Genomic DNA, 123488 nt, shown 5'->3' with positions numbered 1-123488 from the left:
AGGTCTCACCCAGATGATGCTATGCGCTTGTTATTTGCTTAGCTTAACCTACTAGCTGCTGACTTCTTGTTACAAGGCCTGTCATGATACGGCTCCAGCTTCTTCTCTCCACATAAATACCAACTGAAACTAGATCACTCCTGGTTCCTGTTTTCTGCACTTGCTTCTTCCTGCAATCTGCCTGTAACACCTGTTGAAAATTCCACCCTTTAAAGCCTGGTTCAACTCCCCTCTCTGGAAGCATTTCAGATCTCCCAGAACAGAAAGCATCTGTCTCTTCTGTCTCATGCTACTCTGCTTAAAACTTTTTTATGGTACCTTTTATTAGTTCTTTGTAACCTACCAGTTTCTATACCACATACTGTTTGCCTTCTGCCACTATACCCAGCCATGCTCCTATCTGGGTCAGCTTCTTCCCTTACATGCCTCCTCAGTGGACCACTCCTATTAGCACACAAACATGTTCCTGTTTCATCCAGCTCAACAGGAATCCATGCCTGACATCGCCACTGTCTTTCTTTCCATTTTCTCCTACACCTACTCCAGACACTGTCCCCTACCACTCCACTGACAGCCCATCAAGGTCACCAGTGACCTCCGTGTTCTCCTTTGCTAATTCTTCTTCATCTCCCAACCTCATGACAGGATCCTTGGATCGCTTCTGTCTATACTCGACCCTAGTGATCCTATTCAGCTTCATGCTCTTAAATATTAAATGTAAGTCTCCTGTCCAGACCTCTTCCTCTGAATTCCAGACTCATATCCAACCACCTATTGTACAACTCTAGAATGTGACACACTTCTCACACTTAGTATGTTCATAATCGAACTCCTGACCCCCTCCCTCTTCCCCTTCCAAACCCGCTCCTTCATAATCTTCACTACCTTACTGGCCAAAAATCTTGGAGTCATCTTTGACTCTCTCTCTCTCTCTCTCACACACACACACACACACACACACACTCTCTCTCTCTCTCTCTCTCTCCATGTGTCAGCATTTCCTGTTGGCTCCATTTTCATACTTGATTATTCAGTATCCTAAATGGTCTCTCTGCTTCCATCCTGGGCCCTCTATAGGCTATTGTCAAATAGTATTCCTTATGGTAGGCCGAGACAGACCATATTTTATCCTCTGCTGAAAGCTCTTTCATGGATTCCATTCAGTAAATGCGGAAGGAAATGTGTCCTCCCCCATCCCACTACCTCTCTGTTATCTCCTGTTACTCTCCTCCTTGCTCCCTCTGCTCCAGCCACGTTGGCCTCCTTGCTGATCCTGCAACGCACCAGGCATATGTCCACCTTATGGCATCTGCAGACCCTTCCCACTGCATGGAAGGCTGTGCTTTCCCCCAGGCAGGTGTATGGGCTACATACTTCAAATATTTATGCAAGAGCAACTTCAGTGAAACCTAAACCTGTGACCCACTACCACCACATTCCCTCTGCCCAGCACTCCTGCCCCTTTACACTGCTTAACTCTTCTCCATAGTACTCATCACACACACACACACACACACACACACACACACACACACACAGCTTTTGCCACCTGCCAGAAACTCCACGAGGGAAGCGACGAAGGGATTTTGGTTTGTATTATTCCCTGATATAGCCCCAACATGCAGATCAGCACCTGGTATATAGTAGAGGCACAATAAATATTTGCTGGTAGGTCTGTAAGGATCATGCCTTGTTCTGCTTTGTAAGCCCTACAAGAACTTTTACATCGTTAAAAGTAGGCACAAGAACTTGCATTTGGTTAAGCTTAAAAAAATGCACTGAAAACAAGAGCTCAAAATAAGAGTCACGTCACTGCTTAAAATGGGAAGGTTTATTAAGGTTTTTCCTCAAAACGAACAGCCAAGCCCATGCTTCTTAAGAGAAGCAATTAGCAGGAAATGTATGTCACACCTTGGGCCCAGAACCACAGGAAGCTTCTTAACAAGCCAAAGAACTTGCATCCCCAATTCACTTTTAAAGCTCTTGCTGATGTCTGCAAAACAGAATCCATGTTGCCTCCCAGAAAACAGAACTAGGCACCCAGTTCAAAGTCTCCAGCTGTTCTCAACAAGAATATTTAAGCAAGATATGGCATTAAATAAGTGCACTACACATTCAACACATTCAACAAACCCAAGATGAAGTTATAGTAAGAAAAATCCATGTTCAATGCAATGTCTATGCTACATTTTTAAGAATAACTTGCATTTTTTTACATTTTTGGGGAATAGAAATGCTAAAAGCTGGGTGGTTAGACTGCCTCAAAGCTCACATTCATTTCCTTCCCGGCAAGATGGGCTCTTTCCAGATCCTGGACAAGCACCCAAACCACTCTGCCCTTGTAAGTTTGGAGCTGAGTCAAGAGGGGCTATTTTAACACACATTTAAGTAGCACCTTAAATAAGTACAAGACCCAAATAAAACAAAATAATTTTACAAGTTATTTTCCTCCTCCGAATACCTGACAATTTCTTCACACTTTGGTTTCACTACACACATATTTATGAGTGTATTTTACGCCCTCTAACATTCTACTATGATTGCTTACAAAGGAAAATACTGAGGTAATCTTTGTATCTTTCTGTCCCTCAGTCCTGAAAACAAAAATCGGATACATGAACTGACAAATATATGTGTACCTGTGAAGATAATGAGGCAAAATATTTGAAATTGGGCAGGTCCAGAAAATGCAGAATGTTCATATGTGGAGAAAAATAGCATCAGACCAAGTAACCTATTTTAATAAAGTTGGTAATAAAGATCAGTATCTTCCCAAGGATTAAATTTTTCCAAGTACATTCTAACTCCAAAGACGCACACTGTTTCACCAAGGAGTAAAAGGCAGCCAGCTATGATGGCAAAACAAGCTGCCAAATACAGGTTAGTTCAAAGTTGTAGGGGAAGAGAAAAAAACACCAATATCCATCTCTCTCTAAGCATTCCTAAGAGAATGTGCCCTGTGGCCACAGTTCAATGAATTACAATGCTATTCATATCTTTGACGAATTTCTTATATCTTCTCTGCCCAATTAAATTGCAAACTCTTGAGGGAAGGCCTTCACACCTCTTTGTGAGGCACACAGTATTTATAGAATAGATGGCTTGAATATATACTTTTAATTCAATGGTGGAAGTGTTAACTGATACTGAAGCTCCCCCTGGTGGAGGGTAAAATTAGAGATTATGTATTAACTTAGTTTCTAGAACTAAGATTGTTTGGGGACACTATTAAGCCATTAAAGTTGTTCGTATTCTAGTGGAAAAAAGCAAACTATCGACTGTGACATCAAGCCTCCTTTAAATTAGATATTACTCATATAACCAAAGTTAATATACTTTAAATAGCCATAAATACTAATATGGTGTCAGTTCTTGAATATTCACCATATGAGATTCATATAATAACCTTGAGGATTTTTTGATTTTTCTGCTATAAAAATACATCGTATTTTCAGACACCCTCCCCTCTGGAACCAAGACTAAGGACTTCACATAGGGACAATATAAAAGCACACCTATCTCACTTTCTGACAGGATACCTTTCCACCTTGCTCAGCAATGGCAGACTTCTTTGAGATAGCAATGCATGTCTCTGATTTCAGCTGGTCCTGCTCTGCACACTACTGTGTGCCACAAGGGCATTTTTCTTCACAGTTCTACCTTTATCCCAAGTAGACTGTGTAAGACGTAACAAAGAAATCCAGTACCTGTCATCTTTTCCTACCATGTCCTAAAACAGAGGACATCGAGTTTATGCTACTAGTCAAGCAGACTGTAACTTGGGAGTTATTCTTATTTAAAATAATTCCGACTTAATCTGGAAAATAACGACACAATCTATGTAACAGGTAATATTTAGAAATGTTTGCTCGCTTATGAGATGTTTATCTATGATTTTAAGTCCAAAGGAATGTTTGAGAGGTGAGTTTCAAAGCAGAATGACTTTAGAGGACCTTAAAATATGCTACACTGACCTGGACAGACTGGCCCTAATGCTTCACTTATTATTATTTTTAAAAATTTATTGCATTTATGAGATTTTTGGCCCCTCAGTCCCAGACATATGTATAACTGAATCAGTAGAAGGTAAGTATTAGGTAACTAAGTTTATTAGAAACTTAAAAGAATACAATTTCCAAATTTTTTTTTTTACAATATTTTAACATTTTCTCAGGTTGGTCAGAGCTTACATTTGAAATCTGATCTTTAAATTTCAATTTAGTAACTGATGGGGCTGACCACACTCCTAGGAAGTCTCAACAAGGCATGAACACTACTTCACACCTAGTTGCAACGAGACAGCATCTAGATCCCTGAGCAATGATTTAGACTTTCTAGGACTGGTCTCCTCCTCAACATTCAGGGACAAGGCACAGGGTTTCCTAAGCTTGTTTCTTTCCCTCTCTAGCACTTAAGTGGCTAACAAGCTGTTTTGCTCTACCTCTATGGTGTACATAAGTCATATCACCCTAGGTCCATGTCCTACTTAAGCCCCACTTTTTGTAAAATATAGAAAAAAAAAACTGGGAAGGAAAGGAAAAGCACCACTATATAGCCAGCTAAAAATTTAACTTAGCAATCTTTTCCATATGACTACCACTATACTACTTCATATACAGTTGAAGAAAAAGCAACTGACACATCCTTTATATGCTTTTTCACTTTTACCCACTTCTCTTAGATTCTTCGATCTATTATAAAGCAAACTTGAAAATATTTACATAACATTTCATTGGTGGACTTATACTCAACAAATTAACAATGGCAAAATGATTCCCTTGAAATTACAACCTGTGGAAGATTTGAAGTAGTAAAAGTTAAACCCTGATACAGTATTAAACTTATCTTTTTACATATAAAAATAATACACAGTGGGATATTTTATTCAATAAGATACAATCTTTAAGATCAAGAGAGAATATACAAAACTATTGTATGTAGTCTGATGTATTTTACTGTATAATAGGAATAAATATATATAGAACAGAAAGTGCGAGGTCTGTTTGTAGAGAAATCACCATTTACTTAGGGGTTTAAAGCCAAGTGTTCTGCAGGTACCAGCCAGGAAGGAGCTACTGCTGCATTTAAAACAACGTGATCATTATAAAATAAAGGCCTTAAATCTATAAACAATAACAAAAACACACAAACCAAATGAAAATGTACTAAAATTTAATCATCCATAAAAGCTGTAATTTAATCTGACAGTAAAACACAAGAAGCAATATTAGAGTTGGTTTAGTATATTATATATTTTAGCTTTGAAAGCCATAGAAATCAGTTATCCCAGTTTTTTTCTCTATAAAAGACCCATTTTTCCAAAGCATTATGCACAAACAATTTTAATTAGAATATAATGACAGAATGATATTTCATAATTTTTTAAATATAAAATGAAGTCAATGACTCAAAAAAGTTATCTGCTGCAATGAGTCTGAGGGGAAATTTTCATAATCTATATCATTACAGATATAAAGTATAATGGTTCAACTTTTTAGTGCTTGACAGGGAGGAAACATGATAAAAAGGTCAATATGAAATCATTTGATTATAGTAGCAATATCTAACATTTGAAATGCATCCATGCTCTTTTGTATAATCATATTAGAGTCAAGTATATTTATTTTCACATCTGTTATAACTGCTATTGCAAAGGAGAAATACTATTGTCTTATTTTCCAAGAGATATACACAGAGCAATTCTTTTCTCCAGGGAACTTGTGCAAACCAATATAAGATCTAAATTCTTCACATAATATATAAAACAGGAGAAGCCTCTTCAGATTTATTTTTTGAAGTCTGGAATGCTGGCACTTTCCAATTAGGCAACAGTTCTTCATTCCTGTAATCTAGAACATTGAATAGATACAGATATATATATACTGATATATATGGTTAACCTTTATGTCAGAAGATGATAGTAAATAAGTAGATATCTAACAATACAGAGAGAAATAATGATTTTGGCTGACCATTATTAGATAACTAAATTATATTAAACATATAGTAACAAGGCTATTTTAAACTCCCTTTAAAAATGTTTAAAAAATAGTTTTATTGTACTTAGTGTTTCATATGTATCTGGCAGTCCTGTCAGTAAAGAGGAAAACAGTGATTATTTCATTTCTACCCCATTATCATCTTATTTTTAGAGGTTCCTTTTCCACTAAGGAAACAACTCATGCCTGCATCAACTTCCCAATGGAAATTCTTTATTCAACCATTTTATGATTATTTATATTCGAGTTACCTATTCCAATTCAGGCTAGGACAAGAAGAAATGATACAGAAAGAGCTGATGCCCATTTTCAAGGGCAGAAGACTCAAAGTTAGGTTTACTGCTCAGCAGAAAAGAATTAGGTTAAAGGAATAATTTCCTGAAGATGAATTTCTTTCCTCAGTTTTCAAAAGTAGGACATATTAGAAAGAGACTAACATGTTTCAGTATGATTTTGCCTAATGGCTAAGGCTAGGTAAGCTGCCCTTAAGGTTCACATACTCTTACTAAAAACATTTATAGTTGCTATTTAAATTTATTCCATATCTCAGTACTTTTTAAATGGGATCAACATGGCACTTCAAGTCTATAATCACAGCAAAATGCTCTGCAAAGTATTCTGATTACTAAGTGACCTATTATTTGGTATTATCAAATATGCACAGAGATCTCAGGTAACATTAAATATATTGTAAGCTGAATTACCTATCAGAGCCTAAGAATTTATGCAACCAGGATGAAAGTCTTATTTCTAGATTTAGGTCAAGATTTCTCTCCTCTAAGGTAAAACTCATAGCAGTACACTGTAGGGTGTACGTGAATGAATTTTCCCAATAGGCCAGGAGATGGCACCTCTTCCTTTAAACATAAGCTAAAAGGACATTTTCTGAGAACTGGAAATTAAACAAGGGTCAGCTAAGATAATGATAAAAATGAGCCAGTCGGGCTTCCCTGGTGGTGCAGTGGTTAAGAATCTGCCTGCCAATGCAGGGGACACGGGTTTGAGCCCTGGTCCGGGAAGATCCCACATGCCGTGGAGCAACAAAGCCCGTGCGCCACAACTACTGAGACCGCACTCTAGAGCCTGCAAGCCACAACTACTGAGCCCATGTGCCACAACTACTGAAGCCCACGCGCCTAGAGCCCATGCTCCACAACAAGAGAAGCCACCGCAATAAGAAGCCTGCACACCGCAACGAAGAGTAGCCCCCGCTTGCCGCAACTAGAGAAAGCTGTGCACAGCAACAAAGAACCAAAGCAGCCAAAAATAAAAAAAAATAATAAAAAAAAAGAGCCAGACAACTAACTATAGAAGAGTTAAATACATTTCAGAACAGGAACTGGAGTTCTCAGTTTTTCTACCTTTGTACCCTTACCTAAACAAACACAAATACCATCAACGTTAACAATAATCATCTTCAAGGAGCTGATGATTTATAGTTACTGACTCAAGATTTCACTAAAAGCCTAAGCAAGCATTTGGCCAGAAGTTGTTTTTCCGAAATCTCACTACCAGAGGCAATCTGTGACCTTTACTCCTTTCTGTCTGTTTTCCCTCTACTTCATTTCAAAAAGGGGTACAATTACTCAGTTGTTTCCCCTAAGAGAGATTCATTCATATCTCTAAGGAAGCACATATTAGTTAATTTGGTGCTCTAGAAGATGTAATCTACTAAACAGACCCAAGAGACTTACAAGAGTTTTAGCACAACCAACTTTCCTCTAAGGGGACCCAGTTTAGTAACAGTCCCATAATTAGCATCAAATTACATCATAAATCCACTCCATGAAAGTATTCTTTTATGGTAATGTTTATAGAGTTGATGAACATAAGTAGAAAATGTTCAGGGGATTTAAATATATAATTAAAGGAAAACAAACAAATGGTCCCACACAGCCCTGGTTGCTTACGTGATAGGCAGCTTCAATGCGGCCACTAATTTCTCTCCAATGGGTTCACTTAATGAAAACTTAAGTGGTACTTAAAGTCGACTACTACCTACAGACCTACAGAAGAAACATGTGAAAGGAGTCAACCCACACCTGAAAGGAAATGACTTCTAAAACTACACTGACATAACACCACACATCCAGCAGAATGGCTCAAGTTACAAAGACTTACAATACTAAATTTGGGGAGGATGTGGAACTCGTAAACTGCTAGTTGATGTGTAAACTGGTACAACTACTTGGAAAAATTTCTTAGCGGTATCCACCAAAGCTACCACATATATAGTGTACAGTCTGGCCATTTCATTCACACACACACATACACACACCGAACAGAAATGCATGCACATGTGCATAAAGACTTGTACAAGATGGTGCACAGGAGCTTCATCTACCACAGGGCAGACAGCAGAAGCAAGAAGAACTACAATCCTGAAGCCTGTGGAACAAAAACCACATTCACAGAAAGATAGACAAGATGAATAGGCAGAGGGCTATGTACCAGATGAAGGAATAAGATAAAACCCCAGAAAAACAACTAAATGAAGTAGAGATAGGCAACCTTCCAGAAAAAGAATTCAGAATAATGATAGTGAAGATGATCCAGGACCTCAGAAAAAGAACGGAGGCAAAGATCGAGAAGATGCAAGAAATGTTTAACAAAGACCTAGAAGAATTAAAGAACAAACAGATGGACAATACAATAACTGAAATGACAACTACACTAGAAGGAATCAATAGCAGAATAACTGAGGCAGAAGAACGGATAAGTGACCTGGAAGACAGAATGGTGGAATTCACTGCTGAGAAACAGAATAAAGAAAAAAGAATGAAAAGAAATGAAGACAGCCTAAGAGACCTCTGGGACAACATTAAATGCAACAACATTCACTTTATAGGGGTCCCAGAAGGAGAAGAGAGAGAGAAAGGACCAGAGAAAATATTTGAAGAGATTATAGTCGAAAACTTCCCTAACATGGGAAAGGAAATAGCCAACCAAGTCCAGGAAGCACAGCGACTCCCATATAGGATAAACCCAAGGAGAAACATGCCGAGACACATAGTAATCAAATTGGCAAAAATTAAAGACAAAGAAAAATTATTGAAAGCAGCAAGGGAAAAATGACAAATAACGTACAAGGGAACTCCCATAAGGTTAACAGCTGACTTCTCAGCAGAAACTCTACAAGCCAGAAGGGAGTAGCATGATATACTTAAAGTGATGAAAGGGAAGAACCTACAACCAAGATTACTCTACCCAGCAAGGATCTCATTCAGATTTGATGGAGAAATCAAAAACTTTACAGAGAAGCAAAAGCTAAGAGAATTCAGCACCACCAAAACAGCTCTACAACAAATGCTAAAGGAACTTCTCTAAGTGGGAAACACAAGAAAAGGACCTACAAAAACAAACCCAAAACAATTAAGAAAATGGTCATAGGAACATACATATTGATAATTACCTTAAACGTGAATGGATTAAATGCTCCAGCCAAAAGACACAGGCTTACTGAATGGATATAAAAACAAGACCCATATATATGCTGTCTACAAGAGACCCACTTCAGACCTAGGGACACATACAGACTGAAAGTGAGGGGATGGGAAAAGATATTCCATGCAACTGGAAATCGAAAGAAAGCTGGAGTAGCAACACTCATTATCAGATAAAATAGACTTTAAAATAAAGAATGTTACAAGAGACAAGGAAGGACACTACATAATGATCAAGGGATCAATCCAAGAAGAATCTATAACAATTATAAATATATATGCACCCAACAGAGCACCTCAATACATAAGGCAACTGCTAACAGGTATAAAAGAGGAAATCGACAGTAACACAATAATAGTGGGGGACTTTAACACCTCACTTACACCAATGGACAGATCATCCAAACAGAAAATTAATAAGGAAACACAAGCTTTAAATGACACAATAGACCAGAGAGATTTAATTGATATTTATAGGACATTCCATCTGAAAACAGCAGATTACACTTTCTTCTCAAGTGCGCATGGAACGTTCTCCAGGGTAGATCACATCTTGGGTCACAAATCAAGCCTCAGTAAATTTAAGAAAATTGAAATCATATCAAGCATCTTTTCTGACCACAATGCTATGAGATTAGAAATCGAATTACAGGGAAAAAAAACATAAAAAACACAAACACATGGAGGCTAAACAATACGTTACTAAATAACCAAGAGATCACTGAAGAAATCAAAGAGGAAATCAAAAAGTACCTAAAGACGAATGATAATGAAAACACGACGACCCAAAACCTATGGGATGCAGCAAAAGCAGTTCTAAGAGGAAAGTTTATAGCTATACAAGCCTACCTCAAGAAACAAGAAAACTCTTAAATAAACAATCTAACCTTACACCTATCTAACCTTACACCTAAAGGAACTAGAGAAAGAAGAACAAACAGAACCCAAAGTTAGCAGAAGGAAAGAAATCATAAAGATCAGAGCAGAAATAAATGAAATAGAAACAAAGAAAACAATAGCAAAGATCAATAAAACTAAAAGCTGGTTCTTTGAGAAGCTAAACAAAATTGATAAACCATTAGCCAGACTCATCAAGAAAAAGAGGGAGAGGACTGAAATCAACAAAATTAGAAATGAAAAAGGAGAAGTTACAACAGACACCACAGAAATACAAAGCATCCTAAGAGACTACTACAAGCAACTCTATGCCAATAAAATGGACAACCTGGAAGAACTGGACAAATTCTTAGAAAGGTATAACCTTCCAAGACTGAGCCAGGGAGAAATAGAAAATACGAACAGACCAATCACAAGTAATGAAATTGAAACTGTGATTAAAAATCTTCCAACAAACAAAAGCCCAGGACCAGATGGCTTCACAGGTGAATTCTATCAAACATTTAGAGAAGAGCTAACACCCATCCTTCTCAAACTCTTCCAAAAAATTGCAGAGGAAGGCACACTCCCAAACTCATTCTATGAGGCCACCATCACTCTGATACCAAAACCAGACAAAGATACTACAAAAAGAGAAAATTACAGACCAATATCACTGATGAATATAGATGCAAAAATCCTCAACAAAATACTAGCAAACAGAATCCAACAACACATTAAAAGGATCATACACCACGATCAAGTGGGATTTATCCCAGGGATGCAAGGATTCTTCAACATACACAAATCAATCAATGTGATACACCATATTAACAAATTGAAGAATAAAAACCATATGATCATCTCAAAAAAAAAAGAAAAAAAGAAAAAACAGAAAGTGCACAGGCACCATACTTGTTCCTGAAAAGTACCCAAATGTCCATCAACAGCAGAATACATAAATATATTGCTAGTATAGTCATACAATAAAAATAAACTACTGCTGGATGCAACAAGGATTATTCTCAAAAACATTTTTTTTAAAATGTATTTTGTTACAGCTACAAGCGTGAGTAACAGCTGTTATCTGTTTTTTTTTTTTTAATTTTTTAAAAAATTTTATTTATTTTTGGCTGTGTTGGGTCTTCGTTTCTGTGAAAGGGCTTTCTCTAGTTGTGGCAAGCGGGGGCCACTCTTCATCGTGGTGCGCGGGCCTCTCACTATCGCGGCCTCTCTTGTTGTGGAGCACAGGCTCCAGACACGCAGGTTCAGTAATTGTGGCTCACGGGCCCAGTTGCTCCGCGGCATGTGGGATCTTCCCAGACCAGGGCTCGAACCCGTGTCCCCTGCATTGGCAGGCAGATTCTCAACCACTGCGCCACCAGGGAAGCCCTCAAAAACATTTTTGAGTGAAAGAAGCCACACATAAAATAACACATTAAGTGTTTTTGTTTCTGTTAAGTTCAAAGAGAGGCAAAACTAATCCATTGTGTCAGGAATCAGGGCTGGGATTACATCTGAGGAGGAATGACTATTACTGATATATATGAGTGTGCTCACTTTGAAATACTTCATCAAAAAAAAATTTTTTTTTTCAGATAAACCACTGTTCCACTTCAATTCAGCATGAATTTCGGTGTGACCGTGGAAGGCTTTCTATTCATTCAACCACTATTTTTTGATCACCCATTCTGTACCAGGCACTGGGGATGTACTGGTGAGCAAAACACACATGATCCTTGCCCTCCCTCAGACAGCTTAGAATCTCATGGAGAAAGAGAAAAATTACCCAGTAGATGAACATATCTATAAGTTATGTAAAACATTTACAAATTACAGAAGCCTGGAAATACCCTAAGAGGTGAAATGGGAAGTGGTTAATGTTGGGGAAAGCCCAAAATAAGAGGATGAGAAAGGTATTTGCTCTGCTTTTAGCATCTTACCTGGCTCAGAGCTGCTGCTTATTGTGGGTCTAAAGCAGCAGACATGATTTCTTTTTAGGCTTCTTCTTTTCCACTGGTGTTTTTCTATTTATCTGTCTGACCAGGTCATAAAATATCTAAATAAAAACAAGAAAAAGGTACTTATTCAACCAATATTTGAGACCTTGTTCCACAAAACAATCTTGATTCTGTGAAATATTATTCTGCTCTTGGATCTGTATTTTGCTGCTTTAACAGCAGGTTTCTTAGAAGCCTCAGCTGATTTTCAGTCAGGGTAAAGCACAACTTACCTACTTACAATGAGGGAAATACACTTGCTCTTAGAGATATTCAATAACAAATTAATAAAAAGAATTAGTAGTGAAAAAAATAAGATAGTGAAGTGGAATCTTCGGTGCTTCAAAAACCTAATTATTAAGAGAATAGTTAATGCTTCACTTATATCTTTATACTTGCTTTATTTTTTAAAAACTTCAAACTTACAGAAAAGTTGCAGGTACCAAGAACTTATGTATTTTCTTCACCCATATTCACCAGTTAGTAACATTTTCCCAAATGTACATTTTTCCAAAGAAGAAATGCAGGTGGCCAACAGGCACATAAAAAGATGCTCAACATCGCTCATCATCAGGGAAATGCAAATCAAAACCGCAATGAGATATCACCTCACACCTGTTAGAATGGCAATTATCAAAAAGAACACAAATAACAAATGTTGATGAAGATGTGAAGAAAAGGGAACCCTCCTACACTGTCAGTGGGAATGTAAATTGGTGCAGCCACTGTGGAAAACAGTATGGAGGTTTCTCAAGAAAACTAAAAATAGAGCTACCATATGACCCAGCAATTCCACTCCTGGGTATATATCCAAAAAAAACCCAAAAACACTAATTTGAAAAGATACATGCACCCCATGGGACTTCCCTGGTGGTCCAGTGGGTAACACTCCATGCTCCCAATTCAGGAGGCCTGGGTTCGATCCCTAGTCAGGGAACTAGACCCACATGTGTGCTGCAACTAAGAGGTCTGCATGCCGCAACTAAAAAAAAAGATCCTGAGTGCCACAACTAAGACCTGGCGCAGCCAAGTACGTAAGTAAGTAAAGAAGTAAATAAATAAATAAATATTAAAAAAAAAAAGATACATGCACCCCAATGTTCATAGCAACATTATTTGCAACTGCCAAGATATGGAAGTGTCCATCAACAGATGAATGGATAAAGATGATGGGGTGTATATATACAATGGAATACTACTCTGCTATAAAGAAGAACGAAATTTTGCCAATTGCAGCAACATGGATGGACTTAGAAAGCATTATGCTAAGTGAAATAAGTCAGACAGAGAAAGACAAATATTGTGTGATATCATTTATATGTGCAATCTAAAAAATACAACAAACTAGTGAATATAACAAAAAAGAAGCAGACTCACAAATAGAGAGAACAAACTAGTGGTTACCAGTGGGGAGAGGAAGGGGGGAGGGGCAATATAGGGGTAGGGGTTAAGAGGTACAAACTATTAGGTATAAAATAAGCTACAAGATATACTGTACAACATGGGGAATATAGCCAATATTTTATAATAACTATAAATGGAGTATAACCTTTAAAAATTATGAATCACTACACTGTACACCTATAACATAATATTGTACAGCAAACCATACTTCAATTAAAAAAATAATGTTCCTAAGATTATAAGCCTAAATTAATTGTTGAAGGGGGGAACACTACCAAATGATTTATCCCAAAGCTATTGATTCATTTATATTCTTTTCTTTCTGGTCCATCCTACCCACTCTCCCATTTTCTTTAAACCATTTAATTCTATTATCTTATTTCTAAGAAAGTTGAAAACATAAGAGTTTATGAACAAAATGGTAGTTTCTGTTTCACAACTCCAAAGCCCTTCAAGAACTTAATATTCATAAGCCATAAACAAAATCTCATTAGTTCCCCAGCCTCAGTGCATAATCTATAAGTGAAAAATAACAAAAGGATAAACTAAAATAGTAAATTAATCAAAACAGCACATTTCTTCATGGTAGCCATGGGTTTCTGGTACAAAACAAAATGGTAACTGGTTTTGTGGTATTACCCTTAAGGATTTCCTTGGCAAACGGTGCCTACCTCACAACAGCAGTGATGAGGGCAAGTTCGAACTATAGTTATTTGGTTAGATATGCTGAAAGCCCTCAGCCTAGGTTCTTCCTCATCCTTCTGAACTACAGAAAAGTCTAAAGGGAACACAGAATAATTTCTCAATCCCTCTATCATTCCTTAATTGGGATGTTTTGATTCCAATTATTATTCCAGCATCAGCAAAGAACAATTAATTCTTGATTAAGACTGATGTGATTCTGATACAACTATGTACTACTTTCAAAACACAACAAAAATGATGAGTTTTTTTACTTTTTAAAAAATATTTATTTATTTATTACTTATTTATTTATTTTGGCTGTGCCGGGTCTTAGCTGCGGCACGTGGGATCTTCATTGCAGCATGCGGGATTTTTTTTTTTTTTTTTTTTTAGTTGAGGCATGCGGACTTCTTACTTGCGGCGTGCATGCGGGATCTGGTTCCCCGACCAGGGACCAAACCTGGGCCCCCTGCATTGGGAGCATGCAGTCTTACCCACTGGACCTCCAGGGAAGTCCCAAAAGTTTTTTTAAAAAAATTATATATTATATATTCTCTGATACAGATAGTAGAGAATTAGAGGGCAATTTAGTTAAGCAGGATGTCCCTGTATGATTTCAAACTTGAGTCCAAGAGTTCAATTGTGTGAAAGTATGATCCCTCTATCTTCAGGCACTCAGAAACCACACACACATTTTCAAGGCATTAGCTGTCTGAGGAACTATTAACTACCCCCAAAACTCCGTAGTTGGATTATTAGGCTATCAAGAGAGAAATATTAAAAGAAGGAAATTATTACACTTTCAAGAATTTCTAGCATAAAGTTTGTATGTTTTCCAAAAGAGTAAAGAACCTTAAATAGCTAATGTATTTCATTTTGTTGTATTTTTTTCTATTTTTGTTTTATAAACCTTCATGTCAATGGTTGATTTCAATGAGGCTACTGTGAAAAAGTACCTCTGCTGCATGGGAAACTGAAACCCAGAGGAGGGAGATTTAGTAGCATGTAAGTTCCCACAAACAGGTAATGCTTGAAAGGCAAGGAATACCTCCTGTCCACTGTGCTCACTGGACCCTGGCCCAACTCAACCTCGTCCGAGCCCTATGGACTTGGTGGTCGGGTACCAGTGAGGGTGATCACAGGACAGCAGGAACTAGATCTCTAAGGCCAATCATCCTGCAGATGGTGACCATGCACTACTACTCCCCTAGCCAAGCTCATTGTTTTACCTCATGTGTTTATGTGTTTTACCTCAAAGTTCTCTCTCTCTCTTTTCTTTTTTGGTGGTGGTGGGGGGGAGACTAAACCAAAAATTAACATTTTATGATCAGCCATGTTTTTCAGAATAACATCTATGAAACTGTAATTCCACAACAGAGAAAGTTGAAACTGGAAGCATTTCATACTTCCTTTCATTTACTTGGCAGTGAATTAGAAATAACCGTTGGTGAAGATCTCAGCAGGACTTTGTTCCCCATTAGGATGTAAACTTCTTGAGGGCAAGAGTAGTGTCTGTCTAAATGACTGTTACCCTGGTGCCTAACACAGCGCCAGGCACACAGGCACACAATGAGTATTTGCTGAATAAATAAAATTTATGAATTTCTTATTTTTATGTATTTATTAAAACTGGTTTTACCTGAAAGGCAAGCTTTGACTTATTATTTGTAAAACTTATTTATTTATTTATGGCTGCGTTGGGTCTCCGTTGTGGTGCGCGAGCTTCTCATTCCGGTGGCCTCTCCTTGCTGTGGAGCACGGGCTCTAGGGTGTGGGCTCAGTTGCTCCGCAGCATGTGAGATCTTCCCAGACTGGGGCATGAACCCGTGTCCCCTGTATTGGCAGGCAGATTCTTAACCACCTCGCCACCAATGAAGTCCCGCAAGCTTAAATTTTTTTCGTGCCACACTTTTAAAGTAATTTGGTCATTTAAAAAGTCAGATAATAGTCTACAACCATAATATCAGTCAAGGAAAGGTGACCAAAAGAACCAAAGGCCAGAGAGGAATAGTAAGCAAAAACACACCAGAGGACTCTGATAACCTAAACCAGTCTTAAACTGCCATCTATGTTGTAAGTGTGCTGAACTCTGACTGATTACCTGCGATGCTACAAATGGCAAGCACACTGGCAAATGAAGACTTTTGTACTACTGGGAAAGGAAAGAAGCCTACTCTGCTTTTTTTTTTTTTTTTTTTTTTTTTTAAGAAAAAAAAAAAGCCTTATGTTAAAATTAACAAAAGCAAAGGAACCTCTTAAGATTTTGCTTGGATGTAGCGGTCGCAGTTGGGGATTGCACTAATCTTTTAGGGATCCAGTAAACTATTGGCCCTTTACATCTAGGCAGGCAAGCTTACCTGTTAAGCATTCCTGTCCCCAGCTATGTTCTCAGGACAGTGGAGTAGTTAAGTCACGGACAAAAAAAGCCTTGTGCACCTGCTGTATCAGGCCTAAAAGACCGAGTGAATTATAGTTCTGTATCCACCCACACTCACACAGATTCTTCCCTTTGAGTCATGCACCAAAGGGAAGCAGGACTCAAAACACCAAATTCCATGATATCTTTCTGTACAACGTAAGTTCATTACAGTAACTACTTTGATTTTTGTATTTTTCTCCTTGACTTTACAACCTTTTTACACACATCTGCATAGGTAATTGTTATAATACAAGGGTGATGTGACAATTTTCACACACCACTTTCTGGCTTATCATTTAGAGGCTTAGCAGGACTTTAAAAAACATATTCTTTAACTTAAACTACCTCTTTGCCAACAAGGTAAATATAAGTGTCCTCATCACAGCCATCAAAGTGATTTCATATAAGAGAAGGAATGTGGTTTCTAGGAATTACTTAGTGTTTTCCATAAATTGATAAAGACTACTTAAAAGAACACCATTTTTTCTTTTTAAAAAAATGTTTTTGGCTGTTAACTTCAAAGAAAGGAAACTAAAAAGGCACTTATTTGTGCTGCCTAGCAGCTGTAGTTTACCTCATTAACGTTGATCTTCGACTTTGCAGAAGATTCTAAAAAGGCACAGTTACACCACTGTCTTGCTAAATTCTGACCCTGTTCTTTGCCAACTACTCGCTCATCTTCCAGGTCACATTTATTACCAACCAAAATCATTGGAACCTGCGGGAAGGAAAAAATCATATAATAAGCCCTAACATACTTGTTACTCAGCCTTTTATAAGTAAGCAACTACCAGCCACCAACTGAAATGTGTTAGTTAGGACTATAATCTTCATCAAGTGCTTAAAAAAAGGTGTATGTATGTGTGTTGGGGGGAAAATGGAGGGGGAAGAGACAGAAAAAATATGGACGAGATTCTACAACATTGATCTGCTAAATTATTTTAAGACTATAATCCCAAAATTCTCAGGTGGACTAATGCTAATGGCTGAACTCCAAGTAGAAAAATCTGAAGGAAAAGGAACCTCCTGCAATACTCATTGTCTTGGTGTGTTTTAAGTGCCTCATCTCAGAGGACCAAAAAATGCCAACAGTAGTGGCAAGACCAACACGTTAATAAGTTTTACTTCTACAACTGACATCTAGATCTGAAGACTAGCTTAAGTGAGATATTAAGGAAAAGTAAGAATAAAAATACAGCCACTGAGTAGCTATGTCTTCATCTACAACTCAATCTTTAGTTTATTACACGGGATAAAGAGATTAACATTACCAGAGTTCAGTGATTTGCATGTAATTGCCTATGAAAAGAGAACTCTCTTAGATGAATTAGTCATGGGAAGAAAGAGAACTATTCATTAGGTTATGGTTGGTCATGAGTCATATGGTGCAAATTCCTCCCGCCTACAGTATTACCCAAAGTTGAGGTCCTAAGCAGGTGCCCATGTTCCCATTAATAATGAGAGAGAACACACAAAAACAGAAAAGAAGGTACAAATGAAATTTTATATCCTAATTTATACAACTTTTGAAAAGGAACTTTCTGTAGCTCAAAACTGAGACAAACGTAAAATATACATTTAATCTTCGCAAAAAGGCACAACAACGACGCTATTCATCAAATAAGACAAGAATTCTAAAACAGTATATTTTATCACAATAAAAAATTAACATTAAAAAAAGAATTCTAAAACAAAAACAAAATTAAAAAATATAAAAATGCAAGTTAATTAAAATCTTTAACATAATTCAAAGGAAAAAACTAAGTAAAAACTGTACCAACAGAATTTTAGAAATAGGAACATAGCATTACGGTTCTTGATAATGTTCTCTGAACACTGTTTCTGACATAACCACCAACTTTCCAAGCCCAACTGGAGTCCCCCTTCTTCTACCAAGTACTCTTTGATTCTTCTTTCTCCACTGCACTTATGACCCACATAGCACCATGTAGGTCATAAGTGCAGTAGAGAAAGAAGAACTTTACAAACGTGTCCTTCTTTTCTAACCATCTCAGCATATTATCTGTAGGTAAATTTAGAAAGCTGAAAAATGTTTTTGGTCACCAGGGCTCTTAGGCGCATGGTAAATACCCTCTAAATCCTCTACTGATAGAGAAAATGGACACTTTTTATTTGGCCACAGAGAGATGGCAGTATGCTATATATAGAGAGAAATACTTACATCTTCTGTGTCCTTAACCCGTAAAATCTGTTCTCTCAGGTCTTGTAAGTCATTAAACGTGGACTGAGCTGTAATAGAATATACTAGTGCAAACCCTTGGCCATTCTTCATATACAAATCCCTCATTGCTGTAAATTGCTCCTATAATAAAAAATATGCACTTATAAATATGACTTCTTAAATGTATATTGAAACAGTTTAAATCAGAATAATCACAAGTGAGCTACTGAATTTTTTTTTTTATGTACGTATGTATGTATTTATTTATTTTTTTGGCTGCACTGGGTCTTTGTTGTTGCACGCGGGCTTTCTTTAGTTGCGAGTGGGGGCTGCTCTTCGTTGCGGTGCACGGGCTTCTCATTGCGGTGGCTTCTCTTGTTGCGGAGCGTGGGCTCTAGGCACGCGGGCTTCAGTAGTTGCAGCACGCAGGCTCAGTAGTTGTGGCTCGTGGGCTCTAGAGAGCAGGCTCAGTAGTTGTAGCGCACGGGCTTAGTTGCTCCGCGGCATGTGGGATCTTCCCGGACCAGGGCTCGAAACTGTGTCCCCTGCATTGGCAGGTGGATTCTTAACCACTGCGCCACCAGGGAAGCCCTGAATTCTTTATTACATGTTATCATGACAGGAAACATAAGACGTGATACATGGTTTCTGGAAAATTTGAGATGAATGTTCCTGTCCCCTCCGTACATGACTAGAAACAACTATAGAATTAGAAGGGAAATCTTAACCACTTTAATTTGTTTCTGTGTGATTTAGAAAAACTGTATCTAGTTCCCTTTTATATACAGATTTTAATTATTTTGGTGCTACAAAAGATGATGTCCAAGGTAGGGTTTTTGGAAAAAAGAAGTCCAAGTACTGAACCCTGAGGCCCTCCAACATTAAGAGGTTGGGGAAATGAAGACAAATCAGGAAAGGAGATTTAGGAGTAACGAATCATACAGGGAGAAAACCAAGCAAGTGCTGTTTCCTAGAAGTCAAATGAATAAAATTTTTACAGATAAGGATAATGATCTACTGAGTCAAAGGTTGCTGAAAAGTCAAGGAAGTTGAGGATATACCCGAGGGATTGATTATGAATGAGAGACCATGGACTTGAAGCTGTGTAAAGAGGGGGTTGAGGATATGAGGGATAATCAAAGATGTTAGATTTAACAGACTGCAGATTACAGTCAGGTTGAAGGGTATGAAAGGAAGTGAGATGGAGAAACAAGAGATGGTTAGTAGAGAGTAGGACACTTGAAAATGAGATTTAAGATGGTATTATGTTACTGGCAATCATATAGTCTAGGGTAAAGACCACGGGCATGAATGACTGAAGCAGGGTAGAGGTCAAGGAACTGAGAGGCCAAGCTACTGGATCATCTATATTACCCGTAAAGATTCTATTTGGATACTAAAATCACCAAGAATTCAGACTAAAGCAGTGTTGGAGAAAGTAAGCAAAAATCCTCAAGGAGTAAGGAGTGATCTAGAACAAGATCAAAGAGCATCAACTACTTTCCAAACGTTATGCAAGGCACTGGGGACAGACAAGTAAACAGAAAATTACAACACAGCATGCTGAGTGCTAGGATGGTAGAAATACAAGATATTTGAGAGCACAAGTGAAAGATCTCTGCAGAAGGGGAAAATTTTCTTAATTTGGACAAGAGGAGGAAGAAACAATGCCCTCACACTTGTGGAGTCTGTGAAAGGAAGAAATAGAAAGTTTTTTTTTTTTTAACTGTTGGCGTCTTTGGGAACAAAGAATTATTGCTGATTCAGAAGCTAGGAAATTTGGGGGTTGGGAGAAGTGGCAAGAGGGGGAGATCTCAATTCAGCTGATATAAGAAAGAAGAAGTTCCAGTGATCCAAAGCTTCCTGTTGGAATCAAGATCCATTTTCCCACAGAATAGAAAAATATGGTATAATTCGTACTCTAATTGCTCCAGTATGCTTAAGTTTTTTTGATCTGAAGCTTTCTCACCATTTATAAAATTATAGTGGGAATATCTGTGCTGAATTTTAAAACAACTTAAAACATTTAAGAATACCCTCCATTTTAAAGCTAGGAATTGCCTAATAGGTAAAGTCTATGTATATGGAGAAAAAAAAAAAAGAAAAGAAAGTCATTTAATGTGTGCATTTTTTGTGGTAGTATAATTGTGGCAGAATAAAACCATCATTAATTAATTAAACAACTAAAAAGGTGATGACAAATGAAGACAATGAAAATAAAAGCAAATACACAGAGCTCATACTATATAAAAGACATTTTGTGCCAAGTGATTTATAATCACTATCTCATTTGATCATTATCAGCACCCTATAATGTACTAAACGTCATTATACTCATTTAAGCATGTGAAAAATGAGGCTCAAAATAATCCTAAAGATTTTTGTCAGAACACACGTATCTGTCACCAGTCCCTTGAGATGTTAAAATACTATTAAAAAGCAAAAAAAGTTTTTTAAATAAATGAATGACCATGGTGTCAAGAGTTAGTCTTGGGGCTTCCCTGGTGGCGCAGTGGTTGAGACTCTGCCTGCCAATGCAGGGGACACGGGTTCGAGCCCTGGTCTGGGAGGATCCCACATGCCGCGGAGCAACTAGGCCCATGGGCCACAACTACTGAGCCTGTGCGTCTGGAGCCTGTGCTCCACAACAAGAGAGGCCGCGACAGTGAGAGGCCTGCGCACCGCGATGAAGAGTGGTCCCCGCTTGCCGCAACTAGAGAAAGCCCTTGCACAGAAACGAAGACCCAACACAGCCATAAATAAATAAATAAATAAAATACAACAAATTAAAAAAAAAAGTCTTATTTAAACCCAGAGAAATATCTATTTTAACTAAAATTCTGTATTTAAAATACTTTCCTTTTGTTTGTTTGTTTAAAGCACTAAGAGCATAATCCTTACCTCAATACAGGGAAAAGAAACTCAATACACAGATTCTGTAGGTGAACGCAACATACAATTTAGTAGTGATATGTGGGCATTAAGTACATCATAGATAGTTTCACGCACATAAGAAAATTTAAGAAGCCCTACATTTAGAGACTTAACGTTCTTAATCAGAACAAATGCTTTTACTCACAGGAATCATTCAGGTGACCAAAAACTGTTCACAAATGAAAATCTGTCCCCCCCGCCAAAAAAAAAAGAGAAAACATCCTTACTGTTCCTGCTGTATCCAGGATTTCGAGCATACACTGTTGGCAGTCTACTTCAACTTGCTGTTAGGGTCGGGGCGGGGGGGGGGTGGGGGTGGAGGGGGATGAAAAAGTAACATCAAAATGTCAGTCTGTTTTCCTCCCACCTCTTCACTCAAAGTCCTTATTAACAACTACAAAGCCTTTCTCTAGCAGTTTGCTGTATTGGTGGAGACCAACTTGGTACTACAGTAAAGAACAGGAGGTCTCAAACACATTCTATTAATAATACAGAAGCTAGGACTGTTAATCCTGAGTTTAGATATTTTTCTGACCACTATGAACTCTTGAGTAATGATTTTTGTTATTATTAGAAGCCAATGGTCATGTTCTGCAATTTAAGAAAAACTGCAACAAACAGGTATAGTTCTAACAGGGGAAAAAAATGTATAAAGTATGTATATTTATATTATCTTCAAAACAAAGCACAAAAGTATTAAGCAGCTCAAAACACAGCCAATATCTGGGGTTAAAGAAAACTTTGCCAACTTACCAGATTCAAGTTGTCAAAGTTTTACTAAAATATGCCCCAAATTTAATACAAAGGAAATTTTTAATTTAAGAGATAAAGGGAACACAATAACACTGAACCCATATAGTTCTCAAGACTTTAAAATAAGGTACTTCTTTGGAAAAGCTGTGTGTATAAGGTGAAATTTCATATACTGAATTCTACTTTCCCAGGGCTTTATAGAAGAGAATGTTGGCCTAAAGAAAGTATCAACTATTAGCTGTGAGGCAAATTTTTAATAAAGAAGGGATTAAGAAAAGTGCTTCAGCATTCAAGGTACAGATCTCCGTTTGTAGTTAAAGCTTTAACCAGCAACTTATTTGGGGGAAATTTCAGTAATGCAACATGGTCTTCTAAAAATAAACCTATTAACCTAAGGACTATTTTAAACTCTGCTTCTGTGTCAGATCAGGAATTGATGAGGAGCACCACAGGTGGATCTACAAACTCACTGTCAACCACTTATGGGGCAAATGTGATAATCACCTGCACAATCTGTGAATGGGCATGTTCAATGAACAATGAATTAGGTCTGTAGTTTCTCAATATATATCACAATTTTGTTTCCAATTTACAGATAATGAAACTGCTCTGCCAGTAGGGTTGATGAACTTAATTCAGCCAAAGTTATAGCACTATTTAAAGGTAAATTCTAAAACATCTACCAAAGCAATCCTTTCTTATTTGTTGAAAGGAAGGTTAATCTTTTTTGGGGGCAGTGGAGTATATCGTTGGTTACTAGGCTTTCTTACAACACTGTCTCTTCCCCCCCATAACATACCTGGGAAATAAAATCATGAAAATTCTCCACAATTCTAGCTAGTCTTATAGTTAAATAAAATAGTATTTTTTGTCAAGACCAACTATTAAATTTTTTTTTCCTTTTAAATAAGCTTTATTTTTTAGAAAGCAGCTTTTGGTTCACAGCAACACTGAGCAGAAAGTACGGAGTTCCCATACACCCTTTTCCTGCTCCCTGCTAGCCTCCCCGACTATCAGCATCCTGCATCAGAGCGGTACATTTGTGAGAATCAATGAACCTTCCTGTATCAACACATCATTATCATGCAAAGTCCACAGTTAGCAGTTTTACTCTTGGTGTTACACTTTCTATGGGTTGGGACAAATGTACAATGTCATGTATCCACCCTGATAGTATTATACAGAATCCAACTCTTTAACTTTTTACAGTTTAAAGATGAAATATTTTTAAGGTTATTATACAACTAAACAAAAATAACTTTCAGTTACTGTATAACTTCAAGCATAAAGTGTTCTTAATTTTAGTTCACAAAGAGTAATCAAAAATATACCTATTTATATGCAATTTTTCTACATTAAAAGAATTCCCACCAGGAAAATGTGTACATTAAAGAACAGATTACTAATTAGTAACAGAACATGGAGTTCTCTATAGCTAATAAGCAGTGTTCCACGAAAAGTATTTTGTCTTGGTGAAACTTTTAAAAACAAATACAGAACATCTGTATCATTTCTCAAAACTATTTTCAGAAAAGCAATTCCGTGGATCAAGTTTTAAAGTCATAAGAAACTACTTGTAAGCATGTGTATGAAAGTTTCATATTTTACCTTTCTGTAGGAATCTTCTATCGTTGGGTCATATTTTTCAACAAAAATTCCCTGAACAAATTGAACTGTCTAGAAATTTAAAAAAAGCAGACAAAAGTTAAGGACTTAAAAGAAAAATCAGCCCTTCTTAAATGTTACTTAACTTCGCAAAGTGGTAAAGGTTAAATGTAATTATATGAAAACTCTGGGTAAACGTGCAAATGTGAAGTGTCATTATTTTTCAATATAAGGATACATTCATAATTAAGAGTACACTTATGAAAGGTGGTCATGTTAAAAACTGTCAGCAATGCTGCTGCTGACATTACACTGTTAAAATAATTATTATATTAAGTTTTAAAATACAATGAAGATACAAATAAGGACATGGATTCTAATTTACTAAAATGTGAAAATTCATCAGTATTAAAACTCCTATTACCCCTCTATGTATCTATAGCAAGCTTTATCTCATACCCTCAAAGGAGAGAGACAAAAGGTTGTAAATTTAAAGTCTTGAAACAGTCTTTCTAATTGTGGGGGAAAACAGAAGAGGGAATTAAAATTTTTCGAGTTTATTAAATTTATAATCACATTCAAATTTCATATTCACCCCAGAAGTAGGTATTTTTCTGATTTGCCAGCTGAGATTCAAACATACGCCTTCCTGATTCCAAAGCCTTACTCTTTGCACAGGGAAACATCACCTACTCATCTTTTTCAGATCATCTACTTTTATCTCTACAATTTCTATAAGCAAAGACGGGAAACTAGGTATTTTACCATTCAGTAAATGAAAAGAAGTACAGAAGATGGTTGTGAAATATTTCCTAGATAGCTTTAGAACGGGGTCTGGTACATCACTGCCTAAAAGCAAGGGTAAGAATGTGGACTGAGGTCATTCACACTCCAATTAGCCAGAGGAATATTTTATACACTATTTTAGCTTGAATTAAATAGATTAATTTGAATATAGTAAACTTCTTCAACTATCTATAATGGTGGTTCCATTTCCTCAGCTCTCATTTACTCTTCAACCCACCCCAGGATGGTTATGGCATCATCACCTTACTGAAGCTGCTTTTATCACATCCAGCTACTCTGCTACGACTTCTGAGCAGTCAAGTAAAGGTACATTATTTACATTCAAGTACAAGATACATTCTTCTATGCTGGATCCTCCAATCCTACCTACTCTTTAAAGGTTGAGAGGTACTCAGAGCCCAGTCCTGAGTTCTCTTCTCTCTCTAGTCTCTCCCTAGACAACCTCGTTAACTCCTATGGATTTTTAATTAATTTATTTATTTTTAAAAGGTAATTCATGGACATAGGACAAAATGCAAAAGACACAAAAACATATGTAATGGTAACTAATTCTATTTACCACCTTTTCCAATTCCACTCCCAAGGAAGTAATTGACTTGTTATCTGTAGCTTATTGAACCTTGCAAAAATAGCCTCTGTTCTTTTATAATATCTCCCCCCTCATTCTTCCTTTCTTATAAAACACATATGGTACTCTACACTGCTTGGTATCTTTTTCCTCCTAAGTAATACAGCTTAGATATCATTAATTATCAGTATATACAGAGCTGCTGCATTCTTTTTAATGGTTTATAGTATTCTACTCAAAATACGTATTAAAAACTTATTTAGCCCCTACTGGTAGACATTTAGGTTGTTTCCAAACTCTTGCCACTGTAAAGAATGTTGTAATAGACATCCTTGACCATGTCATTTTGTATATGTGAACTTATGTGTGGGATACATTTCCAGAAAGGGACTTGCTGAATTGAAAGTTACATGCATTTAAAATAACAGATACCAAGAGGGAAGAGCTATGGGGACATATGTATATGTATAACTGATTCACTCTGTTATAAAGCAGAAACTGACACACCATTGTAAAGCAATTATACTTTAATAAAGATGTTAACAAATAAAAAAATAATAATAATAATAAAATAACAGATACTCGCAAACATTCACCACAGAGGTACTAAATTACACTCCTAACAGTAACGTAATTCCCATGAAATAAATACCATAGATATATTCATGGCAACCCAAATCATACCACAAGTCTCTCTTTTAAGCTATTATCTTGAGGATCTGATTCTTTATTTGTTGTATTTACTCGAACATCTCACAAGCACATGACATTTGACATGACTCTTGATTTTCACTCTCAAATCTGCTCATTCTCCAGTGCTTTCCTTCTACTTCTTTAATGGTCCATTCATAAAATCAGTAGCTCAACTGTGAAATTTGGGAGTCACCCTCGACAGCTCCTTCTCTCCTAGTCCCCATATCAATCCAGCACTAAGTTAATTGTCAATTCTACCTCCTATTTAACTCTCAAAACATCTACTTTTCTCTTCTTCACTGCTAATATAAGCTTCCACAAACAATAATGTGGTGTATTGCATTAACTCCCAACTTGTTTCCCACATCTTCTCTGCCTGTCTTCTAAATTACTCTTTATAGAACAAAGTGCTCTCTTTAAAACATATATCCAGTTCTGTCACCACCACCACCCTCCAAAAACCCTACCCTCAACAGCTTCTCATTGTCATTAGGAATAAATTCCAAGTTCTTACATGGTCTTCAAGTCATGATCTGGCCCCTGCTTATCTCTCACCTCATTTCCCTCTACTTTCTTCCCGGTTCACTCCTATCCCAGCAACTGTGACCCTTCTCAGTTGTTCAAATGCTAATTTAGGTTCCCTTGTCATAGGGGTCTCTTAACAATATATACTTTTCTTTCAAAGTATCTCTCTCACAATTATAATCAAGTAGTTCTTTGATTAATTGTGTATTTATTACATCTCCCCCACTATAATGTAAGCTCTGTGAGGGAGACTGTGACTGTTTTTGTTCACTGTTGTAACTTTAGAGTCTGACATTATAGAAGCTCAATGAACACTTACTAAATAAATACAGCATGTGTACAAAAAAATGACCTTTATTCCACTTAAGTCTGGGATGGGGGTAGGGTAGGACTTACTCCACTGGTACTTGTAATAATCAGTCTCCCACACTAGAATGTAAGTTCCTTAACAATGAAAACAATTTTATTCCTCTTTGAATCACAAACACTAGTGCTTAACATAAAACAGGTAGCCAATAAATATTTGATAAATCAAAGAATGAATGAGCCACCATTATAAAACTACACATTCATGGTTACTGAATGAGTCCTTGTACCCTGGTAGGCCAGATATTAGGCATATAAAAAATACTGCCACCTTTTCTCTTGAGTGACTAGAAGTTGTAAAGCAAGAAAATATCACCATTCTTCTTGTATTATATTAATTAATTATAGTTAGGTGGCTAACTTACCAGAGCAGACTTCCCCACGCCTCCTGAACCAAGGACCACTAGCTTGTACTCACGCATGATGTGGTCTTTTTAAATACTGACAATCTGGAAAAAAAAAAAAAACAAAAAAAAACAAAGATTAATAAACATGCTAAGGATAGCCTAAGAATGTAAAACTGTTATGTGAAATAACATGAGATTTTGTTTTTGTTTTTTCCCTTAAAACTATCAAGAGGAAGACAGAGGCTATACAACAAAACCATGTATATTTTAATATAAATTTATAGGACCACTGCCAGGCATTTTAATTCATTACAGATTATCTTTGACTAGTCATCAATCATTAGCCTGTTCATGTTACTTTGTATTTGATCAGAAAATAAGATGAATAAAACTAGTAGTTATAACTATAATCACAAGCCCGACTCTTTACGAAGCTATCACTTCAACTTACATACTTTTTTGAAAAGTTCACTCATGAGCTTTAATATAATGAAAATGCTATTTTATTTGCTTAAAATATCATATGTAATTCTATACTGTTTTGCTCATTATTGTATTATTGGTGAACCACATAAACTGTTACCTCAAATATTATTATGATACAAATGGGAAAATGTAGATGAAATTGTTAAAACTCTGTAGGTAGGTACTGCTGGTTTACTTCATAACGCCCAAATTGCTGGGATGGGGGGGAAGAAATATAAACTTTATTTTTTATCTCCATGATTATCTTAAAAAGATACAAAAGAATTTCCAATGGCCATGATGGTGTAAATAGGAATGAACTTTCCATCCCACAATAAACAGCTAAAACACCAAACAAAATATGTGAAACAACTGTTTGCAGACGTCATTGGACAATAAGCAGTATAGCACTGGGATCTCTGAGAGATGGGAAGGAAATGAAGTGAGACCTACACCTGCCCTGGCTTTCTGCCTAGAGGTACTTTCAGATTGTGATGCAGGCAGAAAAAACTCAAGCGGAGAAGTTACCAGAGAAGTGGGAGTTATGCACAGAAAACTCCAGAAATCTGCACAGGGGTCCACCTGAGTCTGCGGCCAAACACTAAGCCAGGCATGCAGGATGAAACTCCATGAGGTAAGGCAAAGAATAAATAGGAATCTGTAAGCTGAGCAATTCCCAGAGTGCTGGGAAATATTGACATTCTGACCAGAAGAGTCTTCTTTGTTGAAAAATAGGCAATTCACTTGAAACCCCAGAATATTCATACTTAGTACAAGAGTAAACAAACCCTAGAGTAAAAAGTACTCTACATGCTTCCTAAAAAGGCTTAAAAATAAGCCTCAAAAGGATTGAGTCAATCCACAGATAACAACTGCCTGTCAGAGCAAGTCCAAGATTTTTTTAAAGAAAAAAAAATTCCACCATTCAACAATATAAAATTTTCAACGTCCACAGCATCCAATAAAAATTAATAGACACGTGAGAAAGAAAGAAAATATGACCTGAAACTAGGGTGGAATGAGTCAACTGAAACAGTCCCAGAAGTGAGATAATGGAATTAGCCAATGAGGACTCTAAAACTACTATGATAAATATGCTCAAGGATTTAAGGAAAATATGAGGAGAGAAACAGTAGACATAAAAGAACCAAAATGAACTTCTAGTGTTCAAAAACAGTATCTGAAATGGAAATATAACCAGATGGGATTAACATTATATTAAATATTGCAGAAGGAAATTTCAGAGGAACTGAGATGAAGATAGAAAAAAGTTGATGAGGAGGAGGGTAAAGAGTGGGGAGATGGAAGGGGAGGGAGAGAGAAAAGAAAAGGAAGAAGAAGAATAAAAGAAGAAAGAAGAGGAAAACCACAGCTATCAAGTATATGTGTGTAACTGGAATGGGGTGGGGGGGGTTTGAATAATAAAATAAATAATAAAATACTTTCAAAATTTGATAAAAACTATAAATCCACAGATCCAAGAAACTCAATGAGCCCTCTCCTTAGTATAAATACAAAGAAAAGCACAAGGCACAATAATCAAATTCCTGAAGAGCTGTCAAAAAGAGAAAATCTTACAAGAAGCCAAAGGAAAAAGTTTAGCTACAGAGAAACAAAGTTAAGAAAATATGTAGACTTTCTCAAGAAGCTATGCAAGACAGAAGAAAATACATCTTCCAAATGCTTAAAGAAAAATATGGTCAACCTAGAATGCTAAATACAATGAATATATCCTTCAAAAATGAAAGTGAAATAATTTTTTTTTTCAGATCCAAAAAAAGAAAGAAAAGCTGGGGGAAGAAAAAAGTTCACCAGCCTGCACTTAAAAAAAGCAAAAAAATTCTTCAGGTGGAAGAAAATGATAACAATGGAAATGTGGATCTACATAAAGAAATGACAATTGGGGCGTCCCTGGTGGCACAGTGGTTAAGAATCCACCTGCCTATGCAGGGTACACGGGTTCGAGCCCTGGTCCAGGAAGATCCCACATGCCGTGAAGCAACTAAGCCCGTGCACCACAACTGCTGAGCCTGTGTGCCACAACTACTGAAGGCTGCGTGCCTAGAGCCCGTGCTCTGCAACAAGAGAAGCCACTGCAATGAGAAGTCAGTACACAATGAAGAGTAGCCCCCACGTTCCACAACTAGAGAAAGCCCGTGCGCAGCAACAAACACCCAACGCAGCCATAAATAAATAAATAAATTAATTAATTAATTTTAAAAAAGAAAAAGAAAAAGAAATGACATTACTAAAGAAATAAAAAGTACCAGAAATGGTGAGAGTAAATCTACAAGACTTTTTTGGCCTCTTAAAGCAAAAATAACAATGTACCACAGGGTTTACAACATATGTAGAAGTAAAATATATTACAATAACAGCACAAGAAAGGGAAGGGAACTGGAAGTATAATGTTCAAGGTTCTTACGTTATATCTGGAGTAGTATATTGTTTGAAGGTAAATAATTATATGTTAAAGATGCATACTGTATATCCTAAAGCAACCACGGGGGTGGGGGGGGATGGGGGAGAAGAGGCATAGCTAATAAGCCAGTAGCTGAGATAAAATGGAATACTAAAAAAAAAAAACAAAAATCAACTCATCCACAAAATAGCAGGAAAAATACAAACGAGCAGAAAAGAACAAAGAAAAGATGGGAGAAATACAAAACAAATAGGATAGAATTAAAAGGCAACCACATCATTACATTAAATGTTAAATCATCTATTCTAATATCCAACATTCAAATTCAAAGGCAAGACCTAATTATATGTTGCCCTCAAGAAACAAACAAATACAGGAAAAGTTAAAAGTAACATTTATTGATGACAAAGTCACAGTTGGTGCTTATATTACCACTGTGGTACGTTGCCTGCATTCAAAATAGAAACAAATACTCAATTTCATTTAGAGGTTAGTTAAAAAAAAAGTATCTTGGGAATTCCCTGGCGGTCCTGGGGTTGGAACTCAGCACTTCCAATGCAGGGGGCACATCCCACAAACTGTGGGGCCGGGCCAATAAATATAGGGTTGGCCAAAAAGTTCCTTCGGTTTTCAGGCAAAAATAAAAGATACATTTTTCATTTTCACCAAGAACTTTATTGAACAATGAATGTATTCACTGTTTTGTTTCACTACCTTTTGCCATTTTTCAGGCAACTTCGTAATTCCATCTTCCCAAAACTTTTTATCTTTTTGAGCAAAGAACTGTTCCAGGTACCTATTACAGTCTTCCAGGGAATTGAAATTTTTTCCATTAAGAGAATTTTGTAAAGACCTAAATAAATGGAAATGTGAAGGTGCAATGTCTGGTGAATATAGCGGATGAATCATAACTTCCCAGCCGAGCTGTAACAGTTTTTGCCTGGTCATCTAAGAAACACGCGGTCTTGCGTTATCCTGATGGAAGATTATGCGTTTTCTGTTGATTAATTCCGGATGCTTATTGTCGAGTGCTGCTTTCATTTGATTTAACTGCGAGCAGTTCTTGTGGGAATTAATCCTCTGGCTTTCTGGAAGGAGCTCATAATAGAGGACTCCCTTCCAATCCCACCATATACCCAACATCACCTTCTTTGGATGAAGACCAGCCTTTGGTGTGGTTGGTGGTGGTTCATTTCGCTTGCCCCGCGATCTCTTCTGTTCCACATTATTGTACAGTATCCACTTTTCATCGCCCGTCACAATTTGTTTTAAATAACGGAACGTTTTCGTTAAGTAGAGAATCACATGTGGAAATAAATACTGTCAAGAAGGTTTTTTTTGCTCAACTTATGTGGAACCCAAACATCAAAGCGATTAACATAACCAAGCTGGTGCAAATGATTTTTAACACTTGATTTGGATATTTTCAGTATGTTGGCTATCTCTCACGTGTTAGAACATTGACTGTTCTCAATTAATGTCTTGATTCGATCGCTATCAACTTCAACTGGCCTACCTGACCGTGTAGCATCGTCCAGCGAGAAATCTCCAGCACAAAACTTCACAAACCACTTTCGACACGTTTGATCAGTCACAGCACCTTCTCCATATACTGCACAAATCTTTTTTTGCGTTTCAGTTGCGTTTTTACCTTTCTTCAAATAATAAAGCATAACATGCCAAAAATGTTGTTTTCCTTCTACCTTCAATATTAAAATGGCTACACAAAAATTCACCAATTTTGATGTCTTTTTTAAAAATGCACGTTGATATGACAGTTGTCACAATACAATCTAACAAAATTGTTTCAAATGAAGTTAAAGACAACTAAGTGCTACTAGAGCCATCTTATGGAAAACAATGAACAAACTTTTTGGACAAGCCAATCAATCAATCAATCAAGATGTATCTCCCCCCCCACCCCCCACCGCTATACAAGTGCTGGGGACCCTAAATTATGAATCCCTACGTATTCTAAGCAGTTAGCATTTTAGGTTACTCTAGTCAGACTGTTCTCAAACTTTTTGGTTTCAGGTCTTCTTTACACTCTTAAGAGCTTTTGTTTATATGGGTTCTCAGGAATGGATGTTAGATTTTTTTCAAATACTTCTCCTGCATCTATTGATATTACATGGTTTTTCTTTTTCTTCTACCAATATGACCACTCTTACTGCTTCTGTTCAACACTGTACTAAGCTATGTATAGTAGGTTCTAGCCTATGCAAAAGGAAGAAGTGAAACTTTTTTCGTAGATGACATGATCCTGTATGTAGAAAATCCTAAGGAATATACAAAAAAGCTACCAGACTAATAAGTGGCTTCAGGATAAAAGACTGATACAAAAAAAAGCAATTGTATTTCCATATACTGGAAAAGAACTGGAAATAAAAATTTTAAAATACCATTTACAGTAGCATCCAATAAGAAATAAATACTTATAAATAAATACAGGATAGCTTTTTAATGGAAGTTACATAAAAGATAAGTGAAAAACTGAAGAGGAATGTTATAGGTGTGTAGGAAAGGGCATGCTAAGCAGAGGAACAGCTTGAGTAAATACTCCAAATTATTAAATACAGAAGATTTAGGGAATACCACATAGCTCAGCATGGGTAAAACACAGGGTTTAAAAGTAAGGTATGGAAAATGAAGCCGGGTATGGAGACTGGGTTATGCTTGCAAAGGCATTTGCCAAATTAAGGAGTTTACTTTTTATCTAGTAAGCAATGAGGAGTAAACAATGATTTCTTTTTGTAAAAGTCAAGTTTTATTACTTTCCTTTTTTTAATATTTGAATTTTATTTTATTTATTTTTTTAAACAGCAGGTTCTTATTAGTTATCTATTTTATACATATTAGTGTATATATGTCAATCCCAATCTCCCAATTCATCATCACAGATGTAGAGAACAAACGTATGGATACCAAGGGGGGAAAGTGGCAGAGGGAGTGGGGTGGTGGTGGTGTGATGAATTGGGAACAATGATTTTTTTTAAAGTTATATAATATATTCTGGAAAGATAACTGATAACAGTATACAATATAGACTGAAGGAAAGAGAGACTAGAGGGGCAGGGAGAACAGTTAGGAAGCTACTGTAATAGCTCAGGTGGAAAATGACAGAGGCCTGTATAGTAGCACTAGGGCTGAAGAGGGGGCAGTGGTTTACTGAAGGTAAAACTGACAAAAGACTCCGTAGCTGACTAGAGGTTATTATTAAGGGGAATGAAGAACAGTCAAGGATAACTCTTAGATATCTACCTTGGGCAAATTAGGTGGCTGGTGGCATACCTCCAATTAAGACTGGAAATATAAAAAGAAGGTTTAAAAAGAAAGTTAATGCTTTCTGCCAAAAATTAAGTGTGAGATTCCTATGGCAAAAGCAGGTAGATATCTGATAGATATTTAAAAATCCAAGTCTGGAAGCTCAGTAGAAACCAATGGGTTGGTACGACTTAGGAGTTGATGTTATAAAAGATGGTAGTAGTTGAAATCATAGCAGATGGTTGTAGTTGAAACCATAGTAGCAGATGAGATCAACCAAAGAGAATGTATTTATTCAGTGGAAACAGAAGAAAGCTAAGAACTGAGCGCTGAGAAACAACCACATTTTACTACATAGATGGACAGGAAACCTGAGGAAAAAGTGAGGTAGGAGAGGTTTGTGCTGGATACTAGTAATCCTATACCTCTATCTGTATCAAATAATTCTTTCATTTCTATGGGGAAAAAAAAGCTATTAAACACAAGAGCATGTATTTCAACCAGACAGATCCCCATATCCGTAACCCCCTTTCGAGGCCCCCAGTGATTCGTAGTCTGGGGATTGCTGTCATTTTAACGAGATGTGAATTCATCACCTCTCTCCTCCAAAAACGTGTACCTTTCGAGAGGGAATCCTAATGTAGTAAGGCTCATTTATGCTCCCCAAATTGCCTCCTAGGGCAATAGAATTTGGGGAAAAGCACTCAGATATTGCCAAATTATTTTGGGTACTCTGTAAGAACAAAATATTTGTCCCCTGTTCCTCAACTCGAGGGGTAAGAGAGTCGACTTCCAAAGTCATTTTTCATACATACTGTATGCATAGAAAATTATTTTCTTTATACCTAACAAGTACCATGGATTATAAATGTATATACATATGCACAAATGCAGATACAAGAATAATATAGCTCAGATAAGAAAACACATACAAATACCCAATGAAGAATAATGTAGACTAATATTTTCTTTTTAAAGGGGGTTAGTTCTAACTCATTACTGCCAAGTTAGAAAACTACTATGTTCTTCCAAGCAAATCCCATGCCTTTTTATGGAAATCTCTTGTGCCGTGCACTCCCAACACAGCACCAGAAAATTTCTCACTCTGGTTAAGATTCCCTGACAAATAAGGAGGACAAGAATAAACATTACACTATGTTTACATTTTAAGTCAATCTTGAATCCCTAACACTATGGCCCAAGTTATAACATTTTTTTCACTCTTCGAACTTCAGCAAAACTACTTCTAAATTTCATAAAATAACATAACTTGATTTCCTTGTGATGCATATAGACCCCAACTTTGTTGTTTCTGTTTTTAAATATTTAAACTAATTAAAAGATGAAATAGTTTCTCCTGCACAACTGAACCTATGCAACAAAATTCATTAAAGGAAATTTAGTTATGACAAGAAATTTTGGAGAAAAAATTTTTTACATTAAGGAACACTGAAGCTTAACAAGCAGTTATACTGTTGGTTATATTTAAATATTTATAGAAGCTGTGAATATTTTAAATGTGACAACTGACCACAACATGTTGGGGATGGGTGGGGATGGTGGTGAATAAATATGCAAATGATGGTAAGACTTAAGTTTCTAAAATAAAGAACAACATTCCTCATAGTACATCATAATGCAACATCAACTGTGTTTGTAACAGAAAATCACATTATCTCATTGAGAGAAAATCTTCCTTGATACCTTCTCCTCTTATTCTTCTCAAGATTAGTATTTTGGGGAGAGGATGTATACAGGGATAAAGTGATCAGACATAATGTACTTATAAATGAAGTTTATATATTAGTCTTCACACTCTAAAACCAGGTATACTCAGCCCAATAGCACTTCCTACCCTTTCCCAAATGAAAGAAGGTAAGCTCCTGTAAATAGAAGAGGCCAGTAGGGATTCTCAAAAAGAGCAGACAATTAATCACAGATTTGAGGAAAACAACTTGACAGAGGCAATAAATTCAACAAACAGAAGAACAAAAACCAAAGAAAACAGAGTTAAGAGGGCCTATAAAACGCTGTAAAATAAATGTAATATTCTTAAAGAAACCTGTGAAGTTATTAAATCTACGTAAAAGACACTTTGGAGACCTAGAAAATAAAAATATGAGCATCAAAAAAAATTCAGTAGATGGGCTGAAGAGAAAAATGGATATAGCTGAAAAAAGCAGGTTAGTGAACCAATATACTGAACCCACCCAAACAGAGCAGAACAAAAGGATGGGGAGATGGAAAGTGTGAAAGAGGTAAGAAGGATAAATCTCATCCTAAAAAACTTCTAGAGAAAAACATATTCCTCTCCCCTTGAATATGGGCAGATTTAATAAAATACAGCAAAAGTGGTGTTGTCTGACTTCTGAAGCTAGAAAGGGTGCCAGAATTTCCTCCTGGATCTTCCTCTTTGCAGCCATGCCTTCGGGCCCAGGCTGTAAGGCTGCCCTGAAGCTGCCACTCTGGAGAGACCACAGAGATGGGACAAAGTTGCTGAAGGAACCCCAGTTGTGAGTCCTCCTGGACCTGTGAATGAAGATGATCCCAGACAGCCACCATTTGACTGCAACACCCAGAGGAGAGACCTTAGGCCAGATCTACCTAGCTGAGCCACTCCCTAATTCCATACTCAAGAAACTATGGGCGATAACACAAGGTTATTGTTTTAAGCCACTACATTTTGAATGGTTTGATAACTAAAAACAGAAGGAATAAAGGAAAAAAAGGAAGGAACAAAGAACAGATGGACAAATTGAAAATAATGGATAATCCAAATATCACTAATTACGTTAGTAAATGTTCAATAGGAAAAATTAAAATACAAGACAAAATACATATAGCAGAAGTTGACAGAACTAAAGGAAAAACTAGTCAAATACACAATCATGATTAGATTTTAACATAACTCAGTATCTGATAGAAAAGGAAGATAAAAATCGGTAAGGATATATAGAAGATTTGACCAAATAACAAATCAACTTACTCCAATAGACATATATAGAACACCACACCCAACAACTGCAAATTACACATTTTTCCAAATTGCACATGGATCATTTACTAGAACAGACAATGCTGGGCCATAAATCAGGTCTCAACAAATTTCAAAGGACTGAAAATCATACAAAGCGTACATTCTAACTATAATACAATTAAACTCGGAACCAATACAAAAATATAACTACATAATCGCAAAATATTTGTAAGTTAAACAACATAATTCTAAATAATACATGGGTCAACGAAGAAATCAAGATGGAAAGTAAACAATTAGAACTAAATAATAAAAATACATATCAAAAATTACTAGAAAGAGAAAAACAAATACCATATGCTAACACATATATATGGACTCTAAAAAAGAAAAAAAATGGTTCTGAAGAACCTAGGGGCAGGACAGGAATAAAGACGCAGATGTAGAGAATGGACTTGAGGATATGGGGAGGGGGAAGGGCAAGCTGTGACAAAGTGAGAGAGTGGCATGGACATATATACACTACCAAATGTAAAACAGATAGCTAGTGGGAAGCAGCCGCATAGCACAGGGAGATCAGCTCTGCTTTGTGACCACCTAGAAGGGAGGGATAGGGAGAGTGGGAGGGAGACACAAGAGGGAGGGGATATGGGGATATATGTATACATATAGCTGATTCACTTTGTGATACAGCAGAAACTAACACACCATTGTAAAGCAATTATACTCCAATAAAGATGTTAAAAAAAAATTACTGGAGTTGGTACTCCAACACAGAAAAGGAAAATGATTCAAGAAACAGAAAGGTGTAAGAACAAGAAATATGCCAAGCAAATAAATCAGTAAAAATTATAGTTATCTAAGTATCACTGTAAAATATGTACAAAAATCTGGAAATAAAACTCTGATTATCTCAACCTTTTTGTTTGGGAGGAGATAGGAAGAAAGGCATGTTAAAGGTTTTCTCTTCTTGGGAAAAGGATAAAGATACTGAATCTCTCTTTTTCTATACATTAAAAAAATATAAACCTAAACATGTGAAAAATGTAATGTCAACAACTAAATCATATAATTTAAAAATCACTAGAGGAAAAACGAGCAAAGAAAACTTGACCAATTCAACCAGAGTCAGAATATGAAAAATAAACAACAGGAAAGAAAGGTAAAGAGGAGATAATAGGAATAAGACAAAATAGATCAGTAGTCCCAATAAAAAGAAATCTTCCTAAATCCTAATTTTGCAAACCACAAATGATAAAAGCTTATTCTATGAAGACTATGATGACAAACTTAGAAAACAATACATTTAATTTACATGAGCAAATCTTATAACATGTTATATGAATAGCTGGTTTTGTCTTTTCTTGTTTTAAATACTGAAGTCAGTATTTAACAACAGAATGCCTGAACCACAGTAAGTGTTTCTTTTGTGGCAATTCACTCTAAAAACATCTCCAGATATGGTCATCTAACCCTTTGAATTCTATGCTCACAAAACAGTCCATTCCATTTCTGGATAACCTAATTGTTAGAACGTTCTTTACATTGCTGTTTCTTTGTAGTGGCCACTTACTGGGTCTCTGTCTCTGATGCCAAACAGAAAAAAGAGAATTCCTCTTCCAGTCTATGCTCCTTCAAATATTTGAAGACAGTTATTCCACCCGCCACATCTTCTTTTTCAATAAGCAGTCCTATTTCATTTTTCAGATGATAGTTTCAAATTCTGTAATCATTCTGTCTCTTACGCAAAAGCTTTAGGTCTTACACTCTCTTAAACTAAAAGTAATATATGCTAATTAGTACTACTAGCAGGCATTACGAAAAGGCTTATAACAAAAAAGAGCAGTCACTATATCCCCTTAACCTACTTCAAACTTCCAGCTCTTTCTTTGAGTGTTCTCCATACTTCTAAATAAGATATTTATACTCCTATCTCTTGGTTTTTAGTTTTACATATTGCTCTTATGGTAGATGAGAATTTTAGCTCTCTTAAATAACACATAGCAAAGTAATATATTAAGATTACATTTCCTTTTTCGTATAACTTGTGTTTATTCTGGAATTGTCTACCAACATATTTTCCAACCAAACCTGCCAGACAATCTATGAAGTTCATTCCCTTCTTCCCACCCCCCACCCCGCAAAAAAAATCCTTCCTGGAGCTTGCTGTAATCTGTCCCAGCTGCTCTCCAGGCCCGCAGATGTCTGTCAGCCTAGGACTTTCTTATGTACTGGTGTGCTTCAGAGTGCCTATCCACAGAGGTCACCACTACTATTTCTACTGCTCCTCCAGAAAATACGGCACTTGTCCCCATAAGTCAACATCTTCTCTAAGCACACTGTTTAAATCAATAGAACAGTGTGAATATGAACTATTGGGCTGGTGACAATATTTTTTTTAAAGAGAAGGAAAGACAAGAAAACACTAAATTATAGATCATTTTCAGTATTGTGCCATCACTTTTTGGTACAAGTATCCAAAACTTTAAAAAAAAAAAAAAACTTTTAAAAGCACAAGGTTTCCACAGTTTCTTAGGTTCTTACATTTCCTTAATAAATGACACTTCCCTACTTCTTCTTTATGTATCAAAAAAGGAACACAAATTCTACCGCTTTAGAAGACACTGACCCATCAATTATCCCCAAATTTTTACTAAAACCTTCAGTAAATTATGACTGAGGCAGTTATCCCGTTCATTGCACCCTTGACATTCTCTAAGAATTCAGGTAAAGGATTAAAATATTTAATCCAACCATCTTACTTTTTCAGGAGTAAAAATTTTTGGCAAATTTGACAAGTGGTCTTGAAAGGCTTATTATACTATTATGATAACTCATGCAATAATCTACCGTTTGAAATTATTCCTTAAAAAAATGTATTAGTGAGTACATTTTTCTTTTATAATAATCTCTGTAGCATCTGTAGTTATATCTCCTTTTTCATACTTATTGTTTATTATGGCTTCTCTCTCTCTTTTGATCAATCTTACCAGATTTGTTAACTCTATTAGTCTTTTTCTAAGAATCAACTTCAGCTTTGTTGATCCTTCATTGTTCACTTGTTTTATATTTCTTTATTTCTACTTTTATGTCTATTATTTCCTTCCTTTCTTTATTCTGTCCTGTTTCTAATTTAGACTGAATTCCTGGCTCGTTAATTTTCAGCCTTTCTTCTTTTCCAAAAAATATCTCAGACCCTCCATCAGGGATCTTTTTCCTTCTACCTAAAGTGTATCTTTCTGAATTTGTCTTAATGATATTCTACTGGAGATAAAAATCTGTTTTAATTTTTCTGAAAACTTTATGTACCTACACTCTTGAAAGGTATTTTAGCTTTAATAGTTATTTCTTCTCAGCACACTGTAGTTATTCTTTTCTTCTGGTTTCAAGTTTCAATTTTTCCTTTCAATAAACCAGTCTAATAGTAGATCTTTTGAAGGTAATCTGTCTTCTCCCTCTGGCTATTTATTTATTTATTTATTTATTTTATTCATTTAATTTTTGGCTGTGTTGGGTCTTTGTTGCTGTGCGCAGGCTTTCTCTAGTTGCGGCGAGCGGGGGCTACTCTTCTTTGCCGTGTGCGGGCTTCTCATTGCGGTGCATGGGCTTCTCACTGCGGTGGCTTCTCCTGTTGCAGAGCACGGGCTCTAGGCACGCGGGCTTCAGTAGTTGTGGCTCGTGGGCTCTAGAGCACAGGCTCAGCAGTTGTGGCGCACGGGCTTAGTTGCTCCGCAGCATGTGGGATCTTCCCTGACCAGGGCTCGAACCCGTGTCCACTGCATTGGCAGGCGGATTCTTAACCACTGCACCACCAGAAGCCCATCCCTCTGGCTATTTTTAAGGTCCCTGATTATATGCAAATTTAACTATGAAGTGTTTAGGTTTAGTTTTTTTCTCTCCTGTTTAGGATTTGACTTCTTGAATTTGTGCCATTTGCAATTTTAGAAATTCTCAATTATAAACTCCTCAAATATTATTTCTACTTGATTTTCTTCACATCCATATTCTGCTTTGATAACTGTTAGATCTTCTCATGCTCTTCTTGTATTAGTTAAGACTAATACAAGACTAGGCTGATGCAATAAGAGACTCTACAATGGCCTGAACAAAATTCAAGTTTTTTTTTCTCTCTCACATGACAGTAGAAAGGGACAGTCCAGGGCTGGTTTGGAAGCTTAGCAGTCTGAGAGAGCTAAGCTCTTACATCTTGTTGCTGCTCTGTCATCCTTACAGTTATTGCCCTCTTCCACCTAGCTAAAAATAGTTCATCACTGTGTCCACATTCCAGTCTATGGGAAGGAAGAAGGAGGTGGGAAATGGAGTATCTCATTCCTCTTATAGGCATAAACCGTAAGGCTAAAACCTATGCACACATAACTTCCACTTGCATCCAAATTGCTGAAACTTTGACATAGAGTCAAATCTCACTATCAGAAAGGCAGTGAAATGGAAGCTGTAGCTGGACAGCAAAGCATCCAACTAATACAGTTATTGCTTAAAAGGAGAAAGAAATCAAGGAAATCTAGCAATTTCTGCCCCAATTTTCTAATTCTCATTTCTTCTCTTACATGTTGTCCATCTGTGTCTCTTTATTTTGGTTAATTTATTTTTCAGGTCATCTTCCAGTTCATGAATTCTAATCTATTGAATTAAAAAATTTTTATTTATATTTTTCATTTCCAGAAGTTCTTTTATTTTTTTGTCAAAGCTATTGGTAATTGTTCATAGTCTCATTCTCTTTCTCACAGCATTATAGTGAAATGTTTAAAAGCCTGAACTTAGGATCCATACTGCCTGACTAGAATCCTGCTCTACCACTTACTAACCTCTGTCTACAACTTTTCCTCCTAAACGCTGAATATTGGGAATGCCTCTATTAAATAGAAGACGGGAGACTATCACATTATTCAAAAGTATTCCTTACTCTGTGCCTTTGAGCAAGACATGTGCTCCATGAGTTGTAAAAAAAAAAAGCACCTATTCTTTTATAGCAACAGAGTAAATCATCAAAAACTACATCAAAGCAGACTGCTTTTTATATGTAGTACAATCTACTTAGTAAGATGAATATTCTTTAGCAATCTTTATCATCGCAGGCAAATAAAACATTTGTAAACCATGAAGAAAATTTTATAGGCTGTGACTAATACTTTCTATGTTGACAAAAATATTTTTTTCCTTAAAAGATAAGGCTTACTAAATTAAGTTTACTAATTTATGCTAAGTATATCAATTCTAGAATCCTGATGGATACATTTCCATAAAAAGAGGTATTTACTCTAACTTTATTCCCTTAAGGGCATTGCCACATAAATTATATAATCATAATTTTAAAATTTAAGACTAACACTAAAGCAAGCCATAGCTAATGAAAAAGTATAAATTTAAAATAATTTCTAAAGCAAAACAGCATACCTGTCACAAATTTCTGAAATCTTTATTCTTAAAGACTACGTCACTTCTTATAACCAACTGAAATGCTGAGATCTTTCCTGGAAGGAAAAGTAAAATGATGTGACCAATAGCAACTAACCTCTATATAGCATTTTATCAGGTACAAAGCTCTTTCCTTTATATTTTTTAGTTCACCAAAATCAAAACTGTGTATGATTTCCCCCACTATAAAGATAAGGAAACCATCCAAGGTTTAACTTGAGTTAAATGACTTAGGGGCAAAGTAACTAGGCGGCTATACTCAAACCTAAATGCCATTCTCTTTCAATGTATTATGCTTTGTTACATAACAATAACAACAATATTAATAGCATACATTTACTGAGAGCTTACCACATGCCAGGCACTGCTGTGAGAAATCCTCACAAAAATCTTATGAGGTAGGTACTAGTAATTTGCCCAAACCACACATCTAGGAAGAGAATCCACAATTCAAACTTCCGCAGCCTGGTTCCTGAGTTCACACTCTAACATGCTAACTTGCCTCTACTCATATATGTGCATAGAAACTTGAATACACATAGAATACCTTTGGAAGGAAACTGAGGAATGAGGGGACAAGGAAAGAAGGGAGATTTTTCACCATATGCCTTACATACATTTCTTGAAGGTCAGGCAGAGGAAGGGGAGTGGGGTAGGAGTATTACAGACATGGAATTCCATGGAAAAAATGCACAGATTCAAGAGAATGAAAAGTCTAATTAAAAAAAAAAAACTATTAAAAAAAGTCTAGGTGGCTTGAGCATTTACAGTGAAAGCTTGGGGGAAAGGAATGAGTACAGATGTGGTTTAAACAGTAAGCAGGCTAGCAAGCTACCAAAGTCCCTGTATGATAGCCAAAGAACTTGAAACTTTCCTATCAGAGGAGGAAAGTCACCTAAGGTTTTTGAATAGATAATTTGAGGGAAAAAAAAAGAAAAAAACCCCCACAAACTTTTAAGAGAACTGTGGATGTAGCAACAAAGGGAATGAGAAACTGGAGCAGGGAGTCCAGTTAGGAGGGCAAGAAATGAGGCTGGGGCTTGAGACATAGAGAGGGTTAGTCTTAAAGTAAGGGACACAGTTCAGCAACTTTGTTGTGAACACCAAGTGAGATAATGCATACATAGCTCTTAGCACAGTGCCTGGCTAAAAAACAACTACTACTACTATCACTGCTTTACTACTGTAACTACAGTGTTACTAGTATCAATATTTTGAGAAGAATTGTGGAAAGGTAATGTAAGACAAGAGTGGATAGTACTGTCAGATTAGGAACCCCAAATCAGGAGGCAGCATAATAAAATTTATTGATTCTGAACCTGATTGAATTGAAGGGTCATCAGTTCTTTAAAAACCGTAAACACATAGGGAGAAGTGGAGACCAAGGAACCCAAACTAACAACCCCTGATCGAAAGGAACCCCTGGCATATCTGGATCCCTGTGTGAGCCTGGGTAAGTTATTTGTTAATATGTAATTTCCTTATTAATGAAACAAAGCTGGATTAAGATACCTCACTGGTTCCTGATAATTAAACAATATAACATATTTTAGGTACCTATAAAATGCTTAAAACATGGGAGAAGTTAAATGCTTTCCCCTCCTAAAGTGAAAACAGAGGATCAACATTTTGGTTTGATGAAAACACTGCCACATTAGAAAACTACTGCTAGGACCCTAGTTTATTAACCTGTTTGCTTTACGAACTTCAAATCTATCTTAGCATGGCCAGATAGTCATGAGTTTCTGATTCTCAAAAACTCTGAAGGTTCCTGTTGCCAGAGATTACTGGCTTTGTGACAAGAAATAATACAGGCATAGACACCTTTGTCTTTAAAATATCCTGTTCAGGACAACCTTAGTCCTAATCAAGTTCTTAATATTTGAGATGAGAGGAGGTCAGAAAAACATAATAAGAAAATTATTTAAAGCTTGCTTTCATGAGACAAATCAATTTGATCAGGTCTAAAAATTGGCCATTAAATGAGAATTAAACTTAATCAGGGATCTTGGATTCTGTGCCTAATGCTAAGAAATATACAAAAAAAAAAATGTGACTATTGATTTATAGAATTTCTAGGATTTATTTTCAAGAAGAATAACACTGGGTGAGAGATTTTTATTTTTTCATAATGGAACTAAATGGAGATTCTATAAATGGGAGATATTAATTTAGCAATTAAGAGTTATGAATTGCTGACCACATATGTTATAAATGGATTTCTTGGTAAGAATCAGTTCCAAACATTCTTTTTTGGATGGCCATCAACCCCCCCAGTAGACTAAGCTATCATAAGTTTATACCTAGATCACTGCAATAGCCTCTCATCGGGTCCCTTCACATCTAATTCCCTTCAACCCCCCAATCTTTTTTCCATAGTGAAGCTAGAATAATCTTTATAAAAATACATATTTAATCATGATAGTGACCCTCTTCCCAAATCCCTCCAGTTAAGATACTTCAGTGATTTGCCACTACCCTTAAGGATAAAGCCAAACAATGTTAACATGGCCTACAAGATTCTGCACAGTTTGGTCCCTAATTCCCACTCTAGCTTCATTTCACAATGTTCTTCTCCCTCTCTTTCTCAATGCTCCAGCCAAACTGGCTTTATTCCATTTTCTCCACTGTGCCATGCTCTCTCCTGCCAGACACAGGTCAGTTGGTAAAGTGTTCTGGAGAAAAGTAAAGCAGGAAAGGGGGTATAGTGAGTTCATAGGGCAGGAAGATTTGTAGTTTGAAACAAAGTGATATTCAAGTAAAGACCTAAAGGCAATGGTAAGAGAACAGAGTCATGCAGACATCTAAAGGAAATCGAAAAGCCTTGAGATGTCTGGTCACTTCTATAAAGAGAAAGGATGGCACGCTAATTGGAGGGAAGTAATGAGATGATTAGTAGGAGGTTAAGGTAAGTGATGAAACAGACAGCTTAAAGATGGCTTTTAGGTCATAGTAAGGACTTTGGCTTTTACTTGGTATGAGATGGGAACTCACTGGACAGTTCTGATCAAAGGATGATATGTTCTCACTGAACTTTTAGACAGATCTCTCTAGCTGTTGTGTGGTGAAAGGAAGGAGGAGGTCAAGGGCAGAGGCAGGGAGAACTATTTGAAGGCAAATGAAACCCAAAAGATGGCAATATGGACCAAAGCAGTAGCAGTGGAAGTGGTAAGAATTAGTTATCTTCCAGATATATTTAAAGATAGGGCCAAAAGGAGTGAAGAGTTGGAAGAAAAAAGGCTACTAAATAATAAACAGAAGACAGACGCCAAACAGAGAACATTGAGCAGGATAAATATCAAAAAATCTACACCTAGGAATATATTCAAACTGCAGAAAATCAAAGACAAATATTGAAAGAAGCCGGAGGGGGAAAGAAAACACCAAACTTCTAGAGGAGCAAGAATGAGAATTACCTGAGACTTCTCTTCAGAAATTACACAAAAATAAGAGAATGAAGTGAAATATTTAACTGTTGAAAGAAAAAACCCCACCAAGCTATAATTCTGCAAATCCAGCAAAGTTATCCTTCAAATGACAGAGAAATACAGACTTTCTCAAACAAAAATTCAGTGGAATTTGTTGCCATAGATCTGCTCTGCAAGAAATATTAAAAGAAGCTCTTTAAAAGAAGGGAAATGATTTAAGTCAGAAACTTGGACCTAAATATTAATATATGAAGGTAAAATAAAATGTTTTATTTTTCTTATTCTTAATTGATCTAACAGACAACAATTTGAAATAATAGCAATAATGTATTAGATGATTATAGTTTATGGATAAGTAAAATGAATGACAGCACATTATAAGGGATTTTAGGAATTGGAAACTGTTATAAAGTACTTGTATTATCTGTGAAGTGGTATAGTGTTATATGACACTGGGCTTGGATTAGTGGTAAATGTATATTTCAAATTCAAGTGCAACCACTAAAAAAAAAAAAGTATAATTGATATGGTAAAAGAAGAGAAAAAATGAAGTCATATAAAATGCTCAGTTAAAACCAGAAGGTAGCAGAAAAAGCGTAGAAGACAAAAAGGAAACAAGGGCAATGAACAGAAAACAGTAACACCTATGGGAGCTATTAATCCAACTGCATTAAAAATCGCTAGTCAAAAATCAACTCTAAATACACCAATTAAAAGAAAGAGACTGTCAGAGTGGATCAAGAAACGCACTTTGGGGACTTCCCTGGTGGCGCAGTGGTTAAGAATCCGCCTGCCAATGAAGGGGACACGGGTTCGATCCCTGGTCTGGGAAGATCCCACATGCCACAGAGCAACTAAGCCAGTGCACTACAATTACTGAGCCTGTGCTCTAGAGCCCGGCTCTAGAACAACAAGAAAACAGATGAACTACAAGGAAAAACCAATGAATCTACCATTATACCCAGAGACTCCAACACCCCTTTATCAGTAATTGATAGAGACAGCAGGCAGAAAATCAGGAAGGACATAGCTGAACTGAACAATACCACCAATCAACTGGATCTAATTGATACTTTTACAATACTTCATGAATAACAACAAAATATATATTATTTTTAAGGGCATATGGAACATTTAAAAAGATAGACCATAATCTGGACTATAAATAAGTCTCAGTAAATTTAAAGAAATTTAAATCATACAAGTATGTTTTCTGATCACACTGGAATCAATAATAGAAAGACATCAAGAAAATTCCCAAGTATCTGGAAGCCATAATAACATATCTCTAAATAATCCTTGATTCAAGGAAAAAAATCAAAAGGGAAATTAGTATTTTCAACAGAATGAAAATAAACACACCATATCAAAATTTGTCGAATAAGAGCCCACAAATAAACCTTTTCATAAATGGTAAAATGATTTCTGACAAGGTTATTAACATCATTCAATGAGGAAAGGTCAGTCTTTGCAACATATGGTATTGGGAAAACTGGATATTCACATGCAAAAGAATTAAGTTGGACCCTGACCTTATGCTATATACAAAAATTAATTCAAAATGGATCAAAGACAGAAACGTAAGAGCAAAACTATAGAACTCTTAGAAGAAAACATAGGGAAAAGTTTCATGACATTGGATTTGGCAATGATTTCTTGGATGTTACATAAAAAGTACAGGCAACAGGGGCTTCCCTGGTGGCGCAGTGGTTGAGAATCTGCCTGCCAAGGCAGGAGACACGGGTTCGAGCCCTGGTCTGGGAAGATCCCACATGACGCGGAGCAGCTGGGCCCATGAGCCACAACTACTGAGCCTGCGCGTCTGGAGCCTGTGCTCCGCAACAAGAGAGGCTGCGATAGTGAGAGGCCTGCGCACCGCGATGAAGAGTGGCCCCTGCTTGCCGCAATTAGAGAAAGCCCTTGCACAGAAACGAAGACCCAACAGAGCCGAAAATAAATAAATGTAAATAAATAAATAAAGGAATTCCTTAAAAAAAAAAAAAAACTGTTCATGTAAAAAAAAAAAAAAAAGTACAGGCAACAAAAGCAAAAATAGATGATTGGACTACATCAAAATTTAAAACGTCTGTGCATCAAAGGACACAACCAATGGTGTAAAATGGCAACAGATGGAATGGGAGAAAATATTTGTAAATCATATATCTGATAAGGGTTAATATTCAGAATAAAGAACTGCTAAACCTCAACGACAACAAAAAAAAACCCAAACAAAATGAGCAAAGGACTTGAATAGACACTTCTCCAAAGAAGATACATGAATGGCCAGTAAGCACATGAAAAGATACTCAACATCACTAATCATTAGGGAAATGTAAATCAAAACCACAATGAAATACCACTTTACATCCATTAGGATGGCTATTAACAAAAGAAAACAAAACAAAACAAATTTAGAAACCAGAAAATAACAAGTGTTGGTGAGGATGTGGAAAAATTAGAACCTTTGTGCATTGCTGGTGGGAATGTGGAAAAACGTACGGCAATTCCTCAAAAAAATTAAAAATATGATTACCATATAATCTAGCAATTCCACTTCTGGGTATATACCCAAGAGAGCTGAAAGCAGGGATTCAACCACATATTTGTAGTACACCCATGTTCACAGCAGCATTATTCACAATAGGCCAAAAGTGGAAGCAACCCAAGTGTCCATCAACAGATGAATGGATAAACAAAGTGTAGTATGTACATACAATGGAATACTATTCAGCTTTAAATGGAAATTGTGATACCTGCTACAACAAGCATCAACTTCGAGGACATAGTAAGTGAAATAAGCCAGTCACAAAAGGACAAATACTGTATGATTCCACATTCATGAAGTACCTACAGTAGTTAATAATTAAATTCATACACAGAAAGTAGAATGGTGGTTGCCAGGGGCGGGGAGATTGGGAGTTAGTGTTTAACAGGTATGGAGTTTCAGTTTGGGAAGATGAAAAAAAATTCTGGAGATGGATGGTGTTAATAGTTTCACAAAAATGTAAATGTACTTAATGCCACTAAACTGTACACTTAAAAATGGTTACAATGGTAAATTTTGTTATGTGTATTTTATCACAATATTAAAATAATGTAATTCACCATACTAACTTAAAGTAAATCATAGGTAGAGGTGCCAGCAAAGGAAGACCAGACGCAGCAGCCAGTAAGGTAAGGGTAAAACCAAATATGTGGTTTCTTGGAACAAAGAGAAGAAGACATTTCAAAGAAAAGGAAGTGATCAACTGTTAATGCTGCTGACAAGTCAAGTAAGATGAAGACTGAGAACTGACCACTGGAGGTCACTGGAGACTTGATGAACTCGTTTCAGTGGAATAACCTAGGGCCAAAAGACTGACCGGGTTCAAGAAAGACTGAGAGATGACAAACTGGAAATAGTATTAGATGATTTTTTCTGAGGAGTTTACTTAAAGAATAGAAAAATGGGGGTGGGGTGAGATGTGACAGAGTAAGAGTGTGTCATGGACATATATACACTACCAAATGTAAAATAGATAGCTAGTGGGAAGCAGCCGCATAGCACAGGGAGATCAGCTCGGTGCTTTGTGACCACCTAGAGGGGTGGGATGGGGAGGGTGGGAGGGAGGGAGATGCAAGAGGGAAGAGATATGGGAACATATTGTATGTGTATAACTGATTCACTTTGTTATAAAGCAGAAGCTAACACACCATTGTAAGGCAATTATACTTCAATAAAGATGTTTAAAAAAAAAAAAAGAATAGAAAAATGGGGTGGTCACTAAGACAAGGGAAAGAGGATTTGGGTTCAAAAGGGGTTTTGTTTATACTATTTTCACAGTAGGTAGAAGTTCAGTACATCAAACATTCAAGAGCTACTTAGTAAATCTTTGTCCACAATGAACTATTCTCAAGACTAGATTTATTGCTTGACACTAGAGGGTACAGGGCTGCAATTTTGAATCCTTCTTCCTTCCACCTCCCAAACATACGATATCTCATCATCTTTTTCCAAGGTCATTGAAATTTTTAATAAAACTCTTTATCAAATAATATTGCAATAAGTGTACAATAATTTAACTATCTTTTTGTTGGATATGTCCAAACATTCTGCTATAATAGATAACCCTGCAATGAATCTATGCATACATTTTTATCCAGAATTATTATTTTTTCTTTGGGTTACATTTTCAGATGGATCATTACTAGATTTAAGGTTAGGAACTTTTTGAAGGTTCTTCATGGAGATTAATAGTTTTATCAATTTACATTCCCACATCAAGAATATGTGGGTCTCGGGAATTCCCTGGTGGTCCAATGGTTAGGACTCGGAGCTTCCACTGCAGGGGGTATGGATGGGTTCAATCCCTGGTCAGGGAACTAAGATCCCACACAGTCAAAAAAAAAAAAAGAATATGTGGGTCCCATTTTACCACATCCCCAATAACAGAGTTTCAACTTAAATTTGCTTATTACAATTTAAATGTTCTTATTTTGTTAATTGTATCATCAAAGGTATATTACCCTGCTTTAGTTTAAATTTCTTTAACTGATGAGGTTAAACTGTTTTCCAAATACTTATCAGTCACATCTTTTTTCTTTTGCGAACTGCCTATTCTTTTCTCATTTGTTTTGAAAAAAGTTATTATTCCTATCTATCAGTCTAGTATGTTTATTAATTAAGGACAGTCACCCTTTTGATTACTGTAAGTTTTCCCTGCAGGTGTTATTTACTTTTAATTGTTTATTTTATCATATTCAAGTTAATTGTTGTTAATTATGTTAAATCTGTATTTTCCTTTGTCATTTTCCCTTTTCATAATTTGGTTTATAACTACTAAGGAGTGGGTATCAGCGGACTGAAGCAAAAGACTGTGTTTAGGGATTAAAGTTCTGTTGTAAGGAAGTTAGAAAGTTTCTTGTGCTATTAATATCTGGTTTATTATCTAGTCTCCATTTAAATGAAGGTTTATAAATGTATGAGCAATACATAAGTTAGTATATAATAAAATCTGGTAAAAGCAACTAGAAAAATGGTACTTGGATTTAGAACACCTGTAATTAGGTGCTGGCTCTACCACTTATCAGCTAGAAGACTCTGGACTTCTTAACCTCATTCAACTCTCATGACCTATAAAAAACAGTATTTTTGAGAGCTTACTATGTGCCAAGCATGACTCTAGGAATTTTACTTTTGTCACTTATTTAAATACAACTCTATGATATTATAATTACCACTTTACACAAGAGAAAACATATAACCTAGAGAGGTTAAATAACTTAATCAAAATTCAAACACAATTAGTAAATGGCAGAACCAGGATTTGAATCTAGGCTTTCTGACTCCAGTGCCTCCATCCTGGCTCCTAATCACTCTATTATATGGCCTCTTTCATCTTTAAAATGGGAATGATACCATTTATCTCATAGGTGTGGTGAGAGGATTAAATGAGGCAATACACATGAATGAATTTTATAGTGCAAAGTAGCAAGCATAAGGAACAGTATTATCAAAGATTTTTGTTCTGAATATCAACAAAAAAATCAGATAGATACTTTGTATGACTTAATAAAACAAAACAAAAAAGATGATGGCAAATTCTTCAACACATATACTGGGAACTAAAATCCTTACAGTAACCTGTTAAAAGTACCATGGAGACAGCTCTTAGGCTCTTGCTTTCTGGCTGGAAAAAAAAAAGTCTGTCTCAGGCTAGAAGAATATACAATTTATTCCATGAAAATGACAGCACAAAGCATGATCCCAAATCAGTTAAATATGCATGTTTAGAAGCCCCATGAAAACAAGAGACTCAGTTTGTCTTTTTCCCTCTTAGTCTAGCCACTTCTTCCTCTTCTGTGTAACACAAATACCTTGGTTTATACCCCTTACGGTGTTATGCCATACCCACTTCCTCTTTTTCTATCCAAATCCTCCAAGCCCTTCAGGGTGCATTTCAAGCCCCAACTTCAAAGTTATAGCCATTAACTCATGCCTGCAGCCTTCTTTACCTGACCTCTCATTACTTCTTTTATAAAAACTACTTAGTCTCTGGTTACATTTTCTTTTGTTGAGATATAATTCACATACCATAAAATTTACCATTTTAAAGTATATAATTCAGTGGTTTAAATTACATTCACAAGGTTGTACAACAATCACCACTATCTACTTCCAGAACATTTTTACCACTCTAAAAAGAAACCCCCATATCCATTAGCAGTCACTTTCCCATTTCCCCCTCCCCCTAGCCTTTGGGCAACCACTAATCTACTTTCTGTCTCTATGGATTTGACTATTCTAGTTATATCTATAAATGAAGTAACAGAATATGTGACCTTTTGTGTCTGGCTTCTTTCACTTATAATGTTTTTCAAGGTTCATCCATGTTGTAACATGTACCAGTACTCCATTTCTTTTTAAGGCTGAATATTACACTATATGGCTATACCACATTTTGTTTATCCATTCAATGGATAGTTGAGTTGTTTCCACTTTTTGGCTATTATGACCAATAATGTTATGAACATATTGCACAAGTTTTAATTGTGAACCTGTTTACAATTCTCTTGGGTGTATACCTAGAAGGGAATTGCTTGGGTCATACGGTAACTCTATGTTTAACTTACTGAGGAACTGCCAACTGTTTTCTACAGTGGCTGTACCATTTTACATTCTCACCACATCCTTGTCAACAGTTGCTATCACCCGTTTTTTGATTACAACTATTCTAGTCGGTGTGAAATGGTATCTCACTGTGGCTTTGATTTGCATCCCCTAATGTCTCTGGTTATATTTTATTTTATGTGACATATTCCTCTAATTCATAGTCACCAAGCTTCTTCTGTAAAGGGCCAGACAGTAATGTTTTATGCTTTGAGGGCCAGGGATGGTCTATGTTACATATTCTCCTCTGGTTTTTGTTTGTTTTTTAAACAACAAAAGCAAAAGCCATTCTTAGCTTGAGGGCCAAACAAAAATGGGCCTCAGACTATAGTTTGGCAACCTCTACTCAGAGTGTTTCATAATTAGCCTGGCCTTCCTTATCTATGTCAACTTCGTTGAAAGCAAAGTAAGGACTACTTTATATTCCTTCACAGTGATATGCACAGAGCCCATAAATACAAAAGCAGAGGTTTTAAAAATACTTGAACTGAACGTCTTGCACAAAGAATGTCCCCAATTAAAAAAATACATATGTATCTTCCCATAGGTATTTACACAATATAAATAAAGCATGCTAGTTTTTAAAATGAGTACTAAAAGTAAAACATAATTTTTCTTTTGAAATTGGGCAGCTTGACTATGAATATCCTAAGAATCAGAGAAAAAAAAATTTTATAAATGCCCTTTGAATCAAAATTATATTTAGAGGCAATTAACTTTCTAGCACCAAATGTATTTTAAGGGCATACTTCTGACTCAACTACCTCTAAATCCTAAAGCTACAAATAACATTAAAATTATACTAATATACTATGGCAGAACTTGATATCTGTTCCTCTAACTTGATCACTGGCCAAAAAACAAACGAGCAAACAAACCAAAACAAAACAAAAGGTATATACTTCTGGCAAATGTGAAAATCCGGTAATTTCAACAATTTGAGTTTTACATTCTGGAAATTGTAGGTTGATCACAAAGAAGGAATTGATTCTACATAGAAACTCTTGGACACAGAATGAAAACTAATGTATCAGAGAGCAGACAACTAGCTATTTATCTCTGGAAGTCACTGAACTTCTTCCAAGTCCAGATTTCTCATCTTTAAAAGTAGGAGTGATTCCATCTGTCCTACCTTTTCCACAGAATTGTGATGATCAAATGAGACAAAGTTTATAAAATTTTATAAAAAGCACCCTACAAATAATATGACTCATATATTGTTAGAAGAATTCTAAGCCAAAACCAAGTTTTCACTACTAAAATAAGTATAAACAAGAGTTCTCTGGGTCTTTAGAGGTATAACAAGTATTTTTCCTAACGGTCCAAATGACATCAATGAATACTATGGTGATTCTTTTTTTTAAGTCTTTCTAAAAGAAGAATGGAAATCAGCACAAACTGGTCTTACATTCTGAGTGGCACAAAGGTTAACCAAGTGCGTAAAAGCATTCAGACCAGTTCCCCAGGTATTAGGAATCTAAGACAACATTCATTCTTTTGCATCTTTAGCTTATTCTAGCTAAAAGGAATAATGTACTAAATATTCCTTTAAATACCAAGCTGCCTGCTAAAAATTCAATGGGAACCAAACAGTAACCTCAAAGATGAAGCCAGAATCAGCAGTAAAGTTTTGATCAGCAGAAAAGAAGGAATAATAAAGCAATGATAATATATAATATTCCATGCTAAGTACTTTATACAGACCATACCATTTGATTTTTATGACCATAAAGTAGGGCTACTATTATTACTCATATTATAGCTAAAGAAAAGTGAGGCTAAGAAAAATATTTTACCAAAGCTCACAGTAATCTGCATAGCAAGGATTAGAATTCAGACAACCTGACTCTAGCGCTCACATTCTTAACCTGAAGTAAGATAAACTGTGTTTAACAGACTTCATTTTCTATAGCAAAAGCAAACCAAAAACGAAATCCAAGAAAAAGGCAAAACTTCCAAATGTGTACTTGAACTCATTTTCTTTCCATATCCAAGTACTCAAAATTGATAAAAAGTAGTTAATGACTGAAAGACCACATAACAAAATAAGGTGATTGGTGAAGGGTTGAGATAACATATCCTACACATACTCATTCTAACATTGGCTTCTAATTTTTTTAAGTTCAAAATTAAGCCTTGTTTCAGTAAGTTTTTTCCCTCAAAATGGCTGAATTCTTTTAAGAAAGCCCATTCCAATGACTTTAAATCTGTAGTCACTGTGGTTGAAAATGCGCTAGATTACTTGCTACAGAGGAGGAGTACATTAAATATTTGAAATTCTGTTGGCAGAAATGATCACCAGGAAATATTTGTAACCCAGGTCCATCCACTTTCCATCAGCATAACCAACTAACTTTACCTCCACTTTCCCTAAGCCCATTTTTACTTCTATGTACATCAATGTAAGGTCTGGTACACAAATGAGGCTGCATGTTTGCAGAAACCAATACAAGAGTCTCCTTGCAAATGCAATTCTGATCAATTTTTTTTTAAGTTATTAATTCTGATAAACTTTTTAAAAAGTCATATCTGAATGAATTTTATTTTTCTTTTATCTAAAAAACATAGCATGGGGGGAAAAAAAAACCCCAAATCTTGCACCTGACATCAGTATGTTGAAGGGCAATGATGAAGGGTCACAAACATGGAAATATTTAAGGATATTAAAAGAGCTGCCAAAGAAATAACATTTAATAAAATAACTAAAATTACAAAAACAAAATGTAGGGGTATGGGAACAATCTTTAAATTGTCAAAAAAAGAAATATTCCCATTATATATGATAAAATTTCTAAGCAACCACACACACAAAATACCACAAGTAAACAGAAATTATATCACAGCTGAACAGTGACTTTGCTACATATACCTGAAAATAATAATGATTATACAGCAATTTCTATGTAGAATTAGTTCTCGACACTTAGTATACCAGCAATTTTCACTGAACAATAGAATTCTCAATACAGTACAGACTAAAAGACTAATAATGTTATCTACAACATCCGTACACATTCACATTGATAAGGAGAAATTTCTCAGTATCTAGACCTATCTTAATCCTTTGTCATGTATGAAAGTGTCAGAACATATAAGAGTTGTGAAATTTGAAAAATGCTACTTACAAATAAACGACGAAATCACCAACTCCTAACACTGTGTTTGAGTCTAATACTTTTGGACTCACATGATTCTCAAGGGTCTTCAAAAATGAATTACTACAATCTTTTGTTGTTATAGTATAATAAAAAAACAATTTAAATAACTTCATATTAGCTAAAAGATATCAATCAATAAGAAATAAGTACTGAAATTCTCTCTACAAGCATATAAAGGGCTAACTTTGAGGCCTATCTCTGGACTAAGCTTGTTATCTGGGAGAAAGTATTTACAGTCAAATCAAAAACTACCTGAATACGGAGACACCTTAAGTATTACTAAAGCCTTGAGGGGCAGGGTTCAAAGGGAGACACTACAATTAAATATCTATAATTAAATTTTCTAGAAGTTACAATCTTAGATCTAGAGCCCTGTTTCTAACAATGCCTTTTACTGGCTGGAAGCGAATAATTGAAATATTAGCCTGAATCAATCTGTAAGGCACACCAAGCAGAGCAAACCTCAAACTTACTTCACTATCTAGATTGATACAGAAAAAAACAATACTACAATGGTCCATAATGCCACAAATACCTATTATGTTTATCTACTAAAAATGAGACAATGAAAGATAAAGGAAGATAAAACCAGTTACCCAAATTTAACAAGAAAAAAATACTATAATCCCATTTCTCAAAGCTTGGTTTGATTAACTTATCAATTATATAGTCTGTAGGTAACAAAAACTGTTGGAAAAAGCCAAACACTTTTCAAAAAAGCAAACTGGTTGTGTTGAGAAAATGCTCCACTCTAAGGGATGCACTCATTTTTTAATTCCCTAAGTCTACATTTGCTGAAATTTATTTACAAATTGGGCACCAAGCTAAAAAAAAAAAAAAAAGGAAAGAAAAGGAAATATCATGGAGAACTTAAAAGACAGAGAGACACAGGCTGTCTTCCCAAATTAGAAAAAAACACCTCTAGCTCTAACTGGCAGAGCTCCCCTACTAAGTAGGCAGAAGTATACTAGGGGATACAAACAGACAAAAATGAAAAAGTCTGCCAAGTTAATGTTACGAGAGGAAAGAGAAAGAGTAGAAAAAATCTGGTCATTTACTAGGGTTCTGTCAAAACTAGGTGGTGGAGCATACAAAAGGAAACAGAGAGGCTGACTTTTACAAGAATATCTTACTATTAGCACACAAAAATGGAGCAAAAACTATTGTGCAGTCTAAATATGACTCATGAAAAAAGCTACTCATCATTAAGAATTATTGGTAACTGTCTAAATAAATATCCTATTTTTCAATACCTGGCCTGGTATAATCATACGCGTGTGTGCGTGTGTGCGTGTTTTGAGGAAACCCCCACAGCAGTTTTTCCACTTCACTGAAACTTCTGACACTGTGACCCATTCGTCATCTCACAGACTATCATTTTTCCTTCCCTCCTAAACCTGGACTCCAAGAGTGATCATCAGTGTAACCTAATAGTAGCTAAGCACAGACTTTGAACCTAAGTTCCTGGGTTTGAAGTCCAGCTCTGACACTTGCACTGTCATATCAGGCAAAGTCTTAACACCTCTGTGCCTCAGTTTCATCACGGGGAAAAACAGTGCCTACTTCACAGGGTTATTCTGAGTAAATGAGTTAGTATCTTTAAAGCAAACTTATAACTGTGCCTAGCACAGAGTAAGGACTCTAGAAGTGTTTGCTCTTTATCATCATCACCATTTTTGTCTGAGTTATTCTTTGCCCAGCACCCTGTGTGTCATGTATTCCTCTTTCCCCCCAAATCAGCCGGTAACATCAACCATGAATGAATCTTAAAATCTCTCTTCATTACTGGAGAAAATACCATTATGTAAGTGATGTCACTACTACAGATTTCTGATATGAAATCTCACCTGGGCCCTTAGTACCGCATATCAATCCTTTTACCAATCTCTGCTCTACTTCCTCTCTCATTCCCTCCCCTCACTGATAAATTTACCAAGTCCAGTCACTATCATCTTTTCCCCTCAAGTCCCACTCAGTGGATAAAGTTGTCCCTCCTCACATTTAAGGTTATTTTTGCATGTCTAGTATCCCTTCCTCCTCTTTTTGGTTATCCTGACACTCTGTGGGGAAATAACCTGTTTCCCGCACAGCAGTGTTGGTGGGAACGTCAATCAAGGTGTTCCACCCACCACTAGGCAAGGGAGATATCACACCAAGGGATGTTGAGCCAGCCAATTAGGCTGAATTTCTCATGATGCTGAATCTTGAGCAGAATGATGTGAAGATGGAAAATGGTTAGAGTTGATTCATTCTGACTGTGGTACACTACTGAAGACACTGTTCGTTGCTGCTACCTAGGTCCTGACCCCTGCAAACTGTCCTGGTTCTTCTTGGGGTTTCCTGAGGCCTGCATACTTTTTTCTTAGGTAAATTCTGTTATTCAACATCCATCATATAAATATCCTTTTTTCTGCTTAAATTAACCATTTCAGCCATTTGTTCATCCTTTCATTAGAAAAATATTTATTGAACTATGTGATGGTTAGCTGTATGTGTCAACCTGGTTAGGCAATAGTAGCCAGTTATTCAAACAAACACTAATCTAGGTGCTGCTGTGAAGGTATTATGTAACTGTTGTTAACATCAAGTAAAGGAGATTACTAATAATGTGAGGAGGCCTCCTTTAACCAACTGAAAGCCCGTAAGGGCAAAAATGAGGTTTCACTAAAGAAGAAATTCCATCGTGAGAATTTCTGCCAAAGCTTCCAGCTGGTCTGCCCTATAGATTTGGACTTGCCAGCCCCCACAACCATAGAAGCCAATTCCTTGAAATAAACCTCTTTATTTTTACACACACACACAAAATGTATATGTGTATATGTATAAAACGTGTGTGCGTACGCACACGTTGTAATCCTACTGGTCTGTTTCTCTGGAGAACCCTGACTAATACAAACATCTGCTGTATACTGGTGCTGAGAACAAGACAAAGTCTGTTTCTGTTGCTTGCAACCAAAGAAAGCCCAGTACAGTTATATATGTCACTGTTTGAGAAAGAGAGTCCACAAAGATTTCACTGTTTGACACACGTGCTAATAGTTTAAGATCAAAGCTGTGAGTAGAATTTTTAAATTCTAAACCTATTGGCAATAAAACTAATTTTCTAGATTCCTCCAAAGTACAGGGAAATTAAAGAATGATGGCATCCTTAAGAAAGAAAGGGTGTCTAAAACAGCTGTCAGAATGTTCTGGTTCCTTTACTCTAGTTCAGGGATCAGCAAACTATGACCCATAGGCCAAATCCAGTCCACTGCCTGTTTTTGTGTGGCCTATAAACTAAGAATGGTTTTCTTAAATAATTCTTAAATAATTTTTTTTAAATCAAAAGAAAAACAGTACTATGTGATACGTGAAAATTATATGAAATTCAAATTTCAGTGTTCATAAATAAAGTGGACACAGCCATGCACATCTGTTTACATATAGTCTATGGCTGCTTTTGCCCTACAACAGTAGAACTGAATATTGCAACACAGACAACATGACCCTAAAAACCTAAAATATTTATCATCTGTCTCTTTACTGAAAAAAGTTTGCTGACCCCAATCTAGTTTATCAAAGAAAAGCATTAACCTATCTTCAGGACGAATGGGTAACAAAAGGGAGGAAATGTTAGAAAGGAGGATACAAGAACAGAAATAAATTAATTGTAGCTATTATTCTTTGAATCCTCACCATGTATGTACAAAACAGTTTGGAACACTTTACATATATTAATATTTTTAATCCTTACAACATTCTTATGAGGTGGAGACCATGAGGCAGAGAGGTTAAAACAAACCTGCCCAAGTGCAACAGACATAAATTACAGAACCAGGATTACAACCCAGGCTGTTTGCCTTTAGCATCTGTGTGGTTAACCACAACATCACACTGCTTTATCACTCATTTTCTTGTCTATCTAATCTGCACAGCATTAAGGATGCTGGTTTTCCTTAAAGTATTACAAACTTTGTAGATGAACCAACAATGGAATAAATGAAGAAGTTTGTGGCAGTGTATTCCTCAGAGAACTTGAGGGATGACAAAGACCTATGCCTATCTTCCTGCTTGAAGATAGAAAACTCAAGAAGATGCCCCACTGGATTCAATCAGTGCCTCCCCCAAACCATACTTGAACTCAGAAGCTCAGGCAAGCTTCTATATGAAGGCTAAGATAAAGCATGTTCTCCTTCCACATGTCTTGCCTCATCATGATCAATCAAATAAGAATCTGGATGGTGGAACTGTGATGTGGATATTTCTTAAAACTCCTCAGTTAATTCTAATATACAGCCAATCCTGGGTTGAGACCTACCACAGTATATTTCTCTCCTTTCAAGGAGAGTGGTGATCAGAAGAAAAGAAGACAGGTGAGGGGAGGGGCAAAGGTAGAGATGGGGAAACTTGACAAACTTATCTTCCAAGAATGGAATTTTCATTTAGTACCACAGCATGCTAGTAAAGTGTATTTCTAGTCTTCATGTCTCAACTCTACATCTAAAAACTTAAAAAAAAAAAAAAAAGCAGGTATAAAAACAAAACTAAATATTTTTACATATACATGTATATATGTTTACACAAGACATTTCTGTAAGATACGTAGTAAACTGATAACTATTATTTTTGCCTTATCTGTATTTTTTACTCAATCTGTATTTTTGTCACATGTATTTCTTTTTATAATGTATTACTTGTTTAATTAAAAATAATTAATTTTTAAAAAACAGTATGGCTAAAAGGATGTTCAAAGATTACTTTAATTATACTTTGAATAGCAAAATAATTACATAAAGAGCTAGTAAAAATTACTTGATACCTTCCTAGAAAGCAGTTTACTTTTTGTCAGAGCACAAGACATAAACTCTCCCCAACCTTTATGTGCAGCAGAGATGTATATTCTAACAAATCTATTAAAGAATCTTTTCCACCAGATGACTATTACTAACTGAAGTTTTACTGGTACTAATTTATCAGAATACTTAAACATGAGGGGAAATATTTTAAATAATAAAAAATAAAATGGAAATATTTCAAAGTTTCACAAACACAAATGTCTATTATACATTCTAATTTTTATAATCATTTATAATGATCTCACATTATGTTTAGCTAAAATCAAATATCCTCCTTATATGGACAATTCATTTAAATGAATCTGAAGTTTAATATGGCTTCAGGCTTCAGAAAAGAAAGTAGGCAATGGGGGTGGTTAAGACAGTATCCAAGCAATCACACAGGCTCTGCCAAACATCTAAAGTCATAGTGAGTTAATGCTCAAGCATGGCTTGTCATTTGCTTGCTACTGTGAGTCTGAGTAAAAGATTCAGCTTCGTGTACATTCACAAAGTGTTTAAGTTTGCACCAAAGAATAAAATCTAAAACCTGGTTAAACGGTAAGCCTCAAGAGACAAAAATCACATTTGAGATGTCAATTTTTTAAACATAACTCGCAAGAAAGACCATACCACAAGGGAAAATGGTTGGTTTTTCACTTGGCTAGATGAAGAACCATGACCCAAAGCAATGTGAGCCTCTGCAATGAGCCTAAGCTAGCTGTGGTAACAACTCAGCTCCAAGAGAGACTACTCTTAGAAAACCGTCCTGTCTGAATTGCCTAGGTACTGAATATCATTTATTCTATTTATTATGATTAGTTTTTAACCTGGGTGAACATAGTACCCTCAGGAGAGATTTTTCATTACAAAGGTAAACTAAGTCTTCCAGAACACTAAGAGCATTTGAAAGTCTCACTCAAAAGTGTGTCTTAGGGAGTTCCCTGGCGATCCAGTGGTTAGGACTCCATGCTTTCACTGCCAAGGTCACGGGTTCAATCCCTGGTCCGGGAACTAAGATCTCACAAGCCATGCGGTACAGCCAAAAACAAATAAATAAATACATAAATAAAATTAAAAAACAAAAGTGTGTCTTAAGAAAAAAGTTAGGTCATAGATAGAATCATAGTAAGTAGGGTCAGAATCAACATTTAAAGATTTTAGTAATGGTGTGAGCAGTTAAATTTAAATTTAAAGGAGAAACTGTCTCAGAAAAAAATTAGTGCCTTAAAAAAAAAGCCTAAAAACACTTCTACTTTGAAAACCAAAGTATAGGGGCTTCCCTGGTGGTGCAGTGGTTAAGAATCTGCCTGCCAATGCAGGGGACACAGGTTCAAGCCCTGGTCCGGAAAGATCTCACATGCCGTGGAGCAACTAAGCCCGTGCGCCACAACTACTGAGCCCGCGTGCCACAACTACTGAAGCCTGCATGCCTAGAGCCCATGCTCCGCAACAAGAGAAGCCACCGCAATGAGAAGCCCACGTGCCGCAAGGAAGAGTAGCCCCCACTTGCTGCAACTAAAGAAAGCCCGCGCACAGCAACAAAGACCCAACGCAGCCAAAAATAAATAAATAAAATAAATTTATTAAAAAAAAAAAAGAAAACCAAAGCATAATTCTTCTGCAATGTTTAATAGATCTATTCTCATATATTTTGAACTTCATGAACTCTAAGCCTCAGAAAAATGTATGAATAACTCTGAAGACAATAATATAAAGGAACTCTGTAAAAATAAGCAGAAACAGCATATTATAAGATATCCAAAATAAGTACATTACCAAAAATGTACAAAGAGAGAGAGAATATATCGCCTTTTAAAAGGAATAAAAGTTAGATAGCAGAGAGAGTATATATCCAAGATACTTCAATCAAAAAACCAAAGATTAAAAGGCAAACTGGACAGAAATGTTGTGGTTCCAAGTATTTCCATAGAACTCACAGCTCAACAACTTGTTTGTCTACTTTGCAACTTAGAAGTACTTTTAGAGTTCTGAATTACTGCCAGGCACTAAAAGTTCTCAAGCCTAAAAATGTCAATCCTCAAAAATTTGTATTATTCTTATCTAGTTAAAATACATATATCAATACTTGTGTTTTAAAAAACAAAGAAACAAAACCTAGCCAAACTTAAACTGTTAACTTGTAATCTGAAAAATATACAAAAGCACATCTGCCTACTTAACAGAACTTTTTATATTTCCAGATATACAAGTACAACACTATAAAGTACAGTAATGAAAATCTAGTACCAACATCAGAGTAGGCATGTAAAGGAACGAAAAAGAAGTGAAAGCCTAAAAAGAGACTCAAGCATATAATGCAATTCCAATTCTTAAATGACCAGCAATTCCACCATAAATGGGAATTTATGATACTGAAAAACACAAGCAAACAAAGATGTATGCCAAAAACAAAAAGAAAAATACCCCAGGAAACAAAAGGCCCTCCAATAAAAGAATGGATAAATGTACATCAGTTCAGTAGAACATTGCTAAAAAGAAATGGGATAAATTACATATAGTGATAAGAAAAGATGATCAGAATGCCTTGGGCAAAAAAGCAATTTGCCATAGTTAAAGTTCAGTCTATTATTCTTTTTTAAAAGATAGATAGGGACTTCCCTGGTGGTCTAGTGGTTGGGACTCTGTGCTTCCAGTGCAGGGGGCACGGGTTCAATCCCTGGTGGGAGAACTAGGATCCCACATGTGGTGTGGTGCAGCCAAAAATAAATAAATTTTTAAAAATAAAATAAATAAAAAAAAGAGATAGATACAGGTTTATAAAACTACTTATGTTAGAATATACACAGGAAAAAGCTGGACAAATATTCACATTAATAGTGGCTGTCCTTGGGGAAAGGGACTTTCGATAAGTTATACATATCAAAAATATTAAGATATACAGAATAAAATAATTCTGCTTCTTGGAATTCATCCTAAGGAAATAATTTAGAATGCCTGGAAAAATTCAACTACAATGATATTCACAGCAGAGTTTTTATTTTATTTTTTTTTTTATTTTTTATTTTTTAAATGGAATGCATTTATCTTTAAGAAACCTCGAAATCCTCCAATACCATGGGCTGCCTTAACACATTTTGAAACGTGCTAATTCTTTTCAAATCGAATGTAACACCCTGAGAAATTGTTTAATTTATCAAAGAAGCTCCATCAGTATGCTTTATTGATATTCTGCTCTGAGGGAGAAGAATGCCTGGTAGCCACAGTGCTTACCCTGAGCTTTATTATCCAAGAAAATCCATATTTGGACTTGCCAACCTCTAAATTTCCATCACACTTAATAATCGTCCCTAATTTTTTCACTCCAAGGGACACAGAAAACATTCTTAAGAGGAAATGGGGAAACAGTCATTTCCTAGAGCGCCCAGAGCTATGGGCAGAGTTTTTATAATAAAAAATTGAGGGACTTCCCTGGTGGCGCAGTGGTTAAGACTGCACTCTGGATGCAGGGGGCCCAGGTTCGATCCCTGGCCAGGGAACTAGATCCCACGTGCCACAACTAAGGAGCCCACGTGCCACAACTAAGGAGCCCTCGAGCCTTAACTAAGGAGCCCACCTGTTGCAACTAAGACCCGGTGCAACCAAAAAAAAAAAAAACAAAAATTAAAAACTATAGGGAATAATTTTTTGAAATGATTGCAAATTCACATAACAGAATACACCTATTGATATTATTTATCCATTAGATATAATATTAAAATATATTCATTTTCACAAAAATTTCACAGTATTTTATTTAAAGGGAGCATGAACTATTACGCATCCGATCTCATTTTCTGAAGGAAAATAGATATGCATTGAAAACCACTGGGCAAGAAGTATACCAAAACGTTAACAGACTGGGAGGTAAAAGTAAGAGTGATTTTTCTTTTAGCTTATTGTATTCATTCTCAACAGGGGCAATATTGCTCCTAAGGGGATAAAAAAAATCTTAACTCTTTTAGTGTACAAAGCACAGATTAACGTACAATAAATAAACAAATATACAGTATGATACCTGTGGTATTAAAACTTCATTGGGGGACGATTAGAAAAATATATAAAGACTGGAGTGAGGGGAGCAAGTGATAATGATAAAAAGGCTAAGAAACTGCCTCATTGGTACTCTCATTTTTTCTACAATGAACTTGGTATTACTTGGGTCTGAATAAGTAATATATGCACATTGAACTACTTAAAAGGGGACATACAACGAAAAGTTAAGACATAACATTAATTTTCATTATTAAATATAAAGTTTATTCCTATAGTCCTAAGCCTTTAAAAATACACTACAGATTAAAAAAATAATAAAACTAAAATGAAAACATATTGAGAAAGAAATTGAAAAAGTACTGCATCAGAATTATCTGGGATCCACTGGCAGAGTAAACTACAGATTCCTTGGCCCTACTGCAGATATAATAAAATCAACATATCTATGGATGGGACTAGTAGCTTTTATTAAATGAGGCACACTTATATCATCATACCACTCCACAGAAATATGAAATCCAGACAGATATATATTTTAATCTGGTCTAAAAAATTTTTTAAATTATGTACTTAAGTGATAAAAATAAAAATAACCTAAAAGCCCGGAAATCTAGGAATTCCTGCTAACCTCCTCCCTTTCCTTTAAGGAACCTGGAGATTCAAATTTCTTCACAAACTATCAAACACACCCTATTATCCATTATCTCTACTGGGTACAAGGCACTGTGAAGAATATAAAAGAAATAAGCAAAATTCATAAATTTTGCCACTAAAATAAACTCACTTCAGTTAAATCTGCAAAATCCAGTATTAACTACTGGCCTTCTCAGGGCATCATTCACAAAGAAACACACGTTTTTAATCCCATGATGAAAATTAAACAAGTAGGGAACAAAAGTCACTGTTAGGTAATAATAACTGGGATGCTGTCAGCTACATTCAATTCGCTAGTTAATAAACGTGTTTGGCATGTCAGCCTTGAAATATGCAAGATACAAAATTCTGCCTACCCCAAATTACAAACCTCCCATGTTAAAGACTCTGGGTTTAAAACGTTAAACCACAAATGCCAAGATTTACTGTGTACATAAATAATGAATCTACCTAAGTGTACAGGTAGTAGTCCCACTTAACTAAAAGAGAATACACTGAGTTAGTCAAAATGGATACAAAGGATTAAGATGTTGCTTCAGTCCCTAGTGATCTTCTCCAATTTCTTATAGACATTGATGCCAACTTTTGGTGGTAGTAATAATAACAGCAGCAATGATATTTAAGTGCTTTTTGTACGCCAGGCATACTTATTCAATCCTCAAACATGTCTTTTTCCCTTTTACAGATGAAAACAACTGGGAAATAAAGAGGTGAAGTAACAGCTGGTAGATACTATATACAAACTTCCATAGTGTTTTGCCTGCTGACCACAAATACAGTATCAAATAACCAAATATTCAATGTGAGATTTGGCATATCATTTATATAAATACATTTATATCTTATAATTAAACCATTACCTATAAAACAGTATACAAATGAATGTAACTGAGGCAAACCTGAGTTAGAAGAATCAAACAAAAGTTTTCCAAGTCATCAAATCAATAGTACACTTTTCCCATTTCTCTCACTTGCTACACCAAGAAAACGAACTTAATTTTGCTTGTTTTTGCTTTAAAGTACAGATTTTATCATTATATGTAATTCCATCTCAGGAATGCATTTGTTTAATTCATCTGTAAAGCCTTTAACTCATTTTATCCCCAAAAAATCTTCATCTTTAAAAGCTTTATTAAATTTAATTTCATATTCTATAATGAACTCATCTTAGAACCTTCATTTTCTAATTATAAAATATATGAACAGTGTATAAAATTCAGAAAAAAAGTTTAAATTTAAAAAGGAAAATAAAAATCACCTGTAATCCCAACTTCACAATAACAACTTTGATCCTACTGATGTTTCCTTTTTGCCTATATTCTACATATGAATAGAAACTTGTAAAAAATAAGAATTGAAATCATACTATATAAACACTGTTAATCAACTTTTTCTCTCTTAACAATAGAGCATTTCTTTAAATGGTGCAGACAAAAGCAATTATATGATTGATTTTCTACAAAACACTTTGGCTTATAGGACTAAAAAAAATAGTTTCTTATACTGTGAAAATTAACCACAAGGTGGAGAGAGGATGGTTGGTCCTTCATATAGAGCCATCTCTCTTTTGCAAGTATTTGAATGCTTTAAAAAAAAAATCATTGAAAAATTTTACTGATTAAATAGGCATTCTCTTTGTACTACTAAAAAACTTCACATGTCCATCTTCAGCACATCAACACACAGAAGACATTAAATACATGGTTATGGAAATGTTATAGCTGCAAAAGATCAAAAATGTGACATAGACACAAGCTCAACACAGTACAGTTGAACCTAAGCAGAGCCAGTTTGGAACACCACAAAGCAATGATTCTTTATATCCAGTGTTAAGGCCTACTGCTTACATACACACACAAGCAGATGGCACTGAGTGGTGACACAATCTCAAGCTTGTTCTATTGATGACAGTAGTACAAGTCTAAAGCATAATGGAAATAAGAGAATGACTACATCACCTAAAACCCTCCTACCCATAGTTTCAACTGTACTTGAGTTATAATGCTGTCATATTTTAAAGTAAAAATTATGACATTTGACTACTAGTGAGAAGTTACCAAACATTTATTTAAAATTCAAAAGAATGTCTTACAATGGAGTTTGTCCCAAGTGTGAAACTCAATATTCAAAAGGCACAGGAACTTTGTTTTAAGTTCCAGACTTATCATCTGGATGTAAAAGACACAACATCAAAAAATAACCTAATATCTGAAGATCTAAACAAATAAAGGTGGGTCTGAAGACATAAGATTCACCTTCCAACTGACTTGCCCATGGTTTTCCTTAAATTAATCTAATATTCTTAAATAATTAATTTTATAAAAGTGTCACATCAACTTTTAGATATACACATCAACAGGGCAAATTGATACTTGTACTTTATATGAAAAACAATTTTCTGAAGCATGAAAATCTCATGCCAGGGGGTTATGTATGTCATTACTAAACTGATTATATGATTAGAATAAAGAGTAGCAGGATACAACAGTTGAGCAGTTGAAAGCTGTCATACAGAAATCTAGCCCCCAAAACCCCAAAAAACAAAAAAAGCACTTTGAGGATACCAAGAACCAAATATCACCTAAAGTTATCTTTTATAGACCCGTCATATTATAACCTTAGTCGCAGACAACTAGAGACAAATTTTAAAATATGTTCCTTCTTCACAAAAACAACGCTCTTCATTCTGTCTAGGTTTATTGTACTTCGAACACAAATCAACAAGACAGATCCCATCCTTCATGAAGTAGTGATACTGCCACAAATGATGAGATTCATCATATCCTGTCTGAAGGTCCCTCTAGGCCACCATATCTAACCTAAAGTGTTTTTTCTACCCTTCAATGTTAATTTATCTCCTTTTAGCCCTCATTTCATCAATTTCATTTCTCTTTTGGTGAAGATAAATTTCTTTTCACAGTCTAGCATAGCAACTTCCATGTGTCAGCCATTTCCTTATGGTAAATCCTGTATTACAATGCTTCCCTTTCGCAACCTTCCACTAAAATAGTTCCTTTCGATCTCTTGATTATCTGCATCTACTTTCATCTCTTAGGTATCCATTCCTATTAAATATTCATTTAAAAGTACTCTAAACTTAATTTATTAAGATATTAATTCATTTGGGGCCTGCCCTGGTGGCGCAGTGGTTAAGAATCTGCCTGCCAGTGCAGGGAACACAGGTTCGAGCCCTGGTCTGGGAAGATCCCACATGCCGCGGAGCAACTAAGCCCGTGTGCCACAACTACTGAGCCTGCGCTCTAGAGCCCGCGAGCCACAACTACTGAAGCCCACGTGCCTAGAGCCCGTGCTCCGCAACAAGAGAAGCCACCGCAATGAGAAGCCTGCGCACTGCAATGAAGAGTAGCCCCCGCTCGCCGCAACTAGAGAAAGCCCACGTGCAGCAACGAAGACCCAACTCAGCCAAAAAAAAAAAATTAATAAATAAATTTATTTTAAAAAAGATATTAATTCATTTGAAGGATTAGAAACTTTATAAATATGAAGTTTAGAGAGATCTCATACTGCTATTCTGCCTGAGTATTAACATCAGTCAAGGAAAAAAAATCCCCATTATGTATGTTTTTAACCCTACTAACCATTAAATGCCCCAGAATTATCAGTTCATATTTCTGAACAATAAATCACACACTATGGTGTACTAATAGAAAACAGAAATAAACACCCCCCCCACACTGAAACAGTTTGAGATTACGTAGACAACTAATGTTGGCTGCATAAACATTTTGATTACTGTTGTTCCACCACCTCATTTCAAAAAACTACAGTAAATTTTTAAACAATTATAAACAATTTAAGAGATACAAGCAGAACCAAAAAAAGATGATATCTTGAATGTGAATGCAAGGGTCTAAAGCAGATTTCTTTTAAAGCTGAAAACATTATGGACTACTCAGGTAGTTAAAATCTTAGTGAAAATTATACTTTCTGAGTTTCTGGTCTTTATTTCCCTCCTTAGAATTTTTACTGTGTGATTTATTTTAAGTAATTTAAGCTACATGGGGGGAGGAATTTTGCAGAGAAAAAAGATAGGTGAAGTCAATTATTTCTGAAGAGTTTTCGAGACTCATCTAATAGAAGAAAAAGGGTGTGTTGCACTGAAGAAAAGATTAGAGGGATAGAGGCAGTCTTCCGTCATCACCTACTCATTCATTCACTCACTCATTCATTCATTCATGTTTGCATGCAAGCAAAACACAAATATTTACTGATCATTTATTTTGTGCTTTGTACTGCAGTAGTCCTTTCCTCTGAAAGTTTGCAGTCAGCATTAACCTCTACAATTAAGAGTCTGTGGACCTCCCTGGTGGCGCGGTGGTTAAGAATCCACCTGCCAACGCGGGGGACACGGGTTCAAGCCCTCGTCCGGAAGATCCCACACGCCGCAGAGCAACTAAGCCTGTGCGCCACAACTATCGAACCCGCGCGCCACAACTACTGAAGCCTGTGCACTCTAGGGCCTGCGTGCCTCTACTACTGAGCCTGCGTGTTGCAACTACTTAAGCCCGCGCGCCTAGAGCCCATGCTCCGCAACAAGAGAAGCCACCGCAATGAGAAGCCCGCGCACCGCAACGAAGAGTAAGCTCCCGCTCACCGCAACTAGAGAAAGCCCGTGTGCAGCAAGGAAGACCCGGCACAGCCAAAAATAAATTTAAAAAAAAAAAGACTTAAAAAAAAAAGTTTGTGAATTTTCATAAATTATATAATTACCATGGGTTTTCATCATCTGCAAAAAATGAACTATACCTATTTCACAGATTTGCTGTGCAGATGAAATGTGATGTAAGGGCTTTACCTTACAACCCAAAAATACTAGTTCCCTTTTCCCTATAAGTCCCTCTAGAGATTGGGACATTTATCTGTGGTTCTCAACCTAACTATGAAAAATCCTTTATTCTCCACAGATTCCATGTCTTTAAAGACTTTTGTCTATCAAATGCACTCACGTTTTATTAATCAGTTATAATGGCTAATTAGAACTCTCAAACTGTCAGACATAAAAACTAATGAAACTCAATGCTGGGTTTCTGAGGTGTAAGCACAATGTTTTATTTCATTAACAGCCTGCGAATCACCACAATGTATGATAATGAAAATGTGGTAATTAGCCTCAAAGATTTGAGTCAATATATTATTGGTCAAAGCAAATATACATAATATTTCACCTGTACAAATCTATTGAGAGCAAACACAATTTTCATTAGGCTCTTTGCAACACTAAAAAGAATTCACTCCTATTTCTGCAGACCCCTGGAAAAACATAATTTATGTACCATAAATTAGTGATTTCTATGTCTGGGAAAACTACTGGTTACCCTACAGATTTGTTTTAAGCCAGTATCATCAGTAACACCATCTTCAAATTCAAAAGTTACACATATTTATCCAAAAAGGTAGGTAGTGATATCCTGCGTCTTCCCTTTGTATTTATAAGAACAAAATCCAAACCCTTCACCATAGACTTCTGTGATCTGTCCCTTGCCAACTTCATCTACCAGTCTCCCCTCAGCTTACCACAACGGCCTTCTCAATCATGACTAGCTGCTTCCCACTTTAGGGCTTTTGCACCAACTGGCCCTCTTGTCTGGTTCACTCTTCTTGCAGATCGTCACATGTCTGGCTTTTTGTCATTCAGGTGTCAGATTAAATATCATCAGGGAATTTTTCCTCAACACGCATTCTAAACCCTTCCATCACTATCATTTCTTCCTGTTACAGCTTCTTCATAGCATTTGTGACCTCTGAAATTACCTGTTCCCTTGTTTGTTTGTTTACTGTTTCTCTCCACAATCACCAAACCCCACAGGTATAAAGAATTCCAGAGAGCAGTCTATTCACTGCCCTATCTTCAGTTCCTAAAATAGCACCAGGTACCCAATAATCACTCAATAAATATTTGTTGGCTAACTAGCCAAACTGCTTAAGATTATTTTGGGGAAGGACTCTGATTTCTTAGTCAAGAACTTACATTTAGCATTCAAAATTGCTTATTCAAAAGGAGTAAGAAAAAATGTTCTTTCAATGAAAAAAGAGTAAGAAAAATGTACACAATAATCTATTCAACCAGTGGGCTTTATTTTCTTTTATTTCAATCTTTTGGGATAGAAAAATATGAAAGTCTACTCATGTTTCACATACCTCATATGTCGCCTCATGTAAAAATTGAATTAATTTTCTTTTTTTAATTTTAGCTTTATTGAGGTCTAACTGACATTTAAAATTGTGAATTTTCTTATAATAGTATACCATGAGCTGCTAGCCACTCAATCTAATAACTTATTTTTCCTGCCAAGAAGCAAGTAGGCTTCGAAGAATGTAAGAAGTACAGACTGGGAAGGCTATAGCTGACATCATAGTGACAGTGCCAGCATGGCCCAAATCAGGGAAGATTCTGTTCTCAGCTATGCTTGGGGAGAAGGAGGGAAGGGTAAGAGTGATCAGTCCTAGGGAATGAACTGTAGTTCTGATTTCTGTTGATAAACAGGAATATCTTCAAATCAATTCAAATAGACTCAACTGGAATCTCATAGTTTGAGACATTAAATCCCTGTTTTGAATATCTGAGGTCTCTAGTAAATGAAATAACACTCAGTTGACCAGATCTGGGCTTTTGCAGTTTCACATTAAAAAAACAGTGTTTGTTAAAAAATAACACATATACAATCCTCAATACTATGTGCTACATTTGCTTATTAATTTAAAAATATTTTCAAGGATACTTTTAAAGGGGAGAGATGTGAATAAAAATAATAATAAAGACTTTATTTCTGAGTTTAGAAAATATTTGAAAACTAAAAGAAACATTAAGAAAGGTATAAAACTCAATGGTTTAAAAAATGCAAACACCTTGAACGTATCACAAACCTGTATTTACTTTTTAAAAATTGGGGGTTGCTTCTTTTTTCAACTGGTAACATAAAAGGAAGACAGATAATTCACAGCTCATGTGAGTTTACTTATCAGTCAAAAAGAAATATTAATATAAATCTTTAGGCTAACTTGCTTACATATTATTCAGCCAAGTGGAAAGTACAATTAGCGTGGAGCTAGAACCAGGTACCAGAATGACTAAGAATGGCATTTGCTAACTCATTTTTTTTTTTTTTTACTTAAGAAATTAAGAGAGAAGTACTGAAAGTGATATTTTTTCTAAAGAGCACATCCTCAGTTTCCTATTTTTTATTGCTCCATATTTCACTGCCTTCAACATTCTAAGCTGCTTAACAAGAAGTCTATACTTCACTTTTCATCACTTCTGCTCACAAAACTGATGTTTTTAAAGTCCAGTTGCATTCACGAAAGCTGGAAAAACCACACAGAGAAGAATTTCACCTTACAGTGAAGTATTTTAAGATAATACCTTCAGAAATACAATGTCTAAAAGTGAGATTCCCGGGCTTCCCTGGTGGCGCAGTGGTTGAGACTCTGCCTGCCAATGCAGGGGACACGGGTTCGAGCCCTGGTCTGGGAAGATCCCACATGCCGCGGAGCAACTGGGCCCGTGAGCCACAATTACTGACCCTGCGCGTCTGGAGCCTGTGCTCTGCAACGAGAGAGGCCGCGATAGTGAGAGGCCCGCGCACAGCGATGAAGAGTGGCCCCCGCTTGCCGCAACTAGAGAAAGCCCTCGCACAGAAACGAAGACCCAACACAGCCAAAAATAAATAAATAAATAAATAAATAAATAAATTTAAAAGTGAGATTCCCTGTTAGCTAAGAACTCAAAATGTTAGATAAGTAAATTTCTACAGGAGACTATACATTTGTCAAAGAAATAGCATAAACATGATTTTTATTGATGAAAAACAGGAATCTTTTACCCTTCAATTTTAAAAAAGGTAGCAACAACCGAAGTGTACACACTGAGTCTTATCTTCTCTCAGAGGTTACCTAATTCCATGTAATCTATTCAATAGACTCAGACTCTTTCTTTTGAACTTCATCTCGAAACTGGGTATACTTGAAGATCCAGAGATCTTCACAACAGTGACTCCTAGCAACTCCCCCCAAAACCTTCCCTCTTGTTTTCCGTTAAACCCTCAGATCTTGCCTTACCTATGTGTTTAAACCAGTCTCCCTGTCTTCAGTCTCTTTCTTCCTCAATTCATTCTGTACTCTGTAGCTAGATTCATCTTCCAAAAGATGAATGCTCTGATCGGATCATTTTCCTCATATCAAAACTTCTTGTGCTCCCACATAAAGCCTATACTTCTCAACCTAGCATTCAATGACTTCCAAAGTCTAGTCCCAATCAATCTCTATGCCCTTATTGCCATTATTTTCTAATTATACAAGCCTAGGCTTCTGTCAAATCAATCTCCTGTCCTCCAACTTGTCTTGAACTTTCTATCTTGGCTCATGCCATTCCTACCACAAAGAATGTCTACCACTCCCTTCCAGCTGCCACTGCTCAAGGCCCCTTTGCATCTCTGCATTTATTTATGTAAATAAGGACACATGAAAGATATGTCCTGCCCCACCTTACAAAACTGGCCCAAAACTTCCAAACCCAACAACTGCCAGCTTTTATTAAACGCCTACTATGTGCTCAGCAGTCTTAAACAATATTTCTAATCCTCTCAACAATCCTATAAAGTAGGTATTACTATTTATTCTCCTTTTAAAGATGAGAAACCCGGGCTTCCCTGGTGGCGCAGTGGTTGAGAGTCCGCCTGCCAATGCAGGGGGCACGGGTTCGAGCCCTGGTCTGGGAAGATCCCACATGCCGCGGAGCGGCTGGGCCCGTGAGCCACAATTGCTGAGCCTGCGCGTCTGGAGCCTGTGCTCCGCAGCAAGAGAGGCCGCGATGGCGAGAGGCCCGCGCACCGCGATGAAGAGTGGCCCCCGCTTGCCACAACTGGAGAAAGCCCTCGCACAGAAACGAAGACCCAACACAGCCATAAATAAAATAAATTAAAAAAAAAAAAAAAAGATGGCTAGCAGGACATCAGAGCCGTTTAAAAAAAAAAAAAAAAAAAGATGAGAAACCCAAAGCTCAGAAACATCAAATTATATATTTAGTAGGTTACCTTAAATTGTATACTCAATAAGTTGCTTCAAATGATATACTTAGTAAGTGGCAAAGCAAGGATTTGAACACAGGGTGCTTAACTCTACAGCCATTGCTCTAAACACTAAGTTGCATGGTTTTTTTTTTTTTTAAAGTCTGAACCATGTGACTATCCCTCTCATCTATCTGAAATAATTTAGTTTTACATTATAGTTCTACTTACTACATACTATAAAATAAGCTTTCTCATGTTTGTTATTTTAGTAAAGGGAGAAGATTAAAATGCTATTTCTTTCCAATATAAGAACAATACTCAAATTGCAACGTCAAGGAATATCTTTTTTGTTACAAAGATTACTTTTACCTAAAATATTTTCAAAGAAAATCATTCCAACCAACTTTTTCAAAGACGACTGCAAATTAATAATCATACACTCTGATGGTTTTACAGATTATTAATAATATGAGGATTTTGTGATTACCACCCAAGAATTGTAACAGATATCTATCAAATTGGCAAAGATTGTAAAAACTGACCTACTCAATGCCATTGAAGGTGCAGTGAGACACACACTCTTATACACAGGGTAACCACCCTCTGATCCAGTTATCCCACTTCTGGGAATCTACCCTAAAGGAAGAAAAAAAAAACAGAGATGCAATCAAAGATAAATGTACAAAAATGTTTGCCCCAGTGTTATTTAAAATAGTAGTATTATAAAGATCAACCTAAGAGTCCCACACTAGGAGAACAATACCCTGTTCAGAGAAAAAAGTAGGAGCGAAACTGTATGTATAGAAATATAATTCCAATTTTTTTAAAAATTAAAAGAATCTGTACACGTGAGGAAAGAACTAGAAAAATGTACATTAAAATGTTAGTAGAAATTATCTCTGGGTGATAGGTTTATGGGTAATCTTCAATTTCTTCTTTACATTTATGGTCTTTTCAAAATTTGCCACAATGGAACATGAATTAGTTTAAACAAGAAAAAAATGTTTAAGCAGTTATAACCCCTGAAAATGGTCCTGAACCTAACAAGGGCATATTTCTTGTACTAGAAACTACACTTCCTACTGCAAAGAAAACATCAAATTTGTTTTGTTTCCAGCTTCTATTAGGCTCAGGGGTACTTTCAGATTGTGTAAAGAATGTCATCCAAAACTCAGTAGTACTCATGAAACTGCACAAGGCTCACTATCTAAAAGTCAGCCAATGCTCCAACAGAAAGCACCACAGTTAAACGGACTGTTTTACCGTATGCCTGTTGAGAATAATAAATGTCCAATTAATCCTAACTCAAAACATGCAAAATGGAAAAACCAGAAAAACTATTCTCGTTTTGCAAATTAACTAAATATACTGTTGTTGCCTTATAAGCACATCACAGGTCTGGGAGGAACTTGCAAATGAAGCTGGCAAGCTACCAACAACATTACTAAAAACGCACACAAATGCATTTTCTCTATATGCATGTTTCTGTTCTATTGGATAGTTAACTTTAGTGGCACAGGTTGATTTTAATCAGTGTAGAAAAAATATTAAGCTGTTCTTCAAAAGAAAAAAAATCCAAAACTTCTCACATTAAACATAGAATTAAAACTGTTAGCTGAACCAGGAAAAAACTTCCCTACAATGTGGCATATATGCAGAAAAGCAATTTGGAAGAAAAAAAAAGGAAAGAAAAGACCTTTGACGGAAGTAAAATAGGCAGTTGAGCAAGCAATTCTTATTTTACTACACTTTAACCAATGGGAAACTGGTTTGCTCTAATACTAAAAAGCTGTTAGAAAATAAGATCACAGAAATAGTTGTTCAGCAACTAAGAGAGAATTAAAATATCACATAGATTTTACTTAGAAAATGAGTATCATTCTATTTTTACTCAACCATGAAAATACAACATTTATTTAAAAGACATATGTCAGGTTCTGGGAAACAAAATAAATTACTAGACTATATATTACTTAGAGTAGAAACTACAGACTCACATCTCAGTTTCTGTCAAACTGCCAAATACTGGGTCACCCAAACTTCTGTTCAATGACTGAATCTGAAATCTAATAATCAAGTTATGCAATATTTTCACAGCTAGAATTTAAAAGGTAGTTCAGGGGGCTTCCCTGGTGGCACAGTGGTTAAGAATCCGCCTGCCAATGCAGGGGACACGGGTTCAAGCCCTGGTCCGGGAAGATCCCACATGCCACGGAGCAACTAAACCCATGCGCCACAACTACTGAGCCTGCGCTCTAGAGGCCGCGAGCCACAACTACTGAGCCCGCATGCCACAACTACTGAAGACCGGGCGCCTAGAGTCCGTGCTCTGCAACAAGAGAAGCCACCACAATGAGAAGCCCGCGCATCGCAACGAAGAGTAGCCCCCGCTCGCCGCAACTAGAAAAATCTCTCCCACAGCAACGAAGACCTGACGCAGCCAAAAATAAATAAATAAATAAATGTATTAAAAATAAATAAATAAATAAAAGGTAGTTCAGGGACTTCCCTGGTGGCTCAGTGGTTAAGAATCCGCTTGCCAATGGAGGGGACACAGGTTCGAGCCCTGGTCCGGGAAGATCCCACATGCCACGGAGCAACTAAGCCCGTGCGCCACAACTACTGAGCCTGCGTTCTAGAGCCCACGAGCCACAACTACTGACCCCGCGTGCCACAGCTACTGAAGCCCCCGTGCCTAGAGCCTGTGATCTGCAACAAGAGAAGCCATCGCAATGAGAAGCCCGCGCACGGCAACGAAGAGCAGCCCCCACTCGCCACAACTAGAGAAAGCCTGCACACAGCAACAAAGACCCAATGCAGCCAAAAATAAATAAATTTAAAAAATAAATTTAAAGAAAGGTAGTGCAGGGACTTCCCTGGTGGTCCAGTAGTTAAGACTGTGAGCACCCAATGCAGGGGGTCCGGGTTCAATCCCTGGTCAGGGAACTAGATCCCGCATGACGCAACTAAGAGCTGGCATGCTGCAACTAAAAGAGCCCGCATGCCGCAACTAAGACCCGGTTCAGCCAAATAAATAAATAAATAAGGTAGTTCAAAAGACATCAGTGATTTGGAATAGATACTGTAAACTACATAAAACCCAAAGATTAGCGTTACATGTCAGCTGCTGAAATAATTATGTTATGGTTGCTTGCTTAATGTCCTATAAAACAGCCAACTTGTCTAGAACAGAATGATCCTATTTATAAATGAATTTAAAAATATCACTGAAAACAGAGTGAATGAATTTACTCTCCGGATCACACATCTGACAGATCTGAAATGTTCAGGCTGCAATAACAGAGAATTCCTACTACTACTAACTTAGAATCTTACAAGCAGCATTTGGGCTTTGTCCAAAGAAACAGTTGTACCCCGTTCTTTGTGTCTCTCCAACTTTACACTTTTGTCATTGATAACTAAGCCACAGTTCTAGCCTAAGCAAAGTTATTTTTTACAATCAAAATGAGTGAGTACAACACAGCATTGCAAACAACCATGCGTGTTATAGGTATACATGTATACTTGTGAATTTAAAGTAAATCAACTCAAGTTTTAATTAATCCAACAGTGTCTTTTATCAGTTATGTGTTTAGTACATTCTTATCCTCATGAGATATAGCCTAATTTAAATATATTCTGAAACCAAACACAGAATTACATATTTAATTCCAAATTTGGTTAGTTTTACCATTCCACACTTTGAACCACTCTCTATCAATGTGAACTAAATAAATACGCTGAAGATAGGAAACTTATCTCTATCTCTGGGAAAACTGGATATGCAAAGAAATCTTTTCCAGATTTATCTAACCTAAATTTATATAGCCTAAGTAAGTCATCAGAACTTAAAAAAAAAAGCCATTAGTCTAATGATTGAAATTAATTTCATAGAACATATTTAATCCTGATATATTCCACTTATAAAAGTATACGATTTATTTCAACTCCACCTTAATCATCATACACAATTTCCTTTTTTTATTGGTGCATGCCTGTACCTTCTACCTCTAAAAGGCCTATTTTCAAGCAAAAATGACAGAATGGCATAGTCCTCTGTTGAACTGTTTAACTGATCAGAACATCATGGTAAGTTTATAGATTCAAATTTCACACACAGAAAAAAGGGGAAAAAATGGATGTTTCATCTGTCTCAGTAACATAAGAAAGCTTAAATATCTTTATTTTTAACATTAATCATTTCCATAAGATATGAATTTGGCATTAAGTCATGCAGCAGTATATGACATCAGAACGAGGAGAAAATACTTGGCAATATGCCATAACTCTTTTTAAAACTGATGAGTTCAATTTGAAAGGAACATTAGGAGGAAGTAAGTTTATGTTCACAATTTTAAACTCACCACAACATTAAGATATAAATGCTTTATACAAGATATTTTTATTGAGCTTCTAAAATAAGAGAATTTTAGAACTGGGAGCTTAGAGGTTATCCGAGGTTCAATGAACATTTGCTGAGTCCTTAGCATGTGTCAGACACAGTGCTAGGTGCTTGCAGGTAACTCTATTAGTTCAACCCACTCACTTCATAGATATTGGAGTTTCCGCTCATGCCAAATCAAGCCATGTAGATGCCCAGTCGTATGATTCTATCAAAACAGACTGGTATCATCCTCCTTTATAATCTAAATAAAATTTCAAAGATGCAGTGCTGACCTTATTTAACAGAAACAACAGTCTCTGTGTTTTGAATAACTTATAAAGAATTACAACAATTTAAAAATCCAACTGTGAAAGTCCTCAACTAAGTACTAGCTGCGTAATTTACTGCAAAGAACAAAACATGGGGCTATCAGAGATGTAAGATTCTAAAGACATATAAAACAGAAATTAAACAAATTGCAGATGCCATTTAAAAATCCCTTTGCAAAAAAAAAAAGAATTATCAATATGAAAAATTAGGTGCTTGATTGGAATGTCCATTCTATATAAAAGATCATCAACCATATACTAACAAAGTTCTTGAGTAACAGTAAACACTGGCAAGATCTGAAGTTATTTAACTATCAGATTACAAATTACGACAGAATGTAAAACTCCCTGAGGGCAGAGATCCTTTCTAATTCAACTATGTATCCCCAACAGTTAGCACACTGCTGTTGAATGTTAAAGAGAGAGGTGAGCTAACTAATGAACTCACGTGAGCTACTGGAAAATTCAACCTAACAATCTAAAAGGTCTCTTTTTTATAACTCAAATTATTTTTTAAGTATTAAATAATAATATTCAATGCAAGTGACACTGCATGAAACTTAAGATCAACAACTGTCACTTTTAACTAGTACAATCTACTCTCTGAAGGAATTAATAGACACACCAAGAAGACAAGTATATTTATATACTTTGATTCAGCAGTACTTCTGGAAATCAATTCCAAGGAAATATTCGAAAAGAAAGAAAATGTTGCATACACAAAAGTGTTCATTTCATTGTTATTTTCAATAGGGGGAAAAGGAAACTACCTATACGCCCAAGAGCAGGTAGATGGACTATTTTGCAACCACGGAAAAAGTTTTAAAATGAAGATTAACCTCCTAAGGTCTTCCTGCTTCCACTCCCAGCCCCCTCTCCAAGTTGATTTCCACACAGCAGCCAGAACATTTCCCACAAACATTAAGTCAGAACAGGTCTCTCTTCTACTCGAAACCCTCCAGTGGTTTCCCATCTCATTCAAAGTAAAATCCAAAGTTCTGACCATTGCCTAAAAGGCTTTAAAGTGGCCTCGGCTACTTCTCTAACCTCAGGCTCTCTCACTTTCCCTCTTGCTTACTGGCCTTCTCCAAAAGGCCAAGGCAAAGACTGAGCAATCTCTGCACTTAACAGTCCTCTCTGCCTGTAACCTTCTTCCCCAAGAGAGCATATATCCCTCACTCATGTCTTCCCTGACTGCCCTTCTTTGCTACTGTTTCTCTTTATCCTCTTACCCTACTTTACTCTTCTGCATACCTCTTATCATCTGACTTATTCTATATTTATCTGGTTATGGCCCATCTCTCCTGATTAGTATATAAGCTCTATGACAACAAGCACTTTGTTTTATTCACATAATAGGCATTTAAAAAGCACTTGTTAGATTAATACTGAATGTTGATAATTGTTGTACAATAATTATTAACTACGTGAAAAACCATGCATATAAACAAGCTTGGAAGAGAACAGGAAAAATGATCTATGAACATTTTCAAGTGCTGATCATATTGCTAAGGAGTTTGCACAATAAAAATCATAAGTCAGTCGTGATTATGATTTTAAGCTGTCAAAAGTGACTATAACAATCTTATTTCCTTCAAAGCTGTTTGTTTAAAATTACTAGTTTAAAATTACTGGTAAAAGTTATTAATGAGAACTTTTCCACATAAAATTGTAATAACAATCACTCTTAAATCTTGTTCCCAAAGACCCAAAGTTTAGTCTGTAAGGGCAGACACTGTCATTCCTGAGGTCACACAGAAGGTGAACAAAGGCTCTTGAACAGTTTTAATATGGAACTGAATAATATTCAGGATTCCAGTTTACATTTAAGACAAGCACCCATGGTTGGTTTCAGAGGGTCCCTGAAACTGAATGTGAAATTTTGTGCATAAATGTCTATTACTTCTTTCCTGAGGAGAGAGTCTATACGTATATTTCACTATATTCTCAAAGGTGTCAGTGGCCCAGAAAAGGTTAATAATTACTATTTTGTATATTGGAAGTGAAATGCAATCTTCTAATTTGAGCTACCTCTCAAAAAGATAGATGATATGTAAAACCTAGACACATCTTTGTAATCAAACAATTCATTCAAGAAATACCAAGTGCCTACCATGTGCCAGTGGGCATGGTGTGATCCTCAGTACCTTACACCTAAGTATATTTTGTAGTACATAATTCAAAATGCGGAGTAAACAAGATTCATTGAAACACCAGACTAAAAAGAATTTCAACCAACACAAATATAATTTCAAACAGAAAGTGTTATAGGAAATCATAATAAAGACAGACAGAGGCTCAGGGCCTGATTTAGTGCTTATTATGGCAAAATATCACAGATATCAGTTACATCAAAAGAAAAGAAAAACTACACACACATGTGCCCACCCCCACACACTCTGACAGGAAACCAAAATAAAGTTTCCAAATCCTGTTTCCAGCAGCATCCCTCTGAGACTGCCCTTTCAGCATGCTTTTGAAGGTAGGGGCCCCACGTTAAAACTAAGAGCTGATCCTTCACTTTTACTGTGATAAAAACAGAAAAAATCATCATCTCGCACCCAGGAAGCAAAAAACTGTGGCCACCTGTACGACTGTGACCCAATAACCTCCTGCCCTGTTATTCCCTTCCTTCTTATAGCCACCTCCCTTCAAAGCAGTGACAAAACGATCTTCCCTCCCAAAACGGAATACATTAACTCCTCAACGCTAGTTCTTTTTCCAAGAGGCCAAAAGGTCCCCTATACTGGTTCTTAGCCCTGTGAGTTGATGTCTTCCTCTCATCTTTCCCCCATAGCAGTAAATTACACAATTTATCCGAAGACACTGTCCTTAACTTCCTGAACGAGGGGGCAAAAGACACTCCTACCGTCCCAGTTTGAAGGAAGACAAGAAGAATCACACGGTGACCTCTTCCCTAACAAAATTCAGGGAAGCAGCAGAGACCCAAGAAAGGCAACGCTGAAAAGGCGAACACATGGCATGCTACGGAAGACGTGGGGGAGAGAGGGCGGGAAAGGAGCTGAGAGGTGGAGTGGGGTGTAGAGATGTCAGCCCTGTGCACTGGGGGAATGAAGGAAGGAACGGGCGACCCCGAACCCTAACAAGTGAACACAGAAAGGACACCCCTCCCGTCTACCCGCATCTCTCCAAGCAGCCGAGGGAGAACAGAAAATTCACCCAACCCTGCAACCCCCTCTACGCGTGCCCCCCAAAGGGTGAGCTGGGTTTGAAAGAAGATCTGACCCTAGTCTGGGGACAAGCAAGAAGAAGAAAAATGCAGCGATGTCTCATCTTCTACCTCTCTCAGGCAGCGAGGGGCGAGGGCACTGTGTCCGGGGAGATGGCGAGGGAAATGGGCTTGTGCCATCACACCTCGGGGAGTTGGAGGGTGGGGGACACAATGTCCTCTTTCTCTCCCACACCCGGCCCGGGCCCCTCCCGTCCCTCTCCCGCAGGCCCAACCACAGTCGACCGGCTCGGTCCGCGGGCGTGGTTGGCTCTGGCCCCGGGCGGCAGCGGCCGGGCCTCCCCGAGCCCTGGCCCCTCCCGCCGGCCAGGCCCCCGGGCCGCCGCCCCGGACACCGAGGGAACGCGGAGAAGGAAGGGGGAGCCAGGGGACTAACCGGCGACAGGAGCCGCCTCAGCCCGGGCTCGGCCGACCCGCGCCCCCTGCTCCCTCTGGGGCCGGCTCCGGCTCCCCGCCCCTTACTCACCCCCACGGTCCGGCGCCTCCTCCACCTCCTCCTCCTCCTCCTCCCTCCTCTCGGCCGTGGCTCCTGCTCCGGCTCTGCGCGGCGACGGCGGCGGCGGCGGCCTCGAGAGCGGCGGCGGCGGCGGCGCCTCCAGAACGCGCACGCACGCAGCACGCAGGCCCCGCCCCCTAGTTCCGCCCCGCCCCTCCGAGTCAGTGTCGGCGAGGTTTCGGCCCCGCCTTCCCCGCGGCTTTCCGGAGCCCGCTTAAAGGGGCCGCGCTGGAAGGCGGTGGAAGAGCTAAGAACGCAGAGAAAGGAGCGCGGAGTTGCGGCTTTGCCTTGCGCTGGGTGGTGGTGTGGGAGGCTGGAAAGGAAATGAGGAAGGGTCCGAAGATTCAGCAGAATAGAATTTTGGAGGGAGTGCAACCATTTGACAAGTACTAATTGAGCATCTAGTAGGTGCTAGGCACTGTCCTAGGTGCAGGGAATAATGCCGTTGGCAAGCAAAGGCCCCGTGGAGCTTGCATTCTAGTGGGAGAGAGGAGATACAACAAACAAGTAAACAAAAATTTCGGGAAGTGATGTGGTGTGAAGAAATATAAAGCCAGGAATGGGGTGACTTTATAGATGGCCAGGTATTGCCCCTCAGAGGAGACCTTTGAGGACATACATGTATGATGTGAAGGGATGAGCCTAGCAAATACCTCGGGAGGGGAGGGGTAGGGGGGTCTTTCCAAGCTGAAAGAACATCGGCCATAAACTCAGAAGTGGGAATAGCCTGGCATGTTGCAGGACCAACAAAAGGCCAGTATGCCTGAGTGTAGTCAGTTAGTCAGAGAGCAGTAGTAGTTAGGCTGAGAGAGGTGGGGAAGAAGTCAGATACTATGGAGCCTTATGGGCTGTTAATAAGAGCAAGAGAAAGCCATGGGAGGGTGAGCAGAGGAATGACCGCATCTGATTCACATTTGAAAAAGTTACTTCTGCTAATGTGTGTAAAATACACAACAGGGAAGCACAGATGTCCTCAGGGAGACCAGTAAGGAAGCTGATTATGGTAGCTTGGACTAGGATGGCAGCAGAGAAAGGGTGAGAAGGGATGTATCGGGATGTATTCAGATACATTTAGATTTGGAATGGATTTGGCAGAGAGTGTGTGAAGGAACAAAAAATCATGAATGATTCTTAGGTTCAGGGCATAAAGGATAGGTTAATGGTGATACTATTTAATGAGATGGGGAAGATTTAAAGAGGAAAAAATCTGAGGTGGGGGAAATCAGGAATTCTGTTTTGCACATGTTACATAAGGTGCTTTTTCTACATGCCAGTGGAGATGTAAAACAGTTGGATGGATATATGAGTCTGAAGATATGAATTTGGGAGTCATCGGCACATAGATGCTTTTTAAAGCCTTAGGTCTACGTAAAATCACTTAGGAGGGAGAGTAGCTAGAGGAGAGGAGGAAGATGAACTTCAACCTTTGGAAATTCTATAGAAGAGGAGAAGGAGCTACCAGGTAGGAGGAACACCAGGAGAGGGTGGAGTGTTGGAAGATAAGAGAATTGTTTCAGGAAGGTGGGAGTGATCAGTCTTATCAAATACTGTTGAAATAAGTAAGATGAGGACTGAGAGTTTGAACACTGCATTTGACCCGATGAAGGTTGCTGATGTCCTTGATGAAAGCAGTTTCAACGGAGTCATTGGGCAGAAAGTCTGATTAGGGTGTGTGAACAAGAGATGGGAGGTGAGGAAGAGAAAGTGTTTATAGCAAGTCTAAACAGCTCTTGAGGAGCTTTGCTGTAAAGAACGAGGGAGAGGGCTTCCCGGGTGGCGCAGTGGTTGAGAATCTGCCTGCCAATGCAGGGGACACGGGTTCGAGCCCTGGTCTGGGAAGATCCCACATGCCACGGAGCGACTAGGCCTGTGAGCCACAATTGCTGAGCCTGCGCGTCTGGAGCCTGTGCTCCGCAACAAGAGAGGCCGCGATAGTGAGAGGCCCGGGCACCACGATGAAGAGTGGCCCCCACTTGCCACAACTAGAGAAAGCCCTCGCACAGATACGAAGACCCAACACAGCCATATTTAAATAAATAAACTTAAAAAAAAAAATTCTAAAAAAAAAGAACGAGGGAGAGAGAGGAGTACTTGGGATTAAGGGAAGGTATTTTAAAGATGGGGGATGTTTCCTTATGTTGGTATGCTGGAATGATCCTTTGGAGAGATAAAGGTGATGACGCAGAAGATAAGAGGAGACAGCTGGAGAAAGCTTGTCCTCCAGTAGGTGAGAAACAATGAGACCTAGCGTAGAAGTGGAGGAGTTGGCCTTGGTTAGGAGCAAGGACAGTATGTTCACACACTCTTTTTGGAGAGAAGGCAAAGTCCGTGGGTGCAAATGCAGGTAGGTCAGGTAGTACATTTGGTGGCCTGTTCAGGCCAGTGACGTGCAGGAGGCAGGTGGGAGCTGAAATCCAGCCCCTATTCTGCCAACCAAGTTTGAGGCCAAATCAACCTGGAGGAAGGGGCGCCTTTTCTAATTGCTCCAACTGCAGAGGTGGTACCTTTTAACAAATCCTCCACATCACGCACACTCACACGCGCGTGCATGCACACACACACACAGTCTGTGTGCACCTTTTCCCAGTTTGCACCGAATATTCTTTGTTGTGCGGTTGCCTCAGTGGGTTTGATGAGGTAGATTAGGGCTGTGAGCTTTCTTTTATTCTAAGCAATAGAAAGCTGTGAGTGGGGAGGGGCTGTTGGCTATTTAAGGAGATAGAAGAAGGTGAGAAGGAATTCCCTCAGAGTGGAAGAGTTACTGGAGAAGTGTAGTATGGACAAGGCTGAGGGCCCTCTTGAGTCAGTGGTCCTGTATCTAAAGTGAGACCACTCATCGAGGTTGTGTGGTTTTTATCCAGCCACATTCCTTTGCTTGCGGGGTTGAAGGAGAGGTGGATTTGGCCAGGGCTGGGTTTTGCTGATGAAAGTCATTAGAGGGGGAGGGGTACAAGCCAGGGAGTGGTTATAGTGATAAACCTTAGAATCTAAGCTGAGAGGGAAGAGAGGGCAAGTAAAAAAGCGGTGGGGTCAATGGTTTCGTGGTTCTTGTAGGAGAGAAGAGTTCAAGAGGAAGCAAATAAGTGGGATCAAGGGGACTTTCCAAGGATTGAGCATAGGGAAGGGTGAGTGAGGCGGTTGGGAGAGAGGAAGCGAAGGTATCTGTGAGAAATGAGGATCCAGGCAGGCGCCTAGGAGTTGAGGAAACAGTAGGCTCTTGGGCTCCTGCCTTGTCACAGTTCTTGTGAGCCGCTGATCTGGGGGAGATTGAGGGAGCCACCCTAGCTGGGGAGAAACTGAGCCCAATAGGGGATAAGCCAACTCAATACTGCAGGGAAGGGGAAGTTGGAGGACAGGGAATTGTGTGGCTTTACAAGGCTTGGGAGAGCCCACTCATGCCCTGCTTTACCCACCTGAACATTTGTGTAGATGCTCTGTCCTGCCTGGTGTTTGACAGAAACTAAACGACATCTTTCCTCCTTACTTCCCCTTTCCTGCTCTTGGCACTGTCTTTCTCAGTTACTCATCCACCAAAGCTCGGCCACCTTTAATCCATCTTTCCCATTCCTGTACCCAATTGGTCCTCAAAGTGTATCGATCAGCACCGTCCAACAGAACATTCTGCTGTGATGGTAATGTTCTTTAGCTGTATATTTAATACAGTGGTCACATGTGGCTATCAAGCATTGATTGAGGAACTAGATTTTAAATTTTATTTAACTTTAGGGTATTTAAATTAGATTTAAATAGCCACATGTGGCTGGGGGCTACCATATTGGAGAGACACGTATAGACCTTTCCTACCCAATGTCTCTTCCGTCTGCCCCCTCCTCTCTATCACCATTGCCACTGCCCTAGGTCAGGTACTGATTACCTCTTCTCTAGACTTTTGTTGTTTCCTATTTGGTCTCCTGCTTAGTTGCTTTCCCTTCAATACATTTTGTGTTCTTTCCAGAACCATCTCCCTAAAGCAGTGGCCAGATCACAACTCCACCCTATTTTAAAAATTATTTTCCCTGTCAAATTAGGTAAAACTGCTTAATCTGGCATTTGTCCAGTTATATGTCTCCATTCCCCTTTTCCAGCCTTACCCTGCACTGCCCCTTTACATAACATAGAGTTGGTTCTCAAGCAAAATTGAACTGCTTGCTATAATTTCTACCAACTTTTTACAAAGCAGTCAACGCGTTTGCCTAAATTGTCTTTTTGCTTGGAACAGAGACAATTGCCTCTAGGCCCCAAATTTGTTGAAATTCTTGAAGGCCTGTCTTGCATAGCAGTTTATATCTGGAAACTTTTCTTTTTTGGCAGGATGGGGGTGGGTGCCGCACATGGCATGTGGGATCTTGGTTCCCGGACCAGGGGTCACACCCGCGTCCCCTGCTGTGGAAGTGTGGAGTCTTAACCACTGGACCGACAGGGAATTCCCCCCCTGGAAACTTTTCTGATTTTTCATCTCCTCTGAAATACAGTTTCTGTGGGGTTTTTTGTTTGTTTTGTTTTGTTTTTTTGTTTTTTGGCTGCGCTGCACGGCTTGTGGAGATCTTAGTTCCCTGACCAGGGATTGAACCTGGACCCCAGCAGAGAAAGCACTGAGTCCTAACCACTGGACCGCCAGGGAATTCCCTACAGTTTCTGTTTTTACCTCACCTGTGGCACTTATATGTTGCCTTGTCATGTATTTTATATATTCATTGCACTTCCGTTACAAAATATTCCTCCTTGCAGATCACCCTGTTCTAATTGTGTTAGTGCCCCTTGCAGTGTCAGTCTTGCACCTTATATATATGAGGTACTCCTCAACTAGCCACTGAATTGAGTCCTACAAGAGCATTTGTGCCTCTCTCTGCCTCTAAGAGTAATATCTCTAACCCTGAAAGAGAATGTCTGTATACCCTGGGAGAAACAAAAAGAAAAAGAAGCAGAAGAAGCCAAAAAGTACTCCTGTTAACAGTTGAGAATTTCTTAAGTTGGAAGGCCAAGTTTGATGCAGAATTCTTGGAAATTAAAAAGAAATGAATGGGGGCTTCCCTGGTGGCGCAGTGGTTGGGAGTCCACCTGCCAATGCAGGGGACGCGGGTTCGAGCCCTGGTCTGGGAAGATCCCACATGCCGTGGAGCAACTGGGCCCGTGGGCCACAATTACTGAGCCTGCGCAGCTGGAGCCTGTGCTCCGCAACAAGAGGGGCCGCGATAGTGAGAGGCCCGCGCACCGCGATGAAGAGTGGCCCCCGCTTGCCACAACTGGAGAGGGCCCTCGCGCAGAAACGGGGACCCAGCACGGCCATAAATAAATAAATAAATAAATAAATAAATAAATAAATAATAATTAAAAAAAAAAACTTGCCAAGCCTAATCGTCCTTTAAAAAAAAAAAAAAAAAAGAAATGAATGAAAGAGGAAGAACAAGCAGGAAAAAATAAAGTGGGAAACAGCCATTTGAAACAGCGTAATTTTGACACATCTGATATCCAGTTCTTAGAGGGTGCTAGAAACAATGTGGAGGTAGATGATTCTTTTTTTTTTTTTTTTATACATTTTCTTTTTTTTTTTTATTTTTATTTATTTATTTGTTTATTTATTTATGGCTGTGTTGGGTCTTCGTGTCTGTGCGAGGGCTTTCTCTAGTTGTGGCAAGCGGGGGCCACTCTTCATCGCGGTGTGCGGGCCTCTCACTATCGCGGCCTCTCTTGTTGCGGAGCACAGGCTCCAGACGCGCAGGCTCAGCAATTGTGGCTCACGGGCCCAGTCGCTCTGCGGCATGTGGGATCTTCCCAGACCAGGGCTCGAACCCGTGTCCCCTGCATTGACAGGCAGATTCTCAACCACTGCGCCACCAGGGAAGCCCTAGATGATTCTTTGTTCCAGGATCTGGAGGAGGATGAGGGGGATCCAGACTACAATCCTGCTGACGCTGAGAGTGACTTGACCAACTGATGGGCTGCCCCCATCCACAGAGAGGTCTGACTGCCACAGCATCTATGGCTATGCTGAGAGGGTGGTAATTTTCCTTTCTCTTTTTCTAAGAAAAAATCATTTTCAGGAAAATATTCTTCTGATAGCTTTCATCAATGAACTTAATAAACTGACCTTAAAATGAAAAACAAAAACAAAACTAATATGAGATTCCAATTTTTGAAAAGAAGCAACCTGACTATATTTCTTTTCATGTTACCATTTGCTGAGAGTTTCTTCTAAATGCTTCCCAACTTTTACAGGGTACTTTTACAACTCAGTTCTAGCTCGTAACCCTAGTGAGCAAGGGCATGCTTAGAACTGACAGGACCAGCATAGCTACTCCTAGGGTCAATTTATGGAAAGGACCTTTAAGAAGCGTTCAGATGGTGATACAAATCCATAAAAAGACGTTTCCATCTAATAAATGTTCAGAATATGTATTTTTAGGTCTCGGACTCTTAGAAACCTGTAACCCGAGAATAGAATTACATGTGCCGTGCTCTGCAGTGCCAAATATACTTTTCCTGTTGGTGCAGTGGTTTTAAGGATTTGAAGAGCAGTTATAACATTTTACACAAAAAACATAACTCAGATGTATAGGACCTTAACATCTATTTATTCAGCAAAGCTTAACCAAGTGCTTGTTACTTGCCAAGCAGTTATGCTTGTTGCCCGGGATACAAAGACAGGAAAGATATGGTCCCTGGCTTCAAGAAGGACACATGGTAAAACTGACCTGACGTTGGTATATAACTTTAAAGTTTTCAGAATGTTTCCACAGTACCTAATTTAATCCTACCAACAATGTCATTAAGGTAGGTATCAGGCTTATTTTGCACTAGGGAAAACTTGTTCAGGGGGATTACATGAATAGTACAGAAGCACAGAGCTGTTAACTGGCAAGATCTTGAGCTGGAACCCAGATCTTTTGGTGTCAAAACATTGGTTGAATTAGAATGTAAGTTCCATGAGGACAGGCACTTGATCTGTTTTGTTCATTGCTATATTCCCAGAGCCTAGAAAAGTACCAGGCATACAGTAGGTTCTCAATAAATATTTCAGGAGTGTGTGTGTGTGTGTGTGTGTGTGTGTGTGTGCGCGCGCGCGTGTTGTTGAGAGAGAGTGAGGGGGGGCAGTAGGTGAGGGAGGGAGAGAGTATAGCCAACCATCTAAATCATTAGCATATTTGTATCTAATATTTGCATATTAGTTATGTGCTAAGCTGATCTTTTCTATATTAGTGCTGTTCAAAGTGTGGTCCACAGACTGGTTCTGGTCCATAGAATTGTTTAATACCAATTGTTGTAGTTTGTTGGGGCTGCTATAACAAAATATCACAGACTGGGTAGCTTATAAACAACAGAAATGTGTTTCTCACAGTTCTGGAGGCTGAAACTGAGATCACAATGCCAGCATGCTCATGTTCTGGTTAGGGCCTTCTTTCTGATTCATAGCAGCACCTTCTTGCTGTGTCCTCACCTGGTGAGAGGGGCTAGGGGTCTCTCTGGCATGTGTTTTATAAGGGCACTAATCCCATTCGTGAGGGCTCTATCCTCATGACATAAGTACCTCCCAGGTGCCCACCTCCTGATACCATCATCTTTGGGAGTTAGGATTTCAACATATGAATGCGGGGGTGGACACAAACATTCAGACTATAGCACCAGTTGACCTTAAGTACAGAAAATGAGAGTAAGCATTTAGAATCTTTTGTGGCTACTTATATTGTTGTGACATACAAGTGAGTGGTCAGTAGACCTGTCTACCTGAGCAGGGCATAGACCAGTGCAGGTGTTGCCCAGCTTGTATAGTGAGTCACATGAGGTATGAGCTGTATAGTAGTCAGACAACATCTAATTTTTTTAACCTTTTGACCCCCTTCACCCATTTCTCTCACCCCCTCCACCTCCCACATCTGGCAATCACCAATCTGTTCTAGATATCTATGAGCTTGTTTGTTTTTTTGTTTTTTTAGATTCCAAGTATGAGATCATACAGTATTTGCCTTTCTCTCACATATTTCACATAGCATAATGCCCTCGAGGGCCATCCACGTGTCACAAATGGCAAGATTTCCTTCTTTTTATAGCTGAATAATATTCCATTTTATATACATACACCAGATTTTCTTTATCGATTCATCCATTGGTGGACCCTTAGGATGTTTCCATGTCTTGGCTATTGTAAATAATGCTGCAACAAACATGGGGGTGCATAAGTCTTTTCAAGTTAGTTTTTTCATTTTCTTTGGATAAATATCAAGAAGTGGAATTGCTGGATCATATGGTAGTTCTATTTTTAATTTTTTGAGGAACCTCTATACCGTTTTCCATAGTGGCTTCACCAATTTATAACCCTACCAACTGTGCACGAGGGTTCCCTTTTCTCCACAACACTTGTTATTTGTTGTCTTTAATAACTATTCTAACAGATGTGAGGTGATAGCTCATTGTAGTTTTGATTTGCTTAATTACTGATGTTGAACACCTTTTCACGTTTGTGTTGGCCATCTCTATATCTTTGGGAAAATGTCTATTCAGATCTTCTGCTCATTTTTTATTCAGGTTGTTGGTTTTTTGCTATTAAGTTGTTTGAGTTCTTTATATATTTTAGATATTAAGCCCTTACCAGATATATAATTTGCAAATATTTTCTTCCATTCAATGGGTTCCCTTTTTATTTTGTTGAAGGATTGGTTCTTCTATGAATGTTTGGTAGAATTCACCAGTGAAGCCATCTGGTCCTGGACTTTTGTTTGTTGGAGGCTTTTGATTACTGATTTGATTTCATTACTGGTAATTGTTCTGTTCAGATTTTCTGTTTCTTCATGATTCAGTCTTGATAGGTTGCGTTTCTAGGAATTTAATCATCTAAATTAATACTAACCACTTTGGCTATTTGCCACCCACCTTCTTTTCCGCCTGGATATTCTTTACTTTTTCAGAAAGAAAGCACTTCATGCCTTTAGAGTGAAAGGGTCAGCAACAGATTGGAAATTTTTTTAAAACTTCTTTTTCACCACAGAAGCTATATCTACTGATCTTATGCTGTGGAGGCATTATTGCTCAGTAATTAAGCATATGGTCTTTGGAGTGAGACTATATAGGTTTATTTTTTAATTTTTTATTATTATTCTTTTTAATGCCTAACTTACTTTTTTATTTTTTATTTTTTTGGCGGCGTTGGGTCTTTGTTGCTGCGTGCGGGCTTTCTCCAGCTGCCGCGAGCGGGAGCTACTCTTTGTTGCGGTGCACGGTCTTCTCATTGCGGTGGCTTATCTTGTTGCGGAGCATGGGCTCTAGGCGTGCGTGCTTCAGTAGTTGTGGCACGTGGGCTCAGTAGTTGTGCCTCGCGGGACCTAGAGCGCACGCTCAGTAGTTGTGGCGCACGGGCTTAGTTGCTCCGCGGCATGTGGGATCTTCCAGGACCAGGGTTCGAATCCATGTCTCCTGCGCTGGCAGGCGGATTCTTAACCACTGCGTCACCAGGGAAGTTCTATATAGGTTTAAATGCAGGTTCAGCCACTTACCAACTGTGCCACCTTGGGCAAACTACTTAACCCCTTTCACCCTCAGTGTTCTTTTTTGTGATATCGTACTAATAAGTACAAAATATCGTAGGGTTTTGGTAAAAATTTTAGCAATCAGGCATGTAAAATACTGTTTTTAGAACCTGGCACATAATGGCAAAATGTTGGTTTTATGTTATGATAAATATTATCTATCATTATTATTTTATTCTAAGTTCATAAAATTTCATGCTGTTTAAAAGATTTTAAAAATCTTGACTATAGAAGTAATTCTGTAAGCATCCAAGCCTGTAAATGGGTGGTCACTTTTCAATTATCCACATTATTGAAAGATAATAAAGATAAGCTAATTCAAAAGTCCTTTATTTTTTTTAATGCATTGTGTGATCTAGGGACAATATATTTGTCTTCTAAGTGGCCATTAAAAACAGTTTCTATTTCCAAGGAGAACTTTTTTTTTTTTTTGGCCACACAGCCTGCGGGATCTTAGTTCCCTGACCAGGGATCAAAACCGTGCCCCCTGCAGTGGAAGCCTGGCGTCTTAACCACTGGACCGACAGGGAAGTCCCTGCATGATGTACATTAGAGTGGAGAGTACACACACTGATAAACATGAGTGTTTGTTTGGTGGTGTGTAGATTGCCTATTTATATGTTTTATACAACAGACTTTATATGCCAGGTCCCTTTCTGCTAAACCAGCTCATTCTTTTCCATTTCTTTCTGTGAACATTGTCATTTGGGAGGAAGCAGCTAGTTAACCATGCAGCTCTGAAACTCCAAGAAAGAATCAAAGATTTCTGCAGCAAGGAAGTTGGATAAGGATGAGCACAAGGCAGAAAACTTCTGGCCACTGAAGAGGAAGCTCAATATAGGCAGGAGGCCAGAATGTGCCAACAGTAAGCAAAGTCTTCTCTTATCAGAAGAGAAAAGCTTGCACTTAACTGCCCTATCAAGGATAAGACTGGCCCCAGACCAACCCAGCCTTCAATAAATGGAGGGTAAAGGAATACAAGAGGGCTTGCTCTAGCTTTGTGGATATGAGTTAACATCATTTCCTATTCTGTAACAAAACTCAAGCATATGTAAACCACAAATTAAGCAACCCGCATAGATATAGACATATGTATGCATTTTTAGAAGGCAGAATAGTGTGGTTAGGGTTGCTAGGTTTAGCAAATAAAAATACAAGATGTCCAGTTAAATCTGAATTTCAGATAAACAATGAATATATTTTTAGTATAAATATGTTCCACACAATACTTGGGGTTTGTTTATCTGAAATTCAGATTTCACTTGGCATCCTGTATTTTATCTGGCAATCTTAAGTGTGATTAAACATGTAGGCTCTGGAGTCACACTGTGTGACTTCAAATTCTGACCCTGCCACTGTGTGACCTTAGACATATTAGTTAACCTGTTGGAGCCTCAGTTTCTGCATATGTAAAATGAGGATAGCATTTACCTCATAGAGTTGTTGTGAAGATTGAATAATACATAAAATTTATAATGGTAACTAACATATAGTGAATGCTGAAAAAATACTAGTTGCCTGTATAGAAAAGGTAAATGGTTATTTGCTAACCAAACATCTTCAAAAACCTGACATTATGATTTCAAGTACCTTTTTTAATATTTATTTATTTATTTATTTATTTATTTATTTATTTATTTATTTATTTATTTATAGCTGTGCTGGGTCTTTCTTGCTATGCGCGGGCTTTCTCTAGTTGCAGCTAGCAGGGCTACTCATCGTTGCGGTGCGCGGGCATCTCATTGTGGTGGCGTCTTTTGTTGTGGAGCACAGGCTCTAGGTGCGTAGGCTTCAGTAGTTGTGGCATGTGGGCTCAGTAGTTGTGGCTTGCGGGCTCAGTAGTTGTGACGCACGGGCTTTGTTGCTCCACGGCATGTGGGATTTTCCTGGACCAGGGCTCGAACCTGTGTCCCCTGCATTGGCAGGCGGATTCCTAACTACTGCTCCACCAGGGAAGTCCTCAAGTACCTTTTTAAAAACAAATTTAGGCAGAGATTTTTTTCCCCCTATTTTCATCCTACTTTCAATTTTGTTTACAACAAATTAATACAACTTTTAGACCCATTATCTATGGCATAAAGGAACACACAACCAGCATCTTACAGTATCATCAGGCTTTCTGTTCCTTCCCTTGATGCATAACGCTTGGACCCAGTCTTGGAGATGTCCTAAGCCCCAAATTTCCAGTGAGAAATTTGTGTAAATCTTTATAAAGTATTACTTGAGTATTTACTAGATGGGCATTTACCCAGAAGCCAATGCCAGCTCTAGAATGGGGTTTCATCAGAATGGTACATACTCTTAAGTAACATACAGATGTCCACGCTCTGTATGTTACTTAAGATACTACCTTATACAGAGAGTTCCACTTCTTACACATAGGATTTTATTAGCACAAAGTTAAAAAATCAGACAAGAGAAAACATGGTGAAATGTGAAGAACAGTAGACCTGGAATCCAAAACTCTGGTTCTACCATTCAGCAAAAGCCACCTAATATTTTTAAACATTTGCTTCCTCATTTATGAAATGAAAATATCATTAAAGGGCAAGAATGAAGTTAAATGAGATAATATAATGAACAATACAGTACTGGGAACAAAATAAGTACTTGGTAAATATTTGTTAACATGAATCTGCTTATTCACTAGAAAGAAGACCATATCCCAGAGCAGCCTTACAGAAAGATTAAAGCCTGGGGTATGTGCTACTTTATATGGCTAAGCTAAAACAGTAACTCCTTACTCTGTCCCTGTCTGCTTCTGGATGAGAACCAATCATTTCCAAACAGTGATACAACCTAAGGGGAATTCAAGCAAGTACTCCATCTTTCCCATCTCCAGTGACTTTTATGTTTGTGTGTGTGTGTGTGTGTGTGTGTGTGTATTGGTGGCAGGCAGTGGTGAGATAGAGGAAAGGCCAGAAAAGGAGTTGGAAATTTCCTTTCCATTTTCATAATTAGTTGAGCCAGATCCTAAACTTTGTGTGTAAAAAACATAACTTTGAGGCCAGAAAGTGGAAAACACACTTCTAGTACATTTAAAAATATTAATTTTGAGTTGGGGGAGCAAATCCCAAATTCAAACCAGATTCAGAAATTATGACCTCAGCTTTTCCAGAGTTTATACTGATTAGGCTTGTCACAGATTAACCAGAGGTAGAATGTATTAGGGGGAAAACATAAGAGAAAAAAATAGGATTCATGAGATTACTCAAACTCAGAGAATGAAATTTCCTATCTTAGTGCTTGCTGCTAATAAATGAGATTCAAGCGAAGGAGTGTAGTGTTTTCTAAGGAGGACTGAAGGGGTGAGTATTAGGGTTTTGCCAAGGGGATTACCAAGGGCGTCAGTTGTTTTGGGCTGGAAGGTCATGGGGAATGCATAGTTTTGCAGGGTAATACAGAGGTGATGGTAAACTAGGGAAATAGAGCTGGTAGTTGTAGAATGAGCCATATATGACTCTTTTGAAAATCAGTTAATTACCATTTACATATTGAGTATCAACTATGTACTCAAGAGCTTAATAAACATTCAGGGGATCCAATGGCACATAAAACAGAGCATCAGCACCCAGTATGCCTAGTTTAGGGGAAAGTAGCCTATGAGCCTAGTGAAACAGAAGAAAAAGATAAATGGAAGGCCCTGGAACCAGAGGGTTAAGAAATCTTGAATGACTAACAATTCGAATTTCAAAAGTAAAGGTTAAATTCTAAAACAAAGAATAGAAATAGATTTCCTACCAAAGAGGAGCACTCTTGACAAAAAATATTCATTAAGCGTCAGGTATGCTGGGGACATGATTAAAGGCCTCAGCCTGGGCTTTGAACTTGGCAAAGGATAGAGGGGAAGCATTTCTCAAGCCCTTCCCTTGTCTCTTGCAGAACCGAGGTGCATGGTATAAAGGAAGAAAAGCCAGGGCATATGCATCACTGGACAGGCACCTGAAATGCATCATAATCTTCCTGCTGGGAGTCGTAGGGTTTCTCACCACCCCCCCTTCTCCCTTTGAGCCATAATTGCCAAAATGGACAGATTATCACAATTTCAGCCTATGCAACTATCTCACTAATGCTCATTTGCTGACTTTAATGAGTTCCAGAACCAACTTGTGTGATCTTACACACAAATAAGCTCAGGTTTATCACCAAAAGAAAGCAAAGAAAGCACTGTAAGTCTTGGTAGAGAGATCAGCTTTGCAGAACGCAGATCTACTGATATGAAAATGAATTCAAATGAATTCTTGGGGCATAGTAAGGCATCAAAGTTCCCCAACACCATTAAACACAGAAATGTTAGATGCTGGCTGTCCTGATGAGCTGCCTTTTGTCCAATACCTGTCTTGCAAACTACATTCAAGTATCCTTTTGTTCTCTCTTCAAATTTCACAGCTTCCTCTGCTCTGCCTAAAAAGGAAAACGCACGTCTTCAAGCTGTTACAATAAAACTATTGGCAGCGTGTAAAGTGAGAAGAGATCCTTGCCTTAATTTATTGCACCATGCAGATTTATTACACATCAGGGTAATAATAACAATACCTAACAACACTGTGACTTGCTGCCTGATAATCTCCTCCCCTGCTCCAGTAGGAGTGCGGTGGAGGGAGCTTGGAGGGCCCCCATAGACTCCCTGTATGGTGCTAAGTGCTGTCGGGCACACTCTTGGCTCAGTACCAAGAGATGATGTGGTACTAGTGGGCCGCGCAGTGCCAAGATGTAATGCAGAGCTGGTGAGGGGACGCAGTGTTTGGACAGAAAACACTGAAAACCATCTGCCGGGTCTAGAGAGGAGTGCTTCCACAATTGCTCATTGCTGGGGGAATAAGCATTCTCCTTCTTACCATAAGAGATTCCTCTACCTGAAGTGTAATGAGAACACAGTCTGAGAATCGTAGAGGTGAGGGAGTCCTGCACAGGGCATTTGACCTGCCTTTAGGCAGCACCACACTTAAAAGAGTCTGGGACCTTCAAAGTGAAATCTGCTCAGAGCTTCTGAGGAGCAACTAACAAAATGCGGGGTTAAAGATAGTCACCCCTCAGGCCCAGGGTCTCCTTCGGGACATGAGTGTCACTTCCGGGCTGCTTCTCTGTCTCTTCCTCGTGGCTTCTGAGTCCTAGGGTGCCCCATCAGTCTTGGCTGCTTCCAGGGAAACTGCTCTGACGCACGTGGGCACTCAGCTTGCCCACGGCGACAGTGACATCCTCAAAGAAGACAGCATGCATCAGACGTGCCCTCCTGCTGCTCTGCTCACTCTGGAAGCCTCTCATTAGGGTTTCTAAGTTTTAAGATAATAGGAACTTAATGGGGATTATTTTGATTTTCTCTCACCAGGGCTTTGTATCCAAAGCCCTGCTGCCCGCAGCTGCACTGCTTGAGCAAACTGCATTGTGAGCAAGCAAAAGCCGTGGCCCAGGAGACTGCTGACGTGACCTCAGAAACACACAGTCTAATCTTATTGCCCAATTTTCTTTTCTCTTATGCCAAGAATTTTGCCTGTCATAGCATTTGGATTTCTGGCCACCTTGATGACCATGTCGGACCCTCCTTGTTCCCCCGACCAAGTTTTAGAGAGAAACATCTTTTACAGATCATCAATGACCAGTCAATTAATTCTAAGCATTTGGGAGGCTCAGGCTCCTGCTGCTTCTCTCGTCTTTACCATGTTTTATAAAAATTAGGAAATTAGTCTGGCCACAATCCATTACCTGATTGTACTCTAAGACAAAGATTTACCTTCCAAGGGTAGTTTCAAGACTGGAATGATTGGAAAATTATGTATGATTAACCCTCACAGGAATCAAATGACCTCAGTAAATATCTTTTGAGACCCTTAGGCCCTGGGGATCCAAAGACATTATCCCTGTCTTCTCTCCAAAGCTTTGGTTTTCTTCTCAATAAACAAACCTAAGTTTTGTTGTTTGTTTTTTAATCGTTAAGTGGCGGTCAGTGGGGTAAATTAGCCCTTGGGGGTTTTCATCCTGCCGAAATGATGGCAAAACACAAACATGGGCAAACCACCATCCTTAGTGGAACGACTGTGCCCAACAGTTCACAGGGTAGGCTGGCTGGTTTTGGGCATCCCCTTCCTCTGTTAGCTGTTAGCAATTAGGACCACTCAGCAAATCCTGAATCTTGAAAATCACTTCAGTCCTGTGGTTGCTTATTCCTGGCAGGTAAGAAACCATGTCAATCTTCCGTCTGAGGTTCAGTGTAGTATTATGACTACCAACTTGAATTTTGCAGTAGGTCTTCACCTCACAACTAACCCCAAAGCAATCTAACAGTATGGAAACCGGAGAGTCAGAGAGGTTGATGGCTCATAGAAATGGAGAGAAACGTGGCCCTAGGTATGTTCAGACATGCGACAGGCTTAGACGTTTCAAAGAACATTGCTGATCTTTTTTGATGGAGGCCCCAAGAGTATTTTAACTGAACAATTGTTTTGAGGATGAATTTGTAAGACAGGCAATTCACCGTCCAACCATTTTGTGGGATGGTTGTCAATGGGTTGGCCCAAAGGGAGGAAGAAGGAAAAGGGCACCAAAGAAGGCAAATGATGATGTAAGATGGGAAGTAGGTAGAAACTGTCACATGGTAAACAAATCAAAAAATCAAAATTGTCAGAAAGTGGAGACTCATTTTTATTTATTTTAGTGATGATTATTTTTTTCACTTTTGTTTTGAAGGCTATAAGCTAAACTGTGGACATCCTGGCCACCAGGGATTGATTTCAAGTAGAACCAGCATGTAATAGGGACCCTGAGAAGAATTTGGATCAAAGTGTGGTGGTGAAGGGGGCACATGTAGGAGATGAGAATGAGGCAGAGGGTTCAGCTCCACAAGAAACTGTCTGTCGACTTCACAGGGTGCCTGTGTTACCGACAGCATGTAGGATTGCAGACAGTGTGCAGAAACTCGGCTCGACAGCCCCTGATGTGGCCTGATAGGGCAGTTGCATCGTGGGGCACCAGGCACAGACCTGTTTGCTACCTCTGTCAGCCTGTAGGTGCTGACTTTGCTGATAGAGTCTCCACCACAGCCCCAGGGGCCTCTTCCCACTTCCTCCTCTTCTGGCTGCTCTTCTGTCAGAGAAGCCAAGGCCCACTCTAGCCTGCTTTGCATCTCTTACATCAGAGGTTTGGGATGGCAAGTTGCACATGATCATTGCAATCTTTTCCTTTTGTGCTCTTGACATTTGAACAGAGAGGCAAAGAGTAAGTGGCCCAGGAGCAAATAAATGTCTACATTTCCAAAATGAGTCTGAAAGGAAGCTCATCTGAAAATGTAGGGGGAGGCAAAGATAGCTGTCAGGGCAGAAGCTGAACAGGATCTCATAGACTCTCAATCTTAGAAATTTTACTCGTTTTGTTGGAAAGAGAGAGAGAGAAAAAAAAAAAGCTAGATACTAGCCCCTTTGCATGGCATGGTATGAAGAAGAATCTAAAAGATATTCAACTAGTTTTTAAATTGCAGTCCTGAGCAATTCAACTGGGAGGAGTGGTTTTGTATTCCAACACAACTCTTCATGCCTCAGACTTGGAAGGAGAAATGTAAAAGTATTTTACAAAGGAAAAAATAAAATAATTGTTACCGAAAAATTTCTACCACGGCAAAAATTAAAGTTCAGTCTACAAGCCAAGGGAACACGCTGTCAGATCTTCACTGCACCCCAGCTGACACCCTACTGCTTGACTCAGCTCTGCCTAATTCTGGCACCTTTCATCTCAGAAAACACAGTAAATATAATTGCTTTTCACAGCATTCTGAAGTCGGTTGAGTCATTCAAACTTATAGTGATGACAACTTGGGCAGTAGGTAGCAATTTTCCTTTGTTGTCATTACCCTTCCCACATGCTGGAAAACTGAGGCATGGAAGGCTTCAAGTTTCTGGACCACATCGGTGGTGTTCCAGGAACCAAGCCTTGAGGACTTCCGCCATCTCTAGGAAGTGGCTTTTTGGTTCGGCAGTGGTACTTTCCAATGTCAGCACTTGTGTGTGTCAGCAGCTAAGATGACTCCTGTCCAAGGGGCCCCAGATTCTTGGCCTCTGCTTCATCTTAGAAAAGTTCTCTGGCAGTTGAAGAAAACAGAGTGGGTGGGGAATTACGGCGAGGCCTTGGTGAGTTTGATGGTTGGGCGCTTGAATGGATGTTAGCAGGGAAGAGAAGGGCTCTGTGACTATGAATTGGTATAACTAGAGGGGATTGGACTGGACACTCAGCTTTGTCCTTAGAACTCCGATAAGAAGCTGGCAGGACTTGCACTACCTCCTCCATTGATAATGAAGCATCTCAATGCTGTGGCCACTTGTCCTGCCCCCTTGGGTGTTGCATACATCCTGTAAACTCTGGAAAGGGGCCATATTGGGATGGATTTGCTTGAGGCCTTATTTGTTTCCACCTTCAATAGCGATCAACAGGACACTTCTTGGTTGACCGAGGCGGTCTTAGAGTAGCTAGATCGTTCAGTATCAGCTGGACTTTGATCATTGTTCTAAAGTGCTAGAGGAGAAAAATGGGCAATTTCCACTGGGTAGGAAAGATTAGACCAATCTTTTCTTGATGGGTGATTGTTTCTTCCCGTCTTCATGATCTCTTGCCTCAAAAAAGTGGGAGAAAAATAAACTGACACATCATTTGATGAATGCCCCCTTCCCACAGAGTAGTCCAACTCTGTATCTCAGCAGGAAAGGGGGAAAGAGGAAGCAGGAACTGACATTTGAGTGCCTTCTTTATACTGGTCACTTTAATTTAATTTAATCCTCCCTCACAAGACCCTACTCTGTAGGTATTATCTTCATTTTTAGAAACAACTCTCTTAGGCTCTCACAGTTAGGAAGCTAGGAGGCCAAAATGGAAGACCCAGGACTTCCTAACTCCACATTCTTTCCATGAGTATTGTTTTCATGCTGAAGTGCCCATTTTGAATGAAGGCTGACTTGACCCTGAACTCAGCCTATAGGAGGAAAAGGACAGTAGTTGGGTACTGTCTTCTTATGTAACATGGTTATCAGAACATCCTTAATGATAGGAAGTGTCAGGATGTCAGTCTTGTTTCAAAATCCTGTTTGGCTGAAGGCTGATTCATTGAATGAATACCTTTCTTTCCAGGGTGTGGGGTACAGTTCCTTGCAAAAGGTGATTGGCCTATGGAGGGAGAGACTCTATGACTTTGTTGAAAAATTCAATTAGGGTTTACCCTTAATCACTTGTCAGTAAATTTAAGGATACCTTAAACTAGAAAGACCTTCAAAATCATACTGCTCTTACCCTTGTCATAAAAGTAATTATAGCCAAATTTATTGAGGGCTTATTATGTACCAGGAACTGTTCTTTAGGCTTTATATATGTTATTTAATCCTCCAACAATCCTTTGAGGAAGGTATTATTATTTTCTCCATTTGACAGATGAAAGGCACAGAGAGGTTAAGTAATGTGCCCAAGGTTACACAGGAAAGAAGTGGCACAGCTGGGATTTGAACTTCCAAACCTGGGCAGCTATCAACTACACTTTTTGCTGCTTGTCATCAGGGAAGATTGTACATAGATAAGGGTCGGTTCTGTACTTGGAAAAGAGTCTTTTCTCATTTTCTGTTTCTAGAGGAAAAGCAACCTTCTGCCACATGAAGTGCTAGGTCCCTTTACCCACATTCATGTTAACCTGCTGGAGAAGCCTGCTGAGTTCAGCTCCTCATCCTTCATTGCAGAGCTTGGCTCCTCTTTTTTCTTCTCCTCAGCTGGTCTTCAGCATCTTCCTGATGTGATGGGAGTGAGGGGCGACTGCAGACGAGGATCTACTTTCTCAGCTATGGGTTACCACCCTCTGGTGTAGTCATTGTCCTGGACACCCACAGGCAGTAAAAAGTGGCCGACATCCCACTCCTTGGACATGAAGGATCCCGCCATCATCATGGGACTCAGCAGAGAGAGGTCGGCAGTTTACCCGCACTGAACATTGTGGGTGAGGTTCATGAACGTGTCCTCATGTTGTCTAAATATAAGTACGTGGACCTCACTGCGGAGAGAACAGGTCTTCAAAGAAAGGTCTTGGGGATCCCACCCCTGCTGCTGTGGAGAGGGAGTGAGGGGGACTGCAGCAGCCTCAGCTCTGATTCTGACTACTGAAACTCATATCCACCTCCCCTTTCCCGTGTAAACCAGGATTGCAAAATTACTCACTCCACTCAGATGTGTAAAGAAAACACAGTTTCTTTTTTTCTCTAAGTCACTCTGCTATCCCTGTGAGCCTCCACTTGCTGGGTAGCAAGAGGGAAAAAACTAATTTTAGTTCCATAAGTTTTAAAACTTCATCATTCAACTATTTAAACACTTTCTTTAGGCTTAACTCTGTGACTTTGGGTTAAGGCTCTGTCTTTCAGATTCTTCTCTCCTGCTTGCTTCTCTGTAAATGGTAGTACTCATGCTTCTGAGACCAGGCCCCTGGCTCCCTCACCACATTGCTATGCCTTCTTAAACATGGTGCCTTAACAAAGGCATTTACAGGAAAGGGAAACAGCTCTCCTGCCCTGGATGTTCTTTTATTTCATTCTCTTCAGGCAGAGACCTGGAGAGGAGGGTGAGGAGAGGACAGGGGGACCCGGGCCTGGCGTGCGGCCAGCCACTGCATCTCCTTCTAGCATCAGGCTGCACGGGGAGGCCTGCTAACCTTTATCGCAAGCAGAAGAGTATTCTCTTTATACTAAGGGGGAAACTCTAAACTGCTTGGTTCTTGAACTTCTAAAGAGAATAGATTATCCAATTCGTTTTTTCCAAGCTTGTTGCAAGTGACTGTCCTGACCTGCCTGAGGCATTACACCTCCAGGCAAGGACCCTGGGATGTGGGCTGCAAGAAGAGAGATTTTGAGAGGAATTGAAATACAGTCTTTCCTCAATAACAACAGGGGATTGGTTCCAGGACCCCCTACGGATACCAAACTCCAGGGATGTTCCAGTCCTGTATATAAAATGGTGTCATGTTTGCGTAAAACCTATGCACCTCCTCCTGTATACTTTAAGTCATCTCTAGATTTCTTAATACCTAGTACAATGTAAATGCTATGTAAATAGTTGCCAGGGCTGCAAACTCGTTTTTGCTTTTTGGAACTTTCTGTTTGTTTGGTTTCTTCCTGAATATTTTCCATCCACGGTTGGTTGTATCCCTGAATGTGGAACCTGCGGATATGGAGGACTTACTGTACTGTGTTTACTGAATATTGTCCCCGTTAAATCAATGTAGGCTTGGGGTGGCTGAAGGGGAGGTGGGATTCTGGAATGTGTTTAAAAGCGCTCCTCAGAGGAGAGGCAGTGTGGTGTAGTGCTTAGATGCATAGCTTCGGGATCCAGACTGGGCTCTTCTATTTCCTTGTGATTTGGACAACTTTTTTTATACGTAAACTCAATTTCTCCATCCTTAAAATGAGATAAGAGTAGTATCCACCTCCTAGAGTGATTACAAAGTTTAAATCTGTTAACATATATAAAGAACTTAAACTTTTGCCCATCTCATAAACACTCAACCAATGTTAGCTATTTGTTTATTTTATTTTTTTATTATTTTGCCACGCCACTTGATTTGTGGGATCTTAGTTCCCCGACCAGGGATTGAACCCAGGCCCAGCAGTGAAAACGCCGAGTCCTAACCACTAGACTGCCAGGGAACTCCCTGATGTTAGCTATTTAGATTCCGAACACATATAACATTGGATTTTAAGCCTTAGAAGCTCCTTATGTATGATATAGGGGGAAAAGCATGGATTTTCAAAATAGACAGCCTAAGTTATATGATGTTGAACAAGTTATACGGCCACCGTGAGGCTGGGTCTGAAGGACGAGGATGACAGTATCATAGGATAGCTGTCAGAATTAAATACTGAAATACTGTGCGTGAAACAGCAAAAAATTAAGTGGATAATTGAGGCTCAACCAATGTTTCTTCCCCTTTCTCCTTAGGTCAGTAACATGCTCTTTTATAATTGTTTACTGTTATATCCTTAACCAGGAATCTTAAGCTTTTATAATTCCCTAACTGGCTAGTACACAGGAGAAGCCCAACAGATTCACTGACAGATGAAAATAAGCCTCCAAATCTGGAGCTCAAGACCCAGAACTCCTCCCTGTCAAGTGCAGCTGGGCAGAGGACAGTTTCTGTCTTCTGCTTTTCAGATCTTATAAGGTAGATATACGTACTTCTCCCTTCTCTTTATTACAGTTTCATTGATGTCCGTTGGAGGCATTTGCATCTGCTTTCCTCATATTGCTCAACCCACACTTGGAGAGGATTGTGTTTGCATAAATACTAGCAGATGAATTTTTTAAATATCACTTTTTCTCTCCTGGCACTCTGTGAGAGAAATGAGCAAATATAAACAGAAGAGTATCAGACTAGAAATATAGCAGATGGGTTCCTACTGGGGATCTGGACTTTCCTGGAGTTTACACATTTGGGAGATACAGGATTATGACAAAAACCACTTGTAATGCTCTTGCTTTTTGTTTCTTGAGCACAATATTAATTGCTTAGTTTTAATGCACACTTAATTAAGTGGGCTTAATGTACACTTTCACTCTGACTTTTCCCTTTGGGGAACAAGCCAGATGCTGTAAGCACTCTCTGTAGGAGGGATTCTCTTTGTAAGCCTAGTATAAATCCAACTTGATTGAGGAATCAAGGAGACAAGGAAAAAAAGTTTATCTTCAGTCCACGATGGAAGGGAAGGAAAAAAGGAAACACTTCATTTCCCATGTCAAATGGCCTCATGCTTGTGACCAAGAGTTTATTACGGATATTAAAAAATGGAAACAGATTGCGCAGGCTTCCTGACCAATCCTGACTTGGGCCACTTCAGTTTAGACTACACATCCTGAGAAACACATCTATATCTGGGGAGTTGATCATGAGCCATCCTTAACTCCAGCCTACACCTTTGGCCCACACTTGATTAGATATTATTTTCATTCATTCATTCAACAAATTTTGTTGAGCATCTATTATTGACTAAGCACTGCATTAAGGGTGGGAATATAGCAATGAAGAAAATAAGTATAGTCCCCTACTTCACAAAATTCAAGTCTAGTGGGAAAACAGGCACTTTTCTTATGATAAAGTCATTCTATTACACAGGTATTAAAGAGCACAGTAAATCAATAGTTTCTATTCCGTAATATGTCCCAAGGACTGGCCTTGGAGAAAATGGGAAGTGGAAGCTCCCTGTGGCCTTCTGTTGTCAGAACCTCCATGGGGTCTCTAAGACCACCCCATGAAAGAGCTCCTTATACACTGTTGGACCCCTAGTCTTAGGGTCTCTCAAGAGAATGCTGTGAATGACTTCTGGATCTCAGAGAAAGCCCCACCTTTATTCAATAAATATTAGCTCATTTTTAATTACAAGCATGTTTATCAATAGATAAGCAAGGCTGGGCTTCCCTGGTGGCCCAGTGGTTAAGAACCCGCCTGCCAAGGTAGGGGACACGGGTTCGAGCCTTGGTCTGGGAGGATCCCACATGCCACGGAGCAACTACGCCTGTGTGCCACAACTGCTGAGCCTGTGCTCTACAGCCCACGTGCCACAACTGCTGAGCCCGTGAGCCACAACTACTGAAGCCCATGTACCTGGAGCCCGTGCTCCGCAACAAGAGAAGCCACCGCAACGAGAAACCCACGCAACGAAGAGTGGCCCCTGCTCGCCGCAACTGGAGAAAGCCTGCGCACAGCAACAAAGACCCAACGCAGCCAAAAATAAATAAATAAATATTTAAAAAAAAAAAAGATAAGCAAGGCTAAACAAGGGAGGCAGCATGATGTAGGACAAAGACCACAGGCTTTGAAATCAGCCCTGGGTTCTAATCCTGACTCAAACATTTATTAGCCATGTCCCCTTAGGTGGCTTATTTTTCTTTTCTATGGTCTAATGACCTCATATACGAAATAAGGAAAAGAGCACTTGACTCTGGATTGTTGAGTTTCTTAAATGAAATAATTACTAAAAAGTACTTGGCATGAAGCACATTCTCCTCCATTATGCTCAGGAACCGTTTTCTATATGATGCAGGACTTGCCTTTGAAAGAAAACAGCATTTGCGTGAAATGTTTAAAGACAACCATACAACTATGAGCTATTTGGTAAATGATAAATTATACCCATAGCTGACTCTGCCTATCCTGACTAGTGCCAGCTCTTTCTGCTTCTGCTGCCCTAGTTCTGCAGCTCAAAACATATCTCTCCAGCAAGCGACCCAACCAGGGAAGCCCACAAGAAATCAAAATGCTCCACTAGGAAATCAGTAGAAGAAGAAGATGCTTTATAAATGTTTTAAAAGGAGAGCCTCAGCCTTGTCACACAGAGTGTAGCCCCTGTCCTTCATTTTACTATTCTTTTCACTCACTGAAAATATTATCTGTTATCTTCAGGATGCTTGAAAATGTGGGGCTTGAAATGTGGGGAGATGGAACTGTGGGCCACATTTGGCAGGAAATACACAGCTAGGTGCCGGTGACATTGCCTTAAGCAATTTCTGTGTCCTTCAGGACTCCTGCACCAGAAATCCATGAGTCTTACAGCTGAAGAGGGGCTAGATCCCCGAAGAAGACTGACTGGCAGCTCCCTCTGATTATCTGTCCTATAGATTCCTCCCAAAGCCCTCGGGTTACCAACTGGGATAATATTATGATTTACCACATGGCTAAGTGATGGGGCTAATGTGAAAAACTCCAAATTTTGTACACTAATTAAATACAGGCATAGTTTAAAAAAACTGGAAGCACGTATAAAGTCCAAAACATAATCTATGGATTATATGTCAACCATTAATAATTATGGTTACATATTTTCCAGGTGATACCAGAAAAAGATATGTTTAGCAAAAAGTAATGTACAAAATTCTATATACAGAATGAGAACAACAGTGTGAAAGAATAGACCAATGCCTATGAAAGGACTGGAAGGAAACACACTAAAAAGTTAACATTCTGAGAGTGGGAACTTATGGCTGGCTTTTTTGTTTCTACTTTTATTTTTATGACAAGCTTAATTGCTTATGTCATCTTGAGAAAATGATACTGTTCATTTTGAAATGAAGACTTCTGAGGCCAAGAATATGGACTTCCCTGAGATGATTTTCACAAATCATTTCCAAAGAAGATTTTCAGTAATTCACCTGTTGGCGCAGCTGAGGGTGAGTTGAACTGAGCAGAGGCAGCCCTTTTCAGGAACTTAATAGGGATCAGATAGTTTGCCTTGATCAGGTCTTGGGTTCTGGTCTTTCTTCACAGGGGCTGTAATTGTTCTCTTTCTAGCTGTCCAGCCTTGTTAGCGTTAAGTCCTCCACTTCCTCTCAAGATCAAGCTTTGCTCTTCCCAAGTCATGGCATCTGCTTGTGCTCTTCTGCAGGGTGGGGTGGGGGCGGGGTCTGCGGGAGACGAAACCAAAGGCTGAGTCCAGCCCCCAGTGCAGGGTCAAGTGGAGCGGAAAGTGGCTGCAGACTTAACCCAAAGCAGCTTACGTTGTTTTCCTCTCTTTCTAAGGTAGTCCCCAAACTTCGAAACAGCTTGTGAGCAAACCCCGTCATCCTCATGATCTGAGACAGCCTATCTCAAGGAACATTTTATATATATATTTTTTTTCTTCAAAAGATTCTCCTGGGGCTTCCCTGGTGGCGCAGTGGTTAAGAATCCACCTGCCAATGCAGGGAACAGCGGTTCGAGCCCTGGTCCGGGAAGATCCCACATGCCGTGGAGCAACTAAGCCCGTGCGCCACAACTACTGAGTCTGCGCTCTAGAGCCCGAGAGCCGCAACTACAGAAGCCCGCGCACCTAGAGCCTGTGCTCCGCGACAAGAGAAGCCACCGCAATAAGAAGCCTGCGCACCACAGCGAAGAGTAGCCCCCGCTCACCGCAACCAGAGAAAGCCTGCGTGCATCAAGGAAGCCCAACGCAGCCAAAAATAAAATAAATAAAATTTAAAAAAAAAAAAAAAAAAGATTCTCCTGGCAGCCATGACACATTAACAGTCCTAGTTGCATCCTAGCCTTTGTCCCTTGCACATGTGGCTTTTCCTTCTGGCTCCTTGTGACAGTTTAAAAGTCTTCGGGAAGGACTGTGGGCTGGCCAGGCAGATCCCCATGAAATCAGACCATTAGACATGTTCCAAGGGCTCAGCTTACTCCATTCCCTTTTTTACTTAGAAAAGTAGAAAAAGTAGGAGTCCTGTCCTAAGCTTCCAGGGCACATGCCCTGTGGATTCTAAGCCAAGCTGATCCTGATGGGGCAATGTCCCCGGATCTCTCAGCAGAGTCACAGCCTTAGCTGCCCATAGTGTTCACGCCCAGTGCAGCCTGGAGCCTTGGACTTGAGCTGGCCACCCAGCTCTACTATTATGCTTCAAGATAAGATTTTGGGAAAAGGATGCATTCTAAAAAACCCCAACAAACTGAAAAGTACAAAGAAGCAATTTAAATTATGTCTTGGCTCTTGTCACCCAGATAACTTATGACCAGAAAGGGAATGGCCCTGGAGCAATATCACTGGGTCCCTGATTAAGCAGACTTGCAGCAACCTGGACAAAGAGTTCCAAGCCCTAGGACTCAGAACTTGTAAACCAGGGAGGACAGCAGTCAGATGACTTGTCCAGCCTGGTTTTACTAGACAGTCCAGAGTTAGCAGGTCCAGAGGGGGCTGCACTTAGCTTGAGTCAGCCAGGGTGTAACAAGCCACGGTGCCGATCTCACCTTTGCAAGTCAACCAAGTTCCCTGCCCCCTCCACCCACTCAGCTGCTGTCAGCCACCTCAGCCAACTTGTTCATTTTGTTTCTGTTTTTCTCCCTCTCCCTCTCTCTCTGGGAAGCCACCTCTTCTGCTATTTAGCCCCCAACACACCCGCTGATCTTCAGAACTCTGCTGTTGAGTGTGGTGACTCATTTGTTGCTTAGGTATTTTGGGTTCATTACTCTTCAGCCACGTTACCGAGAAGAACCACACAGAGCCAAAACAGAGAAGAGAGGAAATGGGGGTGTGCAGATGGGAGGAGATCGGGCAAAAATCCAAGAGCTGCTATGGAAAAATTCAGCGAGGTGCTGTTGTCAAAACTCGGACTCAGAGAACAAGGCCATTCCAAAAGCAACAACGGGGAGGAAGCAGTGCTTTGATTAAAACTTCATTGAGAGTCCTGGACACACACCCCAGAGCTCTCCCACAGGGAGATGGCGTGTTCAGGAATCCAAAAGAATCGTCATTGCTCTTTGGGAATATTTACGAGCAACCACACCCAAGCTGTGTTGACTTGGCCAAAGCAAGGTGGAAGGGTGCAGTTACAGGACGGCCAAGCACCACCTACAAAATACAATGCCCTAAACGTCGTCTCCCACTCCCCAGTAACCATGTGCCTTTGGCTCAACTATCTAGATTGGCTTTGTGGACAATATTTGGTGTGGAGTTGCTGCTGTCCTGAATAGACAGACACTGCTTATGTTGTGAACAATGGGAAAATTATATGTGATAGGTCAGCCAGAAAATTCATGAATATATATATTTCGGAGGCTCCCAGAAAGTTGTTGTTTCAAAATTAATTTTCCTGAAATTGTTCCCCCAAGATTGTGCAGTCCATGATGCTTCTTCTTGCACTGTAAGCCTGCCTTGTTCTAGTTCCAATCTCTTTAGTAAGTGTATCGAATTACGGCTTGTGACATTTGCCATCCGTTCCTAGTTTGGGACTTGCAAGATTAACATGCTGGGAGATATTCATTCCTTTCTAATTATGTATTCTTTAATTTGACAAATATTTCCTAAATGCCTAACGTTGGAGGCAACTCTTCAGGTCCAGAGCCGGGAAATGAGATGGAGCAATTTCAGAACAGGATTCTGAACTCTGTCTGAGAGAAAGAAGCTGATGAGGATAGAAGGAGGACTGACTCATGACAAATCCCCTGATTATTGAGTTTGGGCTGTTAATTCCTTCTTATGCAGCATGGTATGTTAAATGAGATCATTGTACCTAACAGCTGCTATATGAAAACCATTTTCCTGGAAACAGTAAGAAATTTTAAAAAGGTATATTATGGAAGTCACGTATTGGGATGATGGAGCAGAAAGATAGAAGGATCTAGGTCTCTAATGGCACCATGCCACCATCTTAGCCCAGACAACAACAAATCAGTAATCACATAGACCACATTCTCTGATCTATAAAACAAAACAAAACTTAACTTTAAAACTCACTTTTTAAAAAATTTACTTATTTACATGAATTAGGATATCTAAAGATTCTTCTAAAAAACATTGGGAATAAATCATAACTGAATAGGCCAAAGGAAAAAAATCATAACTAAAACCAAATAGTATAGAGAGCTAAATAATAAAATATATTTCAAAACTTATGTGATACAGTAAGAACTGTAGAGAAATTCACAAAAGCTTTAAAATGCTTATTTAGAAAAGAAGAAAAACTAGAAATTAATGAGCCATGTGTCCAACTCAGGACACTGGAAAAAGGGACAACAGAATACACACAAAGAATAAAGATGAAAAGAACTACTGCAGAGGAGAAATTAATTAAACAGAAAACAAAGTTTCAGTAGAAATGATCAAGAAAACAAAAAGCCAGTGGTTTGAAAAGACTAACAAAATTCACAGATTAAAAAAGAAAATCACTACATATATAGAGAAAATCACTACATATATATAGAATTTTTAAAAAATAAGAGAATTTTATAAACTTCATGCAACTAAATTTGAAAACTTATATGAAATGGCCAGTTCCCTAGGAAAAGGAACTTACAAAAACTGACTCAAGAAGAAAAAGAAAATCTAATTAGACAGGTATAGCTATTTTTTAAAAGTTGAATTGGTAGTTTACAAATGAAAATGAAAACACAACTATCCAAAACCCATGGGACACAACAAAAGCAGTTCTAAGACAGAATTCTATAGCGATACAAGCTTATCTCAGGAAATAAGACAAATCTCAAATAAATAACCTAACCTTACACTTAAAGGAACTAGAGAAAGAAGAAAAAAGAAACCCAAAAGTTAGTAGAAGGAAATAAATCATAAAGATGAGAGCAGAAATAAATGAAATAGAGATGAAGAAAACAATAGAAAAGATCAATGAAACCAAAAGCTGGTTCTTTGAAAAAATAAACAAAATTGATAAACCTTTAGCCAAACTCATCAAGAAAAAAAAGGGAAAGGGCCCAAATCAATAAAATCAGAAATGAAGGAGGCAAAGTTACAACCGACACCACAGAAATACAAAGGATCATAAGAGACTACTACAAGCAGCTAAATAAAATGGACAACCTAGAAGAAATGGACAAATTCTTAGAAAGGTGCAATCTCCCAATACTGAACCAGGAAGAAATAGAAAATATGAACAGACCAATTACCAGTAATGAAACTGGATCAATAATTTAAAAGTTTCCAACAAACAAAAATTCAGGACCAGGTAGATTCACAGATGAATTCTACCAAACATTTAGAGAAGAGTTAACACCTATCTTTCTGCAACTATTCCAAAAAATTGCAGAGGAAGGAACACTTCTGAATTCCTTCTATGAGGTCACCATCACCCTGATAGCAAAATCAGACAAAGATATCACAAAAAAAGAAAATTATAGGTCAATATCACTGACGAACATAGATGCAAAAATCCTCAACAAAATACTAGCAAACTGAATCCAAAAATATATTTAAAGGATCATAGAACATGATCAAGTGGGATTTATCCCAGTGATGCAAGGATTTTTCAATATCCACAAATCAGTCAATGTGATACACCACATTAACAAACTGATGAATAAAAACCATACGATTATCTCAATAGATGTAGAAAAAGCTTTTGACAAAATTCAACATTCATTTTTGATAAAAACTCTCCAGAAAGTAGGTATAAGGGAACATGCCTCAACATCATAAAGGCCATATATGACAAACCCACAGCTAACATCATACTCAACAGTGAAAAGCTGAAAGCATTTCCTCTAAGATTAGGGACAAGACAAGGATGCCCACTCTTGCCACTTTTATTCAACATAGTATTGGAAATCCTAGCCACAGCAATGAGAGAAGAAAAAGAAATAAAGGAATCCAAATTGGATTTATTCCTTCCAAAGGAAGAAGTAAATCTGTAACTGTTTGCAGATGCCATGATACTACACACAGAAAAATCCTAAAGACACCACCACCAGAAAACTACTAGAGCTCATCAATGAATTCGGTAAAGTTGCAGGATGCAAAATTAATATATAGAAATCTCTTGCATTTCTATACACTAAAATGAACTATCAGAATGAGAAATTAAGGAAACGATCCCATTTACCATGACATGAAAAAGAATAAAATACCTAGAAATAAACCTACCTAAGGAGGTAAAAGACCTGTACTCAGAAAACTATGAGACACTGATGAAGGAAATTGAAGACGACACAAAGAGATGGAAAGATATACCTTGTTCTTGGATTGGAAGAATTAATATTGTTAAAATGACCATACTACCCAAGGCCATCTACAGATTCAATGCAATCCCTATAAAAATACAAATGCCATTTTTCACAGAACTAGAACAAATAATTTTAAAATTTGTATGGAAACACAAAAGACTCTGACTAGCCAAAACAGTCTTGAGAAAGAAGAACAGAGCTGGAGGACACACGCTCCCTGACTTCAGACTATACTACAAAGCTACAGTAATCAAAACGTTATGGTACTGGCACAAAAATGGACACATAGATCAATGCAACAGAATAGAGATCCCAGATATAAACCCATAAACTTATGGTCAATTAATCTATAACAAAGGGGGCAAGAATATACAGTGGAGAAAAGACAGTCTCTTCAATAAGTGGTGTTGGGAAAACTGCACAGCTACATGTAAAAGAATGAAATTAAAACATTCTCTAACATCATACACAAAAATAAACTCAAAATGGATTAAAGATCTAAATGTAAGACCAGAAACCATAAACCTTCTAGAGGAAAACACAGGCAGAACACTTTTTGGCATAAATTGTAGCAATATTTTTTTGGATCTGTCTCCTAAAGCAAAGGAAATAAAAGCAAAAATAAACAAATGGGACCTAATTAAATTTAAAAGCTTTTGCACAGCAAAGGGAACCACTGACAAGACGAAAAGACAACCTACTGAATGGGAGAAAATATTTGCAAATGATATGAATGATAAGGGGTTAATATCCAACATATATAAAGAGCTCATACAACTCAACATCAAAAAAACAAACAACCTAATTTTAAAAATGGGCGGAAGAACTGAATAGACATTTTTCCAAAGAGGAAATGCAGATGCCCAACAGGCACATGAAAAGATGCTCAGCATCACTAATCTTCAGGGAAATGCAAATCAGAATCACACTGAGATATCACCATACACCTATCAGAAGAGCTCTCATCAAAAAGAACACATATGGGCTTCCCTGGTGGTGCAGTGGTTAAGAACCTGCCTGCCAATGCAGGCAACACGGGTTCGAGCCCTGGTCCGGGAAGATCCCACATGCCGTGGAGCAACTAGGCCCGTGCGCCACAACTGCTGAGCCTGCACTCTAGAGCCCGCGTGTCACAACTACTGAAGCCCGCGTGCCTAGAGCCCATGCTCCACAACAAGAGAAGCCCCCACAATGAGAAGCCCACGCACTGCAACCAAGAGTAGCCCCCTCTCGTCAAAACTAGAGAAAGCCTGCGTGCAGCAATGAAGACCCAATGCAGCCGAAAATAAAAACAAAAAACAAAAAACAAAAACACGAATAACAAATGTTGATGAGGATGTGGAGAAAAGGGAACCCTTTTATACTGTTGGTCGGAATGTAAATTGGTACAGGTTTGGAGGTTTCTCAAAAAACTAAAAAACTAAACATAGAACTTCCATATGACCCAGAAATTCCACTCCTGGGTATATATATCTAGAAAAAACAAAAACACTAATTCAAAAATCTACATGCACCCCAATGTTCATAGAAGCATTATTTACAATTGCCAAGGTATGAAAGCAATCTAAGTGTCCATCAACAGATGAATGGATAAAGAAGATGCGGTGTATATATATAGACAATGGAATACTACTCAGCCATAAAAGAAATGAAAATTTGTCATTTGCAGCAACATGGGTAGACTTAGAGGGTATTATGGTAAGTGAACTAAGACAGATAGAGAAAGAAAAATACTATATGATATCACTTATATGTGGAATTTAAAAAATATAAAAAACTAGTGAATATAACAAAAAAGAAGCAGCCTCACAGATATAGAGAACAAGCTAGTGGTTACCAGTTGGGGGAGGGAAGGAGGAAGCGGCAATATATGGGTAGGGAATTAGGAGGTACAAACTATTATATATAAAATAAGGGACTTCCCTGGTGGCACAGTGGTTAAGACTCCACACTCCTAAGGTAGGGGGCCGGGTTCAATCCCTGGTCAGGGAGCTAGATCATACATGCATGCCACAACTAAGAGTTTGCATGCCACAACTAAGGAGCCAGAGAGCCGCAACTAAAGAGTCCGCCTGCCACAACTAAGGAGCCCGCCTGTTGCAACTAAGACCCAGAGCAACTAAATAAATAAGTAAATAAATAAAATAAAATAAGCTACAAGGATATATTGTACAACATGAGGAATATAGCCAATATTTTATAATAACTATAAGTGGAGTATAACCTTTAAAAATTGTGAATTGCTATATTGTACACCTGTAACTTATAAAATATTGTACATCAACTATACTTCATTAAAAGAATTAATTAAAAAAAAGTTGAACTGGTAGTTTAAAATCTATCTACAGAAACAAAACAAAATACACAAGGGCCAGAGGAGTTTGCAGGCAAATTCTGACAAACAGTTAAGAAAAAGAGAACCATAATCTTGCACAATCTATTTCAGAGAACAACAACAAAAAGAAATAATGACTACAAATCATTTTATGAAGCTGACAGAATTTTGATATCAAAACCAGACAAGGATAGATAGGAAAAGAAATTATAGACCAATCCCTCATAAATACAGAAGTAAAAATCCTAAACAAAATAGTAAAAAATAAAATCCAGCAATGCATTAGAATTAAGATTCATGATCTGTTAGGGTTTGTCCCAGAATTCAATACTAGAACGTTAGAAAATTTATCAATATAATTCATTATATTTATATATTACTACATTACTATATGAAAGGAGAAAAAATAATTATCCCAATGTCTGCAGAGAAAATATCTGATAAAATTTAATTCACGGTAAAAATTCTTAGCAAATGCATTATAGAAGGACCTTCCTTAACTTGATAAAGGGTGTCCACCCAAAATTTACAGCAAATAACACATTTAATATACTTAATGATTAATTTTCTAGAAACATTTCTTTTAAAGTCAAGAATAAGACAATGATGCTTATCATCACTACTTCTATTAAACTGAGTACTGAAGGGCCCAGCAAGCAACCATGAGATCAAAAGAAATTAAATGTATAAGGATTTGATAGGAAGAAACAAACTGTTATTCACAATTAATGTGATTATATAAAAAAATTCAAGGCAATCTACAAACTATTAAAATAAAAGAGTTCGGCAAGACCCATAGATACAAAATCAAAATGCAAAAATCAGCTGTATTCTTATATAAGAGAAACAAATAATTAGAAACCGTAATAATAAAAACAACGATGATATTTCCTAACAGCAAAAAATTAGGAAAAAAAAAGAATATAACAAAAGATGTGTAACACAGTTGTGGAAATAGTTATATAACCATATTGGAACACATAAAATAATACCTAAACAACTACTGAGAGGTACTGTATCTTGTGAAAGGAAGACTCAATAAAGATGTCAATTCTTCACAAGGTAATTTAAGTTGAGTGCAATTCCAATCAAAATCTCCAAGTGTTCTGTTGTTTTGCTTTATTTATTTATTTATTTATTTATTTATTTATTTATTTATTTATTTATTTATTTATTTATTGAGTGGCAGTTGATAAGCTCAACCTAAATTCAAAAGGTAGAGCATTCAGAAGACCATACATAGACAACATATTTTCAAAGAAAAACAAGATTGGGAGAATTTGTGCTGCTATATATCAAGTCAATTTAAATCAATAACAATGAAGATAGTGTGAGGTTGACCAGGGAATAGGCAAATAACCAATGAAACAGAATGGAGAGCCCAGAAACTGTCCCAAACACACATGGAAGCTTACTGTATGGCCAATGTGTGGTGTTACAAATCAGTCAAGGCACGGGAGCTAAGATAATTGGTTTCTACATAGAAAAATAAAATAAAATTACACGGTTACCTCAGACCATGAACAAAAATTAATTCTAGGTGGATTAGAATCCTAAATGTCAAAGTCAAACTTAAAATTTTAAGAAAATGTGGAAGAATATTTTTATGACCTTGGGAAATGACATTGTTTTTAAAATAAGATACAAAAAGCACAAATCATAAAGGTACAGACTGATAATTTCATTATATTAAAACTGAAACTTCTTTGTAACAAGAAGACTCAAAGTGAGAAGTCAAGCCAGCAGCTAGCAGCATATATTTATAATGCATAGACCCCCCCAAATTAACATTATGAACAATATGCCCCATAAATTATTAAGAATAAGGCAACTCAACAGGGGAAAACGGGCAAGAGATATGAACAGATGCTTCACAAAAAGGAACACTAAAAGTAGTGAATAAACATAAGAAAAAAAAGGTCAAGTGTATTAGTAATCGGAGATCTATTAAAACAATCAGGTATCACTTTATACCTATCAGATTAGTAAAATTAAGAAAAAATGTCTGAGTGTTGGTGAGGATGTGGGAGTTTGTATGCATACAGCTTACTATTTGTACCTTCTGCCCCCACCCAGGATGTAAGTTCCATGAGGGCAGGGACTTCTTTTTGTTCACAGGCATAATCTCCAGTGCCCAAAAGAATGCCTGCACTGCAGGGTGGCGAGGGCAGGAACTGGTAAAGTTGAAGATGCATAAAAACTAATTCTCCATTCATAAGAATGGATTCACAGGAAGGTATCCTACGAAAACTCTTTTACACATGCACAAGAGATCATGTCCAAGTGTTTATCATTTCAAAATGGCAACAAATTGGAAGTAAGAGAATAGATAGATTGTGAAATATTTATGCAATAGAATAATATATACCAGCTAAAATGCGTGATTTAGAACTAAGGTGTATCAGTGTGGTTAGAACATTATATTTTTCTCCGTACTTAAAATATATTTGCTTGAAATATGTCATTAAGAGAATTATACTCTGTCTTTAAGGGGTTGAAAAATGTTGGATAAACAAAAACTTCAATATAAAATGAAATATGAAACTGTATAGTAATTTTTGCTACACAAAAGTTAAAAAAATAAGACTGGATATGGTGAGAGGTACAAAATGATATGAGAGTCCTGAAAGAGGAGAATTAATCTCTCCAGAAAAAAGTCAGAGAAGTGTTTATGTATGAAGTTGCACGTAATATTTAATAGTTGGAAATGGAGCAAAGAGGTTCTTGGTGGAGGGAATAAAGGGGCAGAGAGAGGGAATAAAGCACTGGAGAAAAGTGGGGCATTTTCAGGGTATGTTTGGAAGTTCACTTTGACTGGAATATAAGATGAGTACAGAAGAATGGTGAAAGATGGATTGGTATAAAATCCTGGAGAAATTTAAATGCCAAGTGAAAGTGTTGGTTGAGTAAACCCAAACCGCCTAAGGCATACTGTGGTGCCTGGATCTGAGTTTCAAGTACTTAGGCTCCACTTGAATTTCCCTTGGGAGTTCAGCTTAAGATATATTCCTAATGAATTGGGTTTTTTTTTTTTTCAATTAAAAATTAGAATATCAGCAAGACACCAAAATATTAATAATAACTGTATTAATATACTTATTTAAGAGAATAATACCATTTAGAGAAAGATGCAAGTAAACAAAGATATCTAATTTCATGAAGTGCTTTTTTTCATACTTCTTTCACTGTTATCACTACTTAGCTTATCCACAATTTCTCCTCTGTCTTGAGTATAAAACAACTTTTTAAAATTGAAATATAGTTGATTTACAATGTCGTGTTAATTTCTGCTGTACAGCAAAGTGATTCAGTTATACATATATATACTTTCTTTTTAAAAATATTCTTTTCCATATGGTTTATCATAGAATATTGAATCTAGTTCTCTGTGCTATACATTGGGACCTTGTTGTTTATCCATTCCACATATAATAGTTTGCATCTGCTAACCCCAAACTCCCACTCCATCCCTCTCCCACCTACCTCCCTTTAGGCAACCACAAGTCTTTGTCTTTCTGACTTACTTCACTTAGTATGATAATGTCTAGGTCCATCCATGTTGCTGCAAATGGCATTATTTCATTCTTTTTTATGGCTGAGTAGTACTTTACTGTCTATATGTACCACATCTTCTTTATCCATTCATCTGTCAATGGACATTTAAGTTGTTTCCATGGTTTGGCTATTGTGAATAGTGCTGCTATGAACATAGGGGTGCATGTATATTTTAGAATTATAGTTTTGTTTGGATATATGCCCAGGAGTGGAATTGCTGGATGATATGACAGCTCTATTTTTAGTTTTTTGAGGAACCTCCATACTGTAAGACAACTTTTTATTCACTTATTTTTAGACATGAAGGCTCAGTGATTCATTTGTTCATTCATTCATTCTACTAATATTTATAACAGCCTAAGCCAAGTAACACATGGTCCTTATTTTCTTGGAGCATAAATTCTGGGACAAGACTTATATATAAACCAGCAATGACAATAGAGGTGATAGAGGTGTGCACAGGATGTCTTGTAGAACAGAGGAGCAGCAGCTAATCAGGGAGTTAAGGAAGGCTTAGTGGAAGAAGAGATATTCAAGAAGGATGTTCAGCAGTTAGGTGGCTGGACCAAAGAGGAGAGCATAGGAGAGCATCTGAGGAGAAGGCTCAGGGACATGAAACATCCTGTGCGTATAGTTAAGTGTGATCAGAAAAAAGAAAGTATTAGGGTATTTAGCTGAATAAGGGCCAGAGATGTAGGCAGGGGCACATCCAGAAGGATTAGTTGTTAAGGTGTTTTAATTTTGTCTTGAAAGCTCCTGGGGACCCATCTAAGTAATTTAAGCAGGGAAATAATGTGATCTGATTTGCATTTTCGGAAGATTATTCTGGCAGTCGTGTGGCAGGTAGATTGGAGAACAAGCAGTTAGCCGACCACTATAATGATGCAAATGACAGATGACAAAGGCCTCATTAAAGTAGATGCATTGGAAATGGATCAACAGATGCTAGGATGCAGACTCTAGAAGCCTAAGTAACTGATCAGATGTGCAGATGATGGAGGGACGAGTCCAAGGGGATGGCCCCACTTCTGGCTTGACAACTGTGGGGATGGTGACGCTCATCACTGTGGCAGGAGGAGAAACACGTTTATGGGAGAAGATGATGAGCTTAATTGAGACCTGTTATCATCAATGTGGAGAGAAGTTTGAGTTGAACACGTTTGGGACAGATTTGGGGCTGAGGGTCATATGTGGAAGCTGAAGCAGTGTATTTGATAGAAGACCACCAAAGAGATTTCGTCAGTAGATCGGAAGAGCAAGAGGCTGAAGACAGAGACTTCTGCTGTCTGATCAAAGAATAAAACAGAGAAAATATGAAAAAGGAGGAGAGAATGGTGTCATAAAAACCAAAGGGGAAGAAATGTCAAGGAAGGAGATTCCATAGTATTAATGTCTGCAGAGAGGTAAGGTGAGATACCGTTGGCCACATGGCAGTCACCGGTAAGCTTAGAGAACAATTTTATTGGTATAGGAAGGATGTTTCTCAGATTGCAGATTGCAGTAGACTTTCAAGTGACTAGGAGATGAAAGTGCAGACAACAATAATAGGTAGACTTTACAAACTTGGCTTTGAAGGAAAGAGAAAAGGCTAGAGCTAGGAAAGAGGAGTGTGTGGACGAGTAAAAGTTGTTTTTTAAGAGAGAAGAGATTAAAATATTTATATACTGTCAGGAAAGATGAAGTGAAGGGGAAGCTTAGAATAAATGAGATGAAAGTGATGATTAACAGAGTAAGAGTTTCCTGAGGGGGAGGCAGAGCAGATGGAGGGATTAGCCTTGAACTAGAGAAGGAGTCACCCTGAAACAGGAGAGAAGGAGGAAAGGGTAGAATAAGTGTTTTTAGTTTTTAGGTTCTGGGGAGGGAGCTCAGGGAGTTCCAACCTGATGGCTTTTAATTTTCTCATAGGATGGAAAGTAAGATGATTTGCTGAAAGTGAAGATCTTGAGGGTTTGGGAAAAACAAAGGAAGGGTGAAAGAGCTGTTGAGAAGAATGACAGATTGAATAGAATAGGTAGAATGTTATAGAATGGTTGAAATACACGGATCAGGAAGAAGAGGGCTGGGAAGAGGCTGCTGGAGAGGATAGGAAGGCAAGGCCACTGGTATTGAGGAGTCAAGGGCATGTAAGATCACGTGACACGAGTCTTCCACGTGAACATTAGAGTTTCACAGTTTGATAGAGGTGGTAGGGGAAAAAAAAAGAATGTGAACCAGATTCCAAGTCCTAGGTGAAGGTTGGGAGATTCATGATACCAGCCAGCTCTGGTGATTCAGAGCAAAAATTACTATAAATTATCATATTTGGCTTGATATTGAGTATTTGTTTATTTAACATGTTAACAAGGTTTCAACTCCTTAAGGGTAGTATATAACTTTTTTTAAAAAATAAATTTATTTATTTTATTTATTTTTGGCCGCGTTGGGTCTTCGTTGCTGCGTGTGGGCTTTCTCTAGTTGCGGAGAGCAGGGGCTACTCTTTGTCGCGGTGTGCAAGCTTCTCGTTGCAGTGGCTTCTTTTGTTGTGGAGCATGGGATCTAGGTGCACGGGCTTCAGTAGTTGTAGCACATGGGCTCAGTAGTTGTGGCTCACGGGCTCTAGAGCACAGGCTCAGTAGTTGTGGCGCATGGGCTTAGTTGCTCCATGGCATGTGAGATCTTCCCGAACCAGGGCTCGAACCTGTGTCCCCTGCTTTGGCAGGTGGATTCTCAACCACTGCGCCACCAGGGAAGCCCAGTATATAGCTCTTTTAATGATGTATTTCAAGCAAATATATTTTAAGTACAGAGAATAATACAGTGGTGGTAGTTTGCCACCAAATAAAAAACAATCTGAGAGAAGGCAGTAAATGAGGTGCCTTTGCAGCATTCCCAATTAGATACTTGTTTGTTCATTCCTCCTTTCATTCCAATCTCTCAACAACCAAACAATATTTATTGAACATTTACTCTGTTCCAGATCCCCATCACTGGGGTGAACAGGACATATCTCAATTCATCAGTTCTGAAAAACACTTTTCCCGCCCTCCTCCCAATTTTTTAATATCTCTGAAATCAATTGGGATACTTCTTACACTGACGTCAGCCAGGCTGTAGCCATGATGTAGTTGTCATGGTCTGCCCAGGCTCAAACTTACTCATAGCTGTTCATGTTGTCAGTACTTCGGTTGAGTTAAGTACACTGTTGGTAATAACATGTTGAGCTTGGTTGCCGTTTAAATTGCAAAAAATTACACTTTCATTTGGCATTGAAATGAAAAGTGATTGTATTCGCAGAAGGCATGAAAATAGTGGGACATGAATCTGACATTAGTGAAGCAGATATTTATCATTGGAGAAATTACCACAATTCCATATGTTATTGCAAAAAACAAGAACCAAGTGTTTTATGGGACCCATGAAAGAAAAAATACCCACAAGCAAATAAAATTGTGTTACGTTTTGTTACTGGTATATACACAAAAGAATTGCCTAGAATAAGCCAAGCAATACAATTGAAGGCAGGGAGAATTGTTCCATATTTCAAAGTCATGAGAGCCTGGTGTGACAGATTCCTGGTCAAAGGTTATGGTTAAGGCATTGTGTCAGAGTTTAGCTGGCAAGATTTTTTTTTTCTTAGTGAAACACAAAATGATGATGTGTCTTAAATTAAATGTGTCTTAGGATAGATGTCCTAGAACTATCTGAACATTTTGTTTTAGAGAAATAGAATGTCAGACCTATAAGAACCAATTCCCTCCTTTCCAAATGAGGAAACTGAGTCTCAAGAGGTAAGTAGCTGGCCCAGGATTGCACCACACAGCTTGTTAGAGGCAGAGGAAATTTATTTACTACAGGGGATATTATTGAGTCTTCTGGCAAAGGAGCAAGAAAAGATAAAAATTACATAATAGCTTAATGGCCCAGATCTCCATTAAAAACCCTATGATTCCTTTATTTTTTTTTCCCTTTTGGAACGAGGATAAACAGGTTTAATAACTACTAATCTTTGACAACACGCTTCTAATTTATGCCCATCATCTGTATCAATTTAATCCCCTTAATCACTGGCCTTGTTGGTTTTATGGTTTAACTATTTTATAGAGCACACAATCTCAGTGTCCCTTTTTCTTTTTGTCAAGAAAATTTCAAGACATATAATGTAGTTTTAAAGTAGATTTAGATAGCAATCTATTATTTGATGTGACATATTTTTTCAGTACCTAAAAAACTAAGTTGCTTACTGTTAGTCCTCCCCTGGAGCTGGGATAGTTAAGGAAAGCAGGTGTCCAAACTTGAAAGGCACAATTAAATCAAGAACAGTGGTGGTATCCATCCTGCCCAACTGATGAAAGTACCGTGGAGTAACTAGAGAGTTATCACTTCCTTCCCCTTCCTTCAGCTCCATGCTGTCAGAGAAGCCAGCTCGTTGTTTACCATCCACAGTTCCTAATATTGGTAAGAAAATATAGTACAGAGTGTGAAAATAAAGATGAAAGTTACTTAGCTTTCTAGTTTTGCAGTGGACAACTGCAGACTCTTATGGTGAGAATTTTATGGCCAGCAGTTGGAGTACTTTAACCAAATAAGATTCTCAAAAAAAATTTTTTGTTTATTTGTTTTGGTTCTAATAGCTGCTACTGTTTCTATTCTTACTAAATAATGGCATTCTGGTCACCAGTCACACTAGTCAGTCATAAATTATTCCCTATTTATACATGAGTCGCTCTAAAGGCATTAGGAGGATGTAGAGACAGTAGGAGAGACCCTATTCCTCTCTCCTCCCCTCTTTGAGGCTCCTTTTATCTTTAAGAGTTTCCAATGTAGGAAAGATTTGCCCTTTTTTCATAGTAAAATCAATCCATAGTGTATCTTGCTATTCATCCTTCTGATCTTTCTTTTTTTGTAAATAAAACCCTTACAAGTTGTAAGCAGCCAATGGCTGGTTATATTTTTAGAAAACAGGATTAGATTAATTCATTAATGGTGGCTTCAAGTTTTTCCTTATTAGCTCCAGAAAATTCACCCACCTTTGGTCCCTTTTAAACAACTGGAAGGTGGGCATGCATTTGACTTCACACTCTGAAGTGACATCTGACAGTCATCCACATCTATGTCAAGTTCAAGGGACACGACATTGGATTACTTTTTACAGAGGGAATGAAAGGAAAGCTTGATCAGTTTGCAAGGCCCACACCACGTGGCTAAGAAGTCAACTACGCTGAGTTTATCTCCTGCATGTTGATGGCTTCCTGAAAAGCATACTTTCTCTCCATCTGCTTCACCACTTTGACTGCTGGGGTCTGTCTGAACAAGCAACTAGAAG

At 38.0% G+C, this 123488-nt stretch overlaps 1 protein-coding gene across 6 annotated transcripts; it reads right to left on the bottom strand.

The window, feature by feature from the left end:
- Positions 1-5171: 5171 nt before the first annotated feature.
- On the bottom strand, positions 5172-82435 carry RAP1A (RAP1A, member of RAS oncogene family). 6 transcript variants are annotated; one of them, XM_068540488.1, is made up of 9 exons: positions 82324-82427; positions 74437-74530; positions 27624-27707; positions 24303-24371; positions 22169-22225; positions 19008-19148; positions 17400-17543; positions 12262-12377; positions 5172-5849 (listed from the first exon to the last, which is right to left on the bottom strand). In XM_068540488.1, exons 3-8 carry the CDS (start codon positions 27678-27680, stop codon positions 12291-12293), a joined length of 555 nt encoding a protein of 184 aa, XP_068396589.1. In that variant the 5' UTR covers positions 27681-27707; positions 74437-74530; positions 82324-82427; the 3' UTR covers positions 5172-5849; positions 12262-12290. The 6 variants fall into 6 exon arrangements, with proteins under 6 accessions (XP_068396589.1, XP_068396592.1, XP_068396588.1 ...); XM_068540491.1 differs by having other exon boundaries at positions 74441-74530; XM_068540487.1 differs by lacking the exon at positions 74437-74530 and having other exon boundaries at positions 82324-82435.
- Positions 82436-123488: the final 41053 nt, after the last annotated feature.

This window comes from Eschrichtius robustus, chromosome 3 (assembly GCF_028021215.1).
Source record: "Eschrichtius robustus isolate mEscRob2 chromosome 3, mEscRob2.pri, whole genome shotgun sequence".
NCBI classification, from domain to species: Eukaryota; Metazoa; Chordata; class Mammalia; order Artiodactyla; family Eschrichtiidae; genus Eschrichtius; species Eschrichtius robustus.
The sequence above is the reverse complement of the archived record's forward strand: the minus strand, read 5'-3'. Positions and strand labels throughout refer to the sequence as shown.

Excerpts from the sequence above, each read along its gene's own strand:
- RAP1A (XM_068540487.1), bottom strand. The coding sequence starts at position 27,680 with ATGCGTGAGTACAAGCTAGTGGTCCTTGGTTCAGGAGGCGTGGGGAAG. Across the intron at positions 22,226-24,302 it reads TAGAAGATTCCTACAGAAAG|CAAGTTGAAGTAGACTGCCA; the intron begins GTAAAATATGAA and ends CGACCCTAACAG. Across the intron at positions 12,378-17,399 it reads CGAAGATCAACGTTAATGAG|ATATTTTATGACCTGGTCAG; the intron begins GTAAACTACAGC and ends GTTTTTATTTAG.